A 143,292-nucleotide genomic window follows, 5' to 3' on the forward strand; every position below is an offset into this window, starting at 1 on the left:
GGCAGGACTGGAGCTGGACCTTGAACTGTGGGGAGGTAGGCAGTCCTGGAGGATGGGAAGGAGGTGAATGATGTGGGAGTAGGTGTGCTCTGCATATGTAAAAATGAAATCCATTGAGAGTACCGTTAGCAACCAGTCTGGAAGCATGCAGGGTGTGAGCAGAACTGTAGGAGATGACAATAGACACTTGAATTGGGACCATGTTTTGGAGAATCTTGATTGCCCCACATATTAGTCAGGACTTTTTTTTTTTTTTTTTTAGGGCTGCACCTGCAGCATATGGAAGTTCCCAGGCTAGGGGCTGAATCAGAGCTGTAGCTATCAGCCTACGCCACAGCCACAGCAACACAGGATCTGAACTGCCTCTATACCACAGCTCACGGCAATGCTGGATCCTTAACCCACTGAGCAAGGCCAGGGATTGAACCCGAATCCTCATGAGTACTGGTTGAGTTCGTTACCACTGAGCCACAACGGGAACTCATGTCAGGGCTATTATAGTTTTAAGGGATAGAAACACAACTCAAGTTAATTTAAAAGGGAATTTATTTATGTATTTGTTCTTGCTTTTTAGGGCTGCACCTGCAGCATATAGAAGTTCCCGAGCTAGGGGTCCGATCAGAGCTGCAGCTGCCAGCCTACACCACAGCCACAGCAATGCCAGATCCTTAATTCACTGAGTGAGGCCAGGGATCAAACCCTCATGGTTACTGGTGGGGCTCGTTACCACTGAGCTACAATGGGAACTTCCTAAAAGGGAATTGTTTCATCTAATTAAAAAGTCCAAGGGCATGAGTTTGAGACACGGCTTGATCCAGGTGTTCAGATGATCTCATCAGGACTCAGTATCTCAGCTCTGGGTTTGTCTGTGTTGGTTTCATTTTCCAGCAGGCTTTCTCCTTGTGGCGGTCCCTGGCAACCCCAGGCTCGCATTATCTCAGTTTAGAAATCTCTTGCCCAGGAGTTCCCATTATGGTGCAGTGGAAACGAATCCAACTAGTATCCATTAGAATGTGGGTTCGATCCCTGGACTTGCTCAGTGGTTCGGGGATCCAGTGTTGCTGTGAGCTGTGGTTGTAAGTCACAGATGCAGCTTGGATCCTGTGTTGCTATGGCTGTGGTGTAGGCCAGCAGCTGTAGCTCTGATTTGACCTCTAACCTGGGAATCCCCATATGCTGCGGGTGCAGGCCTAATAATAATACTAAAAAAAAGAAAGTAATCTTTTACCCAATACTTTTAATTCTGAGGATTCTCAAGGCTGAGGCTTATTGACTCTCTCAGCTACGGTCATGAGTAGCCACTTCCTATCCCCATCAGAACTATACCTTGGCCAAGGGAATGTGGGGGGGTCTAGACTTGAGCAGATCTGGGACGTGGCCCCTGGGCAAGTTCAGCTCTTCCACAGCCACATGGAGGGAAGGTCCCTGTAGCAGATGCTGTAGGTTTTTCATCCTTATTCCCTTGGCCCTTTCCCATTTCAGTGGATGCTGGCTCCATTTCCAACTGGTAACATCTGCATCTCTTTACCTGAGGGCTTTCTCTGCCCATCAGAGACCACCTGCACACAGTCGAGGCAGGCTAGAGTGCCCGAGAATTAACATCTGGGAGCAGTCCTCAACCAGTGGCTGAGGGGACTGGTGTATAAATACCACATTTATATTTAAATTGTATTTAAAATTCACATAGTAGTAGAACCATACTGATTTTAAGGAGAAAGAGATCTGTAGGGGCTTTAATTCACATCTTCTAAAATCCAATTCAGTAGGAAAGAGAGCACATCCCCCGCCCACCCCCCAAAAAAAGTCCAGGCCTGTTGCTCATTGGTTTATAGGGGACCCCATCTGAACTTGGACCAATTGCTATGGTGAAGAGTGTGGTGAGGAGTGTGCTGATTGGTTGAGAACCCAGATCATGTGTTCTACGCTGGAGCCAGGAGAGGCGTCCGTTTGAGGTGCTGGCCCTGAGAGTGAGGGAGCAGGTTCTCCAGGGGAAATCGGGGAACTGTGGCTGAGAGTAGCACCTATAGAAGCTAGGTGGCAAAGCGGCGGATGTTCCTGAGGGCCAGTGCTTTTCTGGAAGGATGTGGGTCTCCCTCAGGTTCTCCAGTATGTTTTCCTGTTTCTCCAGTACAGGGATGTACTCTTAGTGGCCTTATGCCCCCTACCCAAGGAGTTCTCAGCTCCTTGGGTAGGGGGCATAGCCACTTGGGCACCAGAGAGGTTAAGAGGTCAAGAGTCCAGTACACAGTGAGATAAAGGATGAGGCCAAGGGTATGTAGCAAACACTTTTGGTTTTCTTTTGGCCACGCCCATGGCCTACTGGGCCAGGGATCAAAGCTGTACCACAGCAATGACAGTGCTGGATACTTAACGGCTGAACCACTGGGGAACTCCTGTAACAAACATTGTGGGGGCAGTTACGTGTGTCAGGCTCTGTTCTAAGTGCTTTCCTGGAATATCTCATTTTATTAGCCTCCCGGCCACTCCCAAGGTAGGTGCCATCTCCCCACTGCAGAAGAGGAAACTGAGGCTCACAGATGTCAAGTGACTTTCCCACACGAAGACACATGTCAGTAAGTGCCAGATCAAGAACTTGATTGGAATGGTTTGGTTTTTAAACTTCCAAAGGCTGACCATCCTATGGAAACTGAGGCAGCGCCTGGTGCCACTGGCTGTTGGGGCAGGAGCCCCCGGGCCCAACCCCAACACAGAGGGGACCGTAATGTGGATTTGAAGCCTTGAAGATAATCTTTAATAGGCAGCACTTCAGGATAATGACTCCTTTTTTTTTTCTTTATTTGGCGACACCTGCAGCATATGGAAGTTCCCAGGCCAAGGACTAAGTCCAAGCCACAGCTGCAACCTATGCCACAGCTGCCAAAATGTCAGATCCTTAACCCACTGTGCCACAGCAGAAACTCCCAACAAGGACTCCTTCGCAGCAGGCGAGGGTAGGGCTTTTGTAAAGTTCATTCGAACTATTCCACACTCTCTGGAAGGTAGAAGGATGAATGACAGCCCTTCTCCTCCTCTGCTCCCCGTCACCCTCCCCCACCACTCTGAGCGAAGGCACAGCTATGCATCCTGGTGAAGGTCCTATTCATGCCTCAGGCCCCTCGGCTTTGGGACTGCTGGTGGCTCTTGCTCTGTGGCCTCCTTCAGGGAGGACTTCCTGACCCTCTATTCTGGATGGCAGCCTCCCATCCTTCCATCCCACTTTATTTATATCATGGCCCAAAAGTTTATATATTATCTGTCTCCCTCAGTGGAATGGAAGATCCAGAGGAATAGGAACTTCATTTTGTTCAGAGCCGTATCCTTTTTTTTTTTGTCTTTTTGCCATTTCTTGGGCCACTCCCGCGGCATATGGAGGTTCCCAGGCTAGGGGTTGAATCAGAGCTGTAGCCACCAGCCTACGTCAGAGCTGAAGCAACGTGGGATCTGAGCCGTGTCTGCAACCCACACCACAGCTCACGGCAATGCTGGATCCTTAACCCACTGGGCAAGGCCAGGGATCGAACCCACAACCTCATGGTTCCTAGTCGGATTTGTTAACCACTGTGCCATGATGGGAACTCCAGAGCTGTATCCTTAGTGCCCAGAACACGTACTTCTTGGCACAGAGTAGCTGCTGATAAATATTCATGGAATGCATGCTGTTTCCTTGGCACTGGGCTTAGTTCTACCCATGCATTATCTCATTGCCTCCTCAAAAGGCTATGGGTTTGCCCACACTGGGCCCTAGAACCAATTTCAGAGATAGAGACATATGTCCCCACAACCCTGCCTGCGTTCTCCTGGCAGGACCTGGGTGTAAGAAACCCTAAAGGATAAGAGTTCCTGGAGTTCCCATCATGGCTCAGTGGTTAACGAATCCGACTAGGAACCATGAGGTTGCTGGTTCGATCCCTGGCCTCGCTCAGTGGGTTAAGGATCCGGAGTTGCCGTGAGCTGCAGGGGGGTTGCAGACGCGGCTCGGATCCAGCGTTGCTGTGGCTCTGGCACAGGTGAGCAGCTACAGCTCCGATTAGACCCCTAGCTTGCGAACCTCCATATGCCACAGGAGAGGCCCTAGAAAAGGCGAAATGCCAACAACAACAACAAAAAGTTCCTGTTGAGGCTCAGTGAGTTCAGAACCCCACTAGTATCCATCAGGATACTCCATAAGGATCCAGTGTTGCCTCAAGCTGCAGTGAAGTTTGCATAGGTGGGGAAGTGGCAGTGCATCTCTGATTGGACTCCTGGCTGGGGAACTTCCATATACTGCAGGTGTGGCTCAAAAAAAAAAAGAAAGAAAGAAAGAAAAAAAGAAACCTTAAGAGTCGACCCATCAGACTTAAGGGGCTGTGAAATTCACAAGGCCGGGTGCTGGGGGTGGGGAGTTCCACCCTGGCTGCTGTTAATGGCACCATCTGATCCCAGCATTTTCGCACCTCCTTTGGTGTGAAAGTCTTTGGGGGTACAGGACAATCACAGCTCCCAGAACCTTCTTTTCAGAAATTAGCAACTAGAAGACCTGGAGGGACTTTACTGCCTATTGACCCTGGGGAGGAAGAGCTCAAGTCAGTGAGGATGGGGAGAGGGCTTGGTGTGGGTAAAGGGACGCTTTCTTGCCCTCCACGCTTGCTGCTGCCATCTGCTGCCTCAGGTTCAGCGGGAACAAGGGCTTTGGCCTGGTCAGAGTTGCCCCGTGGAAGGCTGCAGGGCACTGCCAAGCTCTCAGCCAATGACAAACTCTTTTCCAAGGCTGGGCCTTTTGAGACCAGCCGCAAAGGTCACCATGTCACCCCGCTGGAGCTAAGAGCCCAGCCCCCTATATTTGATGCATGTAAAGCTTTGGGGGCAAAAGCAGCTGAAGGGGGCTCACAGGGTTTCTGGGGGGCATGTTTTGGTTCTGGGAGGGCTTCACCACTGACCTGCCATGCCAAGTAACCCTTCTTTTCACTTCCTCATTTCAACTGGAGTCTCATCCTAGGGAATGGCCCTCCACTCACGACTTGTTTAAAATAGGCTTCCTCTCACTCAAAGCCTACCTGGTTTTTGGTTAATCTACAGGCATTTAGCAAATATTTATCGAGGACTTCCTGGATGTGAAGCCAGGCCCACAATAGTGGGCACGACAGACCCTGTCCACTCCCCCCACCCCCACCCCTTCTTGGGGCTTCCAATCCAGTGGCAGAATAATTCATTCGGCCCACAGTGCAGGCCTCTTTCTGGGTTCTTAGTGTGTCCTGGTTTAGCCTCTTAGATGCATGTGGCAGAAACAAATCCATAACCTGTTGGAATTATAAAAATGTCACTCAGCCCTCCAGAGGGCCCCCCCTCTCCGTCACCGGCCATACATAGCACCTCACACAGCCTTCCTCTCTTCCCCTTTAATCCTAGAAGCTGCATTTATGTGCCAGGAAAACCAGGACTTAGGAGGGCCTTTTTCTGACTGTTGGGCGGCCAAGACTGCAGCTGGCTAACATTCTCAGGGGCCATCCAGAGCCAATGGCTCCAGGAGGGTGGAAGCTGGAGGAGGAATCCATCCTCACCTCGCTCTAGGCTTGCTGTCTGGGCCTCTGGGTACAGAGCTGGCAGGTGAGAAAAGGGAGACTCCTCCGCCTCGGTAACCCCCCCAGCTCTTCCCGCAGCAGGGTGAGCATCACGCCGTGCATTTGCTGTGTGGTTTGGACGAGCTTGCTGAGTTTTCTGCCTTTTGTTATGATACTATCAGCTGTTCCCTCATAGTTTCAGGGTATGCACACCACTCTGTTTATACTTGGCAGCACGAAGCTCTGTAAGTTTGTGTACACAGGAGGCCACCAAATGTCTGGAGAAAGAGGAGGGAGGCGAGAGCATGCAGACTTTTGCCTAAGTGACAGTGAGATTCAGTTCTTACCTAGGAAGTTGGTCCAAGGATCCCAGCCTCGTCCCTCCAGCCACCATAATAGTGGACATCATGACAGCCTGAAGGGATGCAGGGCTGGTCCAGGGAAACATTCCTGGACATTCTTTGATGTGACTCTGGCTTGACTCTGCCCTTTCACAATGTAGCAGATGGAGGTTCAGAGACGTGAGATGACTTACCCAGGGTTGCACTGGCAGTAGAAGAGCTAATCTGGGATGGAGGATGCCTGTTCATGGCTCTTGCACCCCAACCCATCAGTCGTAATTTAATTTCATACAGACACGTATTTACATTTTCACAAGCAACAGTAGGAACAATGGTTTTTTAGGGGGTAAGAGGTTTAAATATTCCCAGTAGCCTGCGAAGAATGGAGTACAACTCTCCCCAGTGTCTGTGTCACTTTCCTGGAGAGACAGTGCAACCCCATGCGATGTCTTTAATATAACAAGTCTTAATACAACAAAACTGAACCTCTTGTAGTGAACAGGGTTTAATGTCTGATCCAACCCTCACACCTCAGAAAGCTTTGTGCGGGATATGTGTATACTTGCATGGGTATGTTGTGTGGACACATGTACACGCTATCAAGGGATTTTTGTTGTAATTTTTTTGTTGCACCAATATCGCAAATGAATTTCTGGAAGAATTCATTGCTTCCAGAAGTGACTGTTTCTGGAACAATCTGTCCTTCTGTAGACACTCAGGCATGATTCATTGTTGTGGTGGTCAGTATTCCTAATTCTTGCTTTTGGTGTGTGTGGGTGATATTGGATAGGAAGTACCCAACTTTCTACACCAGAAGTTCAATTAGAAAGTGGTTATGGGAACTGGCAATACATTTTCCCATAAAAACAATGTTATATATGGCTATGTGGTTTAGTTAATCCTTGAAACTTGTTTAATTTCATATATAGTTGAAATACTGCCCATTTGGAATTAATGCAAGTATGAAACACTACTTTTTCACCACTCGTGCTTAAATAGAACTATAAAACCAACTATGAATTCATTTTTAATTATCATGGATGTTGGTGGTAAGCATGAGCAGTTTTATTGGCAGTGCAGGTAGATGAAGACTTTGTGAGAATTTTGGATGGACCTTTAGATATTCTGAGTGTTCCAGGTATTGACGGTCTTGGGTGTTGGGTATGGATAATTTGACTTTTACACTTATGGCCTTCTTATTCTCTACGACAGTATGAGCCCTGGGGTTTAAGTTGATCAGATGTGATTAGGGCTGGGCTTTTGCTGAAAAAGGGAATGAAGTGAAGAAGGAGAGAAAGAGGGAACCACTGTTCCTCCTGGGATCACTAGGTAGGAGCAGGGAAGAAAGTGGACAAAGAAACTGTCTGTGTATGTGAGCAGGGTCACCCTACTGTGTGGGTGTTTTCTGACACTGATTTTTTTGGGGGGTGGGGGGAGCAGGAGAGAGCTGATGCACAGCCCACCCACATGGCTCAAACCTAACCACGTGGTGATCCCCCTGAAAGCCCAGAACCCTGAGCTCTCCCCACGTCTGATGTGGCTGAGTCACCCCAAATCAGCATGTCAACACCACTACGGAAGCCCAGTCGCATGCAGCTCCATGAAATAAATACCCTGTTAGCCAGCAGGAGTGATCTGCTTTCACTGATGACCTTCTGAAACCTGGACCCAGCCAGAACCCCAGAACAATGCCACAGACATGGCTCCTGGAACCCCCCCTGGGATATCTGGTCAACCTCGTATGTTTGGGGAGTGGGAAGAGGTCAGAGGGGGCAGAGGGGCTGGAGAGCACCCCATAGAGGGAGATATGGAGCCTGGGACAAAGAGGGGGATTGAGAAAATTTCGAATGGGGCAGAAAGCTCTGCTTGTCTAGAGGCAGTACAAAATTGGAAGGCTGGCCTGAGATGGGCCCAACTAGACCTTGAATGGTAGAGGGAGGAATGGAGAGAACTCGACGTTGTAAGTCTTCCCTGCAAGAGAAGAAAGGGGAGGGTGAGGATCACTTCCCAGCACTGCCCACCAGGGACACTGACCCTACCCCTGGTTTGGCTCAAGTTAAAGCAAATACAGTGATGTCTCACTAGCATCACAGGTGCTGGTTAGGGAGAACGTATCCTAAAAAGCACGTATTGTGCTTTTGATGCTGACAAATGCTTGGTCTAGAGAAATAAAATTTGGTGACGATGGTCTGAAGGTAATACGGTCTATTCTTTCAGTTCTGAAAATCTCTCCTTGAATCACACCAGCTATGGATATAAACCATGTGCTTTTTGTCTCCAGTGGAAATACTTTTCAGCAACGCAGATTTCTTAAGAAGCCATCAGCACACATTGAGATTTTTTTTTTTCCCATTGTGGCACAGTGGAAACGAAGCCGACTGGGATCCATGAGGATGTAGGTTTGATCCCTGTCCTTGCTCAGTGTGTCAAGGATCCAGCTGTGGTGTAGGTCGCAGACACAGCTCGAATCCCGTGTTGCTGTGGCTGTGGTGTGGGCTAGCAACTGCAGCTCTAATTCGACCCCTAATCTGGGATCGTCCATATGCTGAGGCCCTAAAAAGCCCCCTGCAAAAAAAGAGAGAGATTTTTTTTTTAAAAGGGTGAATTTTATGATATACAAATTTATCTCAGGAAAGCCAATTTTTATTTTTATATTTATTTTTTCCCTTTATTGGCTGCCCCGTGGCATGTGGAGTTCCTGGCCCGGGGATCAGATCTGAGCTGCTGCAGCAGCAACGCTGGATCCTTAACCCACTGCGCCAGGCCGGGAATTGAACTTGCATTCCAGTGCTCCAGAGACACAGCCGATCCCATTGCACCAGAGTGGGAACTACACATTGAGACGATTTAAGAGACAAACTTATGGAACTCCTTGTTGTGTTTATGGTAAGAATGTTGTTTTCTTTTTGAGGATCAATGGAAGAAATTTCTCTGAGGTCTTCATTCGAGGAATAGTTGTTTTTCTCCTAAACACTTGGCTTTTATTTTATGGACACTATAGATTTTATAACTGACCATGTTTCCCCCCCTTTTTCCTGTTTATATTCAAATTTGAAGCGATTTTGAGCCAGTGAACAGACCCTCAAAATCTGCAGAACTGAAATTTCATCCTTAGCATCTTCGTCTTCTGTTTTTCTTTTTTTCCCCTTTAACATATATCTGTGTTTTTCTTATACATCTATTGTTTTTCTTTCATTACATTGCATGTAATTTTTAAAAGTCATCTTAAATGATTCTGAGAACAAGGTGGTTAAATAAATACAAAGGTGGCAAAGGGGTGCCAGCTCACGCGAGTCCATTTGCTGACTGTGGTTGGGTGGCTCGAACAACAGGCTATTCATAAGTACAGGAAATTTGCAAGACTGATGTTAGAAACTGGAAGTACCTGCACTATTTATAGTTGCATTTTTAAATAAATTCTTGAATCTGAGCAGTGAATATGTGCTATTCTAACTGGAAAGGTAATTATCAAATTCCTTAGTAGTCACTTGGCCATGGCGTAGAAGTATACTCTATGCTCAAGGGAGCGAGGGGCTGGTGATTTCTTTCATCTAAGCAGCGCTGTTTTCTTTTTAAGGTTAATTCCATTCAAAGATCAAAGTCCAAATGCTTAATCAAAACCACTGATTTTGCAAATCTGCAGTCAATCTTGGACTAGATTTGCAACCACCAAACACTGAAGAAAGTGAAGTGAAATGGGCCCAGGCCCTTAGAAAATACATAGTGTATTGAACATATTTTTTTTTCCTAGTTAGTACTCAACACTGAACCCTATTGCTCTTCAAGTTCTCTCTCTCTTTAGGAATAAAAAAAAGACCTTGATACCCTGTCCTTTGAATTACAGCTATTAGGACAATTGAGAGAGGGGTAAGCCAGCACGGGAATGGGATGCAGAATTATGAGGGCTTGGATGGCTGCAAGTCTTAGTTCTTGTACTGGATGGGCTCACTGCCAGTTGTGCTGTAAAGACACGTGGATGAAGGCTTCTGTTCCTGAAAAGGGCTCACAGTTGGCAGAGGGGTGACAGTCTTCATAGGAACCCTTCTTTTCTTGGCTGACAGTCCAAGGAATCAGATGCTAGCACCACGGTTGGCCACCCCAGCAGAAAAGTCATTGATGTTGGAGGTTTCCGTGGAGTCCAGGTAAGTACCAGGCATTCCCCAGGTCCCCCTCGATCATAGGCTCCACTTATGCAGTTTCTCCACAAGCCTCCTCAAGATACCTCAGGAGGTACCTTGGTGCTGAGGTTGGTGCTGCAACCTGCACCATTCCAGGTTCCAGGGATGGGCTTAGGATCTCAGGTTGCTCTCATTCCGAAGTCTTCACATAGATGATGCCTGATGAAATGAACCACCCAGAGATGATGTCCCACGTCCATCCTTTCGCAGGGTCTTTTCTGGAACTCCCACTAGGCAGGCATGACCTTGGCATTCTGCCCTTGCAATCTTTTATATATACATATAAAAGATTATATATGTAATTATAATACATAATTATTACAATTATATATAATTATAAATATTATATATTATTATAAAAGATTATATATAAATTATATATTATATGTAAAATTATGGCATAAAATTATAATAATATATATAATTATTCTGTATATTATTATAAAAGATTATATATAAATGATATAATATATAAATTATAATATAAAATAATATAATTATATAATTATTCTGTATATTATTATAAAAGATTATAAATTACATATTATATATAAAATTATGAATTACAATTATAATAATTATATATAATTATTCTATATTATAAAAGATTATATATAAAAAAGATTATACACACACACACACAAACACACACAATTTATTTATTTATTATTTTTTTGGCTGCATGCATGGCATGTGGAAGTTCCTGGTCCAGGAATTGAACCTGAGCAACTGCAGTGACAATGCCAAATCCTTAACCTCTAGGCCACCAGGGAACTCTCTGTCCCTGCAACCTTGACATCTGTGTACAAGCAGGCCTGGTAGTGAGCCTCCACAATACCCCTGCCACAAGCTTTGTCTACTCCCATGGCAGCCGTATGGACCTGGGGGCCCAGGGAAGCGCTTGGAAAGCCAAGCGAAGGGTGCTCGTCTGTGTCTGTGAGAGTATATTCCTGCTCCGCTCCAAACCAGGAATGCTGATTTCTCACCATGTCTGTGATCTGTTTACACGTGTGCCTTCAAATGGTCTCTGTGGGCTTTCAGTTGCATCTGAAGACTTCACAGAACACCAGCTTATTGGGGTCCTTGAAGACAGCATCCTGAAACACAGTAGCAGGGACAAGATACATGTCACTCTTGGAGCCTTCAGACTGAAAAGTCTAGAGCCATCAAAGTGCCACTTGGGCAACTCCTCTAGCACCGTTAATCCAGATTCACGTAGCTTGGGCTTTCTCATCCTAAGGCAGGCACACGACCACTTGCTGGATGCTTTTGTTCAAGTGGGACTGGCTGAGGTGGCCGTGGTGAAGGTGTCCTGAGTGGCCAGTGGGCAGCAGGGTGGGCAGGTGGCGAGGATGGGGTGCGGGAGGAGAGGCAAGGTGGCTGGGGGTGCTACCCAGATACTCCACTTTGCCAAAATTACCCCTTTTTTCTCAACTGGGAAAAGAAGCTGAGGCTAGAAATGGTTTGAATGGGACAAGGGGAGAGCGTTCATTTTCTAAATCGCTCCCTCAGCCAAAGTGTTCCTTCAGTTTCTCCTTGTTTCATCTGGTCTCAAGAGGACATGGTGATGAGCCTACTTGTTTCTAGATGGTACAAGTGTTGGGTACCATCTGGACCCAATGGTACATGGTACCATCTGTACCATGATGATGATGGCTCAGCATCACGCAGCGGGGGAGACAGAATATAGGTGTGATTTATGGAAGTGATTCCGTCTTCTTGGGTCTGCTTCCTACAGGGCTAACCGGAGGCCAACTGAAAAGAAGAAAAAAAAAATGCATCCTCCTTCCTTTGGGCCCTTTTCCATTGGGAATGATTCTGACTCTCACCTGCTTAGAATTGAGGATGCCAAGGGGTTTTCTGATACAAATATTAACAGTGTGGAGAATTGGCCCAGAGTATGGAAGGGCGTTTGAGAAGCAAAGAATCAAGCCCACTGTATTCTTAAAGAAAAGACGTTTAAAAAAAAAATGACAACTTCTAGATTTCAAAAGACCATCTTCTGTCCAGCTTTTCATTTAGAAAATATGGATAAAGTAAATATTCATTTGTACACACCTGCCTTGAAAAAAGCCCTTCAAAAGTGCTTGGTAGTTATCCCTGAGTGGTGGGATTCCAGGGGATTGCTTTTTTCCTGGTTTGGATCTATGGTCTGATTTCCCCACAATGAATGTGAACGACAGTATTGTTGGATGCTAAGTGGAGGTCAGGTCCTAAAGTCAGTATGTAAAGAAGAAAAGCATGTTCTGTAAAATTATCCCTTGAAAATAACTTCCCTCCTAAAATGGGATGTATGCATGGCTTTGTGTATCACAAAGTTGTTGTCTTAAATTTAGGAGCAAGATCTATGAAAACGTACACATCTTCTTACATCAGAATCCGCTCAAGGTGCCAAACCAAAAGATGCTAATTGTTGGAGGACCTGAAACCAGCTGCTGAGGGAATATCTGCCATTTGTTCCTCCTTCTGTGGAGCCTCTGCTCGCTGAGGGGGGAATGGCTTGAGGCAGCATCTTCACTCTTCATAGCGCTTTCGCTCTCTCTCTTCCCAGAATGTGGTGGGGGCTTGTTTTAAAGCTAGTTTGCAAGGCAAGCCAGTCTATTCACCTAGATTGCATATTCTAGATCAACAAAATTAGCATTTTATTCTATGGTGGATTTGTTTCATTAAGTAAACTGAAGTTTTTAAATTCTTTTTTTTTTTTTTTCTTTTTTGCTCTTTAGAGCCACACTGGCGGCATATGGAAGTTCCCAGGCTAGAGGCTGAGAATCAGAGCTGCAGCTGCCAGCCTGCACCACAGCCACAGCAATGCGGGATCTGAGCCACGTCTGCAACCTACACTGCAGCTCACGGCAATGCCAGATTCCCGACCCAATGAGCAAGGCCAAGGATAGAACCTGCATCCTCATGGGTACTAGTCAAGTTCATAACCCCCTGAGCCACAAGGGGAACTCCCTGAAGTTATTAAACTCTTTTTTTTGGCATTGGTATTTTTTTATTTTTCATTTTTAAAAGTTTATATGGTTTTTATCTTTTCCATTATAGTTGATTTACAGTGTTCTGTCAACTTCTACTGTACAGCAAAGTGACTCAGTCATATATACATATATATTCTTTTTCTCACATTATCCTCCATCATGTTCCATCACAAGTGACTAGGTATAGGTTCCTGTGCTACACAGCAGGATCTCATTGCTTATCCACTCCAAATGCAAGAGTTTGCATCTATTAATCCCAAACTCCCAGTCCACCCCCCCACCCCCTTGGCAACCACAAGTCTGTTCTCCAAGTCCATGAGTTTCTTTTCTGTGGAAAGGTTCGTTTGTGCCATATATTAGATTCCAGATATAAGTGAAATCTTATGGTATTTGTCTTCCTCTTTCTGACTTACTTCACTTAATATGTGAGTCTCTAGTTCGATCCATGTTGCTGCAAATGGCATTATTTTGTTCTTTTTGGGGGGCTGAGTAGTATTCCATTGTATATATGTGCCACATCTTCTTAATCCAATCATTTGTTGATGGACATTTAGGTTTTTTCCATGTCTTGGCTATTGTAAATAGTGCTGCAATGAACATAGGGGTGCATGTGTCTTTTTCAAGGAAAGTTTTGTCCAGATATATACCCAAGAGGGGGATTGCTGGGTCATATGGCAGCTCTATATTTAGTTTTCTAAATTACCTCCATACTGTTTTCCATAGTGGTTATACCAATTTACATTCCCACCAAGAGTGCATGAAGGTTCCCTTTTCTCCACACCCTCTCCAGCATTTGTTATTTGTGAACTTACTAGTGATGGTCATTCTATTCTGTTTTCTATTCTGCTTCATTGGTCTGTATGTCTGTTTTGGTGCCACTACCACACTGTCTTGATTACTGTGGCTTTGTAATATTGCCTGAATTCTGGGAGAGTTAAGCCTCCTGCTTGGTTTTTGTTCCTCAGGATTGCTTTGGCAATTCTGGGTCTTTTATGGTAGCATATAAATTTTTGGATTGTTTGTTCTAGTTCTGTGAAAAATGTCATGGGTAATTTGATAGGGATTGCATTGAATTTGTAGATTGCCTTGGGTAGTATGGCCATTTTTACAATGTTAATTCTTCTAATCCAGGAACATGGGATATCTTTTTATTTCTTTGAATCCTCTTTAATTTCCTTGATTAATGTCTTATAGTTCTCATCATATAATCCTTTCACCTTCTTGATCAGGTTTATTCCTAGGTATTTAATTTTTGGGGGGTGTGATTTTAAAAGGTGTTGTATTTTTATGTTCCTTTTCTTTCTTTCTTTCTTTTTTTTTTTTGTCTTTTTGCTATTTCTTTGGGCTGCTCCCGTGGCACATGGAGGTTCCCAGGCTAGGGGTTGAATCAGAGCTGTAGCCACTGGCCTATGCCAGAGCCACAGCAATGCGGGATCCGAGCTGCGTCTACAACCTACACCACAGCTCACGGCAACGTCAGATCATTAACCCACTGAGCAAGGGCAGGGATCGAACCCGCAACCTCATGGTTCATTGTCGGATTCGTTAACCACTGCACCACGGTGGGAACTCCATGTTCCTTTTCTAATATTTCATTGTTAGTATACAGAAATGCAACAAATTTCTGGATGTTAATCTTGTATCCTGCTACTTTGCTAAATTCTTTGATCAATTCAAGTAGTTTTTGTGTGGAGTCCTTAGGGTTTTCTATATATAGTATCATGTCATCTTTATAGAGTGACAATTTTACCTCTTCTCTTCCAGTTTGGATATCTTTTATTTCTTTTGTTTGTCTGATGGCTGTGGCTAGGTCTTCCAAGACTATGTTGAACAAAAGTGGTGAGAGTGGGTATCCTTGTCTTGTTCCAGATTTTAGGGGGAAGGCTTTCAGCTTTTCTCCATTGAGTATTATATTTGCTGTGGGTTTGTTATAAGTAGATTTTATTATGTTAAGGTATGTTCCTTCATACACACTTTGATAAGAGTTTTTATCATGAATGGATATTGGACTTTGTCAAATGCTTTTTGTGCATCTACTGAGATGATCATGTGGTTTTTGACTTTTCTTTTGTCAATGTGGTGTATGACGTTGATTGATTTGTGTATGTTGAACCATCTTTGTGAATTTGGGATGATTCCCACCTTGGTCATGGTTCATGACCTTATTTATATGTTGTTGGATTCAGCTGGCTAAAATTTTGTTGAGAATTTTTCATCTATATTCATCAAAGATATTGGCCTATAATTTTCTTTTTTGGTAGTATCTTTGGTTTTGGTATTAGGGTGATGGTGGCTTCATAGAATGTCTTTGGGAGTGTTCCTTCTTCAGTCTTTTGGAAAAGTTTAAGAAGGCCTGGTATAAGTTCTTCTTTGTATGTTTGGTAGAATTTGCCTGTGAAGCTATCTGGTCCTGGACTTTTTGTTTGTAGGGAGTGTTTTTATTACATATTCAATTTCATTTCTAGTGACCCATCTGTTTAGTTGATTTATTTCTCTCTCTCTTTTTTTTTTTTTTTTTTTTTTTTTTTGCTATTTTAGGGTCGCACCCTCAGCCCATGGAAGTTCCCGGCTAGGAGCTGAATAGGAGCTGTAGCCACCAGCCTACGCCATAGTCACAGCAACTCAGATCTAGTTCTTCTTAATTCAGTTTTGGTGGGCTCTAAGTCTCTAGAAAGTTGCACATTTCTTCTAGGTTGTCAAATTTGTTGTCATATAATTATTCATAGTATTCTTTTATGGCTTTTTTGTATTTCTGCAGTATCCATTGAGATTTCACCTTTTTCATTTCTTATTTTGTTTATTTGGGCTTTTTCTCTCCTCTTCTTGGTGAGTCTGGCCAGAGGTTTGTCAATTTTGTTTTCCCTTTCAAAGAACCAGCTCTTGGTTTTATTGATTTTTTTCTATTGTTTTTTGAATCTCTATTTTATTGATTTCCTCTCTGATCTTTATGATTTCCTTCCTTGTGCTGACTTTAGGTTTTGATTGTTCTTCTTTTTCTAACTCTTTGAGGTGGTGGGTTAAGTTGTTGATTTTACATTTTTCTTCTTTTTTGAGGAAGGCCTGTATTTCTATGAACTTCCCTCTGAACACTGTTTTTGCAGCATCCCATATATTTTGAATGTTGTGTTTTCAATATCATTTGTTTTGAGGTATTTTTTAATTTCCTTTTTGATTTCCTCATTGACCCATTGGTGTTTTAGTAGCATGTTGTTTAGTCTCCATGTAGTCAGTTTTTTCTCACATCTTTTCCTGTGGTTGATTTCTAGTTTCATGCCACTGTGGTAAGAGAAGATACTTGAAATAATTTCTATACTCTTAAATTTGTTGAGGTTAGCTTTGTGCCCCAGTATGTGATTGATCCCTGGGAATGTTCCATGTGCACTTGAGGAGAATGTATATTCTGACTTTTTTGGATGTAATGTCCTTAAAATGTCAATTAGGTCTAACTTTTCTATTGTGTGATTTAGGATCTCTGTTGCCTTATTGATTTTCTATCTAGAGGATCAGTCCATTGATGAAGTTATTAAATTCTAAGGTGAATTTGTTTCCACTTTGCATAAGGTTATGAAATTTTAAGGTATGGGGAGGTTGGAATGGGGTAGGTCTGGGTATAAACATAGGACCTTTGAGGAGACTGGGAGGGGTGTGCCCACCGTTGCTTGAAGCTGGAAGCTGTGGGCTGCTGTAGTAAGTCATCAATGAGAATGGCTAACAGGGTCATTTTCCCATTTGGGGTCCTGCTCCAGTTAGGTTGGGGTGGGGGACAGGAGAACTAAGTTAGAGGGATGGGGTGGAATCATTTTTATACGTCCCTCTCCTTTATTCTTTCATCCCCAAATGGAAACAGGTCCCCACAAGACTGGTATGTCACCAGGAGATGTCAGGGGTCCCTGGCAGAGGGAATACTGGCCCAACACTTACTTACTGAGCACCTATTACATGTGAGATACTGGGCCAAGAATTGAATCTTCTTGGGGACAACTTATACACCTTCCTTCTTCCCCACCATGGGACAGGAAGATAATGACAGAGAAGATGCACCTATGGCTGCTCAGTGCCCTCTCAATTCTGTGACTCGTCCAGGCTCATGGATCATGTGGAGCAGGATAGTGGAGTTAAGACCTGGATTTTGGAGTCAGACAGACTTGGGTTCAAATTCCACCTCTGACACTTGTGAGTTGTGTGACCTTGGACAAATTAATTAGGTTTTCTAAACATTAAGCAAGTTATTAAGTTATTTCATAAATGGGAAGGATCCTTACTGAGCACCTACTCTGTGCAAGGTACTGGGGATAAGTTCTGAGCAGTGTTCTCTGCCCAAGAACCTTATAGACTATGGGAAAGACTGATATTCATATGTCTAAGTACAAACTGTGGTAAGTTCTCCAAAGGGAGAAGGAAGAATATTTTGAGACTGAAGAGCTGTGGCCCTCGTTTGAGTCATTTTCAGGGGAGGGCTTTAATAGCTGCTTAAAGTTGAGAATTGTGGGATGAGAAGGTGCCAGAATATGAGTGCGGGAGAGACCATTCCAGCAGAGGGCAAAGCATTTTTCCCACCTCCAGCTGATGAGACCCACCCCTCAATCCCCTTCAAGCCCTTCTTAGCTAAAAATAAACTTGCTGAGCCTCAGAAAATCCTGTCACTGCCCTTAGGACCCCCCCGCCCCCACCACGAGAGAGGCTTCTGTGGCTCTAGACCCTGTGTTGCACCCCACAGGATGTGTGGAGCTGGTGGTCCCCAAACTGCAGCCCCCAACTTTCCTGGCTAATTTTGCCTCCCTGGGAGTGTGTCTCCAGCAAGACTGGGCTCCCAAGCTGGGCGCCCGCCAGTCAGTCTGGCCAGGGAAGGAACTATTTTGGGAATTTTTATGATGGAACAATATTTTTTGGGTAAACAAACGGAAAGCTGTTAAACAGGGACGTTCACCCCCTAGCTCCTGGTTCACCTTTCTCCACGTGGAGGTGTCACAGAGGCAGCACTGTCCAGCAAGGAGAATGTCCCCAGGGCTGCCTACCTTCATGCACACCCCATCATTCCTCTCAGGATAAACATCTAGGGAAACTGGGGAGGCTGCACCCTCCCCACACCCTACCTGGGGTTCTTTGCAAACAAAAGCCCTTGGTGTGGTCTGGGTAGGGGGGCGCTGGGCCCAGCCTGATTAACCCCTTAAGGCTTGAGGGTGGCCTGGACTTGGAATGTTAGCTCTGGAAGGGAATTGAAAGAACATCAGCCACCTCCCATTTTCCATCCCTCTAAGCAGGTGAAGGAACAAAGGGCCAGAGTGGGGAGACTGCTTTCCCAAGGTCACAGAGCCCGCCAACTGCAAATGAGGTCATAGACCCAGACACCAGCCTCCTAGTGCTGTTTTCTTCCTTCAGGAACAATGAGCCAGATCATCGGTCGTGAAAAGGAAATGGTAGATGCCAATTTGGTATTTTGCAGAGAGCCTACAAACTAGAGACTCATAGCCAATCATGAATCTACTGAGTTCCTAAGCACCGACCCCGTCCTCAACATCTCCTTGGAGAGGATTCTCCTTATTTCTTGGGACCAGATCTTTATCCCAGCCCCAACCTCCCCTGGCCTGGTGTCTCTAGGTACTTGCCTCTGATTGGCTGTGTGGTTCTTGGGAGGCCATCCCTGCCCAAGCATCCCTTTTTCCAGCACTTCTGTCATCTCCTGTTCTACCCAGTGACTCCTAAGCATCCGTAGCTGCCAGGGCCCCATTTTCTCAGACTGGGCTATGGTCATTTTTTAATGTTTGTGCTCAGAGAAAGATAATCAGGGCCTCCAACTGAAAACGGGATCAATGCATTGCTTTCTCCCTACTTTCAGATTTAGGAGGTCACTATATTTTTATGACAATTATAGCTGTCTTTCTTTCTTTCTTTCTTTCTTTCTTTCTTTCTTTCTTTCTTTCTTTCTTTCTTTCTCTCTCTCTCTCTCTTTTTCCTTCCTTCCTACCTTCCTTCCTTCCTTCCCTCCTTTCTTTCTCTCTTGCCATGGCATGCAATGGCTCGAGGTGGGATTCTCAGTCCCAAGCCCAAGTCTAGATTTCAGACCAGGGATTGAATCCAGGCTACAGCAGTGAAAGCATGGAATCCTACCCACTGGACTACCAGGGAACTCCCTATCTGCCTCTTATTGAGTCCACCAGGCCCTAATAGATATCTTTTTATTTCATATTCATAATAGTCATGAATGGTATGGATTAGTTGTTCCGCCTTATAGACGAAAGTGCTGAGGGCCAGAGAAGCCCAAGATCACATGACCGATGAGTATTGGAGCTGGGATTCACTCTAGCTCTATCTGGCTCTAATCCCTCAGCTCTCCCCACCAGGCTGCCTCCAGGTGTGAGACGGAGTCTGGCCAGGATGGTGGCAGAACCATGTAGTGGAAGGGGCTTTGTTTAAGCTCCAATGGATCAAATGCTGGGGTTGAAACAAATGGACAAATAGAAATTGACCTGAACTGATCAGGAGTCTTCCATTTTTGCATGATAGAAACCCAACTCAATAAGCTTACGTAAAAGAGAGCTTACCTTCATTTGTGTGCCCAGGAGGTTGGGTTGCATCTGGGTTTAGGAACGGTGTGATCCAGGATAGTCTTTTTTTTTCTCCACCTCTTGCCTCTGCCTGGCTTACTCTTTAGACAAGCTGTCTTCACATGACAGGTATCAGTTGTTGCTGGAGCCCCCAAATCATACCCTCTCACCAGAAAGGGACTATTTCTTTCATAGCTTTGGTGAGAAACTCCCAGAAGGATTCCTATTGGCTGGCTTGGGTCATGTGCCCATTCTTTGAGCCAATCATTGTAGCCAGGGGGATGGAGGCCTCTGAGCTATGCTGCCCTCAGGAAGCTTCAGTATCTGATGAAGGAGAGAAAAGATTTAGAGAGAGAAACAACAGATTACTTCAGGGGAACTGGGAGAATGCTAGCACCCTTGACAATCAGAGGGGAAAAATTAGGAGGAAGGGTTACTTAGGAATAACAATACTAATGATAACAACAGTAATAAGCGCCATTTATTACAGCTCTAGGAGCAACATTTATCACAGCTGTTAGAGCTCTTTCACACACCTTAAGTCCTCATCTAACTCTGAAAGGAAGGCAGAACAGATGTTGTCACTGACCTCATTTTAGAGATGAGGGACAGGTTTGGAGAGGATAACAGATGTGCTCACGGCTGGCAGGAGGCAGGTCTGGGACTCGGATGGTGAATTCACCTGCATGTTCTCTGAATCCTAGTTCCAGAGGGAAGACATGCTGAGTGTGAAGTGCTTGGGGTCCTGAAGGCAGAAGCTACTCTCCAGGTGGCAGTCACACCTGAGCATGTCACTTTGGGGTCATTTAGCTTAGCATGATCTCCTGCTAGGTGTTACATGTCATGTGGGCAGGGATCTTTTCATTCCAGTTCACTACTCTGCCTTAGTGCTGGGTGGTGTGCTTGGCATGAAAGAGACCCTGAATACAAAGAGACCCAGTAGTGTCCTGTTAAGGACCCGAGACTCCCTGGCGGACGGTGGGTGAGGACCAGAGCTGCAGGACAAGGACTGAGCCTTGGGGAGTGAGTATGGGGAGAGAAAAGGAGTGGGAGCCAAAAAGCAGCGAGGTTGGCCCCAGCTCCAGACAAACTGCCGCATGTATCACAAGCTTCGCATCTGCTGGGCAGACCAAGCTGGACCTATGGGAACTAGAGGCTATGAAAATCTGATCAGGGCAACTGGACTGAGTTGGCATCATGTGAGTCGTGCCTTCTGGGCCCCATCTTTGCTGTTCCTGATAGCACATCTCTTTAACTAAGTTCAAGTTAAGTCGGTCAAACTCCATTTACTGAGCACCAACTACATGCTAGGCATTGTCTACACATTGTGCAGGAGATGTAGGGCGCTTTGTAAGACCCAATTTTGAGGGTCATTTTAAGGGTCACTCATTTGTTTAACCCGCATTATTTTCCAGGTACTTTACTGTGTTAAGCACTGGTGTACAAGATTTGGTGAAATTCTTATTCTAGATAGAGTGAGGGACACATTTATGCCCAACTGATCACAATACATACAATGCGATAAATGATTTGATATGCATTTTTTTTATGGTCGCACCTGTGGCACATGGAAGTTCTCAGGTCAGGGATTGAATCCCAGCCACAACTGTGACCTATGCTGCAGCTGTGGCAACACCTGATCCTTTAACCTGCTGCGATGAGCTCAGATTGAACACTCTACTCTGCAGTGAACCAAACCACCACAGATTCTTTTTTTTTTTTTTGGCTTTTTGCTTTTTCTAGGGCCTCTCCCACAGCATATGGATGTTCCCAGGCTAGGGGTTGAATCAGAGCTGTAGCCACCCACCTACGCTAGAGCCACAGCAACGTGGGATCCGAGCCACGTCTGCAACCTACACCACAGCTCACGGCAACGCCGGATCCTTAACCCACTGAGCGAGGCAACCTCATGGTTCCAAGTCAGATTTGTTAACCACTGAGCCATGGCGGGAACTCCCTATAGTCAGATTTTTAACCGACTGTGCCACAGTGGGAACTCCCCAAAGCACTTTTTATTTATATATTTATTTATTTATTTATCTCTTGTCTTTTTAGGGCAGCACCCACAGCATAAGAAGGTTCTTAGGCTAGAGGTTGAATTGGAGCTGTAGCTGCTGACCTACACTACAGCCACAATAACAAGGGATCCAAGCCGCCTGCATCTGTGACCTACACCACAGCTCACGACAATGCTGAATTCTTAACCCACTGAGCAAGGACAGGGATTGAACTTTCGTCCTTGTGGATACTAATCAGGCTTGTTAACCACTGAACCACCATGGGAACTCCCCGAAATACTTTTTAATATGCATATCAGGAGTTCCCACTGTGGCACAGTGGGTTAAGAATCCAATTGCAACAGCTTGGTTTGCTGCAAAGGTGAGGATTCCACCCCAGCCTGGTGCAGTGGGTTAAGGATCTGGTGTTGCCGCAGCTGCAGCTCAGATTCAATCCCTAGCCCAGGAACTTCCATTATGTTGTGGGTGTAGCTATAAAAAAATTATCTTTAAAGTACTTTGGTATTATAGAGACAAAGGAGACGAATTTTTGTTTGAGAGATTCAGGGAACTCTTGATAAGGAGATGTCATCTGAGCTAAGCTGGCAGAGCAAAGGAGAGAGGTGAATGCAGGTCATGTTTAGAGGATGAGTGGGGAGAGTAAGGGGGAGGCGATGGGAAGAAAGGGGGGAAGGAGACAAGGCTTGAGGACCAGTTCAGGGATTTCCACTTTATCCTTGGATGCCCTGGCCCCTTGCTAGGGAAACCCTGGTCTCCTATGGGTCTAAGCCTTGCCATTCAGGCATCTATTGGTTTCATACTTTGTTCTTTGGTCCGCATGTCCTGTTTATGTTTTTTGCCCCTTAAAATGTGAGCTCCTAGTGGTCAAGGTCAGTTTCCATGTGTTGGTTTTTTGTGTATGCTGAGCCTGGGACAGTATGGACCATAACCCCATCCCCTGGCCAGAAGAGCCTGGCCACGAGCGCGACAGAGTGATTAGGCAGCAAACTCCAGGATACTCAGAGCCGCCGAAACTGGGCCCTCCCTGAGCTTCCCTCCTCAGCCACCTTTGGGTTCACCCATGATGTGTGTGCTGATTGTCCACTGAGACCCCTTCCCCTTCTCTCAGTGGTAGAGCTGAGGTTGAACCGGGTTCATGCCACCCAGCCTCCTGTGCTTCTTGGTATGTCTGTACAACTACTTTGCAGCCACTGGAATGCGAGTAGGCGTGATCCATGTTTGAGTTGGCCCTATAAGGAACCCGAGACCTCTCCCCTTCCCCCTTCTTGTGGCAGGCGGTGAGGACCACTGGAGAAGCCATTTTGGACTCAGCAATGGAAGCTGTATGTTGACGATGGTAGAGTCACCTGATGGCCCAGACCACCTACCCATGTCCTGGACAATTTTTTTTTTTTTTTCGGTCTTTTTGCCATTTCTTGGGCTGCTCTCGTGGCATATGGAGGTTCCCAGGCTAGGAGTCGAATTGGAGCTGTAGCCACCAGCCTACGCCAGAGCCACAGCAACTCGGGATCCGAGCCCTGTTTGCAACCCACACCATAGCTCATGGCAATGCCGGATCCTTAACCCACTGAGCAAAGCCAGGGATCGAACCCGAAACCCCATGGTTCCTAGTCAGATTCATTAACCACTGAGCCACGACGGAAACTCCTGTCCTGGACATTTTAAAGCCTCTTTATTATAACAGCTTAGTCTGTACCTAAATCCGTTTAGTAGAAGAAACCTTGGACAACTAGTTCCTTGTTGTATGGCCTTGCACAAGTCACTTTATCTTTCTAGACCTCAGCTGCCACATCTGTCAAATGGAAATATGAATAACTCCTTCCTTGCTCTGTGGCAAGTGGCTAAGAGCCGCAGATGAGGCTGAAATTTGAAAAGCGAGGGAGCATGGGAGTCCTTGTGGCTCACTGGTAATGAACCCAACTAATATCCATGAAGTCGTGGGTTCAATCCCTGGCCTCGCTCAGCAGGTTAAGGATCTGGTGTTGCCCTGAGCTGTGGCGTAGGTCTCAGATACGGCTTGGATGTGGCGTTGCTGTAGCTGTGATGTAGGCCGGCAACTACAGCTCTGATTCGACCCCTAGCCTGGGAACTTCCATATGCCGTGGGTGTGGCCCTTAAAAAAAAAAGAAAAAGCAAAGCACAGGAGCAGGGCGAGGGCACGTGGGGAGCATCATCTCCCAATCATGGTTTATCGCTCAGTCATTTCCTCTCCAGGAGTTTTTGAGAAGCTCAGTCAAACTGCTGGGCCAGCGAAGCAGAGCCGGGGAGGGCCCTGTGGGTGTTCACCATCTGCCTGGAATAAGTCTCCCCAAACTTTCAAGTGCTCAGAAAACACAGAGTTTGTCTTGGCTGCGACGGGCCAGGCCTAAGGAAGTGATCTGGGTCGAAAAGCTTTTGCACGATTGTAAGTAATGGGAGTGCTGAACCCAGTTGAACCTCATTAAAATGCCGTGGCGGGTTGAGTGTTTATGTTACATGCTCACGATGTTTGAATGTTTAAATTCACATGAAAAAACCTACGCACTGAGATGAAGTAATGGCCAGGGTCTGGGCCCCTATTTTAGGATGAAGGGTACTTGATGGTGACAGCAGTGTGGACAGAACACGCTGCCTCTGAAGTCCACGCAGGGCCCCAGCTCAGAGGGGACCCATGCTTCCTGCTACGCTAACCCACCGTGAGCACGATTTGCCTTTTCTCTTTAACCCAGTGCTGGGCACTCAGGCCTGCTCCACACACCCCTGGCCGATTTATGGTAAGTGAAGGACAGAGTGCGTGTGATTTGGGGGAGGTGGGCAAAGAGCGGAGTATAGGGGTTCGTTGGGGAAATTGACTGAGAAAGGAAGGCTCTGCAGGAAAGAAATAAGACTTGTATTTGACAAACTGGAAACGAGTTCCTGATATACCTCACAGTAAGAGAATAATAGTAAAACAAATTATGACCTGATCGTACATTCTGTTCATTAAAGAAAAAAAAAAAAAGACTTAATTGTCTACTCTGCACCAGGGTCCTGTGTTATTAGGTTCTGGGACAAAAGTCCTTGGCTTCATCTTATGCAGCTAATTTTTTTTTCTTTTCTCCTTTTCTTTTTATAGCCGCACCTGTGGCATACGGAAGTTCCCAGGCTAGGGGTTGAATAGGAGCTGCAAGTGCTGGCCTACACCACAGCCACAGCAACATGAGATCCAAGCCGCATCTGAAATCTAGGCCGCAGCTTGCACCAGTGCCAGATCCTTCACCCACTGAGCAAGGCCAGGGATCGAACCTGCATCCTCATAGACGCAGTCAGGTTCTTAACCCACTGAGCCACAATGGAAACTCCCTGTGCAGCTATTTGTTTATATATTTATTTAAATTTAATGTTTAAAATTGGTTTGTTATAGTTGATTTACAATGTTCTGTCAATTTCTGCTCTGTAGTGAAGTGACCCAGTTATACACTTATATACAGTCTTTTTTTTTTCACAGGATCCTCCCTCATGTTCCGTCACAAGTGATTAGATATAGTTCCCTGTGCTATACAGCAGGACCTCATTGCTTATCCACTCCAAATACAATAGTTGGCAACTACTAACCCCACACTCCCGGTCCAGCCGCCTCTCTCCCCCTCCCCCTTGGCAACCCCAAGTCTGGTCTCCATGTCCATGAATTTGTTTCTTTTCTGTAGATAGGTTCATTTGTGCCATATATTAGATTCCAGTTATAGAATATGCAGCTATTGGAGTTCCCATCGTGGCTCAGTGGTTAACGAATCCGACTAGGAACCATGAGGTTGCGGGTTTGATCCCTGACCTTGCTCAGAGGGTTAAGGATCCGGCGTTGCCGTGAGCTGTGGTGTAGGTTGTAGACATGGCTCGGATCCCGTGTTGCTATGGCTCTGGCGTAGGCCAGAGGCTACAGCTCCAATTTGACCCCTAGCCTGGGAATCTCCATATGCTGCGGGAGCTGCCCAAGAAATGGCAAAAAGACAAAAAAAAAAAAAAAAAAAAATGCAGCTATTTAAAATTATAGCTATGAAGCTTATATAACAACATAGAAAATACTTATACATTTAGCAAGCAGCAAAACTGATGTACAATGTGATTACAACTGGATTTTTAAAAAAAGATAGTTGGGGAGTGAAGTGAGAGAAAACATGACGAGGAGGTAGTGACTGTGGGGTGGGGGTGTAGTTACGGCCAACTTGTCTTTATTTTCCTCACTTCCTGTACTGGAGTTGTATTCCACTCATACATTTTTCTCAAAGTTTTTTGTAAAAAAATAGGAGGGGACACTGGAGTTCCCATCGTTGCTCAGCAGAAATGAACTTGACTGGTATCCATGAGGTTGCAGGTTTGATCCCTGGACTCGCTCAGTGGATTAAGGATCCGGCGTTGCCGTGAGCTGTGGTGTAGGTCGCGGACGTGGCTCAGATCCTGTGATGCTGTGGTTGGACTGGACCCCTGGCCTGGGAACCTCTGGATGCCTCAGGTGTGGACCTAAAAAGACAAATAAATAAATAAATAAGAAAGGAAAAAAAAAAAGAAGAAGGGACAGCATCTGACCCGAGAGCCCCTCCCCCATTAACCACCGGGTGCAGCCAGCCTTCGAGGAGCCCCTCACACTAGACCAGCTGCTGCTCCTGTGCCAACTGACTGCTGACCTTTCCCAGGTGTCAGGCTCTGCTATTTGGAGATTGAATCATAGATGTTAAAGTTTGGGAGGGGTCCAGATATGCAAAACAGCACCGCTCTTCTCTGGGAGGCCAAACTCAGCAGCCCTCCAGTAGAAATGGAGAGGTCCCCATCCGGCAGAATGCGGGGGCTGACACTGCCCCCCACTCTCAGGGCCTGGGCGCACATCCTTTTGGGGCAGAAGATGAAAGCCTTGGCCAGTTTCCCGCCTTGGGAATGGATGGGCCAGGTACCGCCGGCCAAGCCAAGCCATGCCAGGCACTCACAGCTGTGCCTGCCCACCCCTGGAGAAAGCAAAGCTTCCATCTGCTCACCCCAAATGAGCCTGCCAGGGCCTTGACTCTGAGATGTCGCTTGGAATCAGACAGACCCCCAATTTTTAAAACGTTACAAATATTTAACCGAAGAACGACATGCACGTGGTTAGAAACATAAAATGGTACAGAAGGGCTCATAGTTCAAAGCAGACCTCCGTCCCATGTGCCTTGGGTGTAGTCCTGTCTCTTGGAGGCAGTAGCTCTCAACTGCTTTGGTTCTTGGTTCTAAGTTATATAACATGCTCATCCTGCTGTGTCCTGGTGGTTCCTTGAGGAACTTTATCTGTTGTCTCTCTGCTGGGATAAAGCAGGATTTACCTCATCCGTAAACTTGGGTAGACCGGGAGAAGCACCATCCAAACACCCTCTTCAAAAATGGACTTGCTGGAGTTCCTATGGTGGCTCAGGGGGTTAAGATCCCGGCATTGATTCTATGAGGACTCAGGCTTGATCCTTGGCCTTGCTCAGTGGGTTAAGGATCTGGCGTTGCCACAAGCTGTGGCATAGGTCGAAGATGCAGCCCTGATGCCACCCCTGGCCTGGGACTCCCAGATGCTGCAGGTGCAGCCATAAAAAAAAAAAAAAAAAAAAGGACTTGCTGTCCAGCTGTGGGACTAGTGGTCAGCAGATGGCTGCCAGCTGCCGGCTCCTTTGGGATCAGCCTCAGTGGTACAGAGCCACTTCACCCAGGGCATCACGTGAGGGAATAAGGCCAGGCTATTTCCGCTCAGTGCGGGACTTGGCCAGTGAGTGTTCACCTCAGAGTTCGGGGCTGGTCAGTGGAGGCGTTGTGGAGTCTGCATTGAAGTTTGACTTCTTCCTCTGCCCAACCTGTTTCCTTCCCATCCGTTAGGCCAACATTTGGCCCACGCCAAAAGGTCCTTGATATTTGATCCTGTCCAAAATGTCCACGGAGACATTTGGTCTATGCCCCCAAAGCCCTTGAAATTTAGTACTGGTCCATGGAGCATGGACCAAACACATTCATGGATGTTTTGAATGGAACCCAGGTTCAAGGGCCTCTTGGCATGGACCAAATGTCCTATGGATGTTTTGGAGAAGACCAAATGTCCTGCAAGGTCCTGCTCTTTTCACAGGACCCGTCTCAGTGTCGGCTTCCAGGGAACCCATCCTCTAACAGTTGCCCTTGTCCCTCTTCCAGTTTTTTCTGAATATATCCATTTGCATGTACAGTCAACTTAGCGGCAACTACATTTCCCAAAGTACCCTCCCCACCAGGGTTCCAAGTTAGGGTTAGCTATGAGGGACATTTGGAGGCAAAATTTGGAAGGCAGAGGTGAGGCAACAGCCATTTCCACTCTCTGAAAGTTTGGTGCAGGGCCAGGTGCCACTGCAGCGCATATCTGTCACTGACACACGCCCTGCCTTGTTAGCTTGCAGACTGGGGCTCCTCCACTCCTCCTAGTTCTCCTTCAGCTTGTCTGTGTCCTGGGCTAAAGGGCATGTGCAGCTTCATGCAGGGCCAGCTGCTTATCCAGAAATTCATCCACACCACGGTGATTGGAGGTGGAGACAGATTCAGGTTCCAGGTGTCCTTGTGGATTCCAGGGTGTCCTTCCTCTTCCTTGCTTCCATCTTTCCTTCTCAGCTGCTGGTCCTGCTGACCACAGGTCCAACTCCAGACACAGAGGCAACAGGCTTACATAGACTATTGAATCAGGTCCCATGACTGTGAAAGGTCTAATTCCCATAAAATAGTCCCCCTTTTCTTGAACTCTATGGTCACTCTTTTTTGTTCCCCTGTTGATGACTTCATTTCATCAGCTCTCATTTGTATTGGACTCCTTACCCATGAGATATTAGCATCAACAACACCCCTGTCTTCCTGTCACGTTTTCTATAAAATTTGTATATTGTCAAGTGTGTTAACATTATATCCTGACCTAAAACTCTAATGAACCTTTCCCTTTTGGTTCATAAGCCATTCTAAAATTTGAAGACCATTAAACAGCAACTGAAATAGTGTATTTTGCGTGAGTAAATGAGTGTAAGTCCTGGTGATGGTCAATAGTTTTATTTCTTTCCCTGTATGTCCAAGGGTAGACACTTGTGTCCCTCCAAGGACCGTACTTTTAGCCCCAAGTTCAAATAGGTTTTCTTACTCTTTGTGCAACCATTTGCTCAAATGTATCTTATCTCTTATGTTGTTTCTTTCTTTCCTTTTTTTTTTGGTTTGTTTTGTTATTTTAGGGCTATACCCACGGCATATGGAGGTTCCCAGGCTAGGGGTCCAATCAGAGCTGTAGCCGCCAGCCTGCACCATAGCCACAGCGATGAAGGATCCGAACCACATTGCAACCTACACCACAGCTCATGGCAATGCTGGATCCTTAACCCCCTGAGCAAGGCTAGGGATCGAACCCTCGTCCTCGTGGATGCTAGTCAGGTTTGTTAGCTGCTCAGCCACTATGGGAACTCCTTATTTTGTTTCATTTTTGGACCATGACTTTCTCATTTAGCAGTTTGTTTTCCCCAGGGTTTTTGATCGTTTCCTTTTTTCTCTTTAAGCGAAGAAAGATGGGTCTTTGCCATCCTGCCCCAATTTTATCATCCAAATTTTCACTTCTTTTATGTGTTTCTTGGATCCATTAGATTCTCCTAGAAGTCCTTCTCCTTGGGACTCCCTGACATTTTGTTGGACACCAGTTTCTCTTGAGGCTTGCTGAACAGCCTCTGGGTTAATTCCATCGTTTCTTGTGTTCTCGCATTATCCTGGTATTCCCTTGATGGTCAGTCCACTTTTGCTGGAGAACATTCTCATTTAGTTTATCCATGAGGCGTGCACAAGAAGGAAATATCGAGTGTAGTTGACCCTGGAACAACATGAGGATTAGAGGCACCAACCCTCTCTGTGGTTGAAAATCTACATATAACTTCATAGCCAGCCCCTGACCTCCAAGAAATCAACCAACAATTGCGTAGTACTGTAGTATGTATTCAGTGAAAGATATTTGTGTTTGGAGTTCCTATCGTGGTGCAGTGGTTAACGAATCCAACTAGGAGCCATGAGGTTGTGGGTTCGATCCCTGGCCTTGCTCAGTGGGTTAAGGATCTGGCGTTGCTGTGAGCTGTGGTGTAAGTCGCAGACATGGCTTGGATCTGGTGTTGCTGTGGCTGTGGCTGTGGCTGGCAGCTATAGCTCTGATTGGACCCCTAGCCTGGGAACCTCCATATGCCGAGGGTCGTGGCCCTAAAAGGACAAAATCCTAAAAAATAAAAAAAGCGCTTATCTGGGTTTAAGTGGACCTGTGCAGTTCAAATCCGGGTCGTTCAAGCGTCAGCTGTACCTATGTGAGGATTTAGCTGTGTGACTTGGACAAATGTCCAGCTTCCTTGTACTTCAATTTCCTCAACTACAACATGGGGATTCTGTCACCTACCTCCTGGGATCACTGTGGGATTATATGTAATAACATTACTAGAGTGCCTGCTCCTTGGTGCTGAGCAAATTTTGGTTTATTTCCCTAATTAAGCCACTTTTTGGCTAAGATCTTAAAATGCTCCCATTGCCCGTGGAAGAGCGTCCAATTTTTTTTTTTTTAACATGGCCCAAGGCCCTCCCTCCATAATTGGATCCCAATTGACCTTTTCAAATTTATTTCCTATTACGCCCTTCATATACCGTGTGCCTTGCCAGACTCTTCCCCCAGCACCTTTGTCTTCCAGCCATGGGACCTTGACTCTGTTCCCTCTGCTAGAAAGCCTTTCCCATAGTGTCTGTGCGTCTAAACCCATTTCCCTTGTCAAGCGCTCCCTCCACCGTACATCGTACATCGTTCCCTTATTTCCAGTATGAGCAAGTGGGCATTCTCCTTTGGCCTGAACTGGATATTAGAGCTGTTATGGCCACACACTTGGCTGGCTGCCGGTGAACGGACCAAACCCTCTCAATGCTTCTTTACAGCTGGGGCAGCCACAGTGGTGAATGATCCTTTTTTTTTTTTTTTTTTTTTTTTGCAGGCTGGGCAGAATCCAAGATGCCTCTAGGCAACATTTTCAGAGCCAAAAAACTACTGCTTCCTTCCTCTCTCCTGCCAGAGCAGCTCTCCTCCCCCACAAACCATCCCTCCCCACCTTCACCCCATGGAAGGGTCAACTTTACTTTTATGGAAATCGTTTATCGGGTGAGGTCTTATGGCCACTGGGAAAGTGCTCTGCCATCACACATCTCTTCCACTGGGATTTAACTCCACCAAAACAGTGGTTTCCCGGAAAGAAAAGGGCTTGGGTGGAAGAGGCTCCACAGAGTAGGGGAGTACCTGAGACAGTTTTTTCTTTAGTTTACCATTTAGCTCTTAGGTATGATGGAGCCCAGTTGGTCCTCAGCAGGGCAGGAGGCTGGGAAGAGGGTGGAAGGGAAGGTGATGTGGCCTCTGAATATTGGGTTCTGCCCATCCCATTCGTGTGCCATACTCTCTCCTGACCCAGGTAAGACCCTGGACAGCGCCTTGAAATTCTACCTTTGAGGGAACCACAGAAAAAGGGAAGTCCTTTAACCCATTCAGCCATTTCTGCTGGGTGAAATTCCTGGCCATTTCTGTTTCATTTCAGGGTAGGCATGGGGGGCAGAGGAGAAGAAGGGTGGCCCAAGCTGGTGCTTATCCCAAGCCCTACACTTCAGAGCCAGGCCAGACCCAGTCCCCATCTCCTGGATTGATGCAGAGGTGCAGAAGCTTGGAGTTGTGTATTTCTGAGCAGACGCTGCAGCCTATTAAAGTTTGAATTCCGTCTGGTGGTCACATCCTGGACCGGCTGCCCCATGGCAGACAAAGCTCCTTTTGTAGCCAGTGGGACCCAGGGAAGGGGGAAGCTGAGTTCTCCATGTGGCCAACCAACTTCCAGCTTATACCAATTAATTTCTCCCTGGACCTTTCCAAAACAGAACTTTGCTAAGGTGGAGCTGTGGGAGCTGGCTGAGGCCTGGCAGTGTCCACAGACCCACATTCTCCTTGTCCTTGTCCAGATCCAACTCAGGGGCAAACTAGGGCTCAGGCAACAGTCTTGAGAGCCCAGCCTTCTGATCAGGCTTTTGCCACTATCTATCTTATCCTGGAGGAAGACTGTCCAAGGGGCCCACCCATACCTGCACCAAGGACCACAGTTTCTACTAGCTGAAAGTGTTCTCAGAGATAGCAAACCCAACCTTATTTGACAGGGCATGGCATGTGTGGAAGGTGGATCTCTGTTATCTACAGAGATAGTGCCTGGGCTGGGATTAGACACCAGGTCTCTCTACTCCACAACGAGAGGCCCCTTTGGCTTATGCCATGCATGACTTTTCTTCTGGAAATGTTTATGTTTTAACAAAAGGACAAAAGGCAGTGAACTCTAAAGAAGCATCTGATGATGGTGGAAGCTAAAATGAAGCAACTGGCCTATAGGCCAGTTTCTCTCTTGCATCTCACTAAGGACCATGATCTGGAGACCCAGGCAGCTGTGGTGTAATCCTAGTAGAGTCCAAAGGCCTGAGAACCAGGGGAGCCAGTGTTGTAAATCCCAGTCTAGGGGCAGGAAGAGACCACATCAAGAGGTGCCTAGAAGCTCACATGGGCAGGCAGGAAGGAAAAGGGGCAGATTCCTCTTTCCTCTGCCTTTTGTTCTACTCTAGCTGCAGGCTGGCATTTGGATGCCCATCCACAGTGGGGAGAGCCACCTGCTTTACTGATTCAAATGCTAATCTCGTGCGGAAACACCCTCACATACACACCCAGAAATACAGTTTAACTAGCTCTCGGGCACCTCCAGCCCAATGTTCTTGCTTTTTACCAGAGTCATAAGTTTGCTTTTTTTTTCTTTTCTTTTTAACCTGACTCTCAAATTTGAAGAGGAGTCAACTATAGCTCTTCATCCCTCTATACAGAGTAGGGCTTCTCAGGGAGTTCCTGTTGTAGCTCAGAGGTAATGAACCCTACATTGCCGTGAGCTGTGGTGTAGGTCGCAGATGCGGCTCAGATCCTGCATCGCCGTGGCTGTGGCTGTGGCCAGCAGCTGCAGCTCCCATTCGACCCCTAGCCTGGGAACTTCCGTATGCCATGGGTGTGGCAAAAAAAAAAAAAAAAAAAAAAGTAGGATTTCCCAGTGACTGCGTGGGTGGGAGCAAAACCAAGGAACGCTTATATGATGCAATTAGTTTCAGACAAATACTCCTGGAAAGTTAAACGCCAGCCAGTTGTTCTCTGGCTATGACAGCAAAGGGAGACTAAACTGATAAATCTTTTCAGGGGCTTATGCACATTGTGTGATAATATAACCAAGTCGTTTAGAAGACAGTGGAGCCAGATACAGACTTGGGTTCAAATCTCAGCTCTGCTGTGATTTACTGGCTCTGTGACCTGCGGACAATTACTCAGCCAACTTGGGCACCAGTTTTCCCATCTGCAAATGGGGGATAATGTGAGGGTTTTTTTTAGGAGATTACGTGACTTCATCTATGTGAAGTACCTAGAACAGTGTCTCAGTAGGTATTCGCTATTATTATTATTAGAGGAGTTAAATGAAAATAAGAAACGTTTGCTGAGCGTTTGAATGAGGGACTGTGGATGCCAGGAGCTTTGGGAGATACAGGTTAAAGAAGACTAAGGCGTGGGACCTGCTCTTGAGGAGCTTTCAGTCCATAAGAAAAGAGAAGAGGGATTTCCCGTTGTGGTGCAGCAGAAACGAATCCGACTGGTGTCCAGGAGGATGTGGGTTTGATCCCTGGCCTTGCTCAGTGGGTCGGGGATCTGGTGCTGCTGTGAACTGTGGTGTAGGTCACAGATTCATCTTGAATCTGGTGTGGTTATGGCTGTGGCATCGGCTGGCAGCTGCAGCTCTGATTTGACCCCTAGCCTGGGAACCTCCATATGCCTTGGGAGCGGCCCTAGAAAAGGCAAAAAGACAAAAAGACAAAAAGACAAAAAAAAAAAAAAAAAAAAAAAAAAAGAGAGAGAGAGAGTACACTAGCAAACAGAAGGAATGCCATGCAAGTGAGACCAGTAGTAACACCTGGGTGTTGAGAAAGAGGATTGGGTTACAGAAGGGGAAGAACAGAAATCAGGTCAGAACCTGAGCATTCTGAGATCGAAGAGATGGGAAAATTACTGGAGTAATTTGGGGCAGTTAGAAAGTGAAAGTTTTTTGGGTTAGAGGCCTGGTGTGTGTGTGTGTGGGTGTGCGCGTGCACACCCACTCACAAAAAAGAAAACCTCCCGCTTTTTTAAGAAAAGAGAGAAAGGAACATTTTTAACAGCTCCGTGTAACCTCTTTTCCACTAGGCAGCTTCAAGAATTCATTAGCACATTGGCTATGGCACCTTTGTTTCAGCAACCCCAGCCCCCAGGACATCTGGGGGAATCCTGAGAAGGCAGCTTTGCCTGTCAGAGAGAAAAGGAGCCAAGTAGAGAATTCCAAGTCAGGGCAGAGCTGGAAACCTGTCCCTAAAGGAGTGGACTGAGGACCCAACCTCCTGCCACCAGGAAGAATATGGCTCAGGGGCTGTTTACATGGGGCCTGATTTGTGTAAAAAATTATACCATGGTTGTTTTCTTTCTTTCTTTTGCCTTTTTAGGGCCGCACTTGCAGCATTTGGAGGTGCCCAGGGGGTCGAAACTAGGGGTCGAATTGGAGCTGCTGCCACCGGCCCATACTGCAGCCACAGCAATGCCAGATCCAAGCTGCGCCTGCGACCTACACCACAGCTCCCGGCAACACCGGATCCTTAACATCCTTAACCCACTGAGCAAGGCCAGGGGATCGAACCTGCATCCTCATGGATACCAATCGGGTTTGTTAACCACTGAGCCATGACAGCAACTCCCTGTGGTTGTTTTCTTAAGTAATAACTAAGGTGAGGAAAGGGGACCTCAACCTGATTTAGAATCTCTTCACTCAGTTACTTTGAGCCTTTGTAGTAAGACCTCAGCTATTGAAACCAAAGAAAGATAAGTTGTTCTAAAATGTTAAAACTTAGGTGCCCAAACTTTAATCATATGATCTCGTGTACAGGATAACTTGACCCACACTAAGTAGGCCCAGACTATTATGTGTTTTGCCTTTTTTTCTTTTGGCTGCACCCGCAGCATACGGAAGTTTCTGGGCCACGGATGGAATCCAAGCCACAGCTGCAACCTATACTACAGCTGTGGCAACGCTAGATCTGTCACCTACTGTGCTGGGCTGGGGATGGAATCCACAGCACCACAGGGACAATGCTGGATCCTAACCCTCACCAACCCAGAATTCTATATCCAGGGAACTCACCCTTCAAAATGAAAAAGAAATGAAGGCTTTTTCAGAGAAACAAAAACTGAGGGAAAATACTTCCAGTAGACCAACCCTGCAAGAAATGTTAAAAGCAGTTCTTCAGAGAGAAGGCAAAGGATGTGTGATCAAATTACATTAAAAAAAGCAAAAGCACCAGAGAAGGAATTAAAGATGTAAAATAAAATTTCATTTTTCTTCTTATTCCTTAGTCTAAACTATAACTGGGTGACTGTGGCATATGGATAAGTAAAATTAATGATAGCAATGTTATATGGGATGGGAGGACAAATTGGGAAATATTCTGTTGTAAGTATCCTGTACTACATGTGAAATACAATAGTGTTATTTGAAGGTGAACTTAAATTAGTAGTAATTGTATATTGTAAACTCTAGGGCAACCATTAAAATTCTTTTAAAAATGCAATGAATTTTTATTATATTTATAGCTGTTCAACCATCATCACAAAATTTTTTTTTTTTTTTTTGTCTTTTGTCTTTTTGGTCTTTTGTTGTTGTTGCTGCTATTTCTTGGGCCGCTCCCGCGGCATATGGAGGTTCCCAGGCTAGGGGTTGAATCGGAGCTGCAGCCACCGGCCTACGCCAGAGGCACAGCAACTCGGGATCCGAGCCGCGTCTGCAACCTACACCACAGCTCACGGCAACGCCGGATCGTTAACCCACTGAGCAAGAGCAGGGACCGAACCCGCAACCTCATGGTTCCTAGTCGGATTCGTTAGCCACTGCGCCACGACGGGAACTCCACAAAAATTTTTTAAAAAGAAGCACGATTGATATGCTAACAGAATAGATAAAACGGAATCATAAAACACTCAACTAAACACTTGGTGAAAACAGGAGAAAAGGGAAAAGAAAAAGAGAGATCAAGTGTAACAAGTAGAAAACAGTTATAAGCATGGTAGATTTAATCCAATTATATGAATAATCATTTTAAATGTCAATGCTATAAGTATAAACATTAAAAGACAGGTTGTCAGTGTGAATTCAAAAGACAGAAAAATAAAACAAGACCCACTATATATTGTTTATAAACAACTTAAATGTCTTGACTCTGGTAAGTTAAAAGTAAAGAGTTGGAGAAAGATATACTGTGCCAACGTTAATCAAAGAAAGCTGGAATAGCTACATTAATTTCAGGCACAGCTGACATCAGAACAACAACAACAACAACAATACATATCAGGAATAAAGAGATGGACTGATTAAGGAGTGCGAGAATCTAGAACAATCCATGATGTGTATGCCTCTAAAAACGGAACATCAAAATACATGCTGCAAAACTGATAGAAATGCAAGGAGAAATAGATGAAGTCACCGTTATATTGGAGACTTTACCACTTTTCTTTCAGTAACTAATAGATCAAGCAGGGAAAATATCAGTAAGGATAGAGTTTACCTGAATAGCACTACCAACCAACTTGATTTAGTTGACATTTATAAAACACTCAATCTAACCACAGCAGAACATGCATTCTTCTCAAGCTTACATGGCACATTCACCAAGACAGACCACATTCTGAGCCATAAAATACACTTTAATACATTTAACAGAATATAAATCATATAAGTATGTTCTCAGATCACAATGGAATTAAAGTAGAAATCAATAATAGAATGATAGCTGGAAAATCCACAAACATTTGGAGATTAAAAGACACACTTTAACTAGCATACAGGCCAAAGAAATTTCAAGAGAAATTTAAAAGTATTTGAACTAGGAATTCCCTTCTTGGCTCAGTGGTTAAAGAACCTGACTAGAATCCATGAGGATGAGAGTTTGATCCCTGGCCTTGCTCAGTGGGTTAAGGATCTGGCATGCCATGAGCTATGCTGTAGTTTGCTGATGTGGCTCAGCTCCCACACTGCTGTGGCTGTGGCATAGGCCAGCAGCTGTAGTTCTGATTTGATCCCTAGCCTGGGAACTTTCATATGCCATGGGTGTGGCCCTAAGAAGCAAAAAAAAAAAAAAAAAGTACATGAACTAAATGAAAATAGAAATACTATTTATTAAAATGTGTGTGGTGCAGTTAAAGTTGTGCTTAGAGGGCAATTTATAGCATTAAATGCAATAATACAACAGAGAAAATCAAGGAACTCATAAACTAGTTCCTTGAGGAGATCATAAAATTGACAAACCTCTAGCCAGGTTAAACAAGAAAAAAAGAGAGAAGACATAAATTATCAGTATTAGAAATGAAAAAGGTGTCATCTCAACTGATCGATGGACATTAAAAAGATAATAAAGGAGCACTGTGAATAATGGCTATGCTCACAAATCTGATAACTTTGATAACATGGATCAAGTCCTTAAAGACACAAACTACCAAAATTCACATAATGAGAAATAGATAGTGTGAATAGGTATTTATCTATTAAAGAAGAAAGCACTAGGTTCAGATGATGAACTCTACCAAACATTCAAGGAAGAATTGATATTACTTTTTATAATCTCTGCCAGGAAATTCACATGGTGAAAATATTTCCTAACTCATTCTGTGAGGCCAACATTACCCAAATACCAAAAGCAGAAAAGACATTATAAGAAAGGACAATGCGAGCCTGTTATGTTTCATGCACATAAATGTAAAAAAATCCTCAGCAAAGTATTAGTAATTCAAATCCAACATTTATAAAAAGATTTATACAGCATAAGCAAGTGGGATTTATTCCAGGTTTGTAAGATTGATTCAACTTTCCAAAATCAGTCCACGTAATCCATCACATCAATAAGCTAAAGAAGAAAAATTATACCATCATATCTACTGATACAGAAAAAGCATTTGACAAAATCCAACATCGATTCATGATAAAAACCTCTTAGAAAAATAGGAATAGAAGGACACTCCCTCAACTTGATAAAGAATATCTACACAAAACCTACAACTAACATTATGATTGATGGTGAGAAATTGTATGCTTTTCCCCTAAAAGCAGGAACAAGGCAAGGGTAACCTCTATCACCACTCTTTTCAACATTGTACTGAGAATCCTAGCTAACACAATAAGACAAGAAAAGGAAATAAAATTTATACATACTAGGAAGAAATAAAAATGTCTTTTTTTCACAGAAGGCATGATTGCCTATGTAGAAAGCTCAAAGAATTAACAAAAAAAATCCCACTAGAACTCCTGCAACTACTATAGAAAGATTGAAGGCTCTAAGGTTAATATACAAAAGTCAATTGCTTTTCTATATACCAGCAATAAACAATCAAAAAAAATTTTTTTTGTTTTTATAGGGCCACACCTTCGGCATATGGAGGTTCCCAGGCTAGGGGTCAAATCAGAGCTGTAGCCGCCGGCCTACACCAGAGCCACAGCAACGTGGGATCTGAGCCGCACCAGCGACCTACACCACAGCTCATGGCAACACCAGATCCTTAACCCACTGAGTGAGGCCAGAGATGGAACCCTAGTTGGATTCGTGCATGGATTGGAAGACTCCATATGTTAAGATGTCAATTACTCCTAACTTGATCTATAGATTTGATATAATCCAGTCAAAATCCCAGAACTACCATGTATATATCAGCAAGTTCTAAAGTTTATATGTAAAAGCAAAAGACCTAGAATAGTCAGCACAGTTCTGAAGAAGAATAAAATCAGAGGGCTGATCTACTTGATTTTAGGACTTATTATAAAGCTACAGTAATCCAGATTGTCATACTGATCAAAGAATACATGTAATGGAACAAAATAGAGATCCCAGAAATAGCATCACACAAATATAGTCAAATTTTATCTTTGACAAAGGAGCAAAGGTTATTAAATGAAGAAAGAGTAGTCTTTTCAACAAATGATGCTGAAACAATTGGATGTCTATATGCAAAAAAAAAAAAAAAAAAAAGAAAAAAAAGAATCTCAACACAGGTCTTACATTTTTCACAAAAATGAGCTCAAAATGAATCACAGACCTAAATATGAAATGCAAAACCATGAAGCTTCTGGAAGAAAACGTGGGAGAAAATCTAGGTGACACTGAGTTTGGCAACAAGATACGAAAACAATCAACAAACCAGTCTCAGGAATTTGGAGATAGAGAGACAGCTAGTTGGTTTGATTTGGTCTTTTGAATGGATAAGATGGGAAAGGGTGTGTGTGTATGTGTGTTGGGGCTGGGAGGACAGAGAAGCAGAGAAGGTTGGTTTGCAGAGAAAGGAGAAAAAAACTGACCCTCAGAGAGAAGTGCAGATGAAACATGCTGGCAGAGACACTGCTGGGGTTCCTGGTGGTTTTTCAGTCCTTTGGCTTCTATCCCTTGAAAAGCCTTGTTATGGCTTCCATGGACACTCTAGGATTCTTCTAGGAAGCTTTCTTTCTTTTTTTTTTTTTTTTTTTTTTTTTGCCTAAGCAAGTTCAAGGTGGTTTCCACTAAGACTCAGAGCCCTACCTGAAAATCTTTATGTAGACCTGTGCCCCAAGCACCTCTGTCTCCCTCAGATCGACAGAGGATTAGATTTATACGGATGGTTGTATTTCTCCTGGAGATCCAAATATAAAACCCTTTCTGAAGCTTTCCAAGAAAGCGTATCATGGCTGAAATTTGGTTCTCTGCAACGGATAAACCATGTATGTGTGACTGGTCTTGTACCTTAGCTAGGTACTAGAGCCTGGATTCCAGATTTGTGCCTTTTAAACTTTCCAATCACCTCCTGTCTTCTCTTCTCATTCTTTCTAAGTTTAGCCATACTCTGTGCCAAGCATTATAGCTATTCTTGCTGCAGATAAGGTAGTTTGGCAAATAGGTTAAGGGATTGCAACGAACAGAAGAAAGACAGAGCCAGAGGCAAAGTTCAAGTCTGGACTTTGGTGAGTAAGCCTGAGCCCAGTTTCTTTCCTTTTTTTTTTTTTTTTTTTTGTCATTTTGCTATTTCTTGGGCAGCTCCCGAGGCATATGGAGGTTCCCAGGCTAGGGGTCTAATCGGAGCTGTAGCTGCCTGCCTACACCAGAGCCACAGCAACACTAGATCTGAGCTGCGTCTGCGACCTACACCACAGCTCACGGCAATGCCGGATTCTTAACCCACTGAGCAAGGGCAGGGATCGAACCCGCAATCTCATGGTTCCTAGTCGGATTCGTTAACCACTGCGCCACGACAGGAACTCCTCTTTCCTTTTTTTCTTTCTTGCTTGCTTTTTAGGGCCACACACATGGCCTATGGAATTTCCCAGGCTAGGGGTGGAATCAGAGCTATAGCTGCCAGCCTATACCACAGCCACAGCAACATGGCTGTGTCTGCGACCCATACTGGATCCCCGGCCAGTTGAGTGAGGCCAGGGATTGAACCCACATCCTCATGGATATAGTTGGATTTGTTTCTGCTGTACCACAACAGGAACTCCAGCCTGAGCCCAGTTTCTGGTCGTCTTTCAGCTTTACATGCTTCAATATTTTGATATTATCAGTTCGGACAGAGATGACAAGGCCCACGAAGCCCTGTCCAATAGCTATACGGTGTAAGCCATAATGTAATTTAAAATTTACTACTGGTAAGATTTTAAAAAGCAAAAAGAATAATAGGACAACCCAATATATCTCAGGTGTTGTCCTTTCAATATATATTCAATATAAAAATTATTCATGAGCCACGTTACATTCTTTTTTGGAGTGCTAAGTCAAAACTTAGTGTGGCTTTCTCAGTTTGTACTAGCCACATTTCAAGTGCTCGATTGTCACGTGTATGGGATAGTACAGTTGTTAGCCTGGAATTAGGTTAGGCCATTAGTGTCAAAATTGGCTTAAATAAGACAGAACTACATTTTCTGTTATATAAATGTTCAAGTGGGCATTGAGGGTTATCTGAGATGGCACTGCGGTTATATTTAGCTCAAGCTCCTTCTATCTTGGTGCTCTGTCTTCTATCTTGGTGCTCTGCCCTGCAATGACATCTTTTACAAGTTCCTTAATAGTCCAGTGTGACTGCTTTGGCTCCAGCCAGAGCATCTACATTCCAGCCAGCAGAAAGGGGAAAAGGAAGATGAAGGAAACACCACCCTCTTTTAATGGTGCTTCCAAGGAGTTACACACATATTATTTTGATTTACATGCCATTGGCCAGAATTTAGTCACATGGCCCTAACTAGCTACAAGGAAGGCTGAGAAATATAGTTTATATTTTAGGTGACCATGGGACCATCTAAAATTTGGAGTGGTTGTAGTTCTGTGACTAAGGAAGAAAAAGAGAAAAGATAATTGGGAATCAACCATAGTGTTGGTCTCGGGCCAATGGACACTAAGAAATGTAGATTACAATGATAAACCAGAAAGCCAGTTTATGAGGGGATTATGAGATGGTAATTGCAAGCGAGGTGGGTGTGCCTGGGTCTGCTGATGTTGCAATATCTTCCCAGTAGGATAATCTAAATGGTTGGAAGATTAATGGATCAGGCTATGATGGCCTGATTGACCCCTTTCCATTTAAGAGTATGCTTACCTGCCAAGTGAACTAAAACATTCCTTCTAGCCCAAGCATCTCCCTGGGATGATGCTGGAGACATTTGGACAAACTCTTGCCCTTCAACGTTCCTCTATCTGAACTTCATGGGGGCACCATCCTTTCCTCCTCAGTGTTTTATACATTACAGCTCTTCTTACATTTTTTGCATTTTAGGCATTTGGAAGAGATTCTGAAGAGACATTAGTTCCTTGTTGTAGGCTTTCGAAATGCTGCAGCATTCACTTACTGGACAAGCCTCTATGGAGTACCTATTGTGTGTCAGGTGTTGCATTATGCTGAGAGTGAATAAGAACCTAATTTCTTTTCTTACAGTGATCATAATATCTAAAGAATTCAAAAAGTGATGTTGGGCAAGGGCTTGAAAAGTGAATAGGTGTACACTGAGAACCAGGACTGGAAAGGCAGCTGTGATACTGTGATTTATATTAAGGAAAATATATTTGGTCTTTGTCCTGTTCCTGGCACTGGGCTCCTAAAACCCTTGGAATTTCCTAAGTGATGAGAATGACAAAGGTGTTTTTGTTATGTTAATGAGGTGACTTTTGGGTGAACCCAAGGATGGGGGCTGGTTGCCAGGAGAACCAACCTTGTGACTGGAGGGCTGGAACTTTCTGCCCTACTCCCTGAGCTCTTGGGAAAGGAGAGGGGCTGGAGGTTGAATCAGTCAACCAATGGCCAATGACTTGATCAACCATATCTATGAAATGAAGCCTCCATAAACACCCAAAAGGAGGAGGTTTGGACAGCTTCTAGGTTGGTGAACACGTGGAGATGTGGGGAGAATGGTGCACCTGCACAGGGCATGGAAGCTCTTTGTTCCTTCCCGCAAACCTTGCCCTATGCATCTCTTCTATCTGGGCTGTTCCCGAGTTATATCCTTTTTGAACAAGTCAGTAATCTAGTGAGTAAGTGGTTTCCTGGATTCTGTGAGTCACTCTAGCAAATTAATGGAATCTGAGGAGGGGGGTCATGAGAACCTCTGATCCATAGCCAGTCAATCCAAAGCACATGTAACAGTCTGGTCTTGGGACGGGTATCCTGAAACAGAGGGCTGATGTGGAACTGAGCTCTTGACCTGCGGACTCTCATGCCATCTTCAGATAGACAGTGTCAGAACTGAGTGGAACTGTAGGTTCAGTTCAGCTGGTTATTGTCAGTATGGGGGACCCCCTCCCCGCCCCACCCCCACCAATACACACATTGTTATTCACCGCAGAAAATGCAGCATTCTCAGGTGGAAGAGAGAGCACACGCAAAGGTTTAGCAACATCAAGGCACAAGACCGGTTAGGGAGAAGGAAGAATCTGGGTGGGGTTTGAGGGGAGAAGGTGCTGGAAGGGTGCTACAGTGGACACTGTGGTGGCCTCCTCCACATCCATATACTTTTGGTAACTACCCCATTTTCCTTGGGTGGCCACCCTCTGTACACTTCCCATGTACTCGGGAGGAAGTTGACTCCACCCTATCCCTAAGGGTGGGGCAAATTGCCTCAATACAGACGCATCAGCAAGATCCCTTCTTGCCTGAGAATGAGCAAGTGACCCAGTTCTGACCTAAGGCTTTGCTGGCAGCTTTAGGAAAAGAAGGTCTCTCTCTTTCTCCTTCTACATGGCATGGAGTGTGGGTATGAGACCAGGAATTACTGCAGCCATTTTATCACCATGAGAGAAGTCTGCCCAAGGTTAAATACAACACTATGGATGGCAGAGAGGACCTCCAGAAGGAAGCGGGGGTGTTGATGACATGTTGAGCCATTAAGTCCCTACCCTGAAGCCCACTCTACTCTTAAGCCTTAGGCAAGTTTGGGCTATGGTGTGAGGGACCTTGGGGCTTAGATTTTATTCTGGTGGCAGAGGCAAATGGTGGAAGGTTTTCAAGCAGGGGAAGGAGCTGATTGGACCTGAGTTCTAGGAAACTGCCTCAGGGAGCTGAGTGCGAAGAGCCTGGACCAATTTCTGAATGAGAACCTGAGCCAAGACAGGAGAGGGGGACAGTGTGAGAGTCATTCAGGTGACAGAAGCAGACTGACTGGATAAGAAAGCTTGAGGACAAGGGTGTGTTTGGGGAGGACTCTAGAACTCTTAGCCTGACCATACACACGGAGAAGCTCTCTCTTCCTCCTTTTGCCTCCATCACTGTACCCCCATGAAATCATTTCTGCCACTTTTTCTTTTTCCTTTTTTTTTTTTTTTTTTGTGGATTCATGTCTCTGATTACAGTTTCTCATGGGCATGCCTGGTCCTCTAGAGCAGGGACCATGCCTCCTCATCTTCACATCCCCAGGGACTAGCCAGGCACACAGCTGGCACTTGGTTAATGCTGAATTGGATGGAATTGATAGCAGACCGGTTCTTGCTGAGCTAGGAGTTAGCTGCACCCTCCTCTTGCCCCTAGGGCTTAGTCATCTCTTTCGTAAGTAGCCTCCAAAAGCTGCAGCCACGATACTCAGCTTCCTTGTTGTTGGCAGGTGCTGGCAGCCAGCGTGCCAGAACGCTGGGGAAGCAGCCACCAGGGAGAGCTAGGGTGGTTAGGGTGGTGAGAGAGAGCTGAGTGCTCCGGACTTATACACATTCACGAGAGGCATGTGTGCTCCCTGGGAGATCTGTAACAACACCTCCTCTCCAGGAAGCAGAAACCAGGCCTCCTGCTTTTCCTTTTTCTCACCTGTTGTGTCTTGTGGCCAGAAGTACATTCATTGGCTTTCCACGCTTCTAAAACAAATCAGTTTCAGGACCACACCCTTCCAAGTTACCCCAGGCTTGCTCCCTGAAAGCATTAACCCCTTACCATCTCACCAAGCCTAAAATGCTAGAATTCCACTTCATAGAAATATTAACTCTTTACCTCCTTTCAGAAGAGGGATTTTTTTTTTTTAGGGCTGCACCTGCAGCATATGGAATTTCCCAGGCTAGGGGTGAATGGCAGCTGCAGCTGCTGGCCTGCACCACAGCCACAGCAACGAGGGATCTGAGCCGCCTGCATCTGTGACCCACACCACAGCTCCCAGCGACGCCAGATCCTTAACCCACAGAGCGCAGTCAGGGATCGAACATATGTCCTCATGGTTACTAATCGGGTTCGTTCCTGCTGAGCCATGATGTGAACTCCCAGAAGAGGGATCTTGGTTTTCCTGAATATCTGCTCCCCAGTATCTCCCCCTCTGCTAATAGTTCATCCCATTGGAGGTTGACTGTATTTTGGGAAGGTCACAGGCTCTGCAGCATGGGGGGACGTTATATCACCATTTTGCTCATTTTGCAGGACCACCTCCTTATTCCTTTTATGTCAGCTTCTGACGGGTTTTTGAGATGCCCCTTGTTCTTTCAGCTCTCGAGTTTTCCTCATCACCTCTCCAAGATTTCAAGTTTTTCCCCTGGTCTCTTTCGCCATGGAAAGTCCCGGCCCCCTGCGAGCCTGTGCTTCTCAGGGCTCTGAAATCCAGCTCTCATCTGCCCCAATGTTTTGTTGTTTTCCCTGTCGCTATGGCAGGGGTTAAGACATGCCAGGGAAGGCGGGCGGAGGGGAGAAAGTGAGCAGGGAAAAAAGCAGGACGACGATGGGAGACAGCCCGATGGGAGGGTGTCAGAGGAGGAAACAGAGAAATAGGCAGAGGGCATCAGGGACGGAAGAGGGATTCCTGGTTTGGTTTTGTTCTATTTTGGTTTTGGTTTTTTGTTTGGGCTTGTTTCCAGAGGTGAGGAGACATACATTTATTGCTGAAAACTGCCCCCAATGCAGTTGCAGCAGAAGAAATACTCTCCCATAGCCAGTAATCCAGAGGCTGGGGCTAATAGGAAAAACTCTCAAAAGAGCTTCCAGTTATTCTCAGTTCACTTTATGGACAACCCTGCTGGGTCAGTGTGACAATGCGACCCGGTACCACCCGAGACCCAGGCCAGAACGCTTGCTTCCAGAACCCATGAGAGCATGTTTCCCTGGTCCTGGGTGGCCAGAGCAGCCAGGGGCCAAGGGAGAGCCACTTGGGGCACAGGCAGTGGCCCAAATTCGGAACATACAGGTGGCCAAGACCCTGAACTGAGGGTTGAGCAAAAGGGAGACAGGCCCTGACCCCAGGCTGTCCATCCCTGTGCTTCCACCTTCTGATCTGAGGAGCCTGAGCATTCTAAAGTTGACCTTGGCCTTCCAGAATGTTAGGAAGGTAAGTCTGTAAAGGTCGAGGGAGAGGACATATTTTATTCAACAAGTTGTTAGCTTGCTGAATCGCTTTTAGATAGTTCATATGCGGGTCTGTCTTTGAATTCTTGCCCCAGTCCTCCAAACTTGTGAGGGAACAGAGCTTTATCTGGTACGGATGCCTCTATTTCCAGCTGTGCCTCTGGATCTCGTTTCCTTCATGTCCCAGGCCTCCTCTGGCAAATGCCTTTGTTCAAAGGCTCCATACGATGTGAATCTGTTACTAAGCTTGCCTTAGTTACAGTGAGGGCAGCAGTAATGGAACGGTGGCCAGTTTGTGCTCGCTCTCTCTTTTTTTTGGGGTTGTCTAGCTCAGAACCCCCTTCCTGAGTCTGGGAAATATCCTGCATATACACACTTTTATGTGCCTTGGTAGGGAACAGAGGTCCTAAGCCAGGAGGGATGATGAAAATGCTAGGAACTTGCTACAGTGGACACCACCAGTCAGTCATCTCTCCTGATATCTATTCTCTCCTTCTTTAGTAAGAGAAACCACCCCCCCCCTTTTTTTAGCTGGGCACATGGCCACCTGTATTAAAGACCACATTTCCCAGACTCTCTTTTATGTTCTATTTGACCTAATGATGGTTTCAACCATTGAGATATGAGCAGAGTGTGTGATGAAGTCGTAGTTAGGGAAGAGGTCATCCTTTTTGTGCCTTTTGCTTTCCTGATGGTTGGGATGTGGACCTGATGGTAGATGCTCAAGCAGCCATATTGGTCCAGAAGGCAGCATGCGAAGGCAGAGTTGAAGGAGCTTCAGAGCATTTTGCCTGCATTCTTTGCCTTCAACTTTTTTACACTGGGAGAAATAAATTGCTGTTTTATTTTGTGGTTTGTATAAAACCACAAGTATTTTGAATTCTCTATCATGTGGTGTGGACTCCAAGCCTGAATAATGCCTTTGTCTTCCCAGTCTCTCTTGCAGCTAGGGTGCAGGATGTGACCAGGCTCTACCAGGGCAGCCTCAGCAGGAACCCTGAATTCCTGCAGTAGGGGTTGCACCCAGGGTCTAGTGCTGAGGGTGGGGGCAAGCAGGATGAAGTGCCTAGTAGTTGGTGGTAGGTCCTCACTAGGCCAGTGATTTTGGGTACTGTTCTTGGCTGCATGGTCTCAAACCTGGTCTGCCAGGCCACCTGATGATTCCGTAAGTTATCCAATATCTTGTCAATAAGTCCCCTTTCTGCTCACATCTGCCAGAATTGGTCAGTAACCCACAGCTGAAATACTTTTCAACAATAAGATATCACCAAGATGGTTCCCTTTTGCCATTAAATGACTTAAACTCAAACTAACCATGAGGCATGGATGAATTCCATCTAGTAAAAGTCAGAATTTTCTAACACCTCTGTTTCTTTCTTTCTTTTTTTTTTTTAATGTATATAGAAACGACTTCTTCTCTTGCCAAAACACCTCTGTTTCTAAAAGAGGCTTCTGGTGGCAGCAGAACAAGGCTCTTTGGAATCTTTGGTGTCTCTTGTCTCAGGAATATGTGCCACCTACTAGTTGAAGCTATGCTGTTTGGGGCGGATACCAGAAAGCAAAATTAAACAAGAATTTAATTAAATTTAATATGAAATTAAATTAGACATATTCAAAGGGCAGTGGCACCTCACTTATCCGGAGGCGAGATATATATATATATATATATATATATATGTATATATATATATATATACAGCAACCTCAGTTATTTGGAACACTGTCAGGAACCAGAAAAGAAGCAAAAATAAACAAAACCCTCAAATGGGTAAGAAAACAACCACCCTCGAAACAAAACAAAAGACTGTTCACAGCCAAAATAAATGTCGTAGGATTCATCCCCTGTAGTGTATGTATTTACTTGCAGTCCAGCCATTTAGAACTCCCTCCAGGGTCCATTTACTCTGTGTAGACACAGGGCAAGTGACACATGATAACGGGGATGAATCAAAAAAACACAATGTTCAGCAGGCTATTAACCCAACCAGTATCCATGAGGACGCAGGTTCAATCCCTGGCCTTGCTCAGTGGGTTAAGGATCTGGCATTGCCACAAGCTGCGGCGAAGGCGCGGGTGCAGCTTGGGTGCGTTGCTGTGGCTATTCGACCCCTTGCCCGGGAACTACCATATGCTGCATGTGTGGCCCTAAAAAGACAAAATAAATAAACAAATAGGTAAATAAATCATCAAAACTACAATGTACAACAAAAGGAACTAGTCACCCCATCATACTTGAGTAGGATTTAATTCCTATGATGTTCAAGAACAGGCAAAATGAATTACATTGTTGGGAGCCACATTCCCACGTGATAAAACAATAAAGAAAAGCGAAGACAAGCGAAGACACGTGCACTGGTGTAGTAGTTAATGAGGAAAGAGGGGGCTCGGAAGGTACTGTACTGCCTTCTCTTACCATGGTGGGCCTAACCTTATCCACTTGATTTATATTCTTTTTTTTGTATTTTTAATTTTTTTATTAATGATTTTTACTTTTTCCATGATAGTTGGTTTACAGTGTTCGGTCAATTTCTACTGTATAGCAAAGTGACCCAGTCATGCATATATATAAAATATATACAAAATATGGAACACTTCACGAGTTTTCGTGTCATCCTTGTGCAAGGGCCATGCTAATCTTCTGTATGATTCCAATTTTAGTATATATGCTGCTGGAGTGAGCACGGATTTATATTTTTTAAGTTGTCCGTGTGTGTTTTATTCACATATGTGATGTATTTCACCAAGATTTTTTTTTTTTTTTTCTTTTTAGGACCACACCTGTGGCATATGGAAGTTTCTAGGCTAGGGGTCGAATCAGAGCTGCAGCTGCCGGCCTATGCCACAGCCACAGCAACTCAGGATCTGAGCTGTGTCTGTGACCTACACCACAGCTCACAGCAATGGGGTGGGGCCAGAGATCGAACTTGCATCTTCACGGATATGAGTCAGGTTCATTACCACTGAGCCACAGTGGGAACTCTCAAAAATTTTTTTTTTTCAAGAAGGAAGGAAATATAAGCAAGAGTCGGGTTCTGTCCAATTTACTCTACTGAAGAAGGCACGATAGCATTGAATAACTTTAAAGCATTTCCATCAATAACTATTAAAATAAGTTTGCGTCCCTTGGAGGCCCAAGCTTCGGTGATCTGGAAAACTCATCTAAGCCACAGCAACATCCGATCTGAGCTTCATCTTGGACCTACCTGCAGCTTTTGGCAATGCCGTGTCTTTAACCCACTCAACAAGGCCAGGGGTTGAACCTGAATCCTCACAGACACTATGTCAGACTCTTAACCCGTTGAGCCACAATGGGAACTCCCCAACTCTTTGCAAATGAGTTTCTGGATTTTTGTATTGGCTGAGAAAGAAAAAAGAGGGCAGCCTTAGTGGGAGCTCCTTAATGGTACAGAGGACCTATGCCAACCTGCTCCAAGTCTGTATTTTGGCCTCCTTCCCTCTGGCTGTCGCCCCATGGACATCACCTGGGAGTCTGTTACACAGGCAGACTCTCAGGGACCACCCTAGACCAACCGAATCAGAATCTGTACGTGAACACAATCCCCAGGGGCTCCTGCTGCGTATTGAAGTGTGAGAAGCCCTGTTCACGTCCAGACCGTGACTAAAGGAGTTCCTGTTGTGCCTCGGCAGTAATGAACCCGACTAGGACCCATGAGGATGAGGGTTCGATCCCTGGCCTCGCTTAGTGGTTTAAGGATCCGGCGTTGCTGTGGGCTGTGGTGTAGGTCACAGACTCGGCTTGGATCCCGCGTTGCTGTGACTGTGGCATAGGCTGGCAGCTGCAGCTCCGATAATTAAAAAAAAAAAACAAAACATGACCAGGGACCAGATACTCAGCTCTTTAGAATTTTAGGAAAACCAGCTCTTTGAACAGTGCCAGCGTGGACCCTCCTTGTACTGATTCCCATGCTGCAGTAAATAGTGTTCAGAAAAACTCAGCTTCCTTCATTCAATTAATATTTGGCCAAATCATATGAAAGTACCATTCAAAAATGGTTGCATATTGTCAGTTTGATATGACCTAGCTCCTAGTATTTATTGAGCTCCTACGTGCCAGGCATGATGCTAGGTATTAGGGAAATACCTTCTGGCAATGGTCCCTTCCCTCAAAGAGCTTGCAGTCCACTGGGAGAGATGCTCATCAATTTAAAAAAATTCCTCACAAATCAATGTAAAATCACAGTCCCTTCGTGCTGGTGACACGGTGGAGGTCCCTGGTGCATGCACTGTCATGAGTTGATGTGTTTCAGGGAGGGGGTGGGAAGTGAAATCTGAAGGGTGAGCAGGAGGTGAGAGTGAAGAGAGTGCAGACTCAGGGGAAGCGAATTCCCGGCCAAGGGCTCAGCAGGTGCCAGGACCTTCTGCAGACAAGTCAGAGAGAGGCAGAGAGCCCACCCTGACTGCGGGACCCAGGTGGCCAGGTCTGCAGTGTCTTCTCTCTCAGGGATCTTGCCAGCAAGGTAGTCGAGTTTGTCCACAGCAGCTCCCCAGGGCTTACGCTTCTCCTGCAGCTTCTGTGTTTAAAGAAGCTACCAGTGCTTTCTCTCCCCCATGGGAAGGGACTGGCAGACCACGGTTTAATGCTCTCGCTAGTCAAATTGACTCACTCACATCTGTGTGGCCTGCTTTTGATCTTTCTTGTTTGAATAACCTTTGGTGGCCTCGGGGATCTCCTTTCAGTTCCCTGAATGCCTGCCAAGTTCTCTCCTGCTGCTAGGACTTTGCACATGCTGTTCCCTCTGCCTGGAGCACTGCATGGGCAGCTGGCCTGCCTCCCTCCACTCCAAACACCTGACTTACTCCCAGTCATTGTCAGCACCCATCCAGGAAGTCTTTTTGCCCCTACCTCCAAACCTGGTGCAAACCTCCACAACCCCCTGCATGCAGACAGGTCAAGGACCCATCACCCCCAGCACCAAGTCTGATATGACTCATCTGTCCTCTTCAGCACCCAGCTCAGGGCATAGTAGGTGCTCAGTACTCACTTGTTGAATAAATAAATGAAGCATTGTCTTCAACGTGATGTACAGCTGTGGCGGACACTGTGGGTTGGCTTACTCAACTGCCATGTCTTCATTTCTTTCTTTCTTCCTTGCCTGCCTCAAGTCTATAGGCTGGTTTGCTTTCCCAGCCTCCCTCATACATAGAAGTGATCATGGGAATATCATGCCAATAAGATATCTGCTGGGAATTTGGGGGACATTTTTTTTCCTTGTTTATAAGAGGAACTCACAGCTGGTGAGTTTCTTCCTGCCTGGAATTGGGCTGTGATGCTCGGAGCTGTGGTAGCCATGTTATAACCACGAGGGAAAGGGCAGTAGCATCAAAGAAACAAGAATCTGAAAGTTGCTGAGCCACAGAACCAGAACCAGTGGCCTCCTATCTCTAGATTTCTTCTTTGAGGAAAATGAAGGCCTGTTTAGTCCGTTGTTAGATGAATTTTATTTTATTTGCAATTGAGAGCATTCCTGACAAAATCTGTGTCCATGCTACCACCAGGGGTGTAGGGAGAAGAGGAAAACAGTGTGTGTGTGTGTGGGGGGGGGATGTGCTCTTTAGTTTCTTAGAGAAGGAAGTTAACATTTGTTGAGTGCTGATAAGTCCCTGGTTATTACACTAGTTCCTTCATAGATATAACGTTTAACCTCACTGTCCAAGTAGACGCGTATCCTGTCATTACACAGACCCGGCAACGATGGCCCAAGACCTGCAGGAATCTCCTAAGTTGGCGTTGGTACAGCTGGGATGGGGTCATCTCTCTCTGCTCTATCCCACTGCTGCCCTGAAGAGAGGGTGCTGGCCAAGGGATATGGCAGTGGGGGCAGTGTTGGGGGGAGTGTCTCCCATCTAGACCGCTCCTAAATCGACGAGGATTCTTTCAGCTCAACATCCTTTGTGTCAAGCAGCTGCACTGGCTTTATAGACGCCAATCCACTGTAGTTAGAGCAGTTTTGTGGTAGAGATTGTCCTATATCACTAAGTTTAAAACTGGCCACTGTCACGGCCAGGAACGTCCTTAGAGAAACACGTCCTTTGCCTGTAGCTCAGGCATTTTACTCAGCAGGGCTTGTGTCTTGGAGGCCCCTGGGGACTGAGCAGATGGTCCCCCACTGCTTCCCTTTCTCTGTCCTCATAAGCACCACCCTTCTTCCCTACTCTCAGCGTCTCGTGCTTTCCTACTTTCTCAGTGTCTCCTCCCGAGGAAAACAAACAAACAAACTTACAAACAGAGTTGCATCTGAATGTGTTCCTTCTTTCAGGCCCCTCTTTTCCTATTGTCCACCCCTGGTAGCTGGGCAGAGTGTCCCTGAGAAGCACTGCAGCCCAGGCCCAGGACGTAAGAACCAATCCTGGTCTTTGGTTGGGGTGCACAACAGTCTTCTTGTTTGCTTCTACCCTGGGGCTTGCAACATTGTGCCAGGATCTGTGCTAACAGCCACGGGACTTTAGCATTATGAACCCCTATGGGAATTGAGGCTCTAACCCAAGTCATACAGGGAGGACTCAAACCCAGGCCTGTTGACCTTTAAATCTAGTATTCTCAGTAAGGGTGTTTCTTTTCTTTTCTATTTTAGGGCTGCACCTGCAACATATGGAAGTTCCTGGGCTAGAGGTTGAATTGTAGCTGCAGCTGCTGGGCTATCCCATAGCTATAGCAATGCCAGATCTGAGCCTCATCTGTAGCTTGCAGCAACGCTGACTCCTTAACCTACTGAGTGAGGCTGGGGATCGAACCGCATCCTCATGGATACTAGTCGGGTTCTTAACTTGCTGAGCCAGAACAGGCACTCCATTAAGGTGTTTCTTACCTCCCCCCTCAACTCTCTTCTTTCTCCTTTCTACTCCCCATCACCCCTCCCTGGGAGCCTGAAGATTCCTCATTAAGAAGTTTATTCCTTGAGGCTGAAAGCATTTTGATTTTCAAGAGTTTTCATTAAAATGCAAAGGTCCCTGGGAAGAAAACTCTCCAAAACCTTTCTTTTACAGCATTAGAGTAGGACGAGTGCAATGGACAAGTCCCAAGGGAGAACAATGAGGGTAGGACGCGGGGATGGATGGGGAGAAGGGGGCAGAATGAAAGTGTCTAATTGGCTCAGGGTCCCTTTCCCCTGGAGCCTTGATGAGCCCAGGGTTACCTTTCTACCCGAGTCCCAGGGGCTCTAAAGCTGATCATTTCCAGCGAACTACTTAGGGAGGCCAGTTATCTTGAGGGCAATTTCATCTCCTACTAGCAATCTCCTGTGGCTTCCAGGAGCCTGGAGCTTGGAATGCTTCATGGAGAGGTCGCGCTGAAGGGTGTCCTAACTAGGGGACCCAAGTTCTGTGGCTCAGAGAGCTGGGGTCCTTGCAAGGTGAGTCTGAGTGTGTGGTGTTTGCCTATGTGTGTGGGAGGAAGGGTTCAAATGCGACCAGCAGACCTGGCCCCTGGGTTGTCATGGCAACCTCTCCTTGGACCAGTCTCCTGTTGATCCGGGTGTTTCTAAAGGCAAGCCTTCCTGGCTGGCAGTGCTGATTAAACCTGGACTGAAAGCCCATCCAGATAAAGAGACCCTTGCATTTCTGGCTTTGACACCTCAGATTTCCAGGACTGAACCTCAAGAATCAATATTTTTATTTCTGGCTCGGGGCGGAAGTCTCTCTGCTGACCTGCAGGCATACACCTGCCCCTTGAACCTGAAGGCGGATGACAAACAAATGCCCCCTGAACTCAGAACCTTCCCCAGACACCCTTTCACTGTCTCCCTCCCGCTGCTACTTTGGTACTGGATCCACTGCTCTCTTCTGCATTTTCAGAAAATAGGATGCAGGTTATCCTAGCAAGATTGGAGGAGTAGTTCATCAACATGCCAGGCATGATGATAGCCCTTTACACGCCTCATTTATGCTCACTCTGGTCACAGAAGGTGCAGACAAGGACTCATTTTACACATGGGGGCACTGACGTTCAGGGAGAGTAAGTGGCTTGCCTGGGGTCATGGAGCCAGGCCGTAATAGAGCTTGGATCGGAGCCCAGCTTGTCCGATTGTCAAGCCCAGGCTGGAACTGCCTGCGTCCTGCCTCTCAGTCTCAGGCTTGAGAGCACACAGCCTGGGAGCACTGATCACGGTGAGATGTATAAATATAAATGCGGCCCAGCATAGAGGGCCCTCCCCGTCACTGCCGTGCCATGGCCTGCCAAGAAAACCGACGTGTCTAAGTGTAAGAGGACCCCTCCCATGGTGAGATCCGGAAGAAATAGCAACCTGCCTCCTAAAGAGTTTGTGTTTGGTTTAAAATAGCAGCGCAGTGATTTCCAGGCTTTTCAGACTTGCAGCGCTCTGTTGTTTTTGGTTGGTTGTTGGTTTTCTTATTTTTTTAAATTTCATTTTGTTTTTAACTTTCCTGCAAAAAGCCCTTCTAGAATATCAAATCCAGGAGCTTTGTGGGTTTTTTTTTTTTGTTTTGTTTTGTTTTGTTTTTTTCTGAATTGGCATCAGTCATGAGACACAAAAGAAAGGGAGCAACTACCCACATTTTCCTTCTATAGAGGGGAGGGAAAAGACATGAGAAATTCATGCAATGTCCATGCAGCTGCAGGGAGAGGAAACCCGAGTGGTCCTGGCACCTTACCAGGGATGCATTTATTGTCTTGCTGCAGAGTGCCTGCCCTGGAGTGTGGCCACCGCCACCCCCCAAACCCCCGACCCCATCCTCCCAGCCACGCTCCCCTGAGAGCCTGGAGACTTCTCCTGAAGCCCTCACAGCCACCACCCATTTTATTATTGTAAATATTCCTTTTGTAAAAGGGCATTTATCTGTGAAATGAGACTCTTTTTTTTGTTTGTTTGTTCGTTTTGCTTTTTAGAGCCAAACCCGTAGCATATGGAAGTTCCCAGGCTAGGGGTTACATTGGAGCTACATCGGCCACATAGGATCTGAGCCGCATCTGCAACCTACACCACAGCTCACGGCAATGCTGGATCCTTAACCCACTGAGCGAGGCCAGGGATTGAACCTGCATCATCATGGGTACTAGTCAGATTCCTTAACCACTGAGCCATGAAGGGAACTCCCAAGACTCAGTTTTAAAATGTTTGCTTTTGGAGTTCCCGTCCTGGCTCAGTGGTTAACGAATCTGACTAGGAATCATGAGATTGCGGGTTCCATCCCTGGCCTTGCTTAGTGGGTTAAGGATCCGGCGTTGCCATGAGCTGGGGTGTAGATTGCAGACGCAGCTCAGATCCTGCATTGCTCTGGCCCTGGTGTAGGCCGGTGGCCACAGCTCCGATTAGACCCCTAGCCTGGAAACCTCTATATGCTGCAGGAGCGGCCCTAGAAATGGCAAAAAGACAAATAAAATAAAATTAAATAAATAAAATAAAATAAAATAAAATATTTGCTTTGAAGCCTTCAATGAAACCTCTTAAGATAACTGGAGATGTTTAAAGATGTTACCTGCAATAAGCAGAGCAGGTTACCCGACGTCCACTTTGTGAACAGCGGTGGAGCTGTACATTGAAGATTGGTGGGCTTTTTTGTATGTTACACGCCAGTAGAAAAAAGTAAAAGAGTGAAGACTCTGTCTGAATGGTGTGCAAATCAGAACAAGAGTGTGGGTGTCTGTGATCTGTCTTTTGGTGGAGCTGATGGGCTGGAATTCGGGGCTCACACAGAGTTCTCGGAGCCTCTAAATGACACACCCTGGTGAAGAACTTTCTCTTAGAAGCCTTCTGGGGGGGTGCCCTGTCCCTGCCTTTTAGCTACGAGGGTCTCAAAACGTAGGGTTTGCACAGGGTTGAGCGTAAAGACCTCAGTGCCTGTGTGCACGCCACGGGTTGGCCAACAGCTCTGACAGCAGTTAGGCTGTTCTATTCGCATGGCAGCTCTAGTCCATACTAGACTGTGTGACCCTGGGTGAGTGTCTTAACCTCTCTGAATCACAGTTTCCTCATGTGCAGAGTGGAAGAGGATAATACTGCCCATGCTGTAGGCTTGCATAAGGAGGAGTAAATAGGATCCCGCATGTGAAGGCATGTGAAGGGCTTAGCCCAGGACCTGGTAATGGTAAACCTTAAAATAATGCATGGAATCCAAATGGCTGGGGATGGAGATTTTTTTTTTTTTTGTCTTGTTAGGGCCACACCTGAGGCATACGGAGGTTCCCAGGCTAGGGGTCTAATTGAAGATACAGCTGTAGGCCTATGCACAGTCACAGCAATGCCAGATCCAAGCCATGTCTGTGACCTACACCACAGCTCACAGCAATGCCGGATCCTTAACCCACTGAGTGAGACCAGGGATAGAACCTGCAACCTCATGGTTCCTAGTCGGATTCATTTCCAATGTGCCATGATGGGAACTCCTTTTTTTTTTTTTTAACCAGGCCCTTAAGTGATGCTGATGCATGGCCAATGTTAAGAATTACATGCTGGCATGGCCTCTGCCAGCCACTGCCACCCTACCCCACCCCCACCCCGACCCCAGCACCACATTGCACCATGAAAGATCTAGAATGTTAATTTTCTTAATTCTCTTCAATTCCACAGATTAGAGTAGAGGGCAGAGGGGCCTGCCTTTTGAAAAGGGTGCATAAATGCCAGGGGAAGTCATTTCTTGCCCTCTCCCACAGACATTCACTGACTGTGTGCCAGATGAGGTGTGAAGGAAAGACAGGCAGATGGCCAGGTGTGACCCCTGTCCTTGGGGAGCTACCTGCTCACAGAGGAAATTGCCTGATGACATGCACTGTGATGAGAGGGAACGAATTCTTGGGCTCTGGTTCCAGATTTGCCCCATCTGAGTGTCTTGGGGCCTTATTTATTTATTTATTTTCTTTTTAGGGCCACATCTGCAGCATATGGAGGTTCCCAGGCTGGGAGCTGAATCGGAGCTGGAGCTGTAGCTGCTGGCCTACACCACAGCCACAGCAACGTGGGGTCTGAGCTGCATCTGTGACCTACACTGCAGCTTGCAGCAACGCCAAATCTTTAACCCACTGAGTGAAGCATCCTCATAGATACTAGTCAGGTCCTTAACCCTCTGAGCTACAACGGGAACTCCTGGGCCTTATTTTTCACATCCGTAAAGTGAGGGGGAAGGACTGGGTGATTTCTGAGGTGTTTCCATCCTTGACATTCTATGAATCTGTAATTTTATCCTTAAAAATGCTGTATTGCAAAATTCAACAATAAGAAGACAAACAATTTAGTTAAAAAAAAAAAATAGGCAACAGATCTGGACAGACACCTCACCAAAGAAGATATACAACATTTAAAACAGCAATGAGAAGATATACAACAATTAAACCACTACACGTCTATTAGAATGGCCCAAATCCCAAACACCAAATGCTGGTGAGGATGTGGAGCAATGGGAATTCTCACCCACTGCTGGAGGGAAGTCAAAATGGTCCAGTTTCTCTGGAAAACATTTTGACGATTTCTTACCAAGGTAAACATAGTTTTATCCTATGACCCAACAATTGTGCTCCTTGGTGTTTACCCACATGAGTTGAAAGCATGTCTGCACAAAAGCCTGCAAGGGAATGTTTACAGCAGCTTTATTCATAATTGCCAGAACTAGGAAGCAACCAAGATGTCCTTCAGTAGGTGAATGGATAAACTGGTACATCTGGATGGTGGACTATTATCCAGCACTCAAAAGCAGCCCACTATCAAGTCATGAAATGACATGCGGGAAACGTAAACGCATAGTACTAAGTAACAGAAGCCAATCGGCACAGGCTATATACGATGTCATTCCAACTATTTGCCATTCTGGAGGAGGCAAAATTATGGATGCAGTAAATGGATCAGTGGCTTATGATGGTTAGTGGGAAGGGGAGAATGAAGAAGTGGAGCACAGAGACTTTTTTTTGGCTTTTTGGCCATTTCTTGGCCGCTCCCGCAGCATATGGAGGTTCTCAGGCTAGGGGTCCAATTGGAGCTGTAGCCACCAGACTGCACCAGAGCCACAGCAACACAGGATCCGAGCCACATCTGCAACCTACACCACAGCTCACGGCAATGCCAGACCCTTAACCCACTGAGCAAGGCCAGGGATCCAACCCGAAACCTCATGGTTCCTAGTCGGATTCGTCAACCACTGCGCCATGATGGGAACTCCGAGCACGGAGACTTTTAGGGCAGTGAAACTGCTCTGTGTGGTACTATAATGGGGGACTTATGCCCTCATACATTTGTTTAAATGCGGAGAATGGACAACGTTAAGAATGTACCTGAATGTAAATGATGGACTTTGGGTGATGATAATGTGTCAGTGTAGGTTCATTGATTATAAGGTATCACTCTGGTGAGGATGCTACTAGTGGAGGGGCTGAGCTTGTGTGGGGGAAGGAAGTATTTGGGAAATCTCTATACCTTCTGCTCAGTTTTGCTGTGAACCTAAAAATACTCCCGAGGGAATTCCTACTGTGGCTCAGTAGGTTAAGAACCTGACGTTGTCTCTGCGAGGATGCAGGTTTGATTCCTGGCCTCACTCAGGGGGTTAAGGATTTGGCATTGCCGCAAGCTGTGGCATAGTTCACAGACGTGGCTCAGACCTGGTGTTGCCATGGCTGTGGCCTAGGCCAACAGCTGCAGCTTGGATTTGACCCCTAGCCCTGGAACTTCCATATGCCACAGATGCGGCCGTAAAAAGAAATAAAAATAAAAATACTCCTGAAAGTAAAGTCTATTAAAAACCAAAACCAGGAGGTTCCTGTTGTGGCTCAGCGATAACAAACCCAGTCAGCATCCATGAGGATGCAGGTTCAATCCCTGGCCTTACTCAGTGGGTTAAGGATCTGGCATTGCCATGAGCTGTGGTGTAGGTCACAGATGCGGCTTGGATCCCATGTTGCTGTGGCTGTGGTCTAGGCTGGCCGCTACAGCTCAGATTTGATTCCTAGCCTAGGAACTTCCCCATGCCGCAGGTATAGCCCTAAAAAGACAAACAAACAAACAAACAGTCCCCCCCCAAACAAATAAAACACCATGTTGTGTATGGTTAAGAACATATGCTTTGGACCCAGACTATCTGAATTTGAGCCCTAACTCTGCCTGCTACCTAGCTGTGATCTATAGCAAATTAGCTGAACATCCTGCGCCTTCATTTCCTCATCTGTAAAATGGGGATAATATTCCTACTCCATGGTTTTTTTGTGAGGATTAAAGGAAATAATAAATCTAAAGCACTTAGCACAGTGAGTAGCATATAGTAAGTGCCCAGTCACTATTGCCTACTATTGCAGTTCCCGTCGTGGCACAGGGGAAACGAATCTGACTAGGAACCACGAGGTTGCGGGTTCAATTCCTGGCCTCACTTAGTGGGTTAAGGATCCAGCGTTGGCGTGAGCTGTGGGGTAGGTCACAGACATGGCTCGGATCCCGCGTTGCTGTGGCTCTGGCGTAGGCCAGGGGCTACAGCTTAGATTCGACCCCTAGCCTGGGAACCTGCATATGCCATGGGTGTGGCCCTAAAAGGACAAAAAGTCCAATATATATATATATATATATTGCCTACTACTAAAAAAGTGAACCGTTTTAAGAGCTGATGACAATTGATTGGCTATTGCTACGCTTGGGCCATGGCCATCCCTTGCACTCGGAGAGACGATCAGGTGCCTGACCGAATGGAACTTCTCTCCACATTATGTTGAGGTAGAAGATTTTTTTCAGAGCCAGAGCTTTCAAGTCTGCACACGCTCTGAGGCCCAAAGAACATGCCTCTTGATGGGACTGATGCCAGTGGATCAGGCAGGCGAAAGAGTAATGTACCTACTTTTCATTTGCTTGAGTGACCTGGCAGATCCCCCATTTTCCACTCTTTCCTTCACCAGCCAAACTCTGTTCTATTTCTGCTCTGGGGAAGAAAGCTTTGTGTTAGATGCACAAAGATTGGTGTTCAGGCGTGAGGTGATCTTGTCATCTTCGACCACAGCAGACACCCTGGACCACCTTGACCTTTGAGAGATTACTTGAGAACCACTGATGTACTTCGACATTTTGTCACATACTTATTATACATTTAATGTTTATTAAATATTATCCCCAATAGCCCTAATGGCATAATTTTGTTTGGAATTGATACATATGCATTTTAATACAAGAAGTTTGCATGGCAATTTTGGATTCTTTTTATTTTATTTTATTTTTAATTACTCAATGAATTGTATTACATTTATAGTTGTACAATGATCATCACAACCCGATTTTATAGCATTTCCATCCCAAACTCCCAGCCCATCCCCTACCCCCCAACCTGTCTCATTCGGAAACCATACGTTTTTCAAAGTCTGTGAATCAGTATCTGTTCTGCAAAGAAGTTCATTGTGTCTTTTTTTAAGATTCCACATGTAAATAATAGCATTTGATGTTGGTGTCTCACTGTCTGACTGACTTCACTCAGTATGATAATTTCTAGGTCCATCCATATTGCTAAAAATGCCGTTATTTCTTTCCTTTTAATGGCTGAGTAATATTCCATTGTGTATATGTACCACAGCTTCTTTATCCACTCCTCTGTCGATGGACATTTAGGTTGTTTCCATGTCTTGGCTATCATAAATAGTGCTGCAAAGAACATTGGAGTACATGTGTCTTTTCGAGTCATGGTTTTCTCTGGATAGATGCCCAGGAGTGGGATTGCTGGATCAAATGGTAATTCTATTTTTAGTTTTCTGAGGAATCTCCATACTGTTTTCCACAGTGATTGCACCAGTTTACAATCCCACCCACAGTGTAATAGGGTGCCCTTTTCTCCACACCCTCTTCAACACTTATTGTTTGTAGACTTTTTGATGATTGCCATTCTGGCTGGTGTAAGGTGGTACCTCATAGTGGTTTTGATTTGCATTTCTCTAATAATGAGTGATGTTGAACATCTTTTCATGTGTTTTTTGGCCAGCCGCATGTCGTCTTTAGAGAGTTGTCTGTTTAGATTCTGCCCATTTTTTGATGGGGTTTTGGATTATTTTTAAAAAGGATTTAAGAAACTTAAGTGACATATATTGTTTTCAGATAAAGAATGAGCCAGGTCTTAATGTAATGAAAAACAGATACTATAGCTGACCTTGGCCCCAAAGGGTCACTTAGCCATAGCTTATAGAGGCTAAGAAGTGAGTGCCCCAACAGTCAACTCTAAACACATTTCCGTCCATAGAAGATCCATTCGTGTTACCATTTTCATTGACAATGATAACTGGATAGAGGACATCCTTTCAGGTGGGATGTGAAAGTCTGCCAAGGGCTTGTGTGAAGACTGAATTACCTCATTTGACCCTCACAACAGCCTTGTTAGATGAATCTGAGGCTCTCAGAGGCCAAGGATCCCACTCAATTTTTTTAGTTGGTAAGAGGCACAATTAGGACCCAGCGCTTGGGCTTCAAAGCCATAGTCAATCCTTTAGGTTTTAATGTTTTCTCCCTTTGTTGTGAACTGGTGGCTAGAGCTGGGCATCTAACAGCTCACTTCTGCCTTCCTGGTGGGCAGGCAGAGCTTCTATTTATTTAGTTCTAGTACCCATGCCTCCTCCAACTGAGAAGGCCAATCACTGATCAACCCTACATGCCAGCCAGGGATTGGTCTAGAGGTGGGCATGTGACTCAGTCTGGCCGATGAGATGCGAGGGGATGTCTAAATAAGGGTTTTTCTTTTTTTTAGGGCTGCACTCATAACATATGGAAGTTCCCAGGCTAAGGGTGGAATCTGGGTTGCAGCCACCACCTACACCACAGCCACAGCAATGCCAGCTCCTTAACCCACTGAGTGAGGCCAGGGATCGAACCTGTATCCTCATGGATACTAGTCAGATTCGTTTCCACTGTGCCACAATGGGAACTCCAAAAAAAGAGATTTTTCTGACATTAAAAATTGAGGAAAAAAAAATCTTCCTCACCAGGCTCATTTTATTTTGATTCCTATTTTACTGCTCATGATCTCTTTTAAAGAGCACCTAGCTATCTTTCTTTGACTCTGGGCCTGTGGGCTTTGGCTCATTTCTGATGACACCAGACTGGGTCTGTGGTTTGAAGGCAATTGGCTGCACTGGCCCAAGACAAGGAGCCTCCCCCCAGGGAGTGGGTGCAGCTGTCTCTGCTGGATGAGCCAAGGGGCTGGTCCCATTGGAGCATCATGGACTCAGGTCCCCCAGTTGCTCTCAGAGGAGGCTGGGGGCGAAGCCCCCACTACACATGCGCTTTACTCTGATGCTTCAGTAACAGCCGGAGGAGGAATGTTGCTTTAAGTGAGCTTTCTCTGTGAGACCATGATTACCAAGCACTGTGGTTTTGAAAGCCCTTTCTTTTTTTTTTTTTTTTTTTTTTTTTGTCTTTTTTTTTTTTGCTATTTCTTTGGGCCGCTCCCGCGGCATATGGAGGTTCCCAGGCTAGGGGTCAAATCTGAGCTGTAGCCGCCAGTCTACGCCAGAGCCACAGCAACTCGGGATCCAAGCCGAGTCTGCAACCTACACCACAGCTCACGGCAACGCCGGATCGTTAACCCACTGAGCAAGGGCAGGGACCGAACCCGCAACCTCATGGTTCCTAGTCGTATTCATTAAACACTGCGCCACGACGGGAACTCTGGCCTTTCTTCTTTGAGAAGCCTAGTCCCAAATGAGAAACCTCCAAGAACCAGAAACTGAGTTTTTACCTATGGACTTTAACCCTTTAGTTCCTGGGACAATGGCCAGTTCCCCAAATTGGTTTAGTAAATCTTAATTGGATGGGTAATATTAACAGCACAGAATGATGACACGGCATTTCGATTTTCAGAGTCTTCTACTGCTTCCTTTATTCTTCTGTCAACCCAGTGGAGAAGCTAAGGAAGGGATTAGCAACCAGCCACTTGACACTGGGAAATGCCTTTATGACTTCCTACCCAACCACACCCAGGCCCTGGGTGTGGTGCATCATATGTGGTCCTCTTCGTTCTCATGGTGACCCTATGCGGTTGGAATTCTACCTTCCCTTTACCTCAGAGGATCATGAATCTCAGAGACAAGCATAAGTCCTAGGGCTGGGATTTGAATCTAGCCCCTGCTGCCCATGTCACGTGACATTTCTGGGTGTCACTTTCCTTAGAAAATAAAAGGGTTGTATTATGGACTCACTAAGGTCAATTTTAGTTCAAACTCCATGATGCTATGACTCTTATCCTCTGCCATGGAAAAACAGAATCGAAGCATAGAAATGATCTTTGGGGTCACATAAGAAGCTAGAGGTAGGTGAGCCCCGCTCAAAAGCAGGTCTTCCTCCGGACTCCCTTCTCAAGCCACAGATAGTTGGAGTGGCTCCTGGTCTTAGAGAATTGAGGTCAACGTGCCGCACATCCAGCCAGCTTCAGTGCCCTTGTCTATTTAGCTTCCGGGCAGTCTTCATTGCTGCCAGCATCTTGTCTCTTTTAAAAAGGTCCAGCCTCTCCTTCCTGGTGAGCAGTCTGAGACTCTGACCTGGGCTGGGTTCAGGCCAAGGCTGGACACGTTGCCAGGGGAGTTTCAAACCGTAGCATCCAAGAGCACCTTTCCTGAGCCTCGACTTGGGCTAAGCACAGTTCCAAGGGCTTTACAGGCAGTGCCTCCTTGTATATTTATGTATTTACCTCTTTATGATACCCCTATGGTTGGAGTGTTATCTCCTACACACCTACCTCACATCCACGCACACACCCCATTTTAATGATGATGAAATTGAGCACAGAGCCATTAAGTAACGTGTCCATGGCCACACGGTTAGTATGCATCAGAGACAGGGATAGTCCGGTTCCAGAGTCCACAGGCTTCACTGCTATTCTCTACTGCCTTGCACGATGCATTAACCTTAGAAGACCAGGTAACTAGGTGAAAACCTTGTATATGCATGGCAGTGGATAATTACCTGGGGCCCCAGCCCCAAGATGGTGAAGAGGGCTGGGAGAGTTAGGGCTGGGCAGTGGGGTCTAAGGAGAGCCCCCCCTCAACCTGGAGCGCTGAAACTTTGACCCAAGGGAGGAGGACGCAAGCTCCTAGGAGAGCTTTTTACAGGACACCTGCTCCTGTGCTTGAGAGGGAGCGGCCTAGGGCATCCAGCTGATTGGGATGAGAGTCTCTGACAAGCAGAGAAAGGTTGATTCCCATTGTTTCTCTACCTGTCTCATCACACCCCTTAATTCTCCTTTGCACAGTTGTAATTATTTAGTCAATTAGCTAATTATTCACTCACCGGAGAACTGGGCCATCTTTGATTGTGGTTGTATTGCCGCGGCCCTGTCCACATAACCAAATATTTGTTGAATGAATGAATGAAGAAATGAATGAAAATCTGGCCCTGTGGTCTCCAGTATTTCAGTCAGAGCTCTTGGGAAGGCTCTCGAAGGGGAGGGCACAGAAATAACAAGTTGGCATTTGAGGAAGTATTTGAAAGGAAAAGCAGGCTTTAAAAAGGAGGAAGGAGAGGATTAGGGAGGTGTATTTAAGAGATAGAGAAACACTGGTGAGAGTCGAGGGTAGGGAAATGTGGGCATAAAACCTGAAAGGGAGCCTGTGAGCCTGGCCAGGGCTACCAAAGACGCCCTTGTCCTGCGCTCTCCCTCTGCGGACGCGCGGCCTCCCTCAGGGCCTCGTCCTGGGGCCGGCCCTGAGATGTCTCCTTGTACAGCAGTGAGTTTTAATTGTAAATGTTTAGCCTCATTGCCCAAGTTCCGAGTGTGGGGCTCTTGTCTGGTTCCTGGGATGGGTTTCTGTGAGCCGGCCTGGGGACTCCCCCAGCCCAGCTACTGAGCTGGGAAAGGGGGGCTCTCTGGAAGGCAGCCTGGGGCCAACTTAGGGCCCTGTGTTTCAGGAACGTAGGTGTCCAAACCGGGCCTGCATCGCCTGGAGCTGGAAGAGCTTTCCTAGAAGTGAAAATCCCACCCCTCCCCCGCTGGCTGGGGCTCACACAAGAGCCCAGTCACAAGGCCCCCTTGGCTCCATCCCACACCTCGCTCTACCGCACCACCAAAATTGTTGAGTGTAAGAGGAAACGCCACCTCCCGCAGAAAACCTAGGGGACTTTTTTTCCCCTTCGATAAACATTTGCTGAAATAACTTTTTATTGGTGGTTGTTTTAAAACACGAGGCATAAAAAGAGTCCTGAGAATTATTCCCGTCATAACTTTTGTTCAGCTAGATCTGTGTCATCAGTGTGGGCTTCAATTTCCTCGTCTATAAAATATGGCCCCTTCCTCACTTTAATGGTCTGCCAGCGTGCGCTGCACAAGGGGTCACTGATCTTAACATTCACTCTGCCCAGCAGCGATCGGACGAATATTCTTTAAGTGCCATGAGCCCAGACTGCTTTTGACATGACTGGGGATACAAAAGAATTTATTTTCTGGCCTCTGGCTGTCACTTATTTAGGTGTTCATTCAAAGTCAACCATAAAGTCAGTAGATGGTGGGGGCTACAGGGGTTTTAAAATGGTAAGATGTTGTCCCTAACACGAAGGTGACTTCAAGCACGCTGAAATGACACTACACAAATGAAATAAAAAGAATTCAAAATAGCATACGATTATCATTAGGTGGGTAGGGATGTGATATTTCAGGTTGGAAGAAGGAGGAATCACTCTGGGCTTGACAGATCTAAGAAGGCTCCTTAGCAGGAAAGCTTGGATCGCCTAAAATGTGACATTGACGGTGATGGTAGCGATGACGGTGATGATGTGAACACAGCCAGATTTCTTGGACTCAGCCTGTGGCAGGTATTGATAGGGTGCTTTGTAAGTATCACAGTTAATCCTCACATCGACCTTCTAATGCCGTCACCATTCTTGTCCCCATTGAGCAGATGGGGAAACCAAGGTCCAAATGTTTTATTGAGGAATCTGGCCAATCCACAGTAACACCTTCTAGGTGTGAGGGGACAGGGATTAAGAAAAAGGAGGCGTTCCCTTGTGGCCCAGCAGGTTCCGTATCCGGCTTTTTTATTGCAGGGGCTTGGGTTGCTGCTGTGGTATGGGTTTGATCCCTGGTCCAGGAACTTCCACATGCCAAGGGCATGCCCCCGCCCCCCCCAAAAAAAAACCAAGAAGGAAAGGTCCCCGAGCCTTCTAGACCAGCATTCTGTGGGTGTCAAGAGGAAACCTCTTCGTGGCATAATGCCTACCTTTTCAGATTAAACTCCCTCTTCTAATAATGACTGAGGCCTCTTGAATATACATCCCTATGGTAATAGTGTACTTTCTAGATCTGAACAAATACAGTGGACTCATCTCAGATCTTATTTATCTCTGTAATGTTTGACCGTATTGACAACCCATTTTGGCTTTCATGGCCGAGGGAAAGCCTACTCCTGGGTTAAGGGACAGGGGACTTGAGGAATCTTGAGGTTCTGTGCTTCTGTCTCTGCCTTCCTTTCTTCTATTTTCTGGGGGTATCCTTTGTTAACTACTTTGCCTCCTCCTATATGCCCATTTGTTCATTGTCAGCATCTCTTAAGACTGAGTCCTAGACCAGCTTCTGTTTGTTCATTCATAATCTCAAAATGTGTTAATCACCTATTGTTTGAAGTTTAATATTTCTTAAGATCATCTTTGATCTAAAGGAGTTTGGTGATTCAACCTGCAATCCTGGTGTCAACTTCAGGGAGCACCTATATGTAGATGGCTTACGTTGTGACATCCCTACGTGGACCTTTCATCTTCTTTTCAGGGCATCTTTTGAAACATAATATTTTGAGAGCAGAATGCATTGGGTTTTCTCTAGATCACTTAAGTCCTCATTTCCCCATTTTAATGAATATCATCTATCTTCCTGGGTCTCTATTCTGTCATCTTTACGGTCAGGGATGTCTTTTTTTTGCGCTTTGCCTCCTCTCCTAGGGTGGTATGTTGTCTATGGCTCAGAGCAAACATTCAAACAAGGCCATCTGACTAAATTATTTAAATGCCGAGCTGAACCCTGAACTGCAAGAAGGGAGCTCAGTGTAGTTCTGTATTTAGTCTTGGATAGTTGAGTGGCATTTGATGGATGAAGCAAGAATAGTAAGCAGATAAAATTTCCCAGTGTCAGTTTAACAGTGCTTTGTGAGTTTGACTGTGGGTCATTTTACTCACGAATTTTTCAGCTTTCTTTGGTGGCAAGTGGCAGAAAACCCTCAAACTATCTTAGTAAGAAACAGAAAGTGGATGTATTGACTTCATCACTGTGAAGTCCAAAGACTGATTCAGCATGTTCTCATAGCCTGTTAGGTTCAGGAAGCAAATGATGATCTCATGGTTGTTCTATCTTTACATGTCTTGGCTCTCTTTCCGTCTTTGTATGTGTTCCACTCTCAGTCAGTCTCTTATCACATGACAAGAAAAAATGGCCACCAATAGCCACAAACTACATCCTTGCACTGGTGTTTTGAAGGAAAAGAGCTCCCCTCTTCCTTGACATTCACGTATCAATCTCAGGGAAGACTCTGATTGGCCCTGATTGGCCCATCCCTGAACCAATCATTGTAGCTTAGGAAATGGACTGTTCTAATTGGCCAGCTGAGGCCACACACCCACATTTGAGTGGGGATGATGAGGCACCAGAATTGACAACACCTCAGGGCCTCAGGGAGAGGGAGGATAGTGGTTTTCCAAAGAAAGGAGTGCTCCGGAGAAAAGCATATCTCCACCACACTCCTCTCCTAACCCCATCTGGCCCAGCACTAAACGAGAAAATTGTGTTTGGAGATCAAAGAGAAGATGCTGGGCTTTCCCAAGAGATGGCTGTATTTCTGTGGATGCTGATTTATTACTAAAACTTTAGGAGTTCCCAGTGGCTTAGTAGTTAAGGAATTTGACTAGCATCCATGAGGATGCAGATTCAGTCCCTGGCCTTGCACAGAGGGTTAAGGATCCATTGTTGCCATGAGCTGTGGTGTAGGTCAGAGAGGTGGCTCAGATCCTGCATTGCTGTGGCTTAGGTGTAGGCCAGCAGCTACAGCTCTGATTCAGCCACTAGCCTGGGAACCTCCATATGCCATGGGTTCAGCCCTAAAAAGCAAAAACCACCACCACCACCACAACAAAAACCAAAAAAAACAAAAACAACATTAGACATGTTTCCTGTTATTTTATAAAATTCTCATTGGTGGAAGAGAAGCAGCAGTTAGTTCTGTTCTCAATTCAAATTTTCTTCTCTAATATTTCAGCCATGAATATATATATATATATATATATATATATATATATACATGCATATATATAGGAATATATATGCATATATATAGGAAAAATTTAAAACTTTAAACCAGACCATCCCCTAAATGACTACCATGTTACTTCTCCTCCTACCCTATGGAAGACAGTGGAAGGCTCATTTGTCCTGGTCTCTCCTGGTAGGTATTTGATTGAGCAAAAGGGAAGAGTAGGAGGAAGCAACCATCATAAACAGGTCTTTGTAATTTGCAGAATACATAACAGCTAGTCTCAGCTTCTTGTTTGATTTTATGATACCACCCTGCCCTGCACCTAAGACTTCTCTAAGGCATTTTAAAATCTGATTTAATTTTTTAATGAATTTATTTTTGGCTATGCCTGCAGCATGTGGCAATTCCTGGGCCAGGGATTGAAACTGCACCACAGCAGCGACCTGAGCACTGCAGTGACAACACTGGATCTTTAACCTGCTGAGCCACATGGGAAATCCTATGGCATTATTTTAATTAGCAAATTTAAAAAGCCATGTTTTTGAAAAATGTGTGATAACTCTGTGGATCACAAGGGACACTGAAAGACTGATATTGACATTGGCTTTGTTTAAGCTGTAAAGTCAAATGCTCCTAGAGATCGGGCAGGCCATGTAAATGCCCTGGCAGGCTGGTTGGAAACTGTGTCAATCCAGGGTAAGACTCATCTCAAAGGGGCAGCTTCAAGGAAGTTCCCATCATGGCACAGCGGAAATGAATCCGACTAGGAACCATGAGGTTGCAGGTTCTATCCCTGGCCTCGCTTCGTGGGTTAAGGATCCAGCGTTGCTGTGAGCTGTGGTGTAGATTGCAAATTGGCTTGGATCTGGCATTGCTGTGGCTGTGGCATAGGCTGGCAGCTATAGCTCCGATTAGACCCCTCGCCTGGAAACCTCCATATGCCACGAGTACAGCCCTAAAAAGCAAAAAGCAAAAAAAAAAAAAAAGGAGGGGGGTCAGCTTCAAGTGGGTTGTAGCCCATTGTTGCCATTAGGGAGTCCACAATGTGGCAAATATTAATTGTTCACTGATAGGCAGTTCCCTTCTCTGCCTGGTACATAGGAGGACTGAACTTCCCTGCCTCTCTGAAATTGTTTCGTGTGACTTGTTTTAGCCAATGCAATGTAAGCTAAAATGCCGCATATGTCACTCTGGAAGGAAACATTTAACTGCTGGTGCGTGGCTCTTTCTAGCTCTCCCTCTTTCTGTGTGCTCCTGACAGAGGACATATGTGCTGATATGGGGGTGCAATACTGAGCCCTCACCTGCAGGACGGTCATCCTGAGCATTTACCTCCATCCACAGTTTTCGTGTTAAGCCACTACAATTTGGAGGATGTTTGCCATTGAAGCATAACCTGTCCTACCCTGACTGTACGTGCTACCTGACTTTGATTTTTTTCAGGAGAGATTAGGAATCTTGATTTTTGTGTGAAATCTGTTTTTTTTTTTTTTTTTTTTTTAATCTTTTTGCCGTTTTTCAGGGCCGCTCCTGTGGCATAAGGTGGTTTCCAGACTAGGGGTCTAATCGGAACTGTAGCCACTGGCCTACACCAGAGCCACAGCAACACAGGATCCGAGCCACGTCTGTGATCTACACCACAGCTCACGGCAACACCGGATCCTTAACCCACTGAGCAAGGCCAGGGATCGAACCCGCAACCTCATGGTTCCTAGTCAGATTCGTTAACCACTTAACCACAACAGGAACTCTGTGAAATCTTTGATAAGTTAAAAAATATATATATTTTAAGGTTGAGCCAGCAAAGTCAAATTCGGTCTGGCAGCTGCTAGTTTGCAATTTTTAGTCTAAACAGTTTGAGTAGAGAATAGAATGGATTAACGAATGATTTTTCTATTGTGCAATAATCCTGTCTAAGCTCCTTGAAGTCTGTGTCACTTAATAGCTCTTCATTACTCTTGGTCCAGGGGTTCGTTAGTGTTCAAGTCATTCCTTCAAACTAAATGGGAGGTGGGAACTGGTGAGGTATCACTTCTTAAACTTTGGGTACCTCACAGGCACACAATATCGCTTCACTAGCATAAAGACTAGTTAATTGGGAGTTCCTGTCGTGGCTCAGTGGTTAACGAATCTGACTAAGAACCATGAGGTTGCGGGTTCGATCCCTGGCCTTGCTCAGTGGGTTAAGGATCTGGCATTGCCATGAGCTGTGGTGTAGGTCACAGACGTGGGTCGGGTCCTGAGCTGCTGTGGCTCTGGCATGGGCTGGTGGCTACAGCTCGGATTCGACCCCTAGCCTGGGAACCTCCATATGCCATGCAAGCAGCCAAAGAAATGGCAAAAAGACAAAAAAACAAAAAAGACTAGTTAATTGGTTGTTTAACCAGAACTATCACTTCGTCCTTTGATGTTGGAAGAATAGGTCTGGGGAAATTATTATTTTACCTTGCTGGTCCACTTTTTTCTGTTTGCAAAGAGGTTGGGATTTGTCAATACCCAGTAAGTTTTAAAATGTAGTATCTAAACAAGTCAGATACAAAACCTAGTGTATTAATCAGGACTTTTCTAGTTGCAAATAACAAGACCCCTAAATTCAGACTGCCTTAAGTAAGCTAGAATTTACAGTTTCCTATAACTAAAAACACCAGAGGTAGGGCTAATGTCAGGCATGGCTGGATTCAGGAACTCAGACAATGCTGTCTGAACTTGATTTGTCTTTCCCTCTGCTGCTTGGCTCTATTCTACTCTTCTTTGCATTAGCTTCACTCTCATAGACTCTCTCCACATGGTAGCTTCTGGTGGTTTCAGATCCAGCTTCTGGCAGCTTCTTTTTCTAGCGGATTCACACAGACTCACTTGGGATAGATGGCAATCTCTGAGCCATTCCATTGGCCAGGGCTGGATGTATTAATCGGGACCTTTTTTTGGGGGGGGGGGGGTGCACCTGCGGCATGTGAAAGCTCCCGGGCCAGGAAATGAACCCATCCCACAGCAGTGACCCAAGCCACAGCAGTGACAACTCCAGATCCTTAATCCATCAAGCCCCCCCCCCGCCCCGGGAACCCCATTCAGGACTTTTTTAGTTGCAGGTAATAGGAAACCTAAATTTAAACTGCCTTAGGCTGGGTCACTTGCTCCTCCCTGAGAGCTAGAGGTAGATCAGCTCCAACCAGCAAGGCAGGGCGAAGCAGACCAACATCTATATAAATGAGCCAATTTATGGCCCCTCCATCCAGCCACTTCCAGAGGCGATGACTACACAGAGGGGTCTAGTAGGGGGCAATGTGGCTGGAGATTTTGAAGCTGTGTTTACACAGTATTCTATATAAAATTAAAAAGCATCCATATCAAATAATGGAGGAGACCTAATGGATATTATAGAAAGATGGAGGGGGTTAAAGACCTCCAAGTTACCCCTTGGTGCCACCTGGAAGCATATTTAATTTGCGAGTGAAGCAAAGGTCCATTCGTACTGCCAGTGGCCCAGCCACGTCCAAAGCAGGCCCTGGAGAGGATCACTCGAACCACACAGTAATTACTGGTCCCCACACATAGATCAGTTTAGTTTTTCCAAAGTCCCAGATGAAGACGCATAAAGTAACACAGCCCCTGTTCAGTGTTTTCTTCCATATAAATGTTCAGACCCAGTCTCTTCTTTTTTTAAGGGCCACACCCTCGGCATGTGGAAGTTCCCAGACTAGGGGTCAAATCGGAGCTGCAGCTGCCAGCCTACATCACAGACACAGCAAGGCAGGATCCAAGCCGCATCTTCAACCTATACTGCAGCTTGTAGCAACACCCGATCCTTAACCCACCGAGCGGAGCCAGGGATCCAACCCACATCCTCATGGATACTAGTCGGGTTCGTTACCACTGAGCCACAACGGGAACTCCCAGACCACAGTCTCACGGGGGAAACGTCGGAAGGCGGGCTCGTGGTAGTCAGCTTTGATCTTCATGCTGTAGTCAAGGTGTCGTTGACCTTTCTGGGGCTGAGAGTCATGTTCTTCCACAAGACTGTGAAATTACTACACATTTTCCATTGTTCAATCTTTTAGGACCAAGGCGAAGGTGAAAATGGTCAGTCAATGTCATTGGGACTTGCTCTGTCTATCCTCCCATAAGCCCAGTCCTCTGATCCAGAAAGATTTCCCTACATTGAGGCAATAAGGAGAACAGGACCTCACCGTCCTCCCCATGAAGAGACGTGCTCCCTGGCCTCTGCTCCCTTGCCGCATCTATCTCAAGACTTGTTGCTCTCTCTCTGAGCATCTGCACTCCAAGAAGGCATGAACTTTTTCTTTCACTTCCTTTCTTCTATGGGTGATGATCTGACATCACTGCGAAAGGGAGGCTGAAGGAAGCTGAATATAAACAGAGTCACTCCCCTGTGGCTGAGGCAAAAAGGCAGGGGGTGGCTGAGCACCCAGGGGGTCTGGAGGGAGGACATGCATCGCTCAGTGCCAAGGTCTCGGATGCCACATGTGTGCTTGAGGGCTCCGTGTGCCTGTGCCTTTATATACTGAAGGCACTGAGGAGGACACATTTCCTCTGGAGTCACCCCCAACCATCTCCCAATGTAGGAGGACGAAAGGTAGGAGCTGAATTGGCAGTGGAAGTTGTAAATGGGGAAGAAGGTCATTTGGCTTGGGCTGAGGGCTGGGGCTGCTCAGGGGAGTGTCCTGAGCAGAAAGAGGGCTGCTGGAGCGGGACACACAGCACAGGGGTCAAACTGTGAGAACCACCTGGAAAGCCGCGGCTGGGGCTGCAGCCCAAGGACGGCAGGTCTCTTGCCCTGAGCCACCCTAGGGCTTAAGCGCAGCTGTGATGACCTGGTGGGCTAGTGGGTAGGGGGTGGAGGTACCCAAACGTCTTAATCCTCTGTTCATCTTCTGCACAGAAAAATGAAACAGGCTTGCGAGATCATTTCCTCACTCAGTGCTGAAGTGTCCAAGGATGAAAAAGTGTGTTGAAATTCTCCTTTCTCTTCTCTTCTCTGTCTCTCTGTCTCTCTGTCTCTGTCTCTGTCTCTGTCTCTGTCTCTGTCTCTGTCTCTGTCTCTCTCGGTTTGGGAAAAAGAGCTAAGGACTAAGGAGGATGGTTCCACACAGGCAACATCTGCTTCAAGGGGCTTTTCCACTTGTCCCGCGCTGCCTTCTCACTCCTCTCGGCCGGACCCGTGTTTCTGGGTGGAAGCCGGGCGGCTGTGCGCTGGAGATGCTCTTACATAACCGCCCGCCGCGTCCTGCTTTCTCGCGCGCTCCTGCACCGCGGGCTGGGAGAACCGGGGACAGCGATGGAACCCGGGCCGGCGCTGCGGGGCCGGGGCCGCCCCCGCGGGGAGAGGAGCGCGAGGAGGAGGGCGCGAAAGGCGGCGGGGGAGGTGAAGGTCAGTGGGTGCGAAGCGCCGGATCCACACCCCCCTCCTCCCCTGTCCCCTCCTTCCCTTCCTCTCCGTCCCCCTCTGACGTCTGGAGTTGGCAGCTCGGCCGGTTCCGCATTCCCGACCCCTCCCCGCCGCCCAGGGGCCGCTATATAGCCGGGGCTGATGCAACCCGTCCCGCCGCCCGCCACAGCCTGCGGGAGGGACGCTCGGCGGCCGCGACGGGGGGCGCTGGCGGCGGCGGACGCTGCAGCGGCGGCGGGGCTGGCGCCGCGGCGGCTCCCGGGCCGGGACAGGCCTGGGCACCGGGCGGAGCTCGGCAGCCGGGCGGCAGCGGCGCTGAGCGGGCACGGCGCCTGCAGCCGGGCCCCGGCCCCGGGGGCGCCGCCTCCGCCCGCGGCTTCTGCACGGTGGGTGCGAGGGCGCGCGCCGGGGGGCGCCGGACCGGGCAGGGTGGGGCGCGCCGGCCGCGGGCACCTGGGACGATCGCCCCCGAGCGGGCTGAGCGCGCGGGGACCCGGAGCCCGCGCCCCGCGGGGAGGCTCCCGCAACCCCGGGACCCCGCGCTGTCCCGGCGGGGGGCGCTATAGCCGGGGCCCTCCCGCCAAGCGCCCGAGATCCGGTGGCTTTCCTTTGGTTCCCGCCCTAGGACGGGAGGCTCCGTCCGCTCCCCGGGCAGCAGGGCGCTCCCCAGGTCTCCCTCCCGCGCTCTCCTCCCCCGTCCGTTTGCAGGGAGGTGCTCTCTTCGCGCGGCGGGGAAGGCGGGTGAGTAGGGAGAAAACTGCCCGGGCCAACGAGCCATAGGGTGGAGACGGAGGATGAAAGCCCAGGGAGGTGCAGGGTGCTGGTGGTGGAGGGATGACAGCGACCTGCTGGCAAGTCGTTCCCGCCCCACCCCCCTCGCAGGGAGGAAGCAGGGTTCCCTGCGGACCCGGAGGAGGGCACTGAGAAGGGTTGAGGCTCTCCGTACAATGAAGAGGGCTTCTCTCGGGCCGTTGCTCTGGGGTTCTAGCCTGGGGGAGGGGGTCAAAGGGCGGCCTGGGTCCCCTTTGGGCTCCCCAGCTCCCCCGCCAGGTTACATAAGGAGGCAAGCCGGCTCCCCTAGGTAACCAGCCCCTCCTCTCGGCCCAGCCCAGTGTAGAAGGCTCTCTTCTGCCCCTCCCTTCAAAGGAACCTCAGAGGTGGGGCCTTACATGCCTGGACCCCTGGCTCTAGGGTTGCAGACCCAGGTTTTGACTGGCGTGGGGTAGGGAGGACAAGGGAGGCCTTTCCTCTTCTGCAGGGATGGCCGGGCCATCCCTGCAGCTGGCAGGGGAGAGGACCTCCACTGACCCCTTGGGTCAGCTCCAGTCAAGGTTGCCCCCGACCCTGGCCCAGTGTGCTGCTCCCCTCCCCCCCACTCGTGGCATCCAGGGCATCCGGCTGCGGCCTGACCACAGGTGCTCAGGGCAGCTGTGCTCAGATCTGCCTCTCAAAAAAGGGCATGTGTGTGTTGCCAGGTTTAAATCTCCCTAGACTCTCCTCAGGGTCTTAGTTTGAGGAGCGTGAGAAACTGAAGCTTTGAACCATGATTGGGTGCCTGCTTGTCTTTTAAAGCCTTTCAGTGAACTGCGTTCTCCTGTCATCTCCCTTCCCCCCAACCTCCTTTCCCTGAGGGTTTTTAAAAACACCTCCCATTGCTTTCATCTTTCCAGCCAATCTGGCTGCAGTTTGGATGGATGCCTTATCTTCCTTTCCAGGTTTCTAGGGGAGAGTTTAACCAGGTATCAGGTGTGAGCATGGCTCTGATTTTATATAAATCTGACGACCAAGGAAAAGAAGCAAGATCTATTCCCGTGCCTCTGGCTGGTTAAGGTTTTTGCCTTGTTGAAAACAGGGAGGGCGGATTTCTCAAAGACTCTTCTGTTCCCCTCTCCTTTGGCTTTGGTTCAGAGCTGCAGGCAGCTCCAGAATCTTCCTGAAGAGCTGGGTGCTCTGAGATTCGAAGGGCAGCTGGAAGGCAAGGATGCTTCTGACTTTTCTCCTGGGTTGGTTGTGGCCACCTCCAAGGAGATGTGTTAAGTGGTACCAGTGTCCCCCCGAGGAAGGAATTGGACCGAGAGCTCTCCCCTCACTCACTGCCTGGCTTTTGCCTAGCCTCCGACGTCTGTTCTTGCTCCCCCACCTGTTTGCAGGATGTGTGGGCATCTTTTCCAGCCTGCAGAACCCTTGGCAGAACCCTGAGAAGGGCTAAGCTCTCCAGGCCTTATTTGTTGTGGGGCGGCTGGTGTTGCACTGGCCTGTCTCTCGCACAAGTGTCTCCGTTTCCAGCTCCGCTCTGGAAGAGAGAGGCCAGGGCAGACTCCAGGTTGGCCTGCTCTGTATTCATTCAGCCCCAGCTCAACTTGAGCAAATCAGAGCCAGGGCTGAGGGCAAGCTACATTCTTTTCTGCCTTTCTGCTGCAGGATGCAGTTGGCTTTTTTTTTTTTTTTTTTTTCCATGTGAATGAATTATGCTGGAAAGCGAAATGGGAGGAAGAAAAAAATAGAGTGAGTGTGCATGGTGATGTGTGTGTGTGTGTGTGTGCATACCTATATAGGCAGGGGGAGAGCAGCAGGCACATTATTTTTCCATTTTCCTTTAATTAAGGCTCTGTGGAGGTGTGTTTGAAAACAGAGGGTCTCCTATGCCTTTGAGGAGGGTGAGAACACTGTTTTGGCTGCGTCCTGGGCCATATGCAGCGTATGGTGGCCAATGAAACTGGGCCTGGCTCGTTCTGTTGCTTGTCTTGGCAGTCGGTTCCATGGCTTGTGTTACCAGCTCTGGAACTTACGGGCTGCCAAGCTCCATGGGTGTGTGTGTGTGTGTGTGTGTGTGTGTGTGTACACGTGCTCTTGTGCGTGTGTGTGGTTTGGCCTCTCGAAGCTCAGCAGAGACAAATGCCTTAGCCATTCAGAGTTGGATTTTCAGCCTGTGTTTCTTTACACGCATTGCTGGCTGTGGGAGGCCCGGCCAGAGCCCACTCTCCTGGGTCTTTTTCGTCTATTTTCTTGCAGCAGCTCATGGGATTCCATTTGTGGAGCTCCAAAGCTCTAGCTGACCAGTGGCTTTTTTTTTTTTTTTTTTTTTTTGAGAAAAAAGGACCAAAGGATTGTCACACGCCGTCTGTTATGTCTATGTTTTGTTCAGACCGTGAACTCTGAGCACTGAGGAGCAGAAATGCGGCAAGGAGGGAAGAGAGGCCAGGAGGCCAGCCCAGTGGCAGTTCCTTCCCAGCTTCTTCTGGCTGCTCAGGACAAGGAACTTGGCAGAAATGACTTACGGTGTATTTATTAAGCGCTCACACGAGGCAGGGGAGCAAGCCCTGCTTACAGGCAGAACTTGTCAAAAGATTTCCTGGTCTCCAGGGAAGGACCTCTCCTGGGGAGAGGTTCCAGATTCTTCTCTGGCTGGAATGGCTATATGGGGATCATGCATGCTGTGTCAGTGGCTTTCCTGACACCTACCACCCCTCATTTTCTTATGAAGCGCTGAGGAGTGACCCCTTCTGAGCAGTGCAGGGATACAGAGGACCGAAGGACACAGAAGATGCTGGCTGCTGCTTCTGGAGGCAGGCATGGAAACCCAGCCAGCTGGGAGTGCCCCGTGGCTGGTGACCTGTGCAGCTACATTCTGGCCTGGGAGATGGAGGAACGCTTAGGAGAAACGGAGGCAAAGGGCAGGTGCTGGGCCTCATTTCTGCGCCTGGGTACCAAGTCCTGATCTGGCATCCGTTGTTTCTGTTCTGCAGTGACTGTGTGCATGCAGGATAGTCCTGCTCCCTTGCAGTTTGGAGCTGGAAAGTGGGAGAGCAGAGACTCCTCTGGACAGAGGGAATCCTATTCATGGTCGTAGGGAAGGGAGCTCCGTGTTAGATGGGAACTGGCAACCGTGCCAAAGGGACCTCTTCTCAGCCTTACAGGGCAAATAATGTTAGTGTTGCCATTTTGCAGCTGCGCAAAGTGAGGCACGGAGAGGATAGGGGACTTGCCCAAGGTCATGCAGCTGGTTCGGGGCAGAGGTAGGATTCACACGCAGCTGATCTGGCTCCACGGAGTTTTCCTTTTTAACCTGCTTCGCTCTCCTGTCTGCAAACGAGACAGCCATCGGAGACCACCTTTGGCTGCTCGCCCCTGTTCTCCATCTTCGAGCTTTCTGCTTTTGCTCCTTGCCTCCCGAATCTCCTTGTCTTTCGGAGCTAGTTGACCTACATCCTTTCAGATTCCAGGAGCGAGGTTCTCCCCAGCGATTCCTTAGCTCCAAGAACAGGTTTGGTGTTTAATTCTCCAGGATGCAGCATTGTTAGGACTGTGCTCTGTGATGACTGGGCCGGCACCTTTCTGGCCCTTCTGCCCTCCAACCCCTGCTGTGGACTTCTGCCCTCCGCCTCTTCCTCCTCGGATCTTCCCAGGCTCCAGCTCCCGAGACCGCCCACCGGCTCTTGCTGATCCAGTTACTGGCTACTCGCTCTTGACTTCCAGCGCCCCCAGTGCTCCTGGGACCTGACCCTATGAGCGTCTTTGCTCCTTGACCTGTCCTCACCCACCTCCACTTTTAGCACCGCGCCTTGCAGCCTTAGGCCATCCACACTCATTTGCCCGTTCCTGGCTCCTGCTGCCAGCCCAGGCCAGCTGTCTGCCTGGAGGGGAGCTGACCTTCTCAAAGAGACCCAAGGATTTTAGAGCCTCCCTTAAATTTTTGTTTCTACGGACAGAAAGTTCATGATGCAGATCCTAACTTTCTCTCAACCTGTCTTTTCTTTTTTTCAATATCTATCTTTGCCATTTTAGATGATGATGGCAATTATTGGGTCTTTTTTTTTTTTTCTTTTTTGTCTTTTTAGGACTGCACCCGCGGCATATGGAGGTTCCCAGCCTAGGGGTCCAATCGGAGCTACAGCTGCCAGCCTACGCCAGAGCCACAACAATGCCAGATCCGAGCTGTGTCTGCGACCTACCCTACAGCTCGCAGCAACACCAGATCCTTAACCCCACTGAGCCAGGCTAGGGATTTGAACCTGCAACCTCATGGTTCCTAGTCGGATTCCTTTCCATTGTGCCACAGCGAGAACCCCCGTTGGGCCCTTTCTAATGAGAATAGACTTTGATGAGTTTGACCCATCAAAGCAAGACTATTATTTATTTGCAGATATACCCATTTAAAAATATTATAATATCCTGCAAGTGTACATGCAGTAAACAAGAGAAGAAAATAAGAGGGAAAAATTTAAGTTACGTCTACCCTTTTTTCTTTTGGCTGAAATGACTCCCAGTAGGGCCCATTTTTCTGGACATGAAGTGTTTCGTGGCTTTTCTTGCACTGGTACAAAGCAGCACCCCAAACTATGTGCCTGTGAGTCCCCGAGGAGGTCAGGATAGAGAGAAACAGCTATCAGATCTTTTTTTTTAGCTTATTTTCCCTTGGATCCACCTAGTCCCTGCCTCTTTCAAGCTGGATTTTAGGAAGCTGCAGCAAACCACCCCAAACCTCAGACTCAACAGTAGCTTCGGGTCCACCGTGACCAGCAGAACTTTCTGTCTTCTTCATGCCTTGCTTGTCAGTCTCATCTTGGATCTGAGTTTTTCTTCCTTGGCTAGTTTCCAAGCTGTTCCTGGTCAGTGGCCTGCATTGCCAAAGTCTTTTTGGATTCTAGGCCTGTCTTTTGAGGCACAGGCGGTGTTTGCCAACACGGGTCTTCTGCCCGTGTATAGTCCTCACGCGCTATTTCTGCGTCCCGGTTGCTAATGGAGACACGGAAGGTGTTTATCCTCCTTATGGACCTCTGGGCCCTGAAGGGAAAAAACTCCGGGCTCTTCCCTTAAAGCTCTCAGTGTGTAGTTCTCTTTTGCCTACCAAATTGTTTCCGTATGGAAACGGCCCATTCAGGGGATGACTTCACCCCTTGTCATCTTTCCTGTGTCTTCCCTGAAGTGGGTAAATTCCTCCTGGCCCTTATTGGTTTTCTGCCACCGCCGCCTCCCCCCCCTTATAGATCCCTAAATCACCTCAATTGTTTTATTCTTCACATCGCCAAAGTTGCCTCTCAGCCCTGGCTGGGCAGCCGGCCCTTTCCAGTTAATGGGCATCCAGTTAGGAAAGGCAGCTGCTCCAGCTCCTCCGTCTTCCGCCCCCACCCCGCAGCCGTTTAGGATGACTTCTTTATGGTGAATGTCAGCTGTTGTGGTTGTCTCCTAGGAATGGCATGTGTTAAGGACTTTGTGGTTTGCGTCTGAGCAGTTAGGGGCGCCCTTGAGGGGGGAGGAAGGAGAGGGGGATTTTCTGCTTCTGCGAAGAAAAGCCTGATGCCTGATCCCCTGAGTGAGGCTTGTCAGTGGGATGAGTTCATGTGGGTGGGGTGGGGGGCGGGATTGGCAGCCACGCACAGGCCACTACTTCTGGGGGGTGGGGGTGCTCCCTTTGCCGGGGGGAGAGGGGGCACGGTTCCCACAGTAGCAGAGAATTCATTATATTTTGGGATCATTTGTTAGTGTCTCATTTATACCATCTGTATGAAAATAAACAGAAGCCGCAAGCAGAGCCTATCATTCCTGGAACAGAGTGGGTTCTGGCTTCCATCTCCCGAGATGGTTTAGATGGGGAAGCATCCAGAAGCCTCTGGAGGCATCTTCTTGGGGTCTCCTGTGGGAGTGAACATCTGGAGGTGGCTAACAAACACATAAACTTGCAGAGACAGATCCTTACCCTCCTCACGGAATGTTTGGCTCTGCCACGAATTCATCACTCATTCATGCGTTCCTTTATTCAGTCAACAAGCACTTGTTGATTATCCTTTCCGTGCCAGAAATGATGCTAGGCTCTGGGGTCTCATGGGGCAGCAAACAGCCATGGCTTGCTAGCCCCTTGACATTACCCTTCCACCTGCTCAGTGGCCACGTGGCACATTTTGCCACATATGAATGGGTCCTGCCAGTACGGGGAGGTTCTGGGGCTTCTGGCCAAGGAGGGGATTTTGCACCATAATTTTGCTTTGCCTCCTACCTCAGGTGTGGCATGGAGGAGCCTCCTTCCCCTGTGAGGGTTTGTGTCCAGCTGAAGCGCCAGGCGGAGGACTCTTTGCAAGCCTTCTGCCTCCTGTCTGCTTTCACGAGCTCAGTTAAACATCCTTGCTGGGGTGCTGACTCCTTGTAGCATCAGCTCAGGTCTAGAAGAGGGGGTTTTGTAGGGTTTTTTTTCCTCTTCTGAGAAGAAGATGTGAGTTTCCCTTGTTCGTTTGGCTCAGGTAGCCTGAAATCACCCCCCTCTGCCTGCCAAATATCCACATGGCCGGGCCCAGGCGTCACTGGCCACACAGGAGCGAGCCCTTACACTGGCCCCTTTCTTGTTCTCCGGGGAGGAGGCCCGGAGAGACATGCAGCTCAGCCACCACGTCCCTGGTGTGGCAGCCTGGCTCCGGACGGTGGAGGGGGTGACTATATCGCCGACCCTGGATCCAGTCCAGTTCAGGCTTAGGGAGAGTCACAGCACACTGGCCAACCACATAGAGGAAGTCTCAGGGGCCATTTCTTCTATGACTGGACTCCCACCTAGCCTGCCACACAGTTATTCAGGAAACTTCCCAAACCTGGATCCCCATGGGAGGCAGAGTAAAGGGTCCTCTATGTAAGAGAATGATCCCCCCCACTGGGGGGGGGTTCATCTCTGAAAATCCACTATCAGAAAGTCATTCCTTCTGCATTAACATTTCTTGGATCACAGGAGGGGAAACTAAAAAGGGTGGGGTGAGAAAGCTTTGGTTCTAAAAGCCAAAGACCAGGAGCCCAGCTCTGCCCCTCTCTAGCTGTGTGACCTTGGGCAAGTCATTTAACCTCTCTGAGCTTCAGTTTCCTCATGTACAAAATGAGGATGTGGTTTAGATGAGCCAGGGCCTCCTCCAGCTCTACAATTATATCTTGATGTGAATGAGTCTCAGATCCTTTTCTGAGATGGTCCAGGGGACACTGGGTGCTATGGAAGGGGAGGGAGGATATGGGGTAAGAGGGAGGGAATGAGAGGCCAGGTATGGGAGGCAGAGCAGGTAGAGCACTGATGAAAGAGTCCAGGGGACAAATGAAAACTTGGGTGCAAGGTGGGGAGCTATGTGCAGATGGCTTCATGGCAGTTGCAGCTGGGGCTGAGGATGAAACAGCAGGTCCGCTGTCCACTCAGAAGTGCCCTTCTGTAATGAAATTTATGTTCAATGGACGTCTTTGTGGGCTAAGGATACAAATCCCTTGCATGCTTTTCCTTTCAGGGAGCAGAACCAGTTGAGAAAGAAACACAGGATTGGATAGGGAACGAGGTTTCACCTTTAAAAGTAAATCAGGGAGTTCCCGTTGTAGCTCAGCAGAAACAAATCTGACTAGCATCCATGGGGACACAGGTTCAATCCCTGGCCTCGCTCAGTGGGTTAAGGATCCAGCATTGCTGTGAGCTGTGGTGTAGGTCACAGATGTGGCTCAGATCCGGCGTTGCTGTGGCTGTGACATCGGTTGGCGGCTACAGCTTCTATTTGACCCCTAGGCTGGGAACCTCCATATGCTGCAGATGCCGCCCTAAAAAGACAATCAATCAATCAATCAGTGTAAAACTGAAATGGAGACGGTGGCTTGCTAATATGCCCCTGTCTTGAAACCTACACGTGAAGACCCCCCTGGGGGCAGAGGGTGTGGGTCACCCTCCAGGGCCACTCTTGGAGGAGGCCGAGAACCCAAGACAGTGTGGCCACATGAGTTCATTAACTGCCCAGCAGAGGAGCGTGGTCCAGTGGGCGTCCCATCTCCCCTGACTCACCAAATACTCCCCTCTCTACGGGAAGAGGGAACGAAGATAGATAGGCCACAGCTTCTCCCCCAGGATTTCCGAGACAGATGAGGTTTTGATTTTATGACCCTGTGTGGAGAGGTGCAAAGCGGGGAGAAATGATTTTCTTTACAGGATGAGAATCCAGAAGCAGCTTTGTATTTAAATACTACCTAACAAGGCTGCTTAGAAGCCAAGGCTGTGTGCACCTATCTCCATTGTACTGTCAAGGCCTCCTGGCTCATAGTAGGTGACTGACAGATGGATGGATGGGTGGATGGATGGATGGGTAGAGTCCCTGTAAGTGACCAGAAAGTCTGGCTTTATTGGTGGACAAGCTTCCTCCTCTACCATTTGTGCCTTGAAGTGATCTTTCTTTTACCTATGAGCTTTCCCCAGCAAAAAGGAGGAAGAAATAAGAATTCCCTTGGTATTGACCTGTCTAATTTAGGTCTTGCTTTCATGCCCGAATCTGTCTTTCTCTGCAAGCCTTCTGGGTCTGGCAGAGCTAGACTATATGTTTGCTTTGAGAGTGAAGAGCCCGTGGAGGACTTTCCTGGTACTGGGCTTCACCGGGGAAGCACATGCTAGTTAATTCCATCTCCTTTGCTTCAGTCTCTTGCTCACAAATGCCAGATGCATGTGCACACACACACACACTCCCTTTTAACTTAGATTTGCTTCATCTCGTATTCAGAGTGTCTTAACGAGTCTGCAGAACGGGATGCGTGATTGGAGGGGAGGCACCACGCCAGCCTGGAAATAGCTGCCTCTTAAACAGGTGCAAAGGTGCTCGAGATGCCTCCATTCTGATCCGTTCTCTTCAGAGGCGGCGTGTGGCAGTCTAAATCCAGCTCCTCCAGTTTTAACCGTGTACAGTCTGGAGTGAGTTCTCTTTCTCAGCCTCGGCTTCTTCCTCCATGTCATGGGCTCTGACCCAATCTTATGGGGGCTGATGGAGGATTCCCGCAGCGCCAAGCACAGCAAATGCTGACTCCACGTGGCCTATGGTTGGGTGAAGCATTGCCCAGGTGCCAAGAATAACCTTGGTGTGAATTAATGGATCCGGTTTCCCTCGATAACAGAATGGACTTCAGGGCAGGAAGAACAACTTAAGGTGGGGAAACGGTTTAGGGGACATTGGGGAAAGAAGGGGTGAGGTCCTGGCAAGACACAGGGACTTAAGCTCTTCCTGGAACCTCCCACGTGGCTGACTGTGCCTGACCTGCTCTTCTCCTGTCCACTCCAGGCTGGACGGCCGCTCCTCCTGCTATGATGCCTGGGCAGATCCCGGACCCTTCCGTGACTGCGGGCTCTCTGCCAGGGCTCGGCCCCCTGACTGGACTCCCCAGCTCGGCTCTGACCACGGAGGAGCTGAAATACGCCGACATCCGCAACATTGGGGCCATGATTGCCCCTTTGCACTTCCTGGAGGTGAAACTGGGCAAGAGGCCCCAGCCCGTGAAGAGTGAGGTGAGCAAGCCTTGATCCCCCAGGCAGAGCCCAGGGCTAGGATTTCTGGGTGAGTGGCCCAGGTCCAGCCCTAAACTTGCTGCGTCACCTAAGGGATGTTGTTTAACAGGGGGTCTGAGGACCAGGCGCATCCATGTCACCAGGTGGTTTGTTGGAAATGCAGAATCTGGGGCCCCACCCCAGACCTTCTGAATCAGAATCTGCATTTTAACAAGCCACCTGGGAAATGCCTGGTCTTGTTAATGTTGGAGAAGCGCTGGGCACGCTGAATCTGTCTCTGGTTCTTCGGGGGCAAGGGGAGAGTCATTAGTAATAAAAATATTGAGTAATCATATTTGGCTATCTCTTTGGGGTGTTGGAAGGATCAGGAAGATGATGGAAATATGCATGTGCTTTGAAAGTATATAAGGCGACGCTAATATTGGGTTATCTTTAAAAATTTCAGGCCAGAGTTCCCGTTGTGGCTCAGCGGGTTAAGAACCTGACTGATATCCGTGAGGAGGTGGGTTCGATCCCTGGCCTCGCTCAGTGGGTTAAGGATCCAGCGTTGCCACGAGCTGTGGTGTGGCTCAGATCTGGCATTGCTGTGGCTGTGGTGTAGGCTGGCAGCTGCTGCTCTGATTTGACCCCTAGCCTGGGAACTTCAATATGCCGTGGGTGTGGCTGTAAAATGAAAAAAAAAATTTTTTTTTCAGGCCAGAGCTGAAAGCAGGAACTTGGAGGAGGGCTCCCTTCTCAGGGCGTGGGCTCCCTTCCCAAGCCGCCACCAGAGCTGGGCCTGGTCTCTGTCACCCAGCATCATCTGCCTGAGCTGATGTTTGCAGAGGACCCACACGTGGGGCATGCCCCCCAAGGGTCGCTTGCAGCAGCTTCAGCTCTCAAGGGCCTTGCTTGTAGAAGAGTCGCTTTTCCCTGGGGACTGGTGAGACGCAGAAGTCCCAGTGCAAAGTCCCAGTGTGTGGGCGAGCCTCAGGGCTAGGCACGCCCTCCCTCCCCCAGTCACTTCCCCAGGGCTGGCGATTTGTCCAAAGGCCTGCCCCAGTAAGGTCCCCAGCAGGGCTATTTCTTCAGGGGTGGGACAATATAGCTGCCCACCTGGAGGGGAGAAGGGGTGGACATTGGGAGCTGGAGAGGTGGCTGGGCCAGGAGGGCTGGGGGGAGGCAGCTGAGAATCAGGTGCAGGGCGTGTTCACAGGCGAAGCTGCAGCCAGAGGGGGGCCAGTAGGATGGAGCTCGCAAGGCTGGACATTCCAGAGAGAGAGGGACTTTGAGGGGAGAGCGGTGTCTGGGTACCGGCAGGGGAGTGTGGGCAGTTACGTCGCTCCGCCTCTGCCCTTCTTCTCCCCATAAGCACCATAAAAATTGCACAGAAGGGCTGCTGGGGGCTGGGCTGGGGGTGGCACCCGGGCCGTTGGTGGGCTGGATGTGGCTCTCGGATGTGTTTTGTTTGGCCTGTGCAGTGTTTAAAAGAAGCTTGAACCAACATTTCACTTGAAAATTTGGATTTTAATCTTTCCTTACAAAATGGGACGATCTGGCCACACCATACCCCGTGCTGGCAGGGCCACGGCTACCTGGAAGTGAAGGGACCCACTTCCCTTCTTTCCTCTCTGCAGTCTCCTGCAGGCCCCCCACCCCTCCCTGCTAGTCTTGATTTTGCTTTGCTCACACTGTCGGGTGGTGCTTTGGTGGCCACCAGCTGCCTTCATGTACCTTGGACTGCCTGGGCCCTCCCGTAGACACGCGTGCTGCCCGCACCTGGGTTAGGCGCCTGCTAAAGGCTTGATTGCAAGATGAGGGCTGCCGGGAACTATATTCTTCTGAATCCATTGTGTAAATCAGCGGGCAGTGGATAGCACGGCCTTGCTGGCTGGCGTGTTCTTTTCTTTATGGAGAGCCCTTGTTTTGGGTCTTTTGCTCTTTTGCCTCCTGAACTTGAAAGCATCTGTGGCTGGGTCCTTCCACTGTATTTAAAACCATTTAAAACCAGTAGCTGAGCAATTTTACTGGGGTGCTGAGCCTATGGAGCTGATGGAGAGCCAAGCGCCTTGGTCAGGGGGCTGGCCCAGAGGGGAATCGCCTGGTGGCCGGGGCTGAGTTACCCCTGCTGCCCTTCACAAAAGGCTCTGGAGGTGCGGGCCAGTTTCCTTCTTCCCTCCCTCCCTCCCTTTTTCTTCCTTCCTTTCTTTCTCTCTTTCTTTTCTTTCCCTCCCTCTCACGCGCACCCTCTCTCCCTCTCTCCTCCCTTCCTTCTCTCTTTCCTTCCTTCCCTCCTTCTTTCTTTGGAAAAGACCTTTATCTGGATTGGGTATTTTTACATTTCACAGCCTCCCCCAGATTGGTGGCATATGCCCTGTACCTGACGGTGACGTGCTGTCCTCACAGGCACCCACAAGCACGCACCATCCAGGCTGTGAAAATAACAAGCCGTTTTTAGGGCGTATTTGCATGTCCTCTCCTGCGCTGTCAGACTGCAGCGTTGCGGGGGCGACAAGGCAGATGGAGCTGAGTGGAGGGTGCTGGCGTGCAGTGAGGCCAGCCCTGCCCTGGGAGCTGACATCCAGGGCTCTAGGTCAGACCCAAGGTGGTGGAGGGGCTCATTCTGAAAGCACCTGAAAACTAAAGGGGGTTGGGAGACAGACTTGCAGCTGGAGAACCTTATGTCCCGAAGATTTATTTGCATATGGCAAACTGCCTTTGATGGATTTTCACATTGGCATTTTGGACTAGTAAAAGTTTCTCGAATAACAATAAGGTACGAGCTCACATTTATTAAGCATTTAATATGTAGCAGGCGCCGTGTGAAATGCTTCACATGTCAGATCTCATTTATTCCCTACCCGATCCTGGTGTCCGGGTTCCCCCTGTTTTAAGGAGGAGGAATTTGACGACCAGAGGGGAGGTGGTCGGGTCATTCAGGGTCACACGGCTGGAAGCGGGCAGAGCTGGGCCCTACACGGGGGTGATGGGCGGCTGTCATAGCAGAGAACACCAGGCACGGTGCTGGCCACTCTCTGGGAAGCATCTCATTGAACTCGCGCAAGAACCCTTTCGAGTCATTATTATTACTGTTGTTATTGTTGTGCCCACATTACGGATGAGGTCAACGAGACTTGGGGACCTCCAAGGTCACGCAGCTGGGAAACGAGCCCGGAAGTCTGACTTTGCAGCCAAAGCTTTAACCTTAGGCTACGCTGCCTCCTGTGCTCTCTGCCTGCCTTCCAGGCTGCTAATCAGTGCTCTTTTGGGCTGGGGAGGCGAGATGAACGTGGCCCCAGAATGCTCCATCATTTTGATGACCTGGCCTGATGAGCGCTGAGCCCAGCAGTTCTGCAGCCATATCATCTCCCAGGCCCCCAGAGAGAGACGGGCCAAGCCACTGTGCAGGCAGCTCTGTCCCAGCTGGTTCTTGACCGGCCTGCCTTGGAGAGGCCAGCAGCCTTTTGGGCCACAGCCAAACCCACGAAGCAGTGGGGCGAAAGAAAATCGGAGGAATTAAGTTAAAGGACAGGTTTGGTAAAGGAGAAAGGGTTTTGTGCTGCTGTTGTGTTTATTATATGGTTGAGACATCAGGCGAAACCCTTTGGGTACCAGTTGCTGGCCTGCAGACCATTTGCCCAGCAGGTGCTTGCTAAGACCTACCATGTGCCAGACCCTGGGAGCTGAACTTTAAATGAGGTAGATAAACCTGCCTTCTCTTGGACTGTGGATTGGAGGGGGGACATCCAAAAATAAGCAAATTCATGTACAGTATCAAAGGCCAGGTTGTGGTGAGTATTGTGAAGAAAAACTAAGCAGACCAAGTCGATGGGAAGGGCTGGCTGGGGAATCTGGGCATGTCATATTCTGGTTTATGGGGTTTTTTAGATCCGACGTTTCTCTCTTACCTCTTCGTTCTTCTTCCCTTTCCAATATTCCTTTTTAAGACACCTTTGCTCTCTGGTTTCTCCAGTGCTTTCCTGCCTCCCTTCATATTTTGTCTGCAGCCCTTTAAAGCTGGCCTCCGCTGCCACCAATCATTCTCTATTGTCCTGGGGATCTCGGCCCTTGCCCGCAGGTCATCTCTGAGTGGGCTGCTGCGGTTGCAGTGGCCACACCCTGCCTCTGGGCCTGGAATGCATTTCCAGTAGTGGGGGAGGGAGGCCAGATGCCCACCTTTGTGTGTGACAAACACACACACACACCACCAAGCACTTCACAACGTGCTAGATGGGATCCCTCCCCCTCCGTGCTACGCTATAGTGCTCTTGAAGGGACTCAAGTTCAAGGGAGGTTAGCCTGGATGACCTTTTAAGAAAGAAAGAGGTTGCAAACTGTCATTCCACGGGCAAGAGTCAGCCTACAGATGAATCTTGTTTGGCCCTCACTGTGTGGGGTTTTTTTTTTCTTCTTTTTCTTTTTTTTTTTTTTTAATTGAATGAATTGCTATATTTAAAAGTCAGGAAATGCAGACTTTTTGGTTTCTTTTAAAAACCCAGCCTATCTGGCCACTCTAGGCCCACACCCTTAAAGGCACTGAGAAGCTGGAGCTGGGCAGCTGGCACTCATGGTATTGGCATGTGGGCCTCAGTTCTCCACAGTCCCCACTACTCCCTGTTGCCTTCCACCCAGCCCACTTCATGCTATCTGTGTCACCAGCAAGCTTTTGAGTTTGTGTCCTGTGTTTAGGTCCCAAGGACCAGGACTACATCTTACATTCCTTTTTACTCCCACCAGATGGTGGCCAGTGCCTGGCCTGTAGACTGTTTCACACACACCTGTTGCCTGGGACATTGATTAGCTGTGTCAACTTGGCACGTCACTTAAACTTTCTAGCCCTTGAGTTCTTTATCGCCCAATTCTCACCTCCAAACATCGGTCCATTTGTGTTTCTATTTCTGAACAGAGGTGACTTCAGGCAGAAGACAAGTGGACACAGTGGTTGAAAAATCAAACCAACCTGTCTCAAACCTGACTGATCATCAAAGCTATTTGGGGAGTTCCCTGGTGGCTCAGCAGGTTAAGGATCCAGCATTGTCACTGCTGTGGCTCTGGTCATGGGTTTGATCCCTGGCCTGGCACCTTCCACATGCTGTGGGTGGGGTCGCAAAGAAACAAACAAAAAGTATTTGGAAATGTCCCTATGCATTCATATTTCCAGGCCCAACCTTGGGCCTCAGAGAGTCCCTTGGGGCAGGGTCCAGGGATTCTGTGTATTTAGTGGACCCAGCTACATTTGGGAGCCTGACTTTGTTTGTACTCCTCAGGCTCTTCTGATCCCTATCAGGGAGCACTCTGAGGGGCTCCCCTTCCAGAAGGAGCATGTGCCTTCCATGGTAGGCTGTCTCTCCAGCACATACCCCGTGGGGTGACTGGATTCTGGCCCCCATCATCTCTGGAGCAGGAGAGGACACTTAACTGTTTGTGGATCTCCCCAAATGACACTGGTCACTTCCCCACTTCTCCAGGGAGCCTTACGGGACATTGAGAAGGTTTTCATCATTGGAAGGCGTGGGTCTAGGAATCCATGGACCACAGGGTGGCCTTGGAAGGTGTGCTCGCTCGCAGTTTGCTCACCAAAAAGACCAAAGTGTTCATCCATGTGTAGGCTGAGCATAAAACGTTGCCCCATACCAGCTGATGTGCTGCGTAAATGTTGGTGTAAGCATGCTTGTGTTTTTAGTGATTGAAAACATAAAGGCAGCCCCACTGACATTTTTTTAGCAAGCCTTGCATAATTGGTTTTTAATTTGTGGCTCTTTGGAATAGCATTGGCCTTCGTCCCTCTGACTCAGATGCTTTTTCTGTCTCATACTTGCTTGGCACAGAAATCCAATCTGTCCCTTCTTGGAATAGAATCTCCCAGCTCATCGCTGAAATCCTGAATTTCCATTTTAGTTTGGTTACTTTGTTAGCACATTTTCAAAAGCTGTTAGCTTTTTTTTTTTTTTTTTTTCCCAAGTAGTTTAATTTGAGGGTAACTGAGTGATAGCCAAAGGCAGCTCTGCATGAGTTCGACTTTGACCCTATGGTACTGAGTCTTATTTGATATCATATCCGGAGCCTTACAAGGGTTCTGAATCTCTTATTTAACATCATAGGTTGGTCACACCCATTGTTGTCCTAGCACAGGTGGGGGTGGGGACATGCCTGGAACTGTATGTTCATAGCAGGAAATCAAATACTTCTAAAAATTTCAGGGAGTCCTGTGCAGCCTAGTGGATCTCTGCCTTGAGAAGGGGGTAATAACAGTGCCTACTTTCTAGTGTTGCTGCGATGAGTAAATGAACTTATGCAGGCAGAGAAGGGCTTCACATAATGCCTGGCACTTGATAAGATACTCAATGAAAGTAAGATAGAATGGCGATTACTTTTCAAATGTGTTGATCAGGCAAGTTAGTTTTTATAATTGACTCAAAAACTCTTCCTCGGGCTTTCATTTGCTTGCGGTATTTTGCCCCGGGAGGTGGTGCGTGGCTTGAGTGTTTGGAGGTGTCCTGGGGTCCCGGGAGCAGGGCACCACCTTGGCTTCCTAACCAGACGGGCTGCTTCTGGGGCGTAGGAAGAGCTCTGGGCTTGGGTTCAAGCGTCTGTGTTCAAAATCCGGCTCCATCGCCCACTCCCTGTATGACCTTGGACGAGTCAGCTGGTCTTTCTGAGCTCAGTTTCCTCAGCTGCAAAAGGAGGGGACTAGAACTCACGGCATTTTCGCACGAGGGTGAAGCGAGGCACTGGGTGTAAAGATAACTACAGTGCATCTCGCCTGTATATCATCCTTACTGGGGACGGAGTCCACTGGCAGCGAATCACACTGCAACTCCCGACAGCGCTGGCCTTTCTAATGCCTTGTATCTGACCTAGGTTTCAGGGAAGCAAGCAGCCCTTCCTGTTCCTGGTTGTTGATGTAGTTTAGATGCAGCCGGAGATTTAGTTACCAACTGTGAATGAAAAGGCCCTTCAACCCTCTGGTTCCCACTAAGCTGCCCTGGGTGACCTCTTATCTTGTTTCCTGTGGTGTTAAGGGCCTTGCTGGATTCCCATGAATCCTCAGTATTTTTAGCAGCCCTGTGAAGTGGCCTCTTCTACCAGTGCTGGTCATCACGGTATCTTCGGGCCCACTGGCACTATGGACTCAGAGCTGGGAAACTGAGTCCTCTCGTGGGTCCTCCTCTGGCTGAACAGCTCTGGAGCCAGCCAAATTCCTTTCCCCTCTACTGGGCCCCAAAGACATAAGACAACTTGAGCTTGGAGCTCGGAGACCTAGAAGGGCCTTGGGGCAGATTCAGGCAGGCTGCAGAGATACTTGGAGTGAGGTCAGTGGGCCTCTGCTGGGTTTAGCAACTCCACGAGCCTGTGCACATCCTGCCCTGTGCGGGGCCCATGACCTGCTCTGCTCTTTGGCAACAGGCCCCCCCTTTACTAAGTCCAGTGCATGTGTGTGTCCTGGGTGACCAGCTCCTCCACAGTTTGCTTCCATGGCCCTTCTTGTCCCTGCCACTCCCCAAACCAGCACCAATAAGAAACCGTGGCTCTTTGGAAGCCATGTAGCCAAGCAGGACTGGTGCATTGGAACGGCCTGGCTCTGGATAGGCTACTAGACAGTGGAGCTTCACCTTCCTCCCTTGCAAAAATGGGGGGAGGGACAGAGGACCCCCATCTCACAACATATATAAAAAGTAGTGCAAAATGGATCAAAGACCTACTATAGAGCAAAACCCACAAAAGTCTTAGAACAGCCACAAATCTTTGTGACTTTGGATTAGACACGGCACCAAAAATCCAAGCAACAAAAAATAAGTTGGACATTATCAAAATTAAAAACTGTCAGGGGTCAAAGGACAAAAAATGCAAAGACAGTCCACAGACAGTGTTTCTGTCAAATATAGATCTGATAAAGCCTCTGTATCTAGAATATATAAAGAATTATTACAACTATAGTAAAAAAAAAAAGTCTGATTTAAAAATGGACAAAGCATCTAAATGCACATTTTTTGAAGAAGAAGATATATGAATGGGTAAAAAGCACATAAAACATCATTAACCATCAGAGAAATGCACATCGAAACCACAATGAAACACTGCTCCACATCCACTAGAATAACTACAATAAAAAGGACAGATGATGACAAGTATGAGTAAGGATGTGGAGAAATTATAATCCTCATATCCTGCTGTTGGGAATGTAAAATGCTGCAGACACTTTGGAAAATAGTCTGCCGTTTCCTCAGATGGCTAAACATAGCGTTTCCATACGACCCAGCAATTTCACTCCTAGGTATACAACTGAGAGAAATGAAAACATATGTCCACACAGAAACTTGTACAGGAATGTTCCTACTATTTCAAAAGTGGGAACAACCCAGTTGATGAGTAGCTAAACAAAATATGCTGTATCCGTACAATGGAATATTATTTGGCCATAAAAAGGAATAAAGTACATGCGATGACATGGATGAACTTTGAAAACATCATGTTAAGTGAAAGAAGCCACTCACAAAAGCCCACGTATTATATATTTCCATTGATATGAAAGGTCCGGAATAGGCAAATCTATAGGGTCAAGGAGGAGAATCAGCTCCCTGGTGCCTAGGGCTGCAGGGGGAGATGGGAGAAGTTGGAGGTGATGGCTAAGGGTATGGAGTTTCTTTTAGGGGTGATGCAAATGCTCTAAAATTCATTGTGCTGATGGTTGCACAACTTTGTGAATATACACAAAGCTGTTGAGTTGTGTGCTTGAAGTGGGGCACTGTTCAGCATGTGTGAATTTTATCTCAATAAAGCTCTTGTAAAAATGGGCAAGAGTAATAGCTACCTCACCCATATAGGGAGGATTAAAAGGGGTAATGTATATAAATCCACTAGCATGTATTTGTGCTCTGGAATTAGTGATTAAAACCCCTTTTTAGGAGTTCCTGTTGTGGTACAGTGGAAACAAATCTGACTAATATTCATGAGGACACGGGTTCCATTCCTGGCTTTGCTCAGTGCGTCGGCAATATGTTGTTGCCATGAGCTGTGTGGTGTGGGCTCGGATCCCGTGTTGCTGTGGCTGTGGTGAAGGCCAGCAGCTGTAGCTCTGATTCGACCCCTAGCCTGGGAACTTCCATATGCGGCTAGTGCAGCCCTGGGTGGGGGCGGAAAGCAAAAACAAAACAAAACAAAAACCCCTTTTGGCCAACCTGTGAAGGAGCCAGGGTCTAGTTAGGGGTGTTTGCTCCTCTTTTCCTTCTGCTGTTCGTAGCCATCTAGAGGCAGTGGAAGCAGCCTGGTAGGGTTTTGTATGGAACTTGGGAGGAAATAGGGAGAAATCCTGGTTACTCATTAGAGTCCTCTGGAGTGTGTTTTAAAAATATGGATACACAGTCTAGAGATTCTGGGTCAGTTGGTCTGGGTGGGGCCGACAGGTGGTTCTAATCTGCAGCCACCAGTTGGAAGCTGTGGTACAGTGTAAACTGGCCCAGGTCTTTGACAGGTTGAGGACATTTGCCTTCAGGACAGAAGGATTACACGAGCCGTGCACTTTAGGGTTTGCAAACTGCTTTTGTAGAGATTATCTCCTTTGATCTGTTCAAAAACCTTGTGAGGTAGGTGTTTTTAGCACCATTAATTGTTAGGGAACAGAAGCTCAGAGAGATTAAGTAACTTGCCAGGGTCTCATGTTTATTTTTATTTGTATTTATTTATTACTATTATTATTATTGTTTTGACTGCATTTGCGGGATGTGGAAATTCCCAGGCTGGGGATCAAACCCATGCCACAGCAGCAGCTGCAATCCCTGCACTGATAACACTGGATCCCTAACCCGCTGAGCCATCAGGGAACTCTGAGGTCTCATTTTTAAAGCAGTTTTATCTAATTTCTTTTTAATGCAAGTTCCATACACATGCTCATATCTATTAGCTATCAAATCTAAAACTCTGGAGAGCACTGCCAAGGTGACATCTGGTGCTAGGTTAATCTATTTTGCATAGATTTCAGAACAAAGCTCTTTCTGCCGCTTCCCTTTAACTGATGAGCTCTAGAGAGTGCAAGGCAAGCTGAAAGAACATTATTTACACATACATGTGTATATGTATATACATCTATGACGTGTAACCGTTTGAACATACACACCGTTTGTAACTACTGATCTGTGCGTGCAAGGAAAAGAGAAGACAGGAATAATTTGGATGCCGAAGCTGTCAGAAACTTGCAGCTGTCCTCCATAACCTCTGAGTTAAAGGTTTTGCATCCATCACAGCTCATCTTAATGTACCCATTGAATGACTATAGTAAGTATATGATGGGATTTGAGACCCTTAGGAAAATGCCACCTTTATCTATTAGGTATGTTGTGGTATCCTTTGAACAAGGCACTTCTGCTGAGAAACCTATCTGAAATTCATTGGTTTGTGTTGGTCCTACTCGAAGTTGCCTGTGCAGACTAGCTGGCATCTGGGAACATGCGAGAAGCACAGCCTCTTGGGTCCTCCCTGAAACCCACTGAAGCAACCTCTCCAGAGAGGGGAGCTCCCAACTCTGTGATGTCCTGAGGCCTCCCATGGGTTCTGATGCTCTCTGAATGTTCAAAACAACTGAATGTCTCCTCCAGCCCTGACTGTTGGCAATGATTCTCTCTGAGAATAGCTACCAGGGTCTAAAGTCACATTTTCCTCCTATCTCAGGCTTCCGGGAGGGACCCACAGCCGTCAGGTATTCATTAATGTGTGTGGTTCCTGAGCCTGTGTCAGGCAAGCCTGCTCTCTGAGTCAGCAAACACCTTTGCATTTTCAAACCAGTTATTTCCAGGTCTTGATGCTCCCTGCCAGCAGCCCACAACCTCAGGGACTTCCCAATGAATTAAGCTGCCGAGCTTGTCAATAGGCCTGCTCCTTTGTCGTTTTAGAAGGGAGAATCAGATGAACTGTTCTGATGCCACAGGAGCCCCCATGTGCTGTATCTGGCCTGGAGTTCTCAGCAGCTCTGGTCTGAAACCTGGGGCGGGGGAATGGGGGCGGGGGTGTCTGTGCCCCGCCCCCATCTGTCTGGGTTCTGTGAAGCCCCTCCTTCCCTCCTCTATGAACTGGAACTGCAACATTTCACAGCATAAATCACTCAGGGTAAAATCGCCCTTCCATCCTCCAGGTCCCGCAGCCCCGGTCGTGAGTGTCTTTCACCGTGTCAGCTGGGTGGGATTTTTATGAGCTGGCGTTCCATTCCCTCGAAGTAGAGGTCGCCGATCTGCTGGGCAATTTGTCTGTTATCTGTGCCTTGTGCCTGAAAGAAACTGGCTGAAATCTGTATTTTTGCTGCACACTCTGCATACAGATGAAACAGGACTGCGTTGGTGGAGAATAATTAAGCCAAGGACCTTGTTTTTCACCTTCATGATGAAAGACAGAGGACTTCCAAGGCTTTAATCGGATGATGGCTCTTGAAATGTTCTACTTCGGCCAACTCGGGACTTTCAGAACAGCACTGTTCATAAATATTCTTTGCAACAACTGCATTTTCATTTAATTATAGACAGTTATTTTGCAGGAGCTCTCGTCTCTGTGTTTTGTTTTGTTTTGTTTGGGGGGGGCTGGTGTAATCAAGGCCCGTAGACTACTTGTTGTTGCTGCTGCTGTTAAAGACCCAGTTTCAACTGTATGATTAACTCTTTTTGAGAAAAAAGTGGGTTTTCCCCTGCCAGATGTATTCTGCTTTTTACCAGTCTTTTGGAGGCGGAGAGACTCTTGTGGGGCCACTATTTTTCTCCTTTTCTCATCTTTTGAAGTCAGTGTCAGTTGGGTAAGAAAATTGATTGATTGCCTAGTGGGAACCCAAACCTCCCTAAACCATAAGTATGAAATGGGCCTGAAATAGACATACTTCCACAAAAAAGAGCCACCATTCTTCAAATAGCTCTTGTCCGCAAAAGGATTTCCCGGCAACCATTGTTCCTTTTCTCTTCGGTGTTAGGTTTCTGCCCGTGCCAAGGTGATTTTCCCCTCTGTCTCCCGGCCTCTACTTGACTTTTGCAGTAACAGTGTTTGCTCTGCCCTCAGCGGGACCTTCCGGAGATGGGTGCCACCCTGCCCAGCCGGCTTTTTCAGGCTTTGTTCCAAATACAATGCTGCCTTTGCTTAGCCGTGGAAACGCTGTTCTCCACTGCCTTCTGAGAGAATGGCCCTTTCCTAGTCTGCATATAAAGCAGCCCCGGGCCTCAGCAGTCTATTGTTGCTTGGGTCCTCTTCACCCAGAACGTTTTTCCTGAGGGTGGTGGGGGGTGGTGGTCGGGAGGGGACCGGGGTCGGGAGATGCTTCCTCTTGCTGAGAGGTGAGGCGCAAGGGAAGTCATTTGGATGGATCCTTGTGGCTCTGATGCCCAGCAGCAAGAGTAGGGGAGCGCTTTCTATTTATGAAGGATGATGTCCCCTGCTTCTTCCCAGAAAGCAGGGCTGTTCTGGTTGGCATTACTGCTGTCTAATGCAGAGACCCGGGAGTAACCCTTCCTTGAGCTTGAGGTCCCAGGCCTGCGGATGCAGCAGGAATCAAAGATGTCCAGGTCTTCTTAAGTCCAGAACCTCAGGATGGAGCGTGGTTTACAGCCCTGCCCTTCCCCATGGTCTCCTGCAGAGGCCCAGTTGTGCCAACTGCAGATTGCTGAGCAATCGCCCGTCCACCTGCGCGCGCCTCCCGCCAGGAGAGCTGAGTGCATCGGCTTGGCAGGAGGAGAGCTCGCCTCTGCCCGCTCCTGTTCAGAGCCCTCACCCGGTGGTTGGCTGCACTTGACACTTTGAGTGAGTGCGGTGTCCAGTGTGTGGGTTTGCTCATAGGTGAATGTATTGGGTGACAGCCTGGCATGGAGGCCCATTGGAAAGGGCACTGGCCCAGGACTCAGGAATCCTGGGTTCTTGTCCAGGTCACCAGCTCTGTGTGTAGTGGGCCTCCCTTTAGCAAACATTTATTGAGTGCTGTTGATGGCCATAAATGCTATAAGGTGCTGGGCACACAAAAAGTCAACAAGACATGGACTTTGCCCTCCTGGAGCTCTCTGCTAATGCAGGCGGAAACTGAGGCTAGAATACAGCACAGTAGGGGCAGGATAAACCCCTAGTTCTGTGGGAGCCCAGAGCAGAAGGAGACCTCCCGGCCTTGGAGGGGTTGAGAATCAGGAGGGACTTCCTGTAGGAGGTGATGCTTGCGCTGAATGTACAGCATAAGAGTAAGCCAAGGGGACGGCAGAGGCAGGAGGCTAAGGAAGTGCAGGGCAGTGCGGGAACGTGGCTTGTAGTATAGGGATAGATGAGAGGTGAGAACAGAGCATGTGAAAGTTCCCAGGCCAGAGATCAAACCCAGGCCACAGAAGTGACCTGAGCCACTGAGCAGTGTCAACCTAGCCACCAGGGAACTCCAAAGAGCTTCAGGGTCCCCTGAAAGCCAATAACTGGACCAGAGTTGCACTTTAGAATGTTCCCCCCAAAGGCTGGGATGGAGGAAGATGGTGGTGTGAGACAGAGAGACAGAGAGAGACAGAGAGAGACAGAGAGAAGGGAGAGACCTGGAGTGTGGCCGGGGGGCTGGAGACGGGGGAGCATCTCTGAGGAGGATTTCGGATGTCAGATTGGATGGCCTGTCTGGTCAAATTGGAGATGAGGGGAGGGGCCCATGAGGGGCGAGGCCTGAGTTTCTACCTCCAGGGACAGGGTGGGCAGGTGGCCAACGCTGTAGAGAATAGAGATAAGTCACCAAATGAGGATTAAGACTTCGAGGGGCTCAGGGACTTCTAGATTGAACGTCTAGCTGGCAGCGGGGGTTCTGATCTGAAAATAAAGATATGGGTTGGCATTCGAGTAGAGGTGGTGTCGAAACCACACGATGAAAACAGTGACCTGTGGGCGGTGCATATAGGGGTCGGTCCTAGGTGACAGACAGAAAAGGTCAGAGAAGGGGGAGGACAGCCGCAGTCAGTGTTGGGCATCCAGGGCAGAGAGAATTTCAGAAAGAGGGAGCAGTGCATAGGCAGGTGGAGCCAGGAGGCCGGGGGACTGACCCACAGTGTCCTTTGGACTCGTCTGGGAAGACCCAGGCCCTGCCCCCAGCTTGGGTGGGGTTTGGGGAGCTCCTGGTCCAGCCCCCCGTTTGTGATGTAAGGGTCCCTGTCTTTCCCCAGCTTGGCGACCTTGGGCAGATGCTTCGCCTGGCTTCCTCAAGTGGAAAATGAGGTCCTTGGCACCCATCCTGCAGAGGGCTTTGAGTGTTAGAGGAAGTGGGAGCCGCTGTGTTTGTTAAAGAAGAGCCACAGGCCAGGAGATGAGCCGACTGGCCCAAGGTCATGGAGAAGGGCAGCGTGGTGACCAGCCCCGCCAGGCTCTGTTGCTTGCCAGGGGTCATAACTGAGCAGCCCACGGTGGGGGCAGCCCGCAGATGTGTTTTGTTTGGCTCACATGGCGTTCTTTTCAAAATGGGATTCGTGGCCAACATTAAAAATGGGGACATTTTACCTCTTAACTCATATTTTCAGCGAGTCTTGAAAACTTGGATGTTTCAGTCACACGGAGGGTGCACCGCCGTGGGGCCAGTCGGTGTGTCCCCTCTGGGGGCCGCAGCCCCGTCCAGCCCTCCTTCCTCACTAGCTTTTACTTGCTTGGCCCCTGGGGTGACTTGAGTTTGCAACTCCGGCCCTTTGACCATTTGTCTTGAATTTTCTCGTACAGCCCTGCCCACTGCTCACTGAAACTGTCCAATCTTTCATAGCTGAGGTCCAGACCTCGGGCGTTTGCAGTGAGAGGGCCTGGCCAGAGAAGAGGGGAGAGAGAGGAGCTCAGCCCAACAGCCCAGCCCTGGGGGAGATGCTGGGGGGGTGGGGGGAGGGCCTGGCCCCTGCGGGCTGCGGGGGGTCAGCAAGGGTGTTGGACCAGGGCCCCTGGGGTTGCCTCATTCCTCCCCGCGGGGGTGGGAGGAGGCGGCAGGGGTGGCTGGCCCAGCCCGATGGCCTGGCTGAGGTCTTGCCCCCACTACTCTTTGTTGATGCTGGGGGGTAGGGTGGGGGGGGCAGGGGAGTGGGAAGGGACCGCAGCCCCTGGCTCAGAGCAGCCGTGTTTATGTGGGAGAATGTCTGGTATGTTTGGTATCTGGGTGTTTACTTCCCAGGGTGCTTGCGGGCCCCGGGTGTTGAAATGTGGCTCCTCCATGCGGGGAGGAGGCCCCCTGTGTGCCTGGTCAGGGCGAGATTTGGAGGCTGTAGGGCAGTCACTCCAGGCCCGCACACCGACAGCTCCTGTGCCCTGAAGCCCCCCCTCTCCCTGGGCACCTACCCCCCAGGTCTCCATTTATGCCAGATTCTGCCTGTGCGGGAGGCTGGCTGGGCTCCAGGCAGGCAGCACTGTCGTGGCCGCCCTGCCTCACCTGGAAAGAGTGGCAGGGAAGCTGACATTTTCAGAACCCTTCCTGTGTCCCCAAGCCCTGGGCTGGACCACCATCGGTCCTCACCACAACCCACTGCAGCGGAGCCTTGGGGTGAAGGGCAGAGGCTCAGAGAGGCCAAGCGACTTGCCCAGGAGCCACAGCAGAGCTGCTGGGGGTGAGGGTGGGGGTGTGTGGGGGGGACTCAGGCCTCTCAGATCGCAAAGCTCATGCTGACAGCCCTGAAGCCCTGGATCTCAGATAAGCCAGTTTCTCTCTGCCTGTGAGTCAGTTCTTAGTTTGAGATAAGCCTTTCCGAACGTCGCTGCTTTGCTTAGTGCTGGTGGTTTGATTTTTTTTTTTCTTCTTCTCTATTTCTGTTTGTCACCTGCTTTATTGCTCTCTTCTCTATTGCTTCGTCCATGCGAGGGTTTCTATATTTGCCGTGCCCGGGGTTAAAAAGTGTCATTGCTCTTTCTCATCCTGTCTCTTTGTGGGCCCTGCAAGATACATATTTGGAAATGCTTATGAAATGTCAGAATTCAAAATCACGTCTGGGGGACTGTTGCCACCATGTGAGAGCCACGTGGCTGGCAGACGGGGCCTGAGAAACATGACGGGGGGGGGGGAGGGGCAGGCCCCCCCTTCCTCTGAACCGTGGGGCTTTCATGCTACACGTTCAGTGTGAATTGTGCAAGAAATATTTTGTATTCAAAAGCACCCAGGTAGGAAAAAACAGAAAGGTCATCGCCCTCAGAGCCAGCTGCTTCTGCTGCTGCTTTATGGTCGGGTTGCCAGGGTGGAGCTGGAGTTGGGTGGCGCTTGTGACCCAGACCACCTGTCTTTTCAGAAGCAGGAGGTGCTCAGGCCAAGGGGCCAAAAGACCGGGATTTGAAGCTGTCACTGACCTTTTGGGCAGCCCTGATATCCTTAGTGTCTTCATCTGTGAAATTGAGGAAGAGGATAAGACTGTTCTAGATGGTTTACGGAGACCATTTAACACCCCAGGAATCCTCAGCCTTGGGATTTGGTACCTACTGAGGGGACCCACCTGTTTGCTAAAGGGCTCTCCTGCATCCGGGCTCTGCCACTTTCCAGGCTGTTCCAGAAGCATTGTTCCTGGGTGGATTTTCTCCTCTGGAGTCCTGGGGACCACCTCCTGCATCTCCCGATTTCACAAGGGTGGGACCCTGGTGTCCCAGACACCTTTCAGTAGCAAGAGGCAGAAATCTCTAATTCCCTTCAGGCCAAAGGAGGAATTTTCGGGATAGATTCGGGTGTCTCCATCACAGGCCCCGAGGAGACAAGGGCAGCCAGGCCTCTCCAGGGATGGTATCGGGAAGACTAAGATAGTTTCTTTCTGTCTACTATCTGTCCCTCTGTCTGTCTATACCATCAGACTCTGGCCATGTCCCTGGGTTTCTCCCTCTGTGACTCTGCCTCGTCTCCTCTGTCTCTCTCTACCCCTCTTTGTCTCTCTGGGTGCCTCTGTCTCTTTCCTCTCCATCTCTGTCTTGACCTTTCTCTGTCTGGAGCCCCCTCTATCTCCCTGGGCCTGGACAGGGTGTGGCAAGCCCGATGCCCAGGGCACGACCCTTAAGGAGGCACTGGCCCTCCGGTGCTGACCTTGCCTTAGCACGAGCCCCAGTGTGCGTGCCTCCTTAAATGTGTGCCCTGGGCACCTGGCTTGCTGCACCCTGTCCAGGCCCAGCTTCTCTTTCTGCCATGAGTTCCCCCTTCTTTGTCTGACTCGCTCCTGCAGCCCAGTGTGTTTCTCTCTTGCCACCCGGTCTCATCTCCACACATCAGCAGCCTGATTTTTCTGCTTCTCTGGGTTGAAATTGGCGACTCCATCCTGCCTGCTCCCCAGTCCAGCAGTTCAGTTGCAACTGTCCAGGCAGTGACTACAGCCCAGCTCAGGGTAGCGGCTCACACCTCGTCAGAGCCTCTGTGACCAGGGCCTAGGGAACAGCTTCTCTGAGGGGGAGGGGCTGCTCAACCTGAGGGCCTCCTTGGCTGTGGACCCCCAAGTCTGTCCCCCAGAGTGGCGTAGGGCCCCCTCACTGCCAGAACACAGTCAGCCTTGTTGCCGGTCTCCCTGGGAACTGGGGAGACGCAGAGCCAGAACCCAGCTTGAGAAACCAGAATGGTGTGCTTGTCCCACCCGCCTGCCCCCATCTCCTGGTTTTTAAATGTCTTGAGGCTCAAGCTGCCTCCTCCTCAAACATGCTGGATCTTCCAGCTGTATCTGCAGAAAAAAGCATCATCTCCCATGTGGGGTTCCGGTTTTAGATGTTGGAGCTGTGCGCCGTGAAAACACTCCTGTCTCTCACCCACGCGGGACCAAATGCTTTAGAGAATCGGGGGAACATCAGGAAGGAGGCAGCAGCCTTGACTTGGGATGAAAGAGGCCTGGAGGGGCTTGGGGGCAGCCTCCCCCAGCTCCAGTCAGAGGGCAGACCATGAAGACCCCCACAAGAGGAGCCGCGGTTCGCCCCAGGGGGGACTGCAGAAGCCAAGGGCCCTGCCCAACTCCCGTCTTAATTCCAGCAAGACCTCGGCATCTGTTTTCGGTGTGTCCTCTGGGAGGCTCTTAACCAGCAGCAGAGGGATTTGGGGGAGATGCAACACAGTTTCAAGGTGAAAGTGTAGCAGGGGGGCTTTGGGGCCATTTCTTGTCTTATTGGGAGATGTGAGCCCAGGCAGGACACAGGGCTGGAAAGGCCCAGGATGGACTTAAAGCCAGACTTTCGGGGTCTGCTTGGGACCTGTGCAGACCTGCCACAGCCATCAGCAGACTGCACCCTGTATCTTGACTCTATCTTGGGCCCTTGTGCTTCTGCTAAAGGCAGCACCCAGTCCCCAAGCTTTGCTGGCCTCTGGCAAACAGAGCTTTCCCTGGCCAAGAAAGCTCCTTATAAGCACTGGAGAAAAGGTTAGGCAGATGCAAATACAGGCAGTAAATTCCATTTAGAAGTATAGAATCCAAGCCTGTAAGCATCGTTCTCTTGACTCTTTTATTCTGTTCATTCATTTGATTGACATTGGCTGCGCCCCTCCTAAGTGTCCTGATCTATGCCAGGTACTGGCGATGCCCAGGTCCCCCATCCTCCAGATTAGCGGGGAAGACAGCTTCCCTCATAAGCAGAGACTAAGGATGGGGCATGATAGAGACTCTTACACTGGGGAACTCCAAGTGCTGTAGCAGCACAGCAAAAGCAGTTCATTCTATTTGGGGAGTCAAAGGGGCTTCCTGGAGGAGGTGACATTTGCTCTTGAAGGTTGGAGGAGTTTATAAGTGGGGAAAGAGGGTCATTGCAGGAGGGCTTGGATGGCTTCGAGAAGGGTGAGACTTTGAAGTAGAGGGTGATGGCAGGAGGGCACTGACATGGCTGCAGAGGGCTGGGACAGCCCTCACCTGGCTGTCACACTGGCCCGGTTGATCTCTCAAACTTCCAGGACTGAACTGCTTGCATCTGCTGCTAGAGTAGCTTCTGTGGGCCCCAACTTTATTTTTCTTTCTTTCTTTCTTTCTTTTTTTTTTTTTTTGTCTTTTCAGGGCCTCACCCGCAGCATATGGAAATTCCCAGGCTAGGGGTTGAATCAGAGCTGTAGCCGCCAGTCTACACCACAGCCACCGCAACGCAGGATCCGAGCCACGTCTGCGATCTACACTAGAGCTCACGGCAACACTGTATCCTCAACCCACTGAGCAAGGCCAGGGATGGAACCTGCTGTGTCCTCATGGATGCTAGTCAGATTCATTTCCGCTGAGCCACGACGGGAGCTCCGGTCCCCAACTTTTTGTAGGATGAGGCCCTGCCCAGGAGCAGGGTGGGGAGCTGGGTCTCGGAGGACAGAGGTTGTGTCTCCTAGGAATCGGTGGCTCTGCCAGAAGCGCGGGCTTGCTACAGGGAGGGGCCTGAGGCCCTATGAGCCCGGCAGGGCCCAGGTTGCACACATCACCTTGGCAGTTTGTGGGCAAACCCTCTGGGCCGAGGGGAGATTGCACTGCCAGCCGCTTCCTCCAGTTCCTTCCCTCTGCCTGTCGTCACGGTTACCTCGGCCTTGTTGGGGGTGAGGTAGAGGTTGGGCGGAATCAACTTTGTCCGGGTTTCTATTTCCCCAGATGCGGTCAGCCAGAGGAGCTGTCACTTCTGGTTCTGTTTCAAAGGAGGCCAAGGGGCTGGGAGGTGCTTGGGTGCGGCCGTGTTGACAAGGCGCCTCGCCAGCCAGCCTCCCAGGCAGGGTGGGAGGGGGTCAGGGAGACGCTCTGGGTGGTGGAGGAGAGGAAGGGGCGGCCCTGCCAGGGCCTGGGCTGAGGGCCGTGGGGGCTGGTCTCCGGCCCAGGCCCTGGGTCCTGAGCTCCCGGAGCATGCCGGGAGTGCAGGCAGAGAGGCTGTTTACTTTCCTGGCCTGAAGCCCTTTCGGCTGAGACCTTGTTCCAGGCCTCGGGCTGCCAGCAGCACCCCCACGGGCTCCAGAAGTGAGAGAGTTGGCAAGCCCAGGGCAACCCAACGGCTTCTCCAGCGGCCTCGGACTCCAGGCCGTTGCAGCCCGGCTGGTCCTGTGTGTCCTCCAGATTGTCCTGGTGGGAGATGGACAGTAAAAGGCACCACCTCCAAGTGATCTTGATGGGCAGGGGCCATGTGGGCCAGGGGTCGAGGACAGGAAAGCTGAAGTCAGGGTAATCTGCGTTGGAATCCTGATGTCACTGTTTCCGAGCTGTAGGGAGGGCCTTGGACAAACCAAGCTGTTGAGCCTCAGTCTCACCATCTGTAAAATGGGGGCAGTCATAGTACCTTTCTCATCAGGCTTTGATAGTGAGGATTACATGGCCTGCGTTGAAAGCATGTAGCAAAGTAGGCAACTAAAGGGCAGCTCTGGTTGTTATTATTGATGAAACCATGGTAGGTGCAACTTCGGAAGTCTGTGTTGGTGGGCTTCCTCCTCCCCACTCATGCTTGGTGAATTTCCTGGCCTTTCTAGGGCAGAAGCAAGCCCAGAGGCTCCAGAGGCCCCTCTGCCTATATCCCAAGCAGGGAGCTTTGAGGAGCCCCTGGGATCCTGGGCTGCAAGTGGGTCTCCTGGGGGAAAAACCTGCAGGAGTTCCCTTGTGGCTCAGCAGGTTAAGCATCTGACTGGTATCCATGAGGATGCGAGTTCAGATCCCTGGCCTCCCTCAGTGGGTTAAGGATCTGGCGTTGCTGTGGCTGTGGCGTAGGCTAGGAGCTTTGACTCTGATTCGACCCCTAGCCTGGGACCCTCCATATGCCACAGGTGCAGCCATAAAAAGTAAAAACAAACAAACAAACAAACATGCAGAGGCCAAGAGAAGGAGGAAGCCCAGTTGAGGGGTGAGGGAAAACTATCCCATCACCAGGAGATAGACCTGAGGGAAGACTCAGGCGCTTCAGGGAGGGAAAGTGGGTGGAGGCGGAAGGTGAAAGCAACACTCCTGCCCCATGTGTTTCGAAAGGAAGTGCCTGGGAGCTGCTGGCCTGGAAAATAGTGCCCAGAGGGTGGGGCTGGGCAAGGGAACAGACCACCACCGCCCCATTGGGTGTCACCTCTGGGTGAGGAGATTGCCAGGCTCTGGGCCTCCTGAACTCTGGCAGAACCCAGGAGGCCTTGCCCTCCTGGGGCACTGGCTCCTCCCAGGGACGCACCTGCTCCCGGAGCCTCACCGGGCTGGCTGGGAATCAGGGCCCCCCGCCCGCCCAGAGGCCGGCCGTTGGCAGGGTGGCTGACTCCCTGGGGCTGTGGGTTAGGTTGTCCCTGTCCTCAGACACCAGTGTCTCATCAGTGGCTCTTTGCCCTCGCAGCTAGACGAGGAAGAGGAGCGGAGGAAAAGGCGTCGGGAGAAGAACAAAGTCGCGGCGGCCCGATGCCGGAACAAGAAGAAGGAGCGGACGGAGTTTCTGCAGCGGGTGAGCCAGGCAGTGGCCGGGGTGGGGTATTGGCCTTTGTTCTTTGGCAGCTTGTGTGCTCCTGGCCTGGGAGACACCCTCAAATGCCTGCAGAAACAGCGTGGACTCGCTGGCATCCGCCCAGGTGGCCTTGACCCCTCTGCTCCTCCCTGCCTCCTATCCAATGCCCCCTCCCTAAACCCAGATGACCAGGGGGCAGCCCAGATCCCTGGAAGGCCAGAGACGGTGGGTGGAGCCAAGGTCCCCGCCTCTAACTGAGGTTAGACCCTTGTGTTGACTGACCCAGATGCCCGGAACTGGTACCACCCATGCTGGTGCACCGAGAGCTTCCGGAGTTGTCTGGCACGGGTGCAAATGAAGTAGGTGATGGCTCCATGCACGTGGGCCGTGGATGCCGGGGCCAAGTGGAGACAAGCTCCTCCCTCACGTGCAGGAGGCTGTTCCCACCCTGCCTCCCCGCTACCTGGCCTCAGCCCCACTGAAGATGACCCTGAGCTCTTGGCTGCTGCCCCTGGGACCAGAGGTCGCTCTGATTCCAAAGGCCACTGGAGGGGGCCTTGTGGTCTTCCGAGCACGTCCCTGCCCTTTCATTTGGAATGTGCCAGACAGGCGTGTGCTCTTTCTCTTAGGCCTCCCCTGCTCCTCCAGACATGGTCGATGGCTGGGAGGGAACGTGACCGGAAAGCCAATGCGTCCAAGCCGGTGGTCCCCGGCCTCCCCAGCCTTAATCTCTTGTTCATTTCTCCATCACAACAGTAACAATATAGTATAATAACCTCACGGGCTGGGCTCCCTTCTACGGTCTGCAACAGTTAACAGTAGTTGCTCACATTTGTAAAGTTGGGCCCTGTGCGAAGAGCAGTTGTATGTTATCTCATTTTATTGTTACAACAACCGTATGGGTAGGTGCCTCCCTTATTCTTGGACTGCAGACGGGGATGCTAAGGAAGGCACAGGGAGTTAAGTAACCTGCCCAGGTCCCTCAGCCACCAAGTGAGATTCAGCCTGAGGCCAACTTCAAAGCGTCCACCCGCAACACTCTCCTCTGCTGACTCTTCATTCATTCACTCATGGGTTCGTGCATTCCTTGGTACACTCTTTTGCTCGTTGGTGGGTTTGTAGACAGGTCATTTGAAGCCCATACTGAGTGCCCAGCCCTGTGCCAGTCGTGGTCCGTCCTATGGGAGCTGGAGAGCCAAGGCTGGGTTGGCCTGGGTGTTCCCTGACCCTGGGGTATCGAGGGCTCTCTTTCCATGCTTGCAACAAGACGGAGCAAATGTGAGGTCATGGGTGTCCACATGGTGGGAGCGTGTGTACACTTCCAGGCTGTGAGCATCTAGGGCAGGGAAGTGGTCAGTACAGGCAAGATGAGACTCCTGGGGCTTGGGACCCCCTTGGAAGAGATGGTGGACCAACACCAGGCAGGAAGTTTTCAAGAAATTTCTTAGACACGGGTCTCACATAGGCCTTTAAGATGGATGGAGTGTCACATACCTCATTTCCAGCCCTTGAGTGCCTGCAGAGCTGGGTGAGGCACGGCAGGGAACAGAGAAGTCTCACATCCCATCCCTGCCTTCCAGGGCCGGTCAGCCAGCCAGCAGGCAAGCTGTGCCAAGTGGACGCACACCAGCAACACTAGGGCAGTGACTGCTCCAAATGAACGGGGCTGGTCTCCGCACCTTCTAGCAACGCTGGCTGAGCACCTACGGTGCACCAGGCATTTCACATTATCTCGTTTAATCTCCCCGCATTCCACAGAGCTAGACACTGATGATCCGGGTTTTAGACATGGACCTGTAGCGCGGAGAGCTCGGGTCACCTGCCCAAGGTCACACTGCAAGCGTGCAGTGGAGCCGGAATTCATCCATCCATTCTCTGCCCCGACCGTCCACAGTGTGGAGTGAGTGCCCGCCACGCAGTGTGCCCGCAGGCGATGTCGCCCCGGGGCAGCAGGCGGAAAATGGAACGGGAGCTGTGCTGAGCGTTAGGTTGGGCAAGCCTGGCAGGCTGTGAGAACAGACGATCCGGGTCTAGGCTGTGGAAAGACTGCTGATTGAGACATAAAACAGGAGCAGGAGCCCACGTGGGGAAGGACAGGGCTGGAGGAGTTACCATGAACAACAGAAGCAAAGGCCAGAGGTGTGGTTTAAGGATGCAGTGAGAGAATCAAAGAGACCGCCAGTGTGACTGGAGTTCTGAGTCCAAGGAGAGAATGGGGCTCCGGGTCCTTCATGTGTCAGGAGATCCCAGCGCTAGGTTTTCTGGGGCCATCCTGACTGATGACTTTTCCATCCCGGCTGATGCCTGTTTTCCTGGCCTAATAATAATAATAATAATAATTATTATTATTATTGTCTTTTGTCTTTTTTAGGGCCGCACCCAAGGCATATGAAGTTCCCGGGCTAGGGGTCGAATCAAAGCTCTTGCTGCCAGCCTACACCACAGCCACAGCAACACCAGAGCCACAGCAACATCAGATCCGAGCTGTGTCTGTGACCTGCACCACAGCTCACGGCAACACTGAATCCTTAACCCACTGAGCAAGGCCAGGGATCGAACCCGCAACCTCATGGTTCCTAGTAGGATTTGTTCCCATTGCGCCATGATGGGACCTCCCTGGCCTAATTATAAATAGCACCTTCTTTTTCTCTCCCTGTTAGGATGATGACGTGTGTGGGCATGCGGACCCACGGGAAGGTTTGGGGAGGAGAGACCCACCCCTAACAGGTCACTGTGGCTGCAGCTGGAGCACAGGTTGGGGAGCTGAGAATCGAGTGGGAAGATGAGTTATGTGACTGTGGTGTTGTCCTAGTGAGAGAGGAAAGCTCTGTGGACCAAGAGAAGTATATGGCCTCGGGGTCTAGGAGGGAGGTTTGAGCAGGTCACACACACCCCTCCAAGTTCCCCTGTTTCCCTTTAGCCTTGGAAACAGAGGCTGGATGTGGACAGTCAGTGCCCAAGGATATGGGAGATTCGCTGGTCATTTATGTTTGAGCAGGTCAAATATTTACAGGGATATGTGTGTGTCTGAGTGTGTGCATGAAGGTGCACACAAACATATGCACACGTATACCTGCGTGTATACATAATGCAAAAAGTCACTTTCCCATCCTTGACCTTTGGGTTTTTTTGGTTTTGTTTTTGTTTTGTCTTTTCTAGGACTGCTCCCACGGCATATGGAGGTTCCCAGGCCAGGAGTCTAAATCGGAGCTGTAGCCGCCAGCCTACGCCAGAGCCACAGCAACGCGGGATCCGAGCCACGCCTGCGACCTACACCCCAGCTCACGGCAACGCCGGATCCTTAATCCACTGAGCAAAGCCAGGGATCAAACCCGCAACCTCATGATTCCTAGTCGGATTCATTAACTACTGAGCCACGACCGGAACTCCATCCTTGACCTTTGGACACTCAGATCCAGCATGGGAGGTTCTTATAGCATCTCAGAGTTCACCTGCCTGGATCTGAAGGAAGCAAGAGGCAGGCCTGTGGATGGGTCAGAGCCACACCCTGCAGGCCCTGGGGCCACCTCAGTATGGCTGCTGTCTGCACTCAGGAGCAGCGGCACCAGGCTCCTCCTACTGTACCACCAGCCTCTGTGTGTGGGTAGCAGCAACATGCTGCCATGGTGCCCCTCTCTCTTCACAGCAATTCTCTCCTTGCCGGTCACAGAGACTCTGGAGGAGGCAAGGCAGCCCCCTTCCACTGATGAGGATTCTGAGACTCGGACGGGTTAAAGTTTGCTCCAGGTTAAACTTTGCTCGTGGTGGCTGGGTCAGGACGAGAACCCAGAGCTTCCTCTGCTGCCCAGCATGCTACTCAGGTTGCCCAGGTTCAGGGAACTGGGAATCTTGTTCACAGAAGCATAGCTGGCAAGTGGCAGAGTCAAGATTTTCATTCAGACAGGGCTTTTGGGCTCGGAAGGCGACACCAAGTTTTTAAATTTTTCTTTTTTTAACGATTTTTATTTTTTCCATTATAGTTGATTTTAATTTTTTTTTTCTCATAGAAAGAGTTGGAAAGTAGAACTCTATTTTAAGTGCATTAGGGTAACTTTTAAAAATAACAGAGCCAGAGGAGTTCCCTGGTGGCTCAGTGGGTTAAGAAGCCAGCACTGTGCCTGCTGCAGCTCAGGTCACTGCTATGGTGAAGGTCGTTCCTTGGCCTGGGACCTTCCAGATATTATTGGTGTGGCCCCAAAAATGAAAAAAATAAAGTAATACAGTCAGAGAATCTTAACGTTCAGAGTCTCCTGGACCAATCATTATATTTTCTCAGCGGAAACTGAGGCCCAGAGAAGGAAAGTGACTTGGCCAAGGGTACACAGCCAGGACCCCCAGCCCCTCACCCTGAGTTTTTTCTGCTGCTTTGCTGACTACCATGGAGGAGACAGAACCTTCACTTAATTCATTCTGAAACAACAAATGGTTTCATTTTCTCTAGGACAATAAGTAGCTACTAGAGGCAAAATGATAAAAATGCAAGCAGACTCATTTTTTTGTCTTTCTTTTTCTTTTGTTTTTTTTAGGGACACACCCAGAGCATATGGAAGTTCCCAGGCTAGGGGTCGAATAGGAGCTGTAGCTGCCAGCTACAGCCACAGCCACAGCCACTCAGGATCTGAGCTGTGTCTGTGACCATAGCTCATGGCAACACCCGATCCTTAACCTACTGAGCAAGGCCAGGGGTCGAACTTGTGTCCTCATGGATTCTAGTCAGATTCATTTCCGCTGAGCCATGATGGGAACTCTTCATTCACTTCATAATTAAGGTGTGAAGATCCTAGCCTGCGGTCCTGAATTAATTAGGAAAATAGGTCAGATAATTGCTGTTCTAAAACCACAAACCACTTCTTACAATTACTTTTTTTTTTTTTTTTTTAAAGATTCCCCTCCCTGCCCAGGAGTTCCCGTTGTGGCACATCAGAAACAAATCAGATTAGTATCCATGAGGATTCGGGTTTGATCCCTGGCCTCGCTCAGTGGGTCGTTGATTCAGCATTGCTGTGAGCTGTGGTGTAGGTCACAGAAGCGTCTCAGATCTTGAGTTGCTGTGGCTGTGTCTGTGGCCAGCAGCTGTAACTCCGATTTTGACCCCTAGCCTGGGAACTTCCATATGCTGCAGGTGCGGCCCTAAAAAAAGCAAAGAAAAAAAAGGGGAGTTCCTGCTGTGGCTCAGTGGATTAAGAATCTGACTAGTATCCATGAGAAATCGAGTTCAGTCCCTGGCCTTGCTCAGTGGCTAGGGATCCAGTGTTGCCGTGAGATGTGTTGCCGACGCGGCTTGGATCCCGAGTTGCTGTGGCTGTGTTGTAGGTCTGGGAACTTCCATATACTGTGGGTGCAGCCCTAAAAAACAAAAAACAAACAAACAAACAAAAAAGATTCTGCTGCACTCAACTTATACCTACACAGTAAATAGCTATGTAGCACCAACCAATAAAACAAAAGAAAAGAAACCAAAAAAGCAGTTGGTTACAGCCTTACAGCCAGACTGTCAGAGTTCAGGACATTCCATGAGGAACTCAAACATTTTTTTCTTTTTACCACTGCACCTGCTGCTTTGCATCTGTGAACTATGCTGCAACTTGTGGCAATGCCAGCTCCTTAACCCACTGAGCAAGGCCAAGAATTGAACCTGCCACCTCATGGGCACTATGTCAGGTTCTTAGCCCACTGAGTCACAACAGGATCACCTGTATGTGTTCATCTGGCATGCTGTTTTTCAGATAAATGCTTGGGAAGCAGGTGACCCCACACCCACTTGGTCTTTTTGTGTGATACAGATATTCACGTGGGAGGTGGTTTTGACCTGCAGTCTTTTCAAGGACGAGGATCTGTGTGCAGGGCAGCTGGATGCTGCCTGGCCGACCCTGCCCCTTGCATTTCCTGCTCTGACTTCCACTCACTGTCCAACCCAACTCGTCCCTCGCGCTCCCCCGAGAACGGCCCCCACCTCTCCCTTGCTCGGACCCTCCCCAAGGCTCAGGACAGCTCTCTTCTCCACCTCCCATATTTCAAATTCGGGCAGTTTCAAGACTTGCCAAGTTTTCTCCTCCTCTCTCCTCCTCTTCATCCTTCTTCTCTTGCTCATAGCTTAAAGAAAAATGTCCGTAAGCCTCCCCAAGCCTTCCATTTACGAAGTGCTTTTCCCACGTGAAGTCATTTAATCCCCACCATCATCATCTTTTTACAGAGGAGATAATAGGCTCAGAGAAGTGAAGAAACTTGCTCTAGACTCTATTTCTAACCCCCACCAGCTCTTCCGGGTCTAGCTCCCAACCCGCCTTCCCAGATGTGTGCCCTACAGTGTCCTGAAGTGACCTATGGTTCCCGTGGAGGACTTTTATCTCCTAAACACATCTCAAGTTTCCCATGTCTATGTCCTCTTGAGATGCCCCCCACACCCACTTTCTCTCCTTAACCAGAATCAACACACTTTTCAAAAGCAAGGTCAGCCCCGGCCATGTCACCTACTCTTTCAAGGTCTTTTGGACCCTGGATGGCTGATGGGCACCTGATAAGCTCTGCCCTGCTGTATGGACCCTTCTTCGCCTTAGAGTGGAAGCTGCACGAGACCTGTGTTGGTTCATGGGCCTTTGGACCCTCTAAAGCATTCCCTGTACATAGCAGGTCCTCTGCAAACACTCCTGGGGGAGGGGGGTATTGAACTGAGACTCCCGGAGGCAGAGGCTCAGAGGACTTGAACTTGGAGCTGAAACCTTGGCTGGGGAGAACTGGGTGGTCAGAAATGTTCCCAAGGTCACCAGCTTGTAGACCCAGTGAGCAGGCAGCTAAGATTAGCACCAACCTGCCCAGACTGATGGGTCACAGACTCGTGGTTTCACACGGGGTCTCTCCTGACCCTCAGAGACGCACTTCTCCCGGAATTTCAAGAGCAGTGGCCCAGGCCAGCCTCCCTGGCTTGCCCTGTTCTGCTGAACCCTGAGCTGCCATGGCTGGCTTTTAATATTTTCCCCCTGAGCACTTTTTCCTTTTCTGAGGCTGTTCTCCCTCCGTGTCTGGTCACGAGGACTGCACATCTCAGCAATTCCGAGTTCCCCAGGCACTCCCACAGAGATGAGCACAAGGAAGAAGTCAGTCAGACAGCAGCCCTGGAGCCTGCCTGAGCCTCCCCCCGCCCCAGGGCCCCGAGACCCGAGGGAGGCCGCCAGGCCGAGTGGTAACTCACAGTCCATTGCAAGCACAGCCCGTTCTTTATCTGACGCAGGTGGCCCAGCCCTGGCCCCTAGACAGTTCTTGCCACGCAGTCCTGAGCATGAAAGAATGTTTAGAACTTCCCTGAACCCTACCCGCTGGATGCCAGGGGCACCCACTTTCCAGTCGTGACAGCCAGATGTCGCCAGACATTGTCGAATGTCTCCCGGGAGGCAAAATTGCTTCTGGTTCAGAAACACTGGTCTCAACTGTGCTGGCCCTTGAGTAAATTCCAACCCTCAAACCGGTTCTAAGGTTTTAGGTAGAGCCCAAGAAAATCACTCAGCGGCTTCTGTATTTTACTGTGTTGACTCCCTGAGCCTTGAATTGGTAGGCCCCCCCCATTCCATGTCATGCACCTGTAAATCCCCCAAATCAAGTCACATTCCTTCCTTTCCCTGGAGCTTCCCCAACCGAGCTGGAAGGTCTCTGGAAATCTCACCTGAGGCCTATTTAAAACTTCACCGATGTTCCCTCTCACCCTCCCTCACTTAGAGCTCTGTCATGCTCTCAAAAAAAAAAAAAAAAAAAAATCGGGACAAAAAAACCCCCCAGAAAACCCCTTTTGGATCCAGAAGGATAACTATTGATTGCCTCCCAAAGGGCAAACCTTCTAGATAACAGCCGATAAGGAAGAAGCTGTTCAAATAATTGCAGACTAGGAACCAGGAAGCACGTGTCTCAGGAGGAATTATATGACTGTACTGGACTCACGGATTCCACATTCCAGAATGTCCTTATTGTACATTTATCAACATAAAGCACTTTGCCATTGCACCGTCATCGTGGGCCAACTCTAACCCCTCTGTGGACCCTCTGTGCACCTGTTCTGGATCCACTTGGCCTCCATTCTTCTCCTACCCTTTGTTTCTTGTGCAAAGGCCCTGAGGCAGGGCAGTGTCTGGGATATTTGAGCAGCAGCAAGGAAGCCACTGTGACTGGAGTGGATTGAGTGGAGGAAGAGAGGTGAGATATGAGCCAGACTGGCCCCAGGGTATAACCTGGGTTCAGCGCACTAGCAGGACAGGCCAACCTCACAGGAGTGATGGGCAAGGCCTAAAGAAAGCCAGTTACCCCCAGGGGCATGGGGGGGCGGGGAAGGGGGAGAGGGGAATGGGGCTACTAGCAGATTCTGTGCTTCCTCCAGTGGGAACCTAGCAGGCAGAAACCAGGCAGATGCCGGCCCGGAGTGCCCTGTGCCTACTCAGAAGGAGAGCCTCTACCCGGAGCTGGTCCCCAGAGAGAGCTTAAAAACCACGTCTCTGTTTTTGCACTCAGGAGTCTGAGCGGCTGGAACTCATGAATGCGGAGTTGAAGACCCAGATCGAGGAGCTCAAGCAGGAGCGGCAGCAGCTCATCCTGATGCTGAACCGGCATCGCCCCACCTGTATCGTTCGGACGGACAGCGTCAAGACGCCCGAGTCGGAAGGCAACCCGCTACTTGAGCAGCTAGAGAAGAAGTGACCCTGGGCTGGGAGGAGGAGGAAGAGGAGGACCAGGAAGAGGAGGAGGAGATGGCAAGAGGGAGGAGGACGAGGGCACCCGAGGGCCCTGCCTTGGTGCGTGAAAAACTTTACAATGAGGCTCAGCACAGCCAGTAATCGGCCGGGCTTTTTTTCTTTCTTTTTTTTTTTTTTTTTTTTTTTTTTTGTGAAACTCAGATCAGCCACACAAGGGGAAGAGCAGGCTGACGAAACCCAGAAGGACCAAGCGCTGAGACCAAAGTAGACTCGCGGGTGGGGCTGTCCTGCTGGGGCCCAGCTCAAAAGAGGTGGGACCGAGGCACCTGGGCCGAAGAGATGCCCACCTAGGCAGCCTTGGGCACTTCTCCGGCCTCTGCACCAAGCACCCACCCCAGGGACCTCCAAGCAGCCAGGAAAAGCCATGAGTTGCAACCAAAATGCCGTCGAGGATGGAACCAAGTGACACTGCCATCTGGCTGCCCCAGCCCTGACCCCTGACCCTGATGCGAGGCCAGAGAGGGCCGAGATGCGGGGCCCAGCACGGCCCGGCCTGGAGCGGCAGCCGGAGTGCACCCTCGCTGGCCCTGCTGGAGTTTGCTGTGGGCACGAGGCGCGGGCGCCCTTCCAAAGCACATACTCACTGAATGTTTACAGACTGGCTGTCCTGGCAGGGCTTTCAACTGCACATGTTTTTTATACTTTCTTTCTTTTTTTTTTTTTTTTTAATATTTTTTACAAAAAAAAGATTTTATACAAGCAATATATATATGGATTTCTATAATCACTCGATGTGATACAGTATAAATATGCTATGGTTTGTTTGTTACGAACAGATATCCAGCAGTTATGGCAGTTGTGTGTAACTCCTAAGTACTGTAGACTCTGGGTGTTGGGGTGGCCGGGGCGGGAGTGGGGTGCATTTCCATCCTGGTAAACCCTCCATAGTACTCAGTCCTGTATCGCTCAGTAAACCTTACTCTTACCTACCCAGCCGCCTCTTGTGGTGTCTGCCTAAGGAACGGGGGCCAAGGCACTCTTGGTGGGCCTCCTGGGGTGCGGTGTCAGAGGATGTTTGCACCATGGGCTGTGGGCCCTTGGCTTTCACAACTGCCCCCCCGGGTAAGTATTTATATGCCCATTTTATAGATGAGGAAGTCGAGGCTCAGAGATGTTAAAGAAATCTGCAATACTTAGTTTATTCACTCAACGACTGTTTCCTGTGTTCCAGCCCGTGTCTGCCAGGTAGTGGACAAGGCGCTGAATGGTTGCTGGGGAATAAATCAAACCTAAGCCCTGCGCTCACTCACGGAGCTGACAGTCATGAACTAAACCCCATGCTTGCTCCGTGCACCGTCTCTGTTCGCCTTCACAGCAGCCTTGCCAGGGAGCAGCTACTGTCCCATTTATAGATGAGGGAGTTTAAACTTGCCTCCACCCCTCGTTCTGGGGGAGCAGCGTGTACAGTCCCGTTTACTTCTCTCAACAGCATGAAATCAGCATTATTATCTCCATTTTACAAATGGCTTAACTGAGGCTCAGAGAGGGTAAGTGACTCATCCAAGGTCACCCAGCTAGCAAGGAGCAGAGCTGATGTTTGAACTCTGTTTGCAAGGGCCCATGACTCTCCACCTGTGGCCAGCTGACTGTGTGAGTGTCCCCGTGGGGGAATATGTCACCTGATTAGAACAGGCCAGTGAGGCCATGGTTACAAGAGCTAGTTTCTGGGAGTGTTGGATGGGATTCTGGGCTGTGCCGTGATGGTGGAATGAACCAGAGATGTGAGCAAATGGTGTGGATGATGCAGCCACACCCCACCTTCCCAGCTGAAAATCCACCCTGTAGAGCAAGAACAGCTCAGGGCCACAGCAACAAACTTATTTGGCCCACGACGTTTGCAGGTGCTTTCATGCATGTTACCGCGTCTACTATTCCAGCTCTATAAGGTAGGTGGGAAAGGTGTTTTGGCCCCATTGTATTGTTGTGCAAACTGAGGTTGACAAAGATGAACATTTGCCCCATTGAAAGCAGGCAGAATCAGAGGCTGAACCCCACTCTCCTAACTTCTACTTGTGTGCTCTCTCTCTTCCATCACTGGGGCTAGATAATTAGTTGCTGATGGTGACGCTTCGGGTCAAGGACAGCGGTGACCTTGGGTTGCTTCTCCAATCATGAACGAGGCTTTCTAGGATGGACAGGAGCCAAGGCAAAATAAACTAAAGGCAAATAGGTTCAAGATCCAACCTTCTACTGGTTAGCCACAAGCCTCGCTTTTCTGGTCTGTGAAGTGAGAACAGTAATAATTCAAGCCTTTCCTAAGGGGTTGTTGTGAGGGTCAAATGCAGAATGCATATACAGGTGTTTTGTGAAATACAAAGCTCCATGAAATGGTAATTATCTTGCCCTCTGTTTGCGTGGACAGTTGTTATTTACCTCATAGGACAAATGACTTGAACATCTTTTGTTCTCCAAAGGTGGCTGCAGCGTTTGTGTTCTGGCCATGTATCCGGCTCCCATGGTGATGGATACCTGGGATCCATGACTCCTGGGTTTGTTTGGCTCCAGAATGGCCACAGCCCAGAGGGTTGGGCTCATCGTCTCTTCCCTGAGCCTTCTTGTGCCCTCTTGCCACGTGGTCATAAATAAAACTTGTGCCACCTCTGCCCAGAGTTGCTGTGAGAATCAACGGGACAGCCTGGGAAGGACAAGACCCGTGAGCCGTCAGATGGGCAGCAGATACTATGTGGTGGTCAGGATTAGGATTAAAGGGAACTTCCTACACTGCCAGTGCGAAATTGGTGTGACTCTTATGTAAAGCAATTTGGCGATAACTGGTGACACTAACACTAAACATATCCTTTGACATAGAGATTTCCCTCCTGGGTATACATCTTGGAGGAGCCGTAGCATAGGGGTTCAAGGAAAAACACAGGCATGTTCACTGAAGCTTTGTCTGTAACAGAAGTTGGAAACAACCTAAATACCTATAAACAAATAGCAGGTAAACAAATTGTGTTTTCCTCTTTTTTTTTTTTTTTTTTTTTTTTGTCTTCTCTAGGGCCGCACCTGCAGCATATGGAGGTACCCAGGCTAGGGGTCCAATCGGAGCTATAGCCACCAGCCTACACCACAGCCACAGCAACGCAGGAGCCGAGCCACTTCCGCAACCTACACCACAGCTTATGGCAATGCCGGATCCTTAACCCACTGAGTGAGGCCACGGATCGAACCCGAAACCTCATGGTTCCTGGTCGGGTTCATTAACCACTGAGCCACGACGGGAACTCCGACAAATTGCGTTTTCATAAAATTGAGTCTTACTCAGTTAAAAAGAATGAATCAGAGGAGTTCCTGCCGTGGCACAGCGGGATCGACGGCGTCTCTGCTACACCAGGATGCAAGTTCGATCCCTGGCCTGTCACGGTGGCTTAAAAGATCTCACATTGCTGCAGCAGCAGTGTAGGTCCCAGCTGTGGCTTGCATCTGACCCCTGGTCCAGGAACTCTATATGCTGCAGGGTGGCCAAAAAAAAAAAAAAAAAAAAAGAATCAGAGCTAGAGATATCAGTGGGGGTAAACCTCAGAAATATGTTATGGTCCTGGAGGGTAGGGAGCAGGTTGCAGGAGGACATATGCAGTATACCGTATATGTAATATTTCCAGACGCGTAAATTGACAATTATTGTTTATGGTGCACACAGATCTGGGTATTAGAGCTATAAAAGCATGCATAGGAATGATGCTCTACAGTATTGATGTGAGTACCAGGGCCTGACTTGTGGGGGTGGGGAGGAAGGGGCTGAGGAGGTCTCTGCAAGGGTAAGGAGGACACGAGGTTTCCACTACAGGTGAAACATTTCACTTATTTTTAAAAATCGGAATCAAAGATAGAATGATGCTAGAATATGTCAGACGTGGGTGACGCGTGTTGTCTTTCTCCACGCTTCTCTGTATGCCTGATAGATTTCATAATAAAAAAAGAACGTGCTACAAACAACATAAACAGAAGGGTTTGTTTTTCCAGGCGTTCCTTGGCAAACCCGGGAAATAAAAACAAAATCTGAAATTACAATGGAGTTGCAGCACATGCTCTTTGAATTTATGCAAATTTAATTGCACGCCTGGAGGGAGAAAAAGGCGATTGAAAGAGCGTGTGATGTGTTCCGCTGGCCCTTCCAGTTAATAATCCATGAGCCTGGTGGTGAAGGAGCCCCAGGGTGAGGGCACCTTGGGGAGGGTTGATCTGCACACTTCAGTGGGCCCTGGATCCTGCTCTCTACATACATAATGGGCCATGGAAGTCATGGTCAAGGTTAATTTGGACTCTACCTTTTCTCGCGACAGAATTTTCAGTTCAACCCCTGTGTGACATGCAACTCCACCAGCTTTAAAGCAAAGGGGGAGTCTTTGAAAGACATGAACCCGGAGTTCCTGTCGTGGCACAGTGGTTAACGAATCCGACTAGGAACCATGAGGTTTCGGGTTCGATCCCTGACCTTGCTCAGTGGGTTAAGGATCCAGCGTTGCCGTGAGCTGTGGCTCTGGTGTAGGCCGGCAGCTACAGCTCTGATTAGACCCCTAGCCTGGGAACCTCCATATGCCACGGGGGCAGCCCTAGAAAAGGCAAGACAAAAAAAATAAAAAAGACATGAACCCAATTTTCACAGGTGTATGGGGCTCCTGTTGCTACTATAACAAAATTATCACAGATTTAATGGCTTAAAACACACATTTTAATATCTCATTCTGGAGGGGAGAAGTCCCAAATGGGTCTTACCAGGTTAAAAAAATCAAGATGCCAGCAGGCCAGTGTTCCCTTTGCAGGCTCTGGGGGAGAATGTTTTCTGGCCTTTCCCAGTTTATGGAGGCTGCCCACATTCTTTGGGCTCATGGCCCCTTCCACCTTCAAAGCCAGCACTGGCCGGTTGGGTCTTTCTTCCGACAATCACTCTGACACTGACTCTTCTGCCCCCTCCCTTCCGTCTTTTAAGGACCCCCGTGATTATATTGGGCCCACCTGGATAATGCAGGCTAATCTTACTTTAAGGTCAACTGATTAATAATCTTAATTCCCCCTTTGCCATGTGACATAACATAATCACAGATTTCATCTTTGGAAGACCGATATTCTGACTACCACAATAGGAACTTAAGAGTTGGAGGGTATTTTGTTTTGGGGGGCTGCACCTGCGGCCAATGGAAGTTCCCAGGCCAGGGGTTGAATCGGAGCTGCAGCTGCCAGCCTACACCACAGCCACAGCAATGCCAGATCCGAGCTGCCTCCGCAACCTACACCACAGCTTGTGGCAACGCCAGATGCTTAACCCCCCAAGTGAGGCCGGGGATTGAACTTGTATCCTCATGGAAACTAGTTGGGTTCTTAACCTGCTGAGCCCCAACGGGAACTCCAGGAGTTGGAGATTCTTTTTTCTTTTTCAACTTTTTTTGGGGGGCTGCATCCCGTGGCCTATGGAAGCTTCCAGGCTAGGGCTCGAATCAGAGCTACAGCTGCTGGCCACAGCCACAGCCATGCAAGATACGGGCCGCATCTGCAGCCTCCATCACAGCTCACAGAAATGCTGGACCCTCAACCCACTGAGTGAGGCCAGGGATTGAACCCGAGTTGTCATGGATGCTAGTCAGGTTTGTTACTGCTGAGCCACGATGGGAGCTCCTGAGTTGGCAATTCTTAACCACAGCCCTCCTCACTCCCTGGCTAGAGAGGCAGTTTTCTGTGTAAGTGCCATAAGGATGGAGTCTCCACAGGCACCCCCCAGTGCTTGACACATGGCAGATGGTCAATACACACAACACACAAATGTACGGTGAACACAGACACACACATGAACCCGCAGATATACTCAGGTATGTGATACAATATAGACAGAGACAAAGACAGTTACATACACAACACACAGATATATAGACACACGTTTCATATAAGGTGTGGTTAAGTATAAAGCAATGAGATCCATGTCAATCTTTCATATTGCATTTCTGTCATCTTGAAATGAGCTTGTTCTCCATACTGGCAAATTTTCTTTAATAAGAACTAAGTTATGGCCAATGATGAGGTTAATGAATCCAGGCACACTGTTTTGGCTTAAAAATTAAATATTATAAGAGACTATTTCTCATTTAGCTCCTAAACTGGCTCTGAGGGTGAATCCTAAAGACCCAACTGCCAGTACTTTTGGAGTTTTGCAGTGAAGTCACACTTAAACATCCGCTTCTCTTGCTCTGAGGGTTAGCACTCAAGGACAGCCACCTGGGTGGACAGTACTGGGCACGTGTTTGGGCCCCATTTTAAGTTCCCTGACTCCAGCCCAGTCGCGTGACCCGTTCTGAACCAGCGAGAGCAACTTCACACAGATGCAACCCCACTTCTGTCCTGTGGACATTCATGGGTCACCCCGTTGGCTCTGACACATATGCAACTTGGAAATCCGGGACTGCCACACGCTTCCTTTGACTAATTGGAGGAGGGGCCAGAGGATAAATGCCTCCCCTTTCATTCTCCAGGTGGAGAGTTCTGAGATGGGTTTCCTAAGATTCCTCAAAAGTTCTTGCAGGATAAGCAAGACCTAGAGAACGGCCCTGTAGAGGTGGCCCAGCTGAATCGTGCGCTTTGTACTGGTTACCTCTCCTTCCCTGGTTAACCCCTCTGCTCCGTGGCTTCACTTCCTAAATAAACTACCTGAGCATAAGCATAAGAACAAACATCGGGTTGCCAAGGGGGAGGGGGAGGGGGAGGGAGTGGGATGGACTGGGAGTTTGGGGTTAATAGATACAAACTATTGCATTTGGAGTGGATAAGCAATGAGATCTTGCTGTATAGCACAGGGAATTACATCCAGTCACTTGTGATGGAACATGAGGGAGGATATATGTATAGGTGAGAAAAAGAATATATATACATATGTATAGGTATGACTGGGTCACTTTGCTGTACAGTAGAAATCGACAGAACGCTGTAAATAACTATACTGGAAAAAAACAAAAATCATATAAACTTAAAAAAAAAGAATAAGCATTTGTCTCCAGTTCGGCTTTGGGGGGAACACAGATGAAAACAGTTGGTATCAGAAGTAGCCCTAGGGCCTTCCCTTCATGGCTCAGTGGAAACGAATCTGACTAGCATCCATGAGGACACAGGTCTGATCTCTGGCCCTGCTCAGTGGGTTAAGGATCCAGCGTTGCCATGAGCCGTGGTGTGGTTTGGATTCTGAGTTGCTGTGGCTGTGGTGTAGGCCAGCAGCTACAGCTCTGATTCACCCACTAGCCTGGGAGCTTACATATGCCTAGGGTGTGGCCCTAAAAAGACCAAAAAAAAAAAAAAAAAAAGAAGTAGCCCTAGAAATCAGACTCTCAGAGTATTTGGGATGGCACATTTATTTATTTATTTTTATTTAAAAAAAAAATTTTAGGGCCACACCCGAGGTTCCTAGGCTAGGGGTTGAATCGGAACTGCAGCTGCCGGTCTACACCACAGCCACAGCAGTGCCCGATCTGGGCCACGTCTGCAACCTACACCACAGCTCACAGCAATGCTGGATCCTTAACCCACTGAACGAGGTCAGGGATTGAACCTGCATCCTCATGGATAGTAGTCAGGTGGAGAGTTTCTGCTGAGCCACAATAGGAAATCCTGGGATGGTATATTTAGAGCTGAATGCACCTGCCAGTGAGACGGCAGTGATGGTGGGTTGGGTGAGGACAATCCCCGAGCTACTGAGCATCACCGTTACTCAGACTCTCCGGTGTGGACTGAGGTGTGATCCAGGGGGGAAAGGGAAGCCATGTCGGAGGCAGTTGCCTTTTGCTCACCATTTTGGAAACCTCGGAAAAAGAAAACGCAAAACTTAGTTCAGGCAGTGATAAACACAAGATGCGCTGTGAAAACCAGAGTGTGTCTCCGGTAATATTTAAGGAAACACTCGTCTCTTCCAGTCCCAGGGCGCACTGTGCGGAGAAGCAGGCCCAGAATAGAAGCGTAAGGGTGGTGGACCCATTAAGGAGACCCAGTGTCTGCCCTTGACAAGTTTTCAATATCGAAGTCAGGACACTTGAAGGGGAAGATGGAGGGCCTTCAGACCTGAAATGGGGCATTTGGATAAGTGAGATTCGTGAACACTTGGAACCCCTTGAGCCCTCTGGGGTTGCAGAAGCAGCCCCCTGCCATTAAAAGCAGCCCCCCACCTCCTATGCCTTGCTGGGAGGCCATGCAAAGATTGCATTTGAAGTAGATGCTCTGCAGCTCATGTTTACCCTCAACATCCACCTCTGCCACCCTCATCACTGCCAGGCAGAGAAACAGGAGAAAGAGTGTCTCCGCTCCAGCAGGAAACCACTCATCTGTTGAAGGAACCACGGGACCTGGCCGCTCTGTATTAGCAGGCACCAGCCAAAGCCCATGAGAATGAATGGGTCTCGAGGGTGCTGGACCAAAGGGGGCCAGAGTGAGTCTGGGAAGGGGATAATTTTATTCCATAAGAACACTCTCCAGTGACTCAAGGTGCAATGTCATGTCATTGACACCTGGGATGTATCAATACATGGCCCATATTGCTCCTTGTGGCTTATGCATGACATGAACCTACAGTAAACGAGGTGGAGATGCTGGAACTGCCTTGGCAGAGAATTAAAGAAGGGTCAGGGGGTCCAGGGAGGAGGCCATGCTCAGATGGATTTGTGATGTGAGCCTGGGGGCCCTGTCACCTGACCATGATCCTCAGGAAGGCCAGAGAAGTGTCACTAAGGCAGCGATGAGGTACTGGAGAGGGGCTGCTGGTGTCCTGGAGAAGCCCTGAACTGGCCACCTCTGCAGGCCAGGCTGGACAGCAGGAGATCCCTAGTATTACATGGGATTATGGGATGCCCAGTGGTAGAGGCCAGGTGAAGGCAATTAACTGGTACCACAGGCAGTAAGGGCCTCATGTACTTTCTAGTTCGCAGACGCAGAGAGCCCACCGATTGAAGGGGGCTGGGTGCCCTCGGGGAAAAACCCTGGATTCCTATCACATATATTCAGTAAACCCTTCTCTGATCCTTCCCTAAAAGGTAACTATGCACTGGGGAAGGGGGAATTCTCACATGGCTTGAGGACCACTGAACCCCACAGCCCCATTAAAACTAAGGGTATGAGATGACATTGATACCAGGGCACCTGCTCTGAGGCTCTTCTGGCTGGAGATGGGTTTGTGGAGGCAGGACCTCAAAGATGTTGTGGCCCCAGTGTGCCGCTAGTGGGTTCCATGGGTCACAGACCCTCCCTGGGGTCTTTCCCAGCCCCTGCCCAATAAGAAGGCTTTGATAGGAAAAAGCTGAATGAAAGGGCTTGAAACTACACGACCCCCAGCCAAGAGAGCAAATCAGAAACAATATTCTATCCTGGGGTGGCTGCAGAGAACAGCACCACCAGCCAAGACTTAGAGCAGGCAAGGTGGTGGGGACAGTCCCTACCTGTCATATCCCTGCAGAATTCACACGTTTGATCTTTGTGAAGCACGACGGTGAGTGATGGTGGATCCTGCAAACCTAACCAAGCAGTGGTCCTTCTCACTGCCGCGTGCTTGAGGTGTTAGCACTATTAGAACAGGTTCCACGGCCCCTGGCATTTGGTAAATGCATTCTATGTACCTCTGGTAGTAAGAAAATCAAAACTAGCTCGCTTTCACATGAGAAAAGGCAGACATGCCCACTTACCCTCTAGCCCAAGGGCTCTATTAACTCTCTTGCCCCCCATCAGCATATAATCCACAGGCGCTTGGAGCCTGTTGTCATTCCAGAGAATCCAGCTGCTTCCATGACATTGAGGGCACGGTGCTGATAGGATGCGCAGAGCAGAAGTGGGCAGTGATCTAGATGCCCTAGGAAGGCACCCGAGCATGGGGAAGACGGGAAAGCAGCCCCATGAGGATTCAGAGGCTGCCTCGTGGATGGGGTTTTAAGTGGTCCCGAGGTCTGAGGCATTTGGGAGCATCCCCTTCAAGATAAATGATGGGTAAATTCATTTTACACATCACCACTGAGAAAGAGGCACAGGGCCTAGCGGACCACTTGGAAGTTTGGAGACAACATGCATTCCTCACTGAGGAGTGCTGCTCCAACCCACTTCTCAGGGGCTGGGAAGCTGCTAGTTTTGAGTGGGACCTGGAGCAAGAGAGAGCTCCTCAGGAGGACCAGGCTGCAGCACCAACTGCTCTGCACCTGGGACTCTGCCTCCATAAAGCTGCATTTTAATTTAGCCTGGCAGACCCTGTGAGGCTAAGAGTCTGATGGTCCATAGGGGCTGCCTTTTTTTTTTTTTTTTTTTTTTCCTTTTTACTGCTGCACCTGTGGCATATGGAGGTTCTTGGGCTAGGGGTGAAATCGGAGCTGCAGCTGCTGGCCTATACTACAGCCACAGCCACAGTAACGTGGGATCCAAGCTGCATCTTCGACCTACACTGCAGCTTGTGGCAATGCCAGATCCTTCATCCACTGAGGGAGGCCAGGGATCGAACCCGCATCCTCACGGAGACTCTGTCAGGTTCTTAACGTGCTGAGTCACATGAGAACTCTGGTGCTGGCTCTTCTGACTCAAGCTAAATTAAAATACAATTCAGTGTGTTATCCCCAAGGTCTCTTTGAAATGTATCCAGTGAGGATCAGTTTCCTTTTGTCCTGGGTGCAAATTCCATCAGGCCTGGAACTTTTCTTCTGGCTCTCAGGTAAGAGATAGTCCTGCGGCATTCGCAGCCTCCACCTGAACAGAAGGTCCAGGCTGAGAAAAAAATTGAAAGCCCAAACTTCACCTGCTCACGTCGTCTCCCCTCACCAGCACAGGCCTGCTGAGGCCGACAGCCCGCACCCTGGACGGATGGATGTCTCTTCTCCATCTCTCTCCTTGCCTGACTCTCTTCTAGGGAGAAGCTGATTGGCCAGTTTCTGGCCCCTCCCAGGGATGGAGCTGGAGGTGGGAGCAGTGGTGAAGGGGTAGGAATGGCCTACTGACCTACAAACGGTGAGGGCTCTAAGCTGGCCTTGGGCATTCAGGTCGTGGCAAATATTTAAAGATGACTCTTTTGGAGTTCCCACTATGGTTCAGTTAAGAACCTGACTAGTATCCATGAAGATATGGGTTTGATCCCTGGCCTTGATCAGTGGGTTAAGGATCTGGTGTTGCCACAAGCTGCAGGGCAGGTGGCAGATGTGGCTTGGATCCCGCATTGCTTTGGCTGTGGTGTAGGCTGGCAGCTACAGCTTCGATTCAGCCCCTAGCCTGGGAACTTCCCTATGCTGCGGGTGTAGCTTTAAAAAGGGGGAAAATTTTTTTTTTAAAGATGATTCTTTCTTCTATAGGCTCTTCTGTGAATTCTTCGGAGGTTTCTGTCTCCAGGGACGTCTCCTTCACGTCCCTTCACTTGGGCACATGGATTTGAAGGAAGCACTTTCCTGAGGCCCAGGAAACTGTCTCTCACCTGCAGCTTCTTGCTGGTTCGTCCCAGGATCCTCCGGATGGCTTGGCTTTGTCAGACAGACCCAGGCCGGCCTGCCCAGCGCGCACCAGCCTGAGGAAGCTGACCCTCGTGTCCTGCCTGGAGACACCAGGGCGTCTAGACCTGGACCAGCACAACCTTTCTTCAAGGGGCCCCAAGGCTGCCCCCACTTCATTTGGCCTCAGGGAAAGAAAGCAACAGCCCTCCTGCGTCCTGGAGGAGAGCAAGGACCAGGCACCATAGCAGTTTTCCCCAAAGAAATGGCTCTACAAATGCTTTTCCCAGCCTCCATGCCTGGAGTCCCTTTTCTGTTCGCAGATTGGATAAAGGTCCAGCCACCGTGAAACCGGTTCTCTGCAAGTTGTAAGGTCGGCACATGGTGATGTGGCCTCACATGTATTGTGCGTTGGTCTCGCAGTCAAAATTTTAATTTTAATATCTTTTTTTTTTTTCTGCTTAGGGCTGCGCCTGCAGCATAGGACCTATGGCAGTTTCCAGGCCAGGGGTCCAAACAGAGCTACAGCTGCCGGCCTACACCACAGCCACAGCAACTCAGGATCTGAGCCGCGTCTGTGACCTACACTACAGCTCACAGCAACGCTGGATCTTAACTCACTGAGCGAGGCCAGGGATCAAACCCGCAACCTCATGGTTCCTAGTCAGATTCCTTTCCACTGCACCACAACGGAAATTCCTAAGTCCCAGTTTAATGATGAGGAAACTGAGGCTGTTAGCACCACTGGATTCAATCCAGACATTTTACTGAGCCAGGCTGGAAGACAAATATGGACCCGATGAAAACTCTACCTTTAGGGAGGCCCCAGTCCTTTGGGGAGGTGGCCGAGGCAGGTCGAGGGCAACAGGTAGGGAGATTCTACTGTGGGTCAGGTGACTCTCTGGCTTGTGCTCTTTTTTCTTGAGGGAAAATTATATCCCATTTGGGCAAACCTCTTGGTTTGGTAACTATCTCACCATTTTGCTCTCCCAAAGGTAGTTCCCCTGTCAATGTACTATTTTTTTTTTTTGCTTTTTAGGGGCTCGCCTGCGGCATATGGAAGTTTCCAGGCTAGGGATCGAATCAGAGCTACAGCTGCCGGCCTACGCCACCACTCACAGCAACACCGGATCCTTAACCCACTGAGGAAGGCCAGGGATCGAACCCATATCCTCATGGATACTAGTTAGATTCCTTTCTGCTGAGCCACAACGGGAACTCCAATGTTTTCATCTTTGACAGCAGTCCTGTGGCCCCTCTGATCCCTGATGGTCAGGCAACAGGGCAGGGACCCTTTCTTCTCAACCCTCTCGTAGATGCCTCCCTTTGGTGACCAAGGAGCTGCCCGGCAGTAGTGGCCATGTCGCCAGGTAGGTTGTTCTGACTGGTGCCCATTCCAGTTGCTCCGCGCCAGCTTCTGTCCTTCCTGTGAGAAGGACCCCTGACATGCCAGCTGTGGGCCTCACAGCTGATCCAAGCTGCCCAGAGGCCCCCAGTCCTCCCCTTCCAGCCCTATTTATGGTGGTATTTATAGCCCAAATGTGAAGGGAATTAATTCTCCTTCCCCGCCTGGCTTTGCTGGAATATAGTTTCATCCACCCTTGTGTTAAGCCGGATTTGCATAACACCGCCTGGGAAGAAACCTCCTCGGGGCCCAGGGACCAGAGCCTGTCAACTCTCTGTCTTTATACAGGGTTTCAAAAAAAAGCTCTGTTCCTCTGAAGGCACAGGGGAAATCAGGAGAGACTTCCCTCCAATGCTTTTCCTTCAAGTAGCTGAATCTTTGCATGTCTAAGCTTCCAGTCTGAGCTCTCCCTTCCCTCATTAGAAAGGGAGGGGAGGGGAGTCCAAGGTCACGGCCGTGGGTCTCAGGAAATAAACGCCAGTGAAAAGTTCAGCTTCTCGGGGAACTGACTTGGGGGGCCTGATCAGGTACCCCCACTTTGCATCAGGTAGGCAGAGGGACAGGCGACCCCTCACTTGGACTCTGTGCCTGGTCAGGCGCCCCACCAAGGAACAGCTGACCATAAACAGTTTCTACCCCTCCTGCACATGGGATGGCAGTTCTTTAAATAGGTCTTAAAAGGGGGGGGGGAGTTTTTTTAATCATAAACTACAGATGAACAATGAATGGGATTTACTCAATTAGTTACAGAAATACAGAAACTGTTTACAAGTATAACACATAGGTGTGGATTCCTCCTCCCTAGCATGAGTAGTAGTCATCTGGCCAGGCAAGAGAGGCTAAACTAGGAGTATCCTGGTGGCTCAGAGGGCTAAGGACTGGTGGTGTTGCTGCTGTGATGTGGGTTCCGTCCCTGGCCCAGGAAGCTCTGCATGCCATGGGCATGGCCAAAAAAAAAAAAAAAAAAAAGAGGGAGAGAGAGGCTGTTGCTCCTGTTCACCTTCGTCTTCTATATGTGAACATTTACTTGAAAAACACAAAGTGAAAAATGGCCTATAATGAAGAGAATGAAAAGACAAGCCACAGATTGGGAGAAAATATTTGTGAAACAAATATCTGAGAAAAGACTTGTATCCAAAATATACAAAGAATTCTTAAAACTCACAATAAGTCAACAAACAACTCCAACATGAGCAAAAGAGCTCAATTGGCCCTTCATCAAAGAAGATAAACAGATGATAAATAAGGATATGAAAAGATGCCCCCCATGTATGTTATTAGAGAATCATAAATTAAAATAATAATGAGATACAACCACACGCCTATTAGAATGGCCAAAATCCAAAACAAAGGCCACACCAAATCCTGGGGCAGCAGGAATTCTCATTCAGTGCTGGCAGGAATGCAAAACCATACCGCCTCTTGGAAGACAATTTGATGGTTTCCTACAAAGCTAAACATACTCTCACTCTGCATTCCAGCAATTGCCTTCCTTGGTATTTACCCAAATCAATTAAAAAATGTCCACCCAAAAGTTTAGAGCAGCTTTATTCACAATTGCCAAAAATTGAAAGCACTCCAGCTTTCCTTCAATAGGGAACTGCTAAACAGACTGTGGCACATCCAGACAATGGAATATTAGCTAACAATAAAAAGAAATGAGTGGAGGTCCCATCGTGGCTCAGGGGTTAACGAATCTGACTAGCATCCATGAGGACACAGGTTCGATCCCTGGCCTTGCTCAGTGGGTTAAGGATCTGGCATTGCCATGAGCTGTGGTATAGGTCACAGACTCCGCTTGGATCTTGCATTAATGTGGCTGTGGCATAGGCCAGCAGCTACAGCTCCAATTCGACCCCTAGCCTGGGAACCGCCATATGCTGTGGGTGTGGCCCTAAAAAGAAAAAAAAATAGTAAAAGATTTATAATTCCATATTTTTAAAAAATCACATAAAGTAATAAGTAGATATTCTAGCATATTTCGTTCCCCACTTACCACATTCCCAGTAAGGTAACCATTGTTTATAAACTGATGTGTATACTTTCTGATTTTTCCCCCCTAAGTTGCTACAAATATATCTATATCTACACCTATATATCTATATCTGTATCTTTCTGTCTGTCTACCAATCTATCTATCTACCTACCTGGCATCGCACATAAAAAAAACAGTGAGGGAATTGCCGTTGTGGCTCAGCAGTTTACCAACCCTACTAGTATCCACAAGGATGTGGGTTCGATCCCTGGCCTTGCTCAATGGGTTAAGGATCCGGCGTAGCCATGAGCTGTGGTGTAAGTGGCAGATGTGGCTTGGATCCTGTGTTGCTGTGGCTGTGGTATAGGCCGGCAGCTGCAGTTCCAATGTGACCACTAGGCTGGGAACTTTCATATGTTGCAAGTGTGGCCCTAAAAAGTAATAGAAAAAAAAAAGATGAAATCGTGTTTTGACATATGAGTCTACAACTTGTTATTTCACTTACATTAAGGACCTCTCTTCGGGTTGCACATGGGTCTGACTCTTTCTTGGAAACTGTGGCTGTTACCACCCCACAGACACTACCAGGGATCATTAGGCAGAGTTTGATTGTTAAAGAAGAACCTCAGGATCCAATTGACAATGCTTGCAAATCTACAGTTTATTGCACAAAAAGTGTTAAAAGCATTAAAGTAAGACGGCAAGAGCTTCCGAGAGGCCAGGTGTAAGGTCCAACTGTCCTCCCTTTGTAAGAGCCAGGCCAGACACATTTTTCTCTTGGGTCGCAGGTGTGTCACAAAACACCTCTGACCCAGGAAACCCCAAGGGGAGCTCCCATTGGGACTTCTTGTACCCTGCTGGTCATGTAGGCATATTTCTTGCTGGTTTACTAGAAGCAGAGACCACCAGGGGGCTCACCAAAAACAGGAGCAAATCATCAATTTCACCGTCATCAACAAACAATGATGAACAAAGGACAAATAAAAATAAACCCTGCTGACAAGCTGGTACAAACCACCCCGAAACGCCTCAGACCCATGGTTACAAAACAACACTGTTGATAAGTACATTTCATGACTCGACCAGGGGTCTGTGCTATGCATGACCGTCTCTTATTTCAATAAATCAGCCTGTGCTGATTCCAGTCCCACTAGAATTAACCCTCACAATACACCGTGATATGTATGAATGTACTTATTCAATATTTCCCGTGTTGAGAGCATGTAAGCTACTTCTCCCATCTGTCCCCATGGCGATAATAAATCTGGCCACAGCGACCGTGCTCACACATACATGTCTGCACATATCATGTTTAATTCGATAACATCTGGCTCTCAAATGAGGATCCCGGTCACTTTTCTTTGCCCTTCTTCTTTTTTTGGCCTTTTAGGGCCACACCCTCAGCATATGGAAATTCCCAGGCTAGGGACTGAGTCAGAGCTACAGCTGCAGTCCTGTCGCAGCCACAGCAACTCGGGATCCGAGCCCTGTCCGCAACCTGCACCACTGCTCCCGGCAACCTGGATCCTTAACCCACTGAACGAGGCCAGGGATCGTACCTGTGTCCTCACGGGCACCAGTTGGGTTTGCTACCACCCAGCCACCACAGGAACGCCTCCTTTAATCTTCTTGATCTGTCTTTCCTGTCTTCTTTCCCTGTATTTTAAGAGAATGAGGACTCCGTGTGTGGCACTGCTGAGCTCAGATGCTCGCATTCCCGTTAGGCTTTTGCTGTGCTCACCAGAGATTCCCGTAAAGTGTCCTTCCCTTCAGCTCTCTGTGCCTGCACTGGGACCCCCTGTCTTCCGGTTTTCTGCCTCTCAATTCTCCTACCTTTTCCTCCAAGGAATGTGACTATTTCTCCCTGGGGCGCTCCATCTCTCTGCACCATAAAATCTTTCTCTAAAGCAATTCTATTATCTTGAAAGTAGACTCTTCCTGATAGAACATACACCCCACAGGCAGAAGCCTAAGGAAAAAGCAAAGCAAATGGCCTACTTTATGTGCTAATTGGCTATTGTGACCAATAAATTCCAAATCCCAATAGCTTAAAGTAAGGACAGTCCGATTCCCCTCTTCTAAGCCCACGTGGCTGCAGAGTGGGGAGCGCTGCTCCGGGATTCGGGTTCCGTCTGTCTAGTGCCCTTCTCCTCTTCTGGGACCTTAAGGTCCTCTCCACTCAGCCAGCAGATGGGAAAAAAGAGAGGAGGACACCAAGAGTTCTTACAGTCAAGGCTGAATGTGCAGCAGACTGTGGTAGTTTAAAAATATAGCCACACGGAGTTCCCATTGTGGCTCAGCAGGAACGAATCCGACTAGTATCCATGAGGGTTCAGGTTCGATCCCTGCCCCGCTCAGTGGGTTAAGGATCCGGTGTTTCCGTGAGCTGTGGTGCAGCTGGGACCCCGAATTGCGGTGTAGGCTGGCCGATGTAGCCCTGATTTGACCCCTAGCCTCCATAAGCTGTGGGTGCAGCCCTAAAAAGAGCAAAATAATAATAATAATAACAATAACAATAAAAATATATCCACAAATCCTTTGATACTCCTTCCTTCAAGAGGTGGCACTTAGGAGTTCCCATCGTGGCTCAGTGGTTAATGAATCCGACTAGGAACCATGAGGTTGTGGGTTTGATCCCTGGCTTCGCTCAGTGGGTTAAGGATCTGGCCTTGCTGTGACCTGTGGTGTAGGTCACTGACACCACTCGGATCCCGAGTTGCTGTGGCTGTGGTGTGGGCCAGCAGCTACAACTCTGATTAATTAGACCCCTAGCCTGGGAACATCCATATGCTGCGGGTGCAACCCTAGAAAAGGAAAAAAAAAAAAAAAAAAAAAAAAAAAAAGGAGGTGGAGCTTAATTTTCTTCTCCTTGACTTTAAGGGGACTTAGTGACTCGCTTCTAACAAATAGAATTCAGAAGTGACGGTCAATTTCAAGATTCGGTTATGAAAAGACTGCAGCTGCTATCTTGGATTCTGTCACTTTTTCTCTCTGATCACTCACCCCAGAGAAAGCCCTGCTTCGAGCAGTTCTATGGAAGCTCATGCGGGAGGAACAGAAGCATCCTGCCGACAACCAGGTGAGTGATCTTGAATCCACTTGCATTTCATTGGCCAGAACTCAGTCACATGTTCACATAACTCAAGAGAGGCTGGGAAATACAGTCTGGTTGTGTCCCCAGGAGGAAACGGAATTGCGTTTGGTGAACAACTAACCTGTGTCTGTTACATCACGGAACTTCTGGGACTCCTCTCCCACTTGTCAGAAACAAAAGTCCATTCCATCAGTACCTGGGACAAGATAAGAGCCAAAGTTCTCCATTTAACTACTTGTTGCTTGTTTTCTGTGCATTTCAACAGTCTTGGATATCTAGAAGGAAGGAATGCTAAACCCAAATTTACATTTTATTTTATATATTTTAATTTTAGATCAATCATTCTAATAGTTTTCGTTGATTGTTTTTCTTAAAGCTTCTACTTAATTGTTTACAAAAACAACTGTATTATTTATAATCTCAGTGTTGCAGGGAGAGATATGTATTCATATGCCATGAAAAAAGACCAGAAAGAAATACACAAAATATTAAACAAGTTTATTTCCTCAGGGTAAGATGATAGCTGGCTTTCACTTTTGTGTGGCATGTGTATGTATACTTTCCGATTTTTCTAAGATGAAGATATGGGTGTTATTTTGCAATCAGAAAAGATCATTATTATAAAAACAAGGACAATTATTATAAAAATAAAGGTGATGATAATAATATAAAACAATGTAAATAATTATTATAAAAGGCAACCCCCCCCCAAAAAAAAGTTCCCCTGTATGTGTGAGAATCGCATAAAGGGAGGAGGTTGGTGGGGGGAGGATGGTGAGAAGCACCTGTTCTGCTCAGGTTGAGCCTGGACCACATTTTAACTCAGGGGAGACCCCTCTGGGCCTGTCAGTTCCCTTCCCTCGGGGAGAACTGAGCTGATCAGCTTCCCAGGGTGAGTGAACCTTCGATCCACTTCGGGGACAATTGCTAATCATGCTTGATGTGGTCAGATTATTCTCTCTACCTAGAGTCCCCACCGCCCTGCCCCTTCACGAATGGAAAGCATTTGTCTATGAGGAAGCCTTGTCCCTCATGACTCTGTCTCCTTGATTCACAGCCACCTGCTCAGGAGTAAGTCTTCACCGCAGTTATCAGAATCACAATGAAGGGTGGCTTCCTCTGGGCCATGCACCCCTTAGGTACCTTCTTCTTTCCTTGCCTTGTCTGTCCGGCTCTGAGCTCTGTGTCATAGCAAGAGGCCAGGGTTAAGAGGACAGGTTCAAACGCACACAGACACACACACATACAGCACCACCACCACCTCCTCCTGTGTCACTTAACCACTTAGCCTTCGTTTCTTCACCTGTAAAATGGAGCTAAAACTCTTCATAAGTGATGCCACACATTTAAAGCACAATGCATAGCATGTAGTCAGAGCACTGCAAATGCTATTTGTAGGGATCTTGAAATTAGGCAGGATTCCCGTCTTAGTGAAGCTTACAGCTTAGGAGGGAAAGACAGACAAGGAATATGTAATTGGAGGTGTGATGAGTGACAAAAAAAAAGGAGAGGGAGTAGATTTCAATACCTAGAAAGTAGGATTTATCTGATGACCTTTTTTGAGATGAGGAAACTGGAGCTCAGAAAAATCAAGTGCCTTTCTCTAGGAGTTTCCCTGGTGGCTCAGCAGATTAAGTATCCAGCATTGTCACTGCTGTGGCGAGAGTTCAATCCCTGGCCCAGGAACTTCCACATGCCATGGGTGTTGCCATTAACAACAACAAAAAAAATACCTTTCTTTAGATCACTCTTAGCAATGTGGCAGGGCTGGGGTTCAAACCCAATCCGTCTCACTCTAAGCCCTTGCACTCAGGACCACATTGTGACACTCTTTTTTTTTTATGTTTATTTTTTTGGTCTTTTTGTCTTTTTAGGGCTGCACCTGCATATGGAGGGCATATGGAGGTTCCCAGGCTAGGGGTCGAATCGGAGCTGTAGCCGCCGGCCTACACCAAAGCCACAGCAACGGGTGATCCGAGCCACGTCTGCAACCTACACCACAGCTCACGGCAACGGCAACGCCAGATCCTCAACCCATTGAGCAAGGCCAGGGATCGAACCCACGTCCTCACAGATGCCAGTCAGGTTTACTAACCCCTGAGCCACAAAGGGCACTTCTACATTGTGACATTCTGAGAGGAAGGCAGTTTGCCTCTGGTATTAAAAACTATGTGTTTACAACTCCATTGGTACAAAGACAAATATAACCCAGACTAAGTTATATTTTTGTTTTTCCTTCTGATCTTAAAAGAAATTAAAAGATTTTCCTAGGCTCCTAAAAGTATCATGGGCCTCAGGCACCATCCATGCTTCGTATCACCCAAGCTGAGTATGACATGACTGTGGACCCCCAAGGAGCTTCCAGTTCAACAGAAGAGCCATAAAAACAGAGCTAAAATTAATCCACGGCGATTCTAGTTCCAGATGTATTGAGCACCTGCTTGTCTCATTGAAGTCTTTCAATAACCCCAAGAATTGGTGCTATTCTTTTTCACTTGGCAGGCAAGGGAATGGAGGCGCAGAGGGTTGATGTCACTTGCCCTCAATGACACCTCGTCAGGGACAGGGGCAGGATTCAGACCCACATGCCTGGATTCTTCCCTGTCTGTAGCACTGCCTTCTGACTACCTCAGAAAAGGCAGGATGGAATTCCCGCTGCAATAGAGGCACCAGCAAAGTGCTCTGACTTAATTCATGATCGATGCTGACAGAGCCAGGGCTGGCAGGGGGGTGGGCACCCCGAAGTCTGGGGGGACCTTTGTCTCTGACCATCATCTCTCTGCTCAGCGCCCAGGCATCCCAAGCTGCCAGGCAGGAAGCTTCTTCCTTTTCCTCCCTCTGGCTCCCTTTCTGCACCCCAGTCACCTCAAATTGACTAGGCTTAAGCAGGACTGAGAACAGGTAAGACACAGCCTCGGAGCTGTGAACGTGACCACAGTGGATCTGATAACCACACACCCTGGAAGTGTTTCACAGGCACGGCTGGGATGGAGAGTCAGGGTGGGGCACTCTCCAGGCTGCACCTGTGAGCCAATAATGGTCACCTAACTAGAAAAGAATGATGGCAGTGACAAGTATATTTCTAGTTTACAAAGCTCTTCCTTAAATGTATTTTGTTGGTTTTTATCAAGCCCTGTGAGATTGGTACAACAGGTGATATTACAGATATCAAATATATATAAATCTAGATCAAAACAAGTAAACTGTTAACATTATATATTAAATATATAGGTTAAATATATATAATTCAATATTAAATATATATATTTAAAATTAATTGCATGAAAGCTTAAATTAAATCGAAGGAAGCCTTCTTTAAATTCTATTGTGCTTTATGATTGGTAATATTATATATTGTTGCAGGATTTCACCTTTACTTAAAATCCAGCCATGGCTCCTGGTGGCCTTGCCTGGTGTGGCTTTTGGGGCCGTCCTCCGGGCTCCCTCTTGCTCTGGCTCCTCTCACTCCATGCTCCAGCCAGACTGGAGAGCAGACACCTTCCCCAGACTCTTCCAGCTTGTTTCCCTTGGTCCACCCCTAGAATGTCCAGCATCCTCTGAGACAGGTCTCTGAGAACACACGACCAGGAAGGGATGGAGTTGATTCAGAACCAGATTGGCCTCACTCCAGAGCACATGCCAAAGAGAATGCCCTTGGGGATCTGTGGGGTCCCAGCAGTTCCTGAGAACGAAGCGAGTGTGATCAATCCAGGCAGTGTGATGGTCCTTCCCTTCACCTGGTGAACCCCTGTGTCCCCTTTAAGACGCAAGTCAAGCACCACTGCACTTTCAGTGGGTTTTTTTAGATTTGACACTCACTTAATAATGATCAAGGGGGTGGCCGTGTAAGGATGCTGATGCTTTGCTTTGGAAAGAGATGGTCACACCCCAGGACACAGGAACGATGTGGGGGCCCTGCGTCTGCAGAGAACAGCCCTGCCCATGGCCGCTGCCTGGATTCCCACCATCGTGGTGCTTCTGTCTGGGGTAAAAGGAAGATGAGTTGCTGTGGAGCCAGGAAGTGGTGACTCCTTAAGCCTTGTCACTCCTTCACACCTTCAGCATGATTCATTCTGATGAAATTCAACGAACTCTGAGCACCTGCTCACCACCCAGTGGAGTCATTTTCATTAGAAAGCTCCACGGCTCCCCTCCCCCAAGATTCAGGATGCTTAGACCCAGACTGTGAAGACAGCCAGCAGAGTGACCAGTGGACCTCAGATGACACTGCTTCTGCTCCAGCCACCCCTCACCTCTGTGCTGGGTGCTGTGGAGACTGGCCATCTGGGGCCTCACAGGTGAGCAAGTGAGAGACACTTGGGCAGAAAGGATCACACACACGTGCACACACACACACACACACACACATTTTCCCTTGCTGAGTTTAAAAGTGGATCACTAATATGTGTGATTCACTTTATTGCAGGGTCTGGAACCAATCTCACAATGCCAGGATCCTGATAGCAGTTTCATGAAGCCAAAATATAGGTAAATGTATATCTATGTGTGTATGTATATATTTAAATCTATCTGTTTCTACATCTACCCGGAAAGATATTCATTAAAATATTAACCTAGGGCAATTTTTCTCCCAGGGGTGGGATTATAATAGTTTGATCAATAGGTTTCCATATTTTCCAATTTTTCTGCCATTACCATGTGTTAGTTACATTATCTGAAGAACAAGGTCAAAGCCCATTCTCTTCCTTTCTTTTTTTTAAAAAAATGTTATTGGTGTGTAGGTGACTTACAACATTGTGTTTGTTTCAGGTGTACAGCAAAGTGAATCAGCCATACCCATACATATATAGCCATTCTTTCTTTCAGATTCTTTCCCCACAGAGGCCATCAGAGTACTGAACTATGCAGTAGGTCCTTGCTACAGATCGACTTTGTATATAGTAGTGAGTATATGCCAATCCATCCCTCCCCTCCTTTGGTAACCCTAAGTTTGGTTTTGAAATCTTTGAGTCTGTATCTATTTTGTGAATAAGTTATTTTGCATCCTTTTTTATCAGATTCTACCTATTAGTGATCTCGTATGATATTTTTCTTTCTCTGTCAGACTTACTTCATTTGTATGATAATCTCTATGTCCATCCATATTCCTGCAATGACATTATTCCATTCTTTTCTTATGTCTGAGTAATAGTTCATCATATGTATATGTACCACAACTTCTTTATCCAATCCTCTATTGATAGACATTTAGGCTGCTTCCATGTCTTGGCCATTGTCAATAATGCTGCAATGGACTTCCCATGAGGCTCACACCATTCTCTCTTAAATGGCTGAGGATTCCATGTCTAGGGGGTGCTTTTTGGGTGATGAAGGAGGCCCTTTCTCATTTTTCCTCTCTACCTCCCATCCTTTGAGGGTGGTTCTAGGAGAACCTCAAATGGACTCTGCTTTCTCGGACCAGTGTCTTTGCTGCCCTCTGGTGGTCATTTGAGACCTCAGCAAGTCCAATGACCAAAACCCTTTTAAGGGACTTATTCCTTTTATCAGCTACTCCCATTGCATGCAGAAGTTTCTGGGCCAGGGATCGAACCCAAGCCATAGCAGCAACCTGAACCACTGCAGTGACAACCCCAGATCCTTAACCCACTATGCCACAAGCGAACTCCCAAATTTGCCTTCTTAAGGCTCATTTCTTTGAACCCTCTCCCTCTCCCGCCCCCACCAAGGCTGAGCATCCTTACTACACTGGATGACTTGCTCCAGTGTAAGCTTCTTTAAGGCTCTTGTGAAAGGAGTTTCCACTGTAGTGCAACAGGATCAGCAGCGTGGAGCACTGGGATGAGACATGATCCCCAGGCAGGCACAGTGGCTTAAGGATCCAGTGTTGCTACAGCAGCAGCATAGGTGGCAATGGTGGCTCAGATTTGATCTGATCCCTATATGCATGCCACAGAGTGGCCGAAAAAGAAGAAGAAGGAGAAAGAGGAGAAGATTAAGAATTAGAGGAAGAGGAAGGGGAAGGAGAAGAAGAAGAAGCTCTTGTGAAAATGTCAATTTTGTGAAAGCAAGAGCCCCTTGGCCTTGATTACACAGCCAGAGGGCTTGAGTTTCATCAGTGGAAGGGCACTGGAGCATGCTCACCTGCTTCTTTCTAATAGTTGATCAAAGCAGTATATGGTTTTGGTCAGTATCATTACTGCAAAAGCCACCAGCACACCTGCTGAAACGCAAAAAGACGGTGCTTCTCACAGTCCGAGAACACTCTGAACTCCTACAGAATAACAATCAGTTAAGGCTGGTTCCAGGGCCCCCACCCTGGGACGCTTTGAGATTGTGTGGCTTTAGGCAAATTGTGTCACTTCTCTGTTCCTTCATCTGTAACAAGGAATCATTACCATACCTGCCTGGATTTAAACCCTGATCTACCACTTATCACTTGAACACATTACTTAACACCTCTGTGCCTCAGTTTCTTCATCTATAAAATGGAGGGGTGGGGCAACAGTGCCTAATTCATAGGGCTGGGAGGATAGAATTCATCAATACATGCGAATGATTAGATCAGTGCCTGGAATATAATTAGTTCTCAATAAATTTTGATTTTCATTGTTACTGTTACCAGTTACCAAAGTATATTAAGTTAAATGTCATTGTAAGAATACTTACAAACCCTTACATAAAGGGATTTACTATTTAATAAGCCTTTTATGTCTTAGAAACCATTCTAGCTGCTATTTATTTAATAGTTACTGCAACTGTTCAAGGAAGATGTTATCTTCCTTTTATAAATGAAGAAGCTAAGATTCAGAGAGATTAAGCAATTCACACAAGGTCACACAGCTAGGAAACATAGAACCAGAGTTTAATTTCATTGGTTTGGCTCTGGAGCCTCTGTTCTTTCCTGTCTGATTGCCTGCTGCCTTCGAGGTTAGCTCGTTTTTATTAATTTGGAATACTTTACCCCCACTCCTATTCAGTTTTAAGTTAAGGTAATGCTAGTTGCCACAACAGATAAACCCCAAATCTCTGTGGCTTTGGGTAATAGAACTATATTTCTCATCAATGCAATAACTCATGAGAGCATTCCCCTTTGGTGGCGGGTCTTCCACATGGTGATTCAGGGACCCCAACTCCTTCTATCTTGTGGTTCTCTGCTCCCTGAGGGCTTTGGAGTCCTCTGCATTTAGCTGGTAAGTGAGCAAAGAACATGGACCAGGCCTGGAAGTGGCACTTATCAACTCTGTCCAAATTCCATTAACTTCAAGCTCAGTCACAGGGTCGCGCCTAACTGCAAGGGAGGCTAGAGGAATGTAGTTTTGCTCTGAGTCCAGGAGACAGAAGAAATATAAGCTGCCAGACAGTCTCTGCCACATCTGGCTTATGCACTTTTTTTTTTTTTTTTTTTTTGCTTTTTAGGGCCACACCTGCAATATATGGAGGTCCCCATGCTAGTGGTCAAATCGGAACTGCAGCTGCCAGCCTATACCACAGCCACAGCAATGCTGGATCCAAGCCTTGTCTGCAACCTACACCACAGCTCACAGCAATGCTGGATCCTTAACCCACTGATCGAGGCCAGGGATCGAACCTGCATCCTCAGGGAAACTAGCTGGGTTCGTTACCACGGAGCCACAATGGGAACTCCTGGCTTAGGTCTTAAACAGCCTTGAGGTCTTGGTTTAAATTTCAGTTCCTCCAGTAAAAAATTCTGGCCCTTTGGGTCTGGAGTGGGTGTTCCTCCTCTGCACACCCTCCCTTGTAGCATTTGGTGCATGGAATTATAATGGCTTAATCATCCCTCTCCTGATTAATCTGTGGGCTGCACTAGAGCAGGGGCTGTGCCAGTCTCAGTCACTGCTGACTTCCTCGCTCTTACTCGGACCCTGGCCATAGTAGATGCTCGATAATTGCTGAATGGATGATGTCCGTTGCAAATGGCTAAGGGGGCAGAGGAAGTGGTTGTGAGTGGTCTCTTGGGCTCCCCTCCCCCCGTCATCACTGAGTTTCAGAACCATGGACGGCTCATCCCGGAACCGCTCTGGAAAGCCCTCTGAGGTTGAGGTTGGGGTGTCTGTGCTTTAAGAATGGAACTGAGACATTGAGTGTGGTCACAGGTTGTCTGTGCCACTGCACCTGCCCCCAGGGAGGACCCCACATAAACATCTCCTCCTGCAGTCTGTTCCAGCGCAGGTACCCAACAGGGCCTGGCTTCGAGTTTAGGAAACTGACTACCCACAATGACAAAATGATGGGGCTCCTTTGTCTGTCCGTTGCCATCCCCTCTACTTCCCAGGAAAACTTGGCCATGACTTACAAAATGAATACGATAAGAGAAAGCAACTTGAATTGCAGGGAAAAGCCAGTCCTGGTGAGAGTAGATCGTTGCAATCCGGTAGCTCCATACATAGCAACACAAGCATTTTTTCCTTACAATCCAAGTCTCTATTTGGGGACAATATTTACTATTTTTTATTTTTATTTTTTTGCTTTTGAGGGCTGCATCCACAGCATATGGAAAGCTTAGGGGTCGAAATGGAGCTGTAGCCGCTGGCCTATGCCACAGCCACAGCCACAGCAACATCAGATCTGAACCGTGTCTGTGACCCACACCACAGCTCACAGCAACACCAGATCCTTAACCCACTGAGCGAGGCCAGGGATCGAACCCAAAACCTCATGGTTCCTAGTCAGATTCGTTTCTGCTGCGCTGCGACGGGAACGCCTAGTATTTTTTAAAACATTGGTCTGTCTCTTTTTGTTCTTTCTCCCTCACCGCCCCTGGGTGTCTGCTATTGATAAGTCTTGGCCTGTAGCTGAGCTTGGAATTGGGGAGGGGGCTGCGAGCAGCTCATAGCCTCTCTTCTGAGGATTCCAAGCCCCTCTTCGGTTCCTCCCCCTTAAGCTCACCCTTGCTCCTCTTGCCGTGCTCTAAATGCCCTTCCACAGCCTGGGGTCGAGGTGAAGATAGTATCTATGAGAAGAAAAGACAGTCTCGCTCTGCGGTAACTGTCCTCACATGACATGCAAAACCAAACCCAATTTAACACGACAGACAGGGAGGGTCAGGCGTGGGGATGGGACAAGACTCCCAGCCTGGGTGGCCTTAGGAAGTCAGCTGTGCTTCTGAGCCACCATCATCATGCCTACGAAAGGGAGTAACTGAACCCAGACACCCTGGGTGGGTATGAGAGTTTGACAAAATGCCTTCAGAAGGGGCAACACATTTTGCAAAGACACTTTAAGAGGGACAAGTGTACCAGGCCACTGCTCTCAGTACCAGTTACGGGATGAGAGACACTAAGCCAGGGCGGCGGGCACAGCACTGTGGGGTCACTTGGCTCAGCGCTCTCCCTGGAAAGGAGGCAGGTTCGAAGCTGAGTTGTGGGGAGGGGGACCACAGTTCCCCACTGACTTCTCCTTTCACTAAGTCCTGTAGGTTACCCGGCCCCTTCAGGTCACTTCTGGGAGTGGGGGGGAGGAGGGGTTTCTGTCTCTGAGCCCAGGCTCCTGGGGACAGGGAAGGCAGGAGGCAGCTTGGAGCCTGGGCTGAAGCAAGCCCAGGCCAGTGACTCCAAGGGAACAGAGAGATGCTGCAGGCTAAGGAGCCCTAGGACCTTGGCAGGATTTGTATTCCAGAAGCTTCTCTGGCTTGCACAGGCCAATTCTGTGCTGATTCATAAAGGGGAAGGAAAAAAAAAGCAAAAAACAACCTGGGTTCCAAAGGAGCAAATTTGCAATATGTTTTAAAAAGAACCAAAGCCAATCTGAGCTGGAGCAGGGGTTTCCCCCAAACTCTCCCTTAACAACTGAGCAATTGACAAAGATGCTGAGAGAGGCTGGCAGCTGGGCCCAGAGGCAAGGTGGAGCTGGCATGGGGCACTTATCATCCCTTTCCCCCTTTCCCTGTGGGCTTCCTGGCGCGGGTCACCCCGGTGTTTGAAATCACCTTCTCCATCCTGCAGTACAACGCATGAAAACAACAGAAATGTTTACCAAGGAGGGAGAAAAAAAAAATCCCCATCATCTTATCACCCTATCAAATCAACTGTTTTCATTTTTAAGGGTTTCTTTTCATCCCAGTCTTCATCGTTTAATCATCGTTCTAGTGCACTTCTGATGGTAACTCTTTTTCTTTCTTTCTTAACGTTGTGTGATATTGGGCGAGTTTCAGTTTCTTCATCTGCACAGCGGGATCCTCTCAGCATCCACCTCACAGAGCGGTGTGAGCCTCCAGTGAGATCATGGCTATAAAGTGCATGACACATAGTAGGTGCTCAGTAAATAGTAGCTGTGATGATTATTTCTGGAAGCATCCCTCTGGTCGTCATTAGAAGTCCTTCTGCACGCTTAGAATTTTTCAACGCTTTATGCGTATTAATGTGATAGAGGAAATGGGACCTGTGTGCTTATTTGAAAAGAAGTCTGAGAATTCCCGTCGTGGCTCAGCAGGTTAAAAACCAGACATAGTTTCTGTGAGGATGCAAGTTTGATCCCTGGCCTCAGTCATGGGTTAAGGATCCCACTGTGGGCTAGGCAGATGAAGCTCAGATCCAGTGTTGCTGTGGCTATGGCGTAGGCTGGCAGCTGCAGCTCCAATTTGACTCCGTAGCCTAGAAACTTCCATATGCTGCAGGTGTGGCTGTAAAAAGAAAAAAGGAAAAAAGAAGTCTGGTCACAATGAAATATGATTAGCCTTTAAAGATGTGCATCAGCAGGTGCCTTTCCAGGCACCTCTTAGCACTTTTGTGGTCTGAGTGGAAGGTAGCAGGCCAGGCTGATGTTGCTTTTTTCTTTTTTTTTTTTTTTTGCTATTTAGGGCCACACCCACAGCACATGGAAGTTCCCAGGCTAGGAGTCGAATTAGAGCTACAGCTGCCGGCCTACACCACAGCTCATGGCAACGCTGGATCCTTAACCTGCTGAGCGAGGCCAGGGATTGAACACTCAACCTCATGGTTCCTAGTCGGATTCGTTTCCACGGCACCACGATGGGAACTCCTGATGTTGCCTTTTTTAAAATACAGATTCCCCCTTCCCCCTTCCCCATTCCTGTGGTGATCTGGGAATAAAAAGTACAGGGTCCCTGGTCAGGTATCCATTCACCTGACCTATGCGTTCTTGGAGAAGTGACCTTTCATCCTTGGTGCAGGGAACTCAAAATGCTGGGCTCTTTCTCTCACATGCTGCAGAGAAGGGGCAGTGTTGGGAAATTGTTCATGGTGCATCTCTGCAGAGATGAGAGCTGGGACACGGGCTGCTGGTGGTGGTGGGGGGGCACTCTGATTTCAAGTGCGTCTTTGTGGAGCCCAGGCTCCCTGGATTGATGTCTACTGCAGGTGTTTGTGCTGCCATTGCCTGCCCACCTAAGGGGGTCCATGGGATTATAGGCATGACTGGGAAGATAGTGAGAAAAAACAGATATGTATGTATATATAGGTAGATATGGAATTTAAGACTCAAGAGAGTCAACCCAGACAAAGTCTCTCTCCTCTTGGGGACTCAGTTCTTTTGTTAGTGAAATCCAATCTGCAAAAAATGACCAGCTATGGAGTTAAGCTACTCTTGGCTCTGAGAGGGAACTGGGAGGCCACTGAACATTTGCTCTCAAGACTTGTCCCATGATGTCATATCCCTTCACACTGAAGTCAAAGTCCTTCAGAGGGTCAGGGGCAGTTTGATCCAGGGCTTTATCCATTCAATGCATTGAATGAACGCTGTGTGTCTAGACTGTGCTGGACACTGCTACGAACCTGGGTCCACCACGATTGTGCCCCGCCTCTTAGCGGCACACAGTCAATTTGGGAGAGAGACAGGATGTTGCCCATGGTCACTTTAGCCATGGCAAAGGCAGCCACTCACCTCCTGCACCTAATTTTTTTTTTTTTTTGGCTGCACCCATGCCGTGTGAAAGTTCCTGGGCCAGGGATCGAACCCATACACAACATTGACTCCAGCCACTGTAGTGACAATGCCAGATCCTTAACCTGCTGAGCCACATGAAAACTCTCTTTATTTAGTTAGTTAGTTTTCGACAGGAGCAAAATTTTATGGAATCCTCCAAAAAGCTCCATGGTGTATATACTGGTAACATCCTCATTTTGGGGATGAGAAAATAATT

The 143,292-nt window shown here is 48.3% G+C and overlaps 1 protein-coding gene, 1 non-coding gene and 1 pseudogene across 5 annotated transcripts; 1 reads left to right on the forward strand and 2 right to left on the reverse strand.

The window, feature by feature from the left end:
* Window positions 1-9,801: 9,801 nt before the first annotated feature.
* Window positions 9,802-71,596, reverse strand: LOC110261758 (glutamine synthetase pseudogene; annotated as a pseudogene).
* On the reverse strand, window positions 48,077-48,181 carry LOC146401850 (U6 spliceosomal RNA). Its single transcript, XR_014811715.1, has one exon. It is a non-coding gene; the product is annotated as a U6 spliceosomal RNA (small nuclear RNA).
* Window positions 71,597-72,040: 444 nt separating the features above from the next.
* Window positions 72,041-113,461, forward strand: JDP2 (Jun dimerization protein 2). 4 transcript variants are annotated; one of them, XM_021099535.2, is made up of 4 exons: window positions 72,041-72,231; window positions 83,088-83,311; window positions 104,486-104,590; window positions 113,084-113,461. In XM_021099535.2, exons 2-4 carry the CDS (start codon window positions 83,111-83,113, stop codon window positions 113,267-113,269), a joined length of 492 nt encoding a protein of 163 aa, XP_020955194.1. In that variant the 5' UTR covers window positions 72,041-72,231; window positions 83,088-83,110; the 3' UTR covers window positions 113,270-113,461. The 4 variants fall into 4 exon arrangements, with proteins under 4 accessions (XP_020955194.1, XP_020955192.1, XP_020955193.1 ...); XM_021099533.2 differs by lacking the exon at window positions 72,041-72,231 and adding an exon at window positions 72,908-73,026; XM_021099534.2 differs by lacking the exon at window positions 72,041-72,231 and adding an exon at window positions 73,200-73,430.
* Window positions 113,462-143,292: the final 29,831 nt, after the last annotated feature.

Source organism: Sus scrofa, chromosome 7 (genome assembly GCF_054392235.1).
Source record: "Sus scrofa isolate SSC_HxYL_T2T_F1_AM1 chromosome 7, Sscrofa_HxYL_maternal_Yorkshire_Landrace_v2.0, whole genome shotgun sequence".
NCBI lineage: Eukaryota > Metazoa > Chordata > Mammalia > Artiodactyla > Suidae > Sus > Sus scrofa.

Coding starts and splice junctions, on each gene's coding strand:
- JDP2 (XM_021099535.2), top strand. CDS start 83,111: ATGATGCCTGGGCAGATCCCGGACCCTTCCGTGACTGCGGGCTCTCTG. Junction 83,312..104,485: donor CCCAGCCCGTGAAGAGTGAG/GTGAGCAAGCCT, acceptor TTGCCCTCGCAG/CTAGACGAGGAAGAGGAGCG. Junction 104,591..113,083: donor GGACGGAGTTTCTGCAGCGG/GTGAGCCAGGCA, acceptor TTTTGCACTCAG/GAGTCTGAGCGGCTGGAACT.